The sequence below is a fragment of the Gasterosteus aculeatus genome, chromosome 12, assembly GCF_964276395.1.
Source record: "Gasterosteus aculeatus chromosome 12, fGasAcu3.hap1.1, whole genome shotgun sequence".
NCBI classification, from domain to species: domain Eukaryota; kingdom Metazoa; phylum Chordata; class Actinopteri; order Perciformes; family Gasterosteidae; genus Gasterosteus; species Gasterosteus aculeatus.
In genome coordinates, this window is record NC_135700.1 from 13,423,150 (window position 1) to 13,563,700 (window position 140,551).

General features: G+C 41.5%; 12 protein-coding genes and 1 long non-coding RNA gene across 22 annotated transcripts; 11 read left to right on the plus strand and 2 right to left on the minus strand.

Annotated features, from left to right (window-relative positions):
- Positions 1–506: 506 nt before the first annotated feature.
- On the plus strand, positions 507–35,500 carry LOC120832820 (heterogeneous nuclear ribonucleoprotein C). The gene is made up of 7 exons (XM_040199442.2): positions 507–744; positions 5,136–5,211; positions 26,843–26,893; positions 30,699–30,868; positions 31,461–31,574; positions 33,074–33,231; positions 34,296–35,500. Exons 1-7 carry the CDS (start codon positions 723–725, stop codon positions 34,332–34,334), a joined length of 630 nt encoding a protein of 209 aa, XP_040055376.1. The 5' UTR covers positions 507–722; the 3' UTR covers positions 34,335–35,500.
- Positions 35,501–36,336: 836 nt separating this feature from the next.
- Positions 36,337–38,171, plus strand: LOC120832831 (5-hydroxyisourate hydrolase). 2 transcript variants are annotated; one of them, XM_078084868.1, is made up of 5 exons: positions 36,337–36,372; positions 36,453–36,540; positions 37,238–37,377; positions 37,510–37,645; positions 37,758–38,171. In XM_078084868.1, the coding sequence occupies exons 2-5, from the start codon at positions 36,487–36,489 to the stop codon at positions 37,845–37,847; spliced, it is 420 nt and encodes a 139-aa protein (XP_077940994.1). In that variant the 5' UTR covers positions 36,337–36,372; positions 36,453–36,486; the 3' UTR covers positions 37,848–38,171. The 2 variants fall into 2 exon arrangements, with proteins under 2 accessions (XP_077940994.1, XP_040055397.1); XM_040199463.2 differs by having other exon boundaries at positions 36,356–36,540; positions 37,185–37,377.
- Positions 38,172–38,257: 86 nt separating this feature from the next.
- LOC120832842 (5-hydroxyisourate hydrolase) lies at positions 38,258–40,871 on the plus strand. Its single transcript, XM_040199475.2, has 4 exons — positions 38,258–38,516; positions 39,866–40,005; positions 40,139–40,274; positions 40,387–40,871. Exons 1-4 carry the CDS (start codon positions 38,451–38,453, stop codon positions 40,474–40,476), a joined length of 432 nt encoding a protein of 143 aa, XP_040055409.2. The 5' UTR covers positions 38,258–38,450; the 3' UTR covers positions 40,477–40,871.
- Positions 40,872–40,878: 7 nt separating this feature from the next.
- pdcd5 (programmed cell death 5) lies at positions 40,879–44,574 on the plus strand. Its single transcript, XM_040199488.2, has 6 exons — positions 40,879–41,195; positions 42,455–42,498; positions 42,767–42,828; positions 43,673–43,764; positions 43,858–43,929; positions 44,014–44,574. Exons 1-6 carry the CDS (start codon positions 41,130–41,132, stop codon positions 44,062–44,064), a joined length of 387 nt encoding a protein of 128 aa, XP_040055422.1. The 5' UTR covers positions 40,879–41,129; the 3' UTR covers positions 44,065–44,574.
- Positions 44,575–45,310: 736 nt separating this feature from the next.
- On the plus strand, positions 45,311–49,400 carry mvda (mevalonate (diphospho) decarboxylase a). The gene is made up of 10 exons (XM_040199430.2): positions 45,311–45,501; positions 45,664–45,734; positions 46,057–46,171; positions 46,273–46,419; positions 46,571–46,770; positions 46,890–46,964; positions 47,089–47,307; positions 47,795–47,910; positions 48,428–48,536; positions 48,917–49,400. The coding sequence occupies exons 1-10, from the start codon at positions 45,441–45,443 to the stop codon at positions 48,995–48,997; spliced, it is 1,194 nt and encodes a 397-aa protein (XP_040055364.2). The 5' UTR covers positions 45,311–45,440; the 3' UTR covers positions 48,998–49,400.
- Positions 49,401–49,756: 356 nt separating this feature from the next.
- cyba (cytochrome b-245, alpha polypeptide) lies at positions 49,757–52,316 on the plus strand. Its single transcript, XM_040165734.2, has 6 exons — positions 49,757–49,994; positions 50,342–50,411; positions 50,589–50,663; positions 50,777–50,860; positions 50,966–51,047; positions 51,443–52,316. The coding sequence occupies exons 1-6, from the start codon at positions 49,937–49,939 to the stop codon at positions 51,626–51,628; spliced, it is 555 nt and encodes a 184-aa protein (XP_040021668.1). The 5' UTR covers positions 49,757–49,936; the 3' UTR covers positions 51,629–52,316.
- Positions 52,317–52,924: 608 nt separating this feature from the next.
- Positions 52,925–63,020, plus strand: tcf25 (TCF25 ribosome quality control complex subunit). The gene is made up of 18 exons (XM_040199277.2): positions 52,925–53,347; positions 53,716–53,862; positions 53,971–54,036; positions 54,204–54,328; positions 55,284–55,349; positions 55,455–55,537; positions 55,901–56,031; positions 56,491–56,590; positions 56,867–56,960; positions 57,108–57,200; positions 58,389–58,494; positions 59,425–59,584; positions 59,697–59,784; positions 59,987–60,145; positions 60,235–60,322; positions 60,642–60,721; positions 60,873–60,948; positions 61,863–63,020. The coding sequence occupies exons 1-18, from the start codon at positions 53,147–53,149 to the stop codon at positions 62,028–62,030; spliced, it is 2,031 nt and encodes a 676-aa protein (XP_040055211.2). The 5' UTR covers positions 52,925–53,146; the 3' UTR covers positions 62,031–63,020.
- A 1,513-nt stretch (positions 63,021–64,533) lies between these two features.
- Positions 64,534–67,912, plus strand: mc1r (melanocortin 1 receptor). The gene is made up of 2 exons (XM_040199339.2): positions 64,534–64,666; positions 64,784–67,912. The coding sequence occupies exon 2, from the start codon at positions 64,915–64,917 to the stop codon at positions 65,884–65,886; it is 972 nt and encodes a 323-aa protein (XP_040055273.2). The 5' UTR covers positions 64,534–64,666; positions 64,784–64,914; the 3' UTR covers positions 65,887–67,912.
- Positions 67,913–70,888: 2,976 nt separating this feature from the next.
- def8 (differentially expressed in FDCP 8 homolog) lies at positions 70,889–79,401 on the plus strand. Of its 7 annotated transcripts, none has more exons than XM_040199289.2 (13): positions 70,889–71,145; positions 72,050–72,172; positions 74,349–74,399; positions 74,489–74,583; positions 74,716–74,865; positions 75,173–75,314; positions 75,598–75,762; positions 76,091–76,218; positions 76,434–76,547; positions 76,845–76,925; positions 77,126–77,266; positions 77,513–77,622; positions 77,947–79,401. In XM_040199289.2, the coding sequence occupies exons 2-13, from the start codon at positions 72,064–72,066 to the stop codon at positions 78,026–78,028; spliced, it is 1,368 nt and encodes a 455-aa protein (XP_040055223.1). In that variant the 5' UTR covers positions 70,889–71,145; positions 72,050–72,063; the 3' UTR covers positions 78,029–79,401. The 7 variants fall into 7 exon arrangements, with proteins under 7 accessions (XP_040055223.1, XP_040055242.1, XP_040055250.1 ...); XM_040199298.2 differs by having other exon boundaries at positions 70,970–71,124; XM_040199308.2 differs by lacking the exon at positions 74,349–74,399.
- A 1,088-nt stretch (positions 79,402–80,489) lies between these two features.
- dbndd1 (dysbindin domain containing 1) lies at positions 80,490–92,358 on the minus strand. The gene is made up of 4 exons (XM_040199353.2): positions 91,969–92,358; positions 89,232–89,378; positions 84,890–85,027; positions 80,490–81,863 (listed from the first exon to the last, which is right to left on the minus strand). The coding sequence occupies exons 1-4, from the start codon at positions 91,997–91,999 to the stop codon at positions 81,709–81,711; spliced, it is 471 nt and encodes a 156-aa protein (XP_040055287.1). The 5' UTR covers positions 92,000–92,358; the 3' UTR covers positions 80,490–81,708.
- Positions 92,359–94,223: 1,865 nt separating this feature from the next.
- Positions 94,224–100,638, plus strand: mthfsd (methenyltetrahydrofolate synthetase domain containing). Of its 2 annotated transcripts, none has more exons than XM_040203860.2 (8): positions 94,224–94,673; positions 95,025–95,128; positions 95,925–96,038; positions 96,389–96,502; positions 96,632–96,722; positions 96,888–97,000; positions 97,293–97,418; positions 98,629–100,638. In XM_040203860.2, the coding sequence occupies exons 1-8, from the start codon at positions 94,607–94,609 to the stop codon at positions 99,346–99,348; spliced, it is 1,449 nt and encodes a 482-aa protein (XP_040059794.1). In that variant the 5' UTR covers positions 94,224–94,606; the 3' UTR covers positions 99,349–100,638. The 2 variants fall into 2 exon arrangements, with proteins under 2 accessions (XP_040059794.1, XP_040059804.1); XM_040203870.2 differs by lacking the exon at positions 95,925–96,038 and adding an exon at positions 95,751–95,864 and having other exon boundaries at positions 94,501–94,673.
- A 1,635-nt stretch (positions 100,639–102,273) lies between these two features.
- On the minus strand, positions 102,274–106,048 carry foxf1 (forkhead box F1). Its single transcript, XM_040203892.2, has 2 exons — positions 104,495–106,048; positions 102,274–103,386 (listed from the first exon to the last, which is right to left on the minus strand). The coding sequence occupies exons 1-2, from the start codon at positions 105,471–105,473 to the stop codon at positions 103,223–103,225; spliced, it is 1,143 nt and encodes a 380-aa protein (XP_040059826.2). The 5' UTR covers positions 105,474–106,048; the 3' UTR covers positions 102,274–103,222.
- A 382-nt stretch (positions 106,049–106,430) lies between these two features.
- LOC120813477 (uncharacterized) lies at positions 106,431–116,865 on the plus strand. Of its 2 annotated transcripts, none has more exons than XR_013451484.1 (3): positions 106,431–109,511; positions 111,521–111,735; positions 114,177–116,865. It is a non-coding gene; the product is annotated as an uncharacterized LOC120813477 (long non-coding RNA). The 2 variants fall into 2 exon arrangements; XR_005710911.2 differs by having other exon boundaries at positions 106,434–106,673.
- Positions 116,866–140,551: the final 23,686 nt, after the last annotated feature.

Below are 140,551 nucleotides of genomic sequence, written 5' to 3' on the forward strand. Positions count from 1 at the left end.
TAAGTGCATTCAACCATAGGGATACAAACTCAGAAGAGCAAGAAACAAGAAAGTGCAATTTTGTCAAATAAGCCAATTTACAATGTGAGGGTCTCAGGACAGAGGATCTCGCATGTGTACAGACTGTAAAGCCTTCTGAGCCAAATTTGTAATTTGTGATTTTGGGCTATACAAAATAAAATGAATTGAATTCAATATATACATTATCTTCTTAGACCATGGCGACTGTGTTTATTCTCCAAATCCCCTTTTATGGGTATGCGTGTTATACTGTCATATTGTGAATACTGTGAATTGATAGTCCGTCAGTCGATATATTGTCATTGTGGGGCGCACATCTGTGTCTTCGGGTCCCTGCTCTTTGACACGTGGCCTGAGCCCCCCAGCAGAGCCCCTGTTGCTGAGGGGAAACCAGCTGCACACTCATCCAATCCTCCTGCCGGTCCTCCCACCAATGGAACAGCCCGGCGCCACCGATGCACCCCTGCCATCGGAGAACATTTGGTACATTCCATCGGTGGTGCTCGAGCTGGTTTATTCACCGAGTCAGTAGTAACACCGCAGTTAGCCAAACGGGAGATTGAGCGCGCGCACACACACATACATACACACACTCTCACACACACTCAGCAGTGAGGAAGAGAGTTGCAGAAAGAAAGAAGCAAAGACATCCTCAGCTCGCCCAAGAGTGTCAGTTTCCTCGTTGTTTGGAGATCCTTGATATGACCCTCTTTAGCCCGAGATGTGAGTATTTATCAGTGTGTGTGTGTGTGTGTGCGCGTGTGTGCGCGCGCGCGTTTATGCATGCATTGGTGGATGTTTGCATGCAGCACTGTGTGTCGGAAAGACAATGTTGCCACTGTGCTTCTCATTGTTTGTCTTGCCTTCATAGAATCCGCCTGCTAGCCGCTCTGAATCCTGGCTCATTTACACTTTCCCCCCCCGGAGCAGTTTGTCCTTACCCACACGTTGTGACCCAGTCAGCTGGTGCATTTGAGAAGGATCGGTGGAATGTTTCAGTTATGATGTAAACATAGTGATGCATGAAGAGGTGTTTCTGACAACATTAAAACGGTGTATTTACAGACATTCAAATCAACCTCTCGCAAGCCTCCCATTGGCAAGGTCAGCATTTGCTCCCCGGGCATGGAAGCTCGTGAAACAGAATTAACTTATGTCTGGTGATGTACTCAAGCATGCCCCCCCCCCCCCCCCACTCCTTCCCCCACAGCTGTTGAATTTGAATTATGCATCTTTTTTTCCTAAAATGATCGGAGCTGTAACATCTTCCATACCGGGGAAACAGTACTTTTCCCACAAAGCTGCATTTCTTTTAAGTCTCAAGTAAAGTGTGTACGCATATATAATAGAAGATGAAAGCCTACAGTGAAAGGGAAACTCATCCCAGGCTGCCTCCCCGTGGTTTGCATAATGTGGGATGTTTGGGAAGAGTCTGCAACTCAGATCATATACAGTCACTCTTCACTCTTTTTTTTGCTGTCAAAAGAGACACTTTTCTGGTTCACACCAACAACTCTGTTCTCAACATGCCATCTATTCATATCAACCTTTCATATTTATTTACTTATTCAGTTATTCATATGTGCAGTATGCTCCAAGTTCTATGCTGACAGTTGCGATTACTAACTTTGCATTTGCCGCTTTGCTCACAGTTTAGTTCTAGTATGTGACATGGAGAGGATGCAGCACGACCAAAAGAAGCCTCCACGCTGAGCTTTTACGTCCCTTATTTTACAAACTACCGTTTCTTCATATTTTGGCTGGCAGGATGGGCTGATTAATTAACTTTGAGGAAAAAGAGGACTTAAGTGCTATGAGCGCATTCAGGTGAAAACCAGCAGAAAGAAAATGTTCAATCAATCTGAAATTATAGCCGTTAGAATGTGTGTCAACATGCATACTATTTTCAAAAAAGAAAAGTTTAGGGCAAAATAAAACGGGAACTACATGTCATTTTTAAGAATGGAACAAATATTTATACATATATTTATGTTGCTTTATTGTAAATAGTGTTTTATATTGACAACTTTGTTCTGCGCCAAGATGATCAAAAGGTTAAACGTTTGAGTGTCTTTACCAGTTAGATTGAAAATCCCTTGGCTCATAGAGGGACATGTACAATACAAAAAAATTTAATAATTAATTAATAATTAAATGACGTTTTTTCTTGAATCTGCCAAAGCCCATTAAAGTAAAATAATTATGGATTCCCAGTTTAGATAATTGTTGCAAAAGCCTTTATTCAAAATGGCTTCATTTAGTCTTTTATGATAGAATGTGTGAACAGTACAAAACATTGTTTTTCTTCTTACACTGAAATACTACTGAAAATGTTCAGCAGTCAGCGGGTCGACCACTTGTCAGGTTGACCTTTTGTGCTCAAAAGTCAATTGGGTGATTAAGAGATCAACTAAAAAATACATAAACATTTAAGGGACGTGGTGCAACCCATTGCAGGACAATTTGTAGAATCAGGAAGAAAGAAAATGATAGAAGACAGAAGATTGAGTGTTTGATTGAAATTAATTATGGGATTATCCCATCCTCCACAAATCAGTGGTCTTCAAAGTGCACAGATTAATAGACGGCTCAGTACTAAATTACATCTTCCTATGCGCAATACTGTGTTAACAATTTTCTCAGAGTGTGTTTGTGAGTGTCAGGTTTCAAGGAAGTTTGTAGTGGGGGATTTATTACTGGCAAGACTGAAATTCTCGGTGAAGCAGCAGTAGTAGTGGAAGTGTGTGTGCGTTTGTGTGTGTGTGTGCGTGCGTACATTTCCACAGAAAAATGACTTTACTTGCCAAAAAAAGCTTGTGAACATAAAATGAAAAAAACAGTTCCTCCTATTCGTGTGTTTTAGCGGAGTCCTTGACTGTGGTGATGTTTTGATGATGCTCTTGAGTGTTAAGGTGGCATACATGAATCACCTAAAGCTAATAGGTAGTGATTAAAAATATAATTACTAGTTTACCCTGATAGGTGAGTTGTCTCATCAGTGGGTGCAGGGAGGTTGAAAGCACAGGTTCCGACAGAGCAGCTTTCCTGGAGCTCGTAGAGAATCCAAGGACACGTCAGCAGTGTGGATGCTGACAGACTGGGGTCTTCAAATGCCTCCTCTAGAGATGCAGAATAGTTTAGAATAAAACAAAAAAAAGCCTTTCCGCGCTGTGGTGTTTTTTGTTTCCAGGCTAGATGCAGATGCAGCTGCTTTTCAGCTCCTCGTTGGCTGACCATGGTTGACCTTGATGCCCCCTCTGGTGCCCTTTGCTTCCCATTATACCGTGTTTGTTTCAGTATAATCTACCTCTACTGGACTCGGTTGGGCTTCTTCCTCATCTGTGATGTGAATACTGACTGCCCATAGAATGTTAGACATGCCGCCCATGATGATGACACGAATACCATACAAACAATCTTGTCATGTGTAGTTTTCAATAATAGTATTTGATGCATCCCAATGTCTGTTTTGGCAAAATGTACCAATGCAATAACAAAATACATAAAAATACATCTCACTAATAACAAAAAGTGGCATGGATAATATATAATTTCTATTGTGTGCATGTTGCCAATATTCAAACTTAGAACATCCATAAAACAAAACAGAAAGTCAAGATCAAATCCACAAAAATGTGGAGGAGCTGTGAAGCGCACACACACACACGCGTGTGCAGAAGAAGCTAAATGTGACACGTAGGCCTTTGTTTACCAAATAACACGCTGATTACCTCCCAAGGTTTTACCCGTACTTTGACACAACTGTGCTCAGCAGCCTCCTCCAGTCTTCCTGTTATAATGGCTTCTCCATGCAGTCAATCATGCAGTCGTCATGTTGCTCAGCAAACACATTATAAAACTCTAAACTGTGTTTCCTTCTGCCACACAATTACGTCAGCCCAATTGATGCAGATCAGGAACTGTCCAGTATGTCTTTAAATATTCGTTATTTATTTTTTTGTCATGGTGAAAATATCAAACTCGCAGAACAAGAATGGCAGGAAGTGTGATGGAAATGTCAGTAATATTTGTACAACATAATTTCACTTGTGGGAAAATCATTTTCTAGTTTCATGTCAACTTTCTAAAATCTAAAACGTTCTGTTAATAACATAGTTCATATTATATTATATTTTTCACAGATCCTTTGAAATGCCAGAATCATTTTCATATTTTAAACATGTGTTTAATTTGGGTCTGCATCCCTAAAATCAACAATGCAGTCACAGCAGTATTGTGCATGCTCGCTCTGCTCAGTAAGAGTTAAGGTGTCCACAGTAAGGGCCTGTTCCTCACCAGCGGAGTTGGCTGCAGAGAAGCAGGTCACTGTTTGACTAAAATTTGTCAGGAAATGGTCTCTGCTGCGGGAGGTAAAGGCACATACACGTGTCAAAATTCACACATTCAAACCCATACTTTATTAATTGTAGCTTGCAGCCATTTGACAGTCCCACTGTGTGAGTGTATGTGCAGCTGGCCCAGTCACACTCCATTCACCCCCCCATCTGTCCGCGTCAGACCGGCCCAGTCTCCTCCTCTCATTACTCCTTCACTTGCTTCCCTCTTTTTTTACACTCACCTTTGGAAAGTCACTGGTGAGCCCCGACCAACCTGAGCAGTGAGCTGTTGGCATATCCTGTAATCAAGATGGCTCGTGGTTAAACGGCCCATTGGAACATGTCTGCAGAGCTGTTTGCAGGAGAGATGTAAGAAGACAGAGAGAGATGGGCTTCGGCTTTTGAGGCTGAAGTCTAAAGCTGCACCCGATGTCTGATGTACGCTTGCAGGCGGGAGACAAACATGGAGGTGGCTTAGAGTGGCAGAAGCAATCAACGGAGAGTGGTGGTGTATGGATGCATTTGAAAAACAACGCTGTTGGTCTTAGCCAGCCCTTTAGTCATTATCATGTCAAATGATGACAGCAAGTGGGGTTAATTTTGCTCCAATAAAGAGTAAACTAGGGTGTAGGATAAACATGACCAGACAACGTAGGGCGTTTTCTGGTTGGATAACCACTCGAACAGTCCTCCTTGTGCTTTGCCCCTGCTGTCTTGTGTTATTTTCATGCTCTTTGCTCAATCAGTACAAGGTTAATTGGTTTCACTTCCATGCAGACATGAGCATGAGTGGAGAGTTGAAGTCCAGCCGCTCCAGGGCAGCGAGTAAGAGGGCCAGCAACACCATTTATGGGTGAGTATTAAAAACCCAAAACGCACAGACACACACTCCTGTCCTCACACACTAAGATAATCATGCATTCTCTTATTTGCTGCAACCTTTTATCGGAAACTCAATGGCTGCACCCCAGTGTTGCAATCAATGCCGCATTATTTGTTGTTGGCTTCATACCAACTGTGCATGCAAGCTGCTATTGATTTTAGCCGGAGGGGCTGTCTCCATCCCTCAACGTTTTAATCTCTCTGTTGATGCAGTGCACACATATGACTCGAGCTGATTACTGTTTATTGCTGGTGGTTCAATACAGTGCCGTGGTGCTACACTAACATGAACTGGTTGTTTAGATAGCTGTCAAATAGAATGGAGGGCAGTGGGAGAGACGGCAGTGTGTCGAATTAAGGTAATAATAGTTTTGAATTCTCTTTTTACTTTTATTCTAAAAATTGCTTTCAATCTCATTGCTTTCATTACTCTTACCTCGAATTATCTTCTTGCACTGCTTCTCAGTACGCCTTTATTTCTTCTAATGAGAAGAACCCATAGAAATGACTTGAGAGTTCTCTTACCCCACTGACTGACAATGCATTTTCTCCTATATGTCCACAGGATGTCTACATAGTGTCATCCTTCATATGCTAATTGAAATGGAAAAAAAGGCCTGTAGAAAATGTCAAATATTCAGAAAAATAAAAAGGAGACAAAATGTAATGTATAAAGTTATTATTGGGTCCATATAAACATATTTACCTCCAAATGTTAAAGTTATGTTATATTGACAGGAGACATAATGAATAATATTAAAATAATTTGCTGGACATCCACCAAAGGACACCATAATGCAAAATAGGTTTGAATTACAAAGAAGAGGAAATTAATATTAATTAAGAGATTTAATAATATTGAGGCCAACTTGTTTGTCCCCAGCCAAATCAGCAAATCTCTTTATCATTCTGCATAACTGGGGCGTTTGTTTCCAGCTCTACTATAAACACTGATATTTTTTTAATATTGCCAGCTCCTTTTCCCGTCCCTGTGCTGGTTCCATCATAGCATATCACAGTATGTAGATTCATACATATTGCAGTGTGGGACATTATTTCCGGCGGCATGTCCTTTAAAACCGCTCATCTCTGCTTGCGCTCCCTCCTCCACTGCCTTAAACCCGCAAACGCTATTTGCCTTCCTACATGTAGTTATTCAACATCCTGCGGCCATGCATTAATGAGGTTAGTCACACACACACACACACACACACTATGACTAACCTCAGATGGAACACACCTGAGGTAGCAGCACTGATACAGCCTGAAATGACCGAGACTTAAAATTGTCTCAGGTTTACGGACACATCCAGCCGGCTAAACCAGAGAACCTGTCCAGCCTTTGCCCACATTAAAGAACAAAAAGTCCACAGCCACGTTTCCGGTGCCCCCATTTTGATCGCCACTGCACACGTGTGAGCTTCGTGACAGCTTTTGGGCCTCATGGAGGAAAAGTCCCATTGTGACCAGAGTCATTTTAGTTTATCCTCTCTACACCTACACATTGGTTGAGCTATTTCAATCAGGACAAAAGCAAACAGTCACTCCCATCTCTGGAGCTGTGACGTTAGCATGGCTAAAAACATTCATGTGAAACGTAAAACGGACTCTAATGTTTTTACTTTCAATTCCATTTGAAGTCATTACCTTAATGGTGTTTTGAATTCCCTTCTACGAACGCCACACCATAGACTTTGAGTTCTAGAAACTCTGAAATTAAATGATAACACAAGCCAATCTACATCGTTTTCCAGAAACTAAATTACAGCTGAGGTCACAATTTAAATTATTGCGACATAGCCACCAAAAGTATCTTAGTCCAGGCTCCAGTAACCCTGCTCTGTATGTCTGGCAGCAGTGTGCCCCGTCTCCTCCCCGGTGCCACTGTTCTCACAGAGCCGGCCAACAAACACGACTGCCTGTGGCCTAGATTACTTTGCGAACAAACTTTCCAGCCCGCGGAAGATGCAGAAGCAATGTAATCTGCTTCGGAACACCATCTGTGTTGCCAGAATTTCTTTCTCTTTATTGCTGTAAAGTAGCTCAAAGTCAACAGTTAAACTGAAGAAAAGCTTCTCACTTTACACGTCTTCATTAAGTTAAAGTCAGTCCTTGCCTCATGATAACTGGCACATTTTTTTTCCCACTATGCAAAGTGACAGAGTCTCCCATATCTTTCCCTCTGGGACATTTTCTCCCTGACAGCTTACAGTTTTGTCATCACTTATTGTCTTTGTCACAGTTCCTCTCTAGCCTGGCGAGTCCCAGCTGTGAAAGGAGGGATGGGGTAGAGAGAGCAGCAAGCATTTCACATCCAGATGTTGCTGCTGCAGCCGTGGCCTCTGTGCGCTCCAGTGCACCACTACAAAAGCTCACTGTATTGTGTGGCCCCTATAGGGAGGCTCAGGTGCCAGAAAGAAGAAGCCAGAGGTGGCATGTGCCGTGTGTGTATTTATATGATGACTTAGATAGCTTTATGGGTTAAACACCATGAAAGACTGCTGATGGTTTTTAATAAATGTCTGTGGTGATGAGTTCCTGTTGTACGTACATCTCCTTCAGGCAATTCCTCAGATACTTCTTTAAATGCGGCCTAAAGCAGTGGTCCCTAACAACCGGGCCACTTGGTTCAGGGCTGCAGACGAAGAAGAAAATCACAACTACATGCGCTTTTCCCTTTTTTAGTCGTGCGCAGCAATTACTAACCCCCCCGCCCGCCTCCCGGTCCGCAGCGACCGTACGCCTGTTTATAAGCCACACCGCCATGAGCGGTTGGGAAAATATTTTCTAACAGAAAACCGGTCCGTGAAGCGAAAAAGGTTGAGGACCCGTGGCCTGGAGGAGGAACTGATTACATTTTGTGGATGTCTTTTGTTTAAACCTTAGACATTGATCATTTGCATGTGGCTGTGAGGTCTGTGTGGAGATGTCAGGTCTGTGTTCAGATCATTACTGTGCTCCTTTTTTTGTCTGCTCCATTTCACATCTGATTGGAGAGCGTGCTGGCCTGAACACATATCGGCAGAGCGTACTGACCATCTGCGCTCTGGTATTTCTGTCTGCTTCCTCCACGTGCTTTGGTCTTTTAGTATTCTCTCATCTGTTTTAATTGCCATCAGGGCTGGTCATAGAGGACTTTAGGTCAGGATGGAAACAATGCCGCAATGCCTCAAACACACAGGGGCAGGAGCCGGTGGAGGCAGCAGGATATGAAGTCTGAAGTTGCCGTGAGCAGTGGGGTATGATGTCTATTCCGTTTGATACAGAGAGTGACAAAACTCAAAGGCTAATTTGATGGCAGATATTAAAAAGATGGACAATAAGGCGACAGGAAATGAGCCATAAGGGGGCTCCAGCAAATAACAATACAATTTTTGGTTAATTACAACTTTGCCAATCATTGTTATAGGGTATCATTGTTCCTCCATGTTTATTGCTATTGCTCATGGGGCAAGAGGAACAAACTAAATTTCATGAAAATTGGGCCTGCAGTCTTTCAAAAACCCAGCTGACAAACAAACCGGCAAACCTAACTAAAAACATAACCTCTGTGGAGGCAATAAAATGTTGTCAATAATCCTGAATCATTCTTTAAAACCTTTTCAGAAGCATTGTGGCAGTAATGACAATGGAACCGTAAAGCTGCATATTGCATATGCAACACTTATTTTGTCAGATTTCTTATGTGTGGCTCGCCTGGGGCTCAGCTGGCTGACATCTGTCAAACCACCAGAAGCAGTGAAAACGCAAAGGGCAAATGACGGCAATCAGCAGTTAGGAAAGCAATGTTGAAATTCACCCGTTTTTGATGCGCCAACATTTCTTTGCTGGACTGTGACATTATTCCCATTGTCACAACACAGCAGCTGGCTGCCAGCTGTTATGACACCCACCCACAGCTAAATCTGTATGCATGACTTCCTGATTATCTCTTTAAAACATGACTGTAATAGATTTTATTTTTAATAAAAGGGGTCGGGTGCATTATGTGCAGGGAAACATACTGGGAGATAAAAAGCCTCCTGCAGGCCACCCAATTGATTTCCTCACAGGACATAAGCAGATGCCCTGTTTGCTTACTTCACAAGAATTTATTGCAGCTATTATTTTTTTAAAGTTGATCAACCAATGAAGCGAATTAAGGCAAAACACGCACAGTTCTTTCCTTTGTGCTCTCGTTGTGAGAATATTTTATATTGAATAGAAGTCTATGAAAACAATTGGCCTGTTTCTCACTTGATGGGTTTGTGATGTGATGATGTGTTTTCATCTTACAACTTTAACCTTTTCATATTGTGTTTTCAGTTTAACTCCCCCGTCATGTTGCTTCAATCAGACAGCACTTTCAAATAGCAGTTAACGAACCAATAGGTGACGTAGCAGTGATATGGTTGGAAAAATACTTTATATGTAGTTTATTTAAGGATACTTAACCCTTTCACACCATCCACAGTGAGCAAGTGATTAGCAACAACTAGCAACAACGTGTTTCATTAATGCAATATTATGCTTCCGCTGTGGCAAAAATTCACTAAAAGAAAATTCACTAAAGCAACCATACGTTCTCCTTCCACTTCAGCATTTAAAATGTCACTGCCATTCTTTTTTATGTCCAGCTTTCCATCTTTTTTTGTCGCCTTTCTTTCTGCATGGTTGGATGCACAGACAATTTGGTGCCTGTAATCCATTCCTTGGTTGGGCGACGAGGGGGTACTGTAGGTAAAGGTCAGTGCAGTCAGAGGTGGATGTGCTGCTGAGGAAAAGGTCACTCCGTGCAGAGAAGGGAGGAGAGTGCATCTTCCTGTTTCAAGGCCACTGCCACATCATTTTTGAAGGAGCATAAAACAACTAATGATGGGAGGCCGTTGAAGCGAGGAGCAAGGGAGTGATATGGAGGCTGTAGACCTGATGCTCTGTGGAGGAATGCCAGGCGTTGATGGAAGAAATGATCGCGTAACTGAGGAAATTCAACAAAATGAATCTATGTTGGTGTGTTGGTTTAAATGCATGTATTTCTTTAGCTGTGTTACAAACCCGGATGAGTTATCGCACCTGTCCTGCAGGCTTATCAGTCTACAGGGGTCGGTCCCCCTGCTAATGAAGTCATTTCTACCACTGCTGCCTTTTCGACGGTTGGAGGACAGAAGGGAAGCTGGTCAGAGAGGTAGAGAAGGAAGCATGAATAAGGACTGATGGAAAAAACATGCAGGGTGTAATTCAGAGAAACAACAGAACAGTGCCAAACAGCTGAAGGAGAGTGGAAGAGATGGAAGAGAAACATTCAGAGAGAGAAATAAAAACAGTTAGCGAGAGTGAGGGGTGAAGAAAGCAAAGAAGGGGAAGCAAGTGAGCACTGCGCTGCGTGTCATTGGCCCCCTGGCGTGAACAATCCATCTCAAATTGATCTTCCAGCTCGGCCCAGCAGGGCATTCTGAATCAATCTCAAATTGATCTCAGTGCCAGAGGTCGGAAAAACTAGCAGTAGAGCTTATCAGAAATATGGTGGTGCTGGGAGGATCTGACAGGGAAACTTATCACACTGCACAACAGGAAATGGGCTCTGAGCCCCCAGGGCAGCATGAGGACGAGCCTTCTCCCTGTACACACACACAAACACACACACACACAATCACACTTACCAGCACACACCGATTCAATGTCTGTGCGTGACTTAACACAGCCATTCGCTGACACGTGCTCCCCAGGTTCAGCACAGTACGGAGAGTGTGTACTGTGCATAGACACATGAACCAACACACTCACACAAGCCATCTCTCTGTCGCAAGATCATAAACACCTGCAGGCTACATGATGAAAAAAAGCCCTTGTCAGAGCCCAATGTGTCAATATAATGTAAGTTAAGACAGGTGAGATTCAAGGCCTGTAGCCCACAAAAGGCTTATAAAGCTTTTAATGTGGCCTCAGCAAGACTGTGTGAAAGGCCAGAGGAAGGACAATCAATACCAGCGTGCATTTAGACTGTCAGTGAGCTTAGAACAACCTGTCCCACCAGGCCCTCTGAAAAATAAAGCCATAAAAACAATTGACTTTCACCACATAGTATCTCTGGAAATACTCTGGTAATCCAGTCCAGGAGCATTCAGGTGCCTGCCGCAGTGTCCTCAGCACATCGAATGGCTGCTTATGTTTGGTAACTTTTATTACTGTTTTCATTGTTCTGTTTTCAAAGGGGTTGTTGAATACTTTTTCATGCTGCTTGCATCACCAGATGGAAGCTGTCAGGAACTTTACAGAGCAAGAATATAACAAAAAAGAAAACTCAATATAATCCTATTGCCTGGACACAGTAAATTCCATAATACGTCAACCATGCAGACACTTGAGGTCAAAACATTTGGCTGATACTTTATTGATATGTCAAAAAGTATCTAAAAAAACTGAACATTTTGATTTATTCCTTTTATTTAACACAGAATCCTCTTTTGTACCTCTTTTGAGGGGACAGAAAATGACTTAATCCTTACGGCCTCCATTTGGCACGTCTCACAGTGTCTTGGTCACTAAATTTTGGCAAAATAAGTTGGATGAAAGAGCAATGGGGGCTCTTAGGAAATGCTTATGTTGCTTAATGGGCAGTGCTGTGCTCTGGTAAAGTAAGAGATGCGGGCAATGAGCGACTAAGGGAGTTCAGTGAAAACGTGTGAGATGGGGAGCAGTGTCTTTGTCAGCTGTTGGGAGCAGGAGAGCCTTTTCTTGTCCTGCACTGTAGAAGCGCTGTGTCAGCACAGAAGGGTAATGGGGGTTAGCAGAGTGAGTGAGTATATAACAAAGTATGAATTTGTGAGTACAAGTGGTTGCATCTCCCAAGAGGTACAACAGAACATCAGTGGCCCTCAGGCTACTAATATATATATGCATGCACACAATATTAAAAAAAAACCCGTTTCTTCCAGGATGTTTGGAACAAGAAACATCCGACAAGACAATACAAAGACGGATTTAAAGACATAATAACATCTTGTTGTGGCCATCTCTTTCTCCGCCACATTACCAGATGCACAAGCACACATTTGTTACTGTACTCTCTTTTACCTGTGATGTCCTTCAAACACCACCGTATTACATTATCTAGTTGTTTTAAACAAAATCCTGGACCTTCATTAGTTGATTGAATTCTAGCAGCTTAGCACTGTGATGCCATCTTAGGACACACTGGGACCGCAGCCATTGGTCACTCATGAGTACTGTGTGTGTATGTGTGTGTATATATATATATATATATATATATATATATATATATATTTGGATCAGACTGTGTATATATGTACAGTATATGTTAGAAAATGCAATGAAAATAACTATTATTGTCAGTAATGTGTGGATCTATTAGGTGTGCTGCGTTGTTTCTGTCGATTTCTGCTTCACTATAGGATCTCCTTAAACCTCTGCTAATGGCTCAATGTTACAAACATGTGCAATTTCTTACACATCCCTGTTTCTTCACTTTTGATTACTCTGCTTTTTCAATATCTATCTTGACAGATGTGAAGCAGATTCAGGGTGGTTGTTGACTTAATGTCAGCTGAGGTTTAAGCGTTTTCCAGTGAGAATTGCAGACTGCAGTCTGAGGTTGATTCTGTAAATGTCACTCATGTAGATCACCGTTAAAATGTCAGAAAGCGCTTCTGGGGCCCTTTCTGAATGGCAGCTTCTTATTTGTCCTACATCTCCCCTAAATATTCAGATCCCTCTCTTTTTGTCCAAAGAGATAACTGTATTTGTTTGCTTAGTGGCTGGATACCTAGAGACAGCTACTCAAACACACACACACGCAGAGCTTTGCTATTTAGCTTCCTTTACTTTCCTTTTGGTAGTGAGCGCACAAGTTAATTTGCGCTCTGTGTAATCGTACTGCTTTGCCCTTCAAGGCGTTGCGTTGAAGTGACTTTTAGCTTTTAATTCTCCGATAATTTCGTGACAGCAGCATAGTTCAGGACATGAAAACGATGCAGGGGCTTGACAGAGTTGAAAAGACTGAAAGGATTAACTACTTCCGGCAGCCTCGGGTAACCTTTTTAACTTTGCGCTCTAAGTCGGCGCCGATGAGGGGTAGTCGCCCTTGTTATAGGAGGTGTCTAGATATCTGTGTTCCTCGAGCTCTTTACACTTAATGAGTGCATGAGAGGGCGCTCTGTGAGTGGCCCCCGGATGTCACTTGTCACCTTACTGCTGTGTAATGCTGCTAATAAGCACTAAATAACCTGAAGTCGGAAATTCCAAATGACTGCTCCCACCGAGGCTCTGAGCTTTTGATGAACGACAGCGAGCAGAAAGCAGTTGGCCCTCCTGGAGAGAAGCCACGCATATCTGTTCATGCACTTTACACCAACAGGCAGATGACAAATAGCTTTCACTCCCTCTTGAACCGCAACAACAAAACAACTTTTCAAAGTTAGTAAAAAATGAGGAATACAGTACAATACTGGAACAGGAATCACCGCAGCATATAAACAGACACAGATTATACTCTTATCTTATTTTTAAACTTGCTTTGTATTCCTCTATTCAAGACTGGTTCATATGAAGTGTTTTCATGGTGACTACAGTATTTATTTATTCATCTCCCATCCTGCAGGAGTGCTCAATGAGTAATTAATATAAAAGTGCTTTAGGCCTTCACAATAAACACCTGTGAAACTGGCTGATTTGAAAGGTGGATTATGTTAATCTGTAGTTGAGACAGTCCAGGGTCGGTGCATTGAGTCCCTCCCCTGCATACAGTATCTGCAACATCGCTGTGTTATCGCGTTCCTGTTATGTTTCTTTCATGGGTTTCAGTGTGGCAGAGCTTCTGTTCAGTTACTGTGCGATCAAAGCCCGGCGGCAAATGATGAAATTATGGTTTAATGGTTACGGACTGTGAGACAGCATCTTTAACCCTGATAGAAAAACATTTAAAAACTGCTGTTTCTTATGACTCGGGGAGTTAATCATGAGACGCATCTCTGAATTCTTTGGCTAATCAAACAGTAACCAGACCATGCTTCACCCCGGCTCCTCCCTTCCACGGCTGATGGATGCAAGCTGGCTGCATCAGTAAGACACAGTGACAGCTGTCGGGGAATCTGACTCATTTCTCTCTCGGTCCCCTTCCTCCTTGTCATTTTAACAAAGGAGCCACTCCGCCCTTTCTCAGCCTCCCAGTCCTCTCCACTTCATCCGCTCTTGTTTGAGAGCTTTGGCAAGTTGGCTCTTCCTCCTCCTTCCGTCTGAGTGTCGGTTTACCCCTGATGAGTTCACCTCTGAAGGGACAAGAGGGATGCATTGTGACGTACAAATGGACCAAAGGAAAGAAAATATTGTTTTCCTTTGGGACACTCTTTATCGCGTCTCCTGTTCCCTGATGTAGGTCTTTTGTACAGGAACTGTCTATTAAGCTCCAGCTGTAGACCTGGCCCCCGTTCAATGGCTTATTGATGCAGCAGCACTCCACAGCTCCTCCCTGTCAATGCACTTCTCTTCTGCTCCTCTCTGATGTGGCTGCAATCAAACCCAAGGGGCTGTTTGCCATTCAGGGCTATTTAAACTAAAGTGAGGAAGGCATCCGAAACATAACTCCTATCTATGTACTTCAACTTCTCCGACTGAGTGGATTTCTCCGCAGCTGTAATATGACGTGGATGCAAGTCAGATATGGATTTATGACCTCCTGGGGTTATCATTACTCTTCTCCCTCTCAAAACGTACATTTCACAGTACCTACAGTACATCCAAATGATGCAGACCAGTGGGCTAAGCAATAATGAATGCCACAGGAGCAGATCACATGCTAATGTGCTATTGATTGGCTTCTGTCCCGCACACATCACTGATCACAGAGCTTCCGACTCCTGTGAGGAGCAAGAAGGTCTGACAATGCTTCTTGCAGTAAGGAGCTTTATCACACATCAGAGATGTCCCCGTTGTCCAATCAGAAGGAACGTGAGCAGGAAAACAGATGTTTGAAGGAATACACACTCGCGCCCCCCCTCAGTGTCATCGTAGATTGTCTATGGGGACAGAAGGAAAGACAACAAATGGATCATTCGAGATCACATGGGTTCCAGCTTTAAAAACACAATGCCACTGTGAACTAGGTCAGGTCACAGACTCCGTGTACATGAGATCAGCTGCTCTCATCACAAATTGTATTAAGGGAGGGAACTCTGGAAGTCTCTCCTGGTACTTTGAGTGGAAATTAAACTTGGAGGGAAAACGCTCAAAGGGTCAGTAAGGGTCTTTGTGCCGATTGAGTCATTTCGTGACCAGTTGGTTAATGGTTATTACTCAGCATTACATTGTGATCTGAGAATCATAACCAAAGATGCTGGTTGTTGTTGCTGCTATTTAAGCAAAAGAAAATTCATGTAAGTAATAAAGTAATAAGTAAGTAATAAAGATGGACAAACAAAAACATCAAGCAGAGAGTGAGGCATTACCGATCAGACGACAAATATATTCAATGCAGTAATAATACAAGAGATTAGGATTATTTCAAACAGTAGACACAAAATCTGTGAATGCACTTTGACAAAACCCCAAACTACTTCACTGGGTACTTCACCCAGTTGCATTACTTAATAGGTAATTAGTTTTATTTGACTCTTAACTCCACGGGTAGATAATGGAGAGAGGCCAACGTTGGAGTAATGTGCTCCTGCTTTTCCTTTGTTAGCAGATGAGCTGCAGTGTTTGAACCAGCTGAAGCTGCAAACATACAAAGAATTACTCTCTGAGCGTGAAGACACAAAAGCATCGGATTCATTCATCTGCACTTTAAAGAAGCTAATGTGTTTCATCCTGGAATCATTTCTTTACTGGAAAGAGCGTGAAGGAAGTTTGTTGATTTGTGGAAAATAGTCATAAGAGTTCCGACGAGAAATGAAAAGAAGCATTTTGTCTGCAAGGTCTGATCTTTATCACACCAGGATTTCAGCATTACACCATTAGTAAAACAGTAATATGATAAGCTGAGGGTTGCAAGTTGGAAAAATGCTGCAAATTTAAAGCGACAGACACAACATAAACTAAAAACCCAGCTTTTGTATTCACTTGGAGAATGTAACCAACTGTCACAGATCATCCCTCTAATCTGACTGCATTTGCTCATGTGGCTAATTATGTAACAGGTGAGATATGAAAACAATGGCTGAAATATGGGACACAATGAGGAGCACATCAACACTTTTTCAAATGGAGGCACACACATAACATTCATTATTTATTGTTTAATGTTTCCAAGAACATCTGTGTGCTTCCATTTTATACAATGACGCTTGTTTTTTGTTGGAGACGTGAATGTATCCATTCTGGTTTTTCAAATGTTGGAATTTGGCTTTATTCAGAATAAAAGCTACTTTTCGTACAGATACAAACCCTGTTGTGGATATTGGCGATAGAAAGGTAAAAACATGCTGCTTAGATCCACTTGTCTATTCTACACTTAACGGTTTATTTTAAGGGATGAAAGCTAAACTTGGATCTGTATCACACATCTTCACCTGCTGCAACGACCCGCTGTTGCTTCAGGAGTCTGGCACAATTGATTTAGCTCCTGAAAGCACACAGGAATGATCTGATATGATGCTTCTGTTAAATGCTGTCATTTTAAGAGCATTGTCAGTAATCTTCCAGTATTGAATCCTCTCATTTTTAACTTGGCATTCACATAATTCAGTAACTGGAACTAATTTCTTCAACTATGGCGAGTGTGCTTCAGAAAACGAACAAATCATATCAAATTGTTGTTCCATTTTCTTGAAATCATGTAAAAGAAAAAGGTTAATTCTCTTAAGGTTGAGTACTTAATGCGGCCCTTTTGCTGCTCGTCTCTTCTCTGCCTTTCCTGGCTGTCTCTCTCACTGTGACACAAGTATATACCAAATGAAACTGTATTCCTTGACAAACAGTTATAGATTAAAAAAACGATACTGAAGATGATGGTTGCTGCTTTCTTTTACTCAACTTCAAGTCTGTTTAACACTGTGACATAAACATGCTCAGTGTATATTTCTCTGAGATAAAGACATTATTATCAGTGGCACGTTTATGTCATTTTTATAGATTTATTTTTCATCTGTGAAGATGTTGCGTCTTTCAGACAAGAGCTGAAATTCTGCTGTTATTTGCACTTAAACTGGTACGTCTTGTATCAACTTATTTAGTCTGTTCGTTCTGAGAATCACACAAAAAACGGTTGACAGTGCTGTGAATTGATTGTCAAAGAAGTGCAGGAGGAACGACTACAGCGGTGAATATTTATCACCGAAGATATCAACACAATCAAGAAAACAAGAATCTCACAAAGAATGTGACTTTGATGCATTGTCAGCACGATTTAAATTGCATCTGTCAAGGCTCTGAGCCAATGGAACTAAATCCCTAATAATTCATCACACACACACGCGCACACACACGCACGCGCACACACACACGAGCACACGCGCAAACACTTCGGGGTTTCTCCCACAGTTGGAATGAAACTGATGAATTTCTGTTCACAGCGGGTTGTTGGGGAACATTTCTGGGCTTCTTTGTTCACACAAAAAGCAGCTCGTCTTTGGCTTGTGCACAAACACACACGCACACACACCACACACACGCACACACAGGCACGCTGAGGCTGAGATGATTTATAGCCGGCCATGCCTAATGGATTGCTTTGGCACTTGTGAAATTATGAAAAGAAACTAGAAAATGCATTTCCTGCTGAAAATGCGTTGGAATGCAAAAAGCTGAAAGCTGAAATGAACTTTTTAAAATAGCTGAAAATACAGAAAGTTGAAGGGAATTTGAATACATTTGCTGAAATTATAGATATTAGAAAAGCTGAAATGAATTTGAAATTGCTGAAAATACAGAAATGGGAGAAGCTGAAAGGAATTTCAATAGATTTGCTGAAAAAGCAGAAATGAAAACAGCTGAAATAAATTTGAAATATTGCAAAAAAATACAGAAATGAATAGTGAAAAATTGCTGTTGATAGAGGCATAAGAATAGCTGAAATTATTTTAAAGAACTGCTGAAAATACAGGAAGTGGGGAAGCTGAATTTCAATAGATTTTCTAAAAACAGAAGTTGCAGGAGCTTAAATTTGTTTAAAATTGTTTGTAGTAATATTAGTAGTAGTATTAGTTATAATTGTGGTATTAGTAGTACTAGCAGTAATAGTAGGTTTAGTATCAATAGCAGTAGAAACAGCTGTAATACTATTAGCCATAGTCGTATTTGTAATAACATTAGTAGTAGTTGTAGTATTAATAGCAGTAGAAATACTAGTAGTATGGTAGTAGAAGTATCAGTTGTAGTACTAGAAGTACGAGTAATATTCGTAGTGGGAGACAGAATGTTTGTTATTCAAACTAAGAAGTTTTTAATTAATAGGCCTCATCAAACATTACAGTAAAAATTCCCTCCATGTGGCTTTTATTTTGAAATTATTGGATTGGGTGGGTTGGGGGGGTGTAGATAGAGGGAGGGAGGGTGAGAGGGTGAGGAAGGGAGGGGTGGTGAGGAAGAGATAGAGGGAGAGAGAGAGGAGGAGAAATAGACAGACATACTGACTGACTGAGTGATTAACAGTGAGAAGAGGTCAGGGTGGAGGGGGGAGGGGGGGCGAGTGTCTTTATCATATTGGTCTGTTGACAGAAAGCATAGCTGCGTCATGTGACTCCACTAATCACGTCATTGGAGCAGCTGTGAGTCACACACAGAGATACTGCAGCGTGTTTACGAGTAACCACGGCAACGGCGCACCTATTGGATTGGGTGGGGTGGGGGGGTGTAGATAGAGGGAGGGAGGGTGAGAGGGTGAGGAAGGGAATGGTGGTGAGGAAGAGAGGGAGAGGGGAGGAGAATTAGACTGACTGACTGACTGAGAGTGATTAACAGTAAGTAGAGGTCAGGGTGGAGGGGGGAGGGGGGGCGAGTGTCTTTATCATATTGGTCTGTTGACAGAAAGCATAGCTGCGTCATGTGACTCCACTAATCACGTCATTGGAGCAGCTGAGTCACAGACAGATCCTGCAGCGTGTGAGTGCTCGTAACCACGACAACGGCGCACCTGTGATCATTAACGAGCGGCTGCAAAAGACAGAGACATGGCAGCAAGTTACACAGAATCCACACCTCACACAAATGAGAACCAGCGCAAAACTATAACAGCTATCTAAAAAATACGGCGTTTGTATGAGACCCAAGACTCTACCGAACGCGTGGATGTGTTTTTATGTCTGTCCGGTAATAAATACGGCTCCTATGGCCGTTTACAAAACGTGTACCTTGTGGATTTTTGTGAGAAATATGTCGGCAGATTTGTATTGGAGCCTATGGGGCTTTTGCCAGAGGTTGTGTCACTCAAACACACCTTGCGCCAAAACTAAAAAACTCTGGGATTCCATGAACACATTAATCCAATCAGCACAACCATACCCTCATTAATCTGAAGAAATGAAGCCTCTAGAGTGTATACTTTGGCTGCAAGGACAGAAGTTCCATACTTTTTTTACCAGATTTCTGCGCTGCTTCAGCCTCTAGCCCGCGAGCTCTCCACTCTAGCAGACGCAATACACACTCATGTAAAAGTCAGAAACGGAGCGAAAAACTAGTGAAACATAATCAGTGATTATGAAAAAAGTACAATAGATATCAAGAAGCAGTTTTTTTCATAAAATAGTTGAGACTTGTGTCAACATTTGAAAGTTGAAATGGTGTCTGTAGCTGAAAGATTTGCAAAGCTGAAAAATCTGAAAGTTGAAGAAGTTTAGGAGGATTTGAAAGCAAACTCCATTTGAAAACCATGTTAAAATATTAATGATTATTGATTTATATAAATTCAAGCATAAGAGGTAGAAAGCTGAAAAGTCATAGCCCTCAAGCCAGAAAGGAGCTGAACATTTTAATATTTGAAGGATTTTAATAGCTGAAAATGTGAAGGAGTTGAAAGGGGGCGCGGAAGAAATAGAATAATAAGTCGGAAATAAAGACTAGAAAATGCATTTCCTGCTGAAAATGCGTTGGAATGCAAAAAGCTGAAAGCTGAAATGAACTTTTTAAAATAGCTGAAAATACAGAAAGTTGAAGGGAATTTGAATACATTTGCTGAAATTATAGATATTAGAAAAGCTGAAATGAATTTGAAATTGCTGAAAATACAGAAATGGGAGAAGCTGAAAGGAATTTCAATAGATTTGCTGAAAAAGCAGAAATGAAAACAGCTGAAATAAATTTGAAATATTGCAAAAAAATACAGAAATGAATATTGAAAAATTGCTGTTGATAGAGGCATAATAGCTGAAATTATTTTAAAGAACTGCTGAAAATACAGGAAGTGGGGAAGCTGAATTTCAATAGATTTTCTAAAAACAGAAGTTGCAGGAGCTTAAATTTGTTTAAAATTGTTTGTAGTAATATTAGTAGTAGTATTAGTTATAATTGTGGTATTAGTAGTACTAGCAGTAATAGTAGGTTTAGTATCAATAGCAGTAGAAACAGCTGTAATACTATTAGCCATAGTCGTATTTGTAATAACATTAGTAGTAGTTGTAGTATTAATAGCAGTAGAAATACTAGTAGTATGGTAGTAGAAGTATCAGTTGTAGTACTAGAAGTACGAGTAATATTCGTAGTGGGAGACAGAATGTTTGTTATTCAAACTAAGAAGTTTTTAATTAATAGGCCTCATCACAAACATTACAGTAAAAATTCCCTCCATGTGGCTTTTATTTTGAAATTATTGGATTGGGTGGGTTGGGGGGGTGTAGATAGAGGGAGGGAGGGTGAGAGGGTGAGGAAGGGAGGGGTGGTGAGGAAGAGATAGAGGGAGAGAGAGAGGAGGAGAAATAGACAGACATACTGACTGACTGAGTGATTAACAGTAAGAAGAGGTCAGGGTGGAGGGGGGAGGGGGGGCGAGTGTCTTTATCATATTGGTCTGTTGACAGAAAGCATAGCTGCGTCATGTGACTCCACTAATCAGGTCATTGGAGCAGCTGTGAGTCACACACAGAGATACTGCAGCGTGTTTACGAGTAACCACGGCAACGGCGCACCTATTGCATTGGGTGGGGTGGGGGGGTGTAGATAGAGGGAGGGAGGGAGGGTGAGAGGGTGAGGAAGGGAATGGTGGTGAGGAAGAGAGGGAGAGGGGAGGAGAATTAGACTGACTGAGAGTGATTAACAGTAAGTAGAGGTCAGGGGGGAGGGGGGGCTAGTGTCTTTATCATATTGGTCTGTTGACAGAAAGCATAGCTGCGTCATGTGACTCCACTAATCACGTCATTGGAGCAGCTGTGAGTCACACACAGAGATACTGCAGCGTGTTTACGAGTAACCACGGCAACGGCGCACCTATTGGATTGGGTGGGGTGGGGGGGTGTAGATAGAGGGAGGGAGGGTGAGAGGGTGAGGAAGGGAATGGTGGTGAGGAAGAGAGGGAGAGGGGAGGAGAATTAGACAGACTGACTGACTGAGAGTGATTAACAGTAAGTAGAGGTCAGGGTGGAGGGGGGAGGGGGGCTAGTGTCTTTATCATATTGGTCTGTTGACAGAAAGCATAGCTGCGTCATGTGACTCCACTAATCAGGTCACAAGGAGCAGCTGTGAGCCACAGACAGATCCTGCAGCGTGTGAGTGCTCGTAACCACGACAACGACGCACCTGTGCGGCTGCAAAAGTGCAGACACAGGACAGCGAGTTACACAGAATCCACACCTCAAACAAATGAGAACCAGCGCAAAACTATAACAGCTATCTAAAAAATACGGCGTTTGTATGAGACCCAAGACTCTACCGAACGCGTGGATGTGTTTTTATGTCTGTCCGGTAATAAATACGGCTCCTATGGCCGTTGACAAAACGTGTACCTTGTGGATTTTTGTGAGAAATATGTCGGCAGATTTGTATTGGAGCCTATGGGGCTTTTGGCAGAGGTTGTGTCACTCAAACACTCCTTGCGCCAAAACTAAAGAACTCTGGGATTCCATGAACACATTAATCCAATCAGCACAACCATACCCTCATTAATCTGAAGAAATGAAGCCTCTAGAGTGTATACTTTGGCTGCAAGGACAGAAGTTCCATATTTTTTTTACCAGATTCCTGCGATGCCCCACACTCTAGCCTGCGAGGCCCCGCCTCTAGCAGACGCAATACACACTCATGTAAAAGTCAGAAACGGAGCGAAGAACTAGTGAAACATAATCAGTGATTATGAAAAAAGTACAATAGATATCAAGAAGCAGTTTTTTTCATAAAATAGTTAAGACTTGTGTGAACATTTGAAAGTTGAAATGGTGTCTGTAGCTGAAAGATTTGCGAAGCTGAAAAATCTGAAAGTTGAAGAAGTTTAGGAGGATTTGAAAGCAAACTCCATTTGAAAACCATGTTAAAATATTAATGATTATTGATTTATATAAATTCAAGCATAAGAGGTAGAAAGCTGAAAAGTCATAGCCCTCAAGCCAGAAAGGAGCTGAACATTTTAATATTTGAACGGTTTTAATAGCTGAAAGTGTGAAGGAGTTGAAAGGTGCCGCGGAAGAAATAGAAGATGAAGAATAAAGATTCGAAGAACAATACTTGGAATGCATCGTTAATGCATTCCAACAATAAAGATTCGAAGAACAATACTTGGAATGCATCGTTAATGCATTCCAACAATTATTTTAAAGAACTGCTGAAAATACAGGAAGTGGGGAAGCTGAATTTCAATAGATTTTCTAAAAACAGAAGTTGCAGGAGCTTAAATTTGTTTAAAATTGTTTGTAGTAATATTAGTAGTAGTATTAGTTATAATTGTGGTATTAGTAGTACTAGCAGTATAAGCAGCAATAGTAGGTTTAGTATCAATAGCAGTAGAAACAGCTGTAATACTATTAGCCATAGTAGTATTTGTAATAACATTAGTAGTAGTTGTAGTATTAATAGCAGTAGAAATACTAGTAGTACGGTAGTAGAAGTATCAGTTGTAGTACTAGAAGTACGAGTAATATTCGTAGTGGGAGACAGAATGTTTGTTATTCAAACTAAGAAGTTTTTAATTAATAGGCCTCATCACAAACATTACAGTAAAAATTCCCTCCATGGGGCTTTTATTTTGTAATTATTGGATTGGGTGGGGTGGGGGGGTGTAGATAGAGGGAGGGAGGGTGAGAGGGTGAGGAAGAGATAGAGGGAGAGAGAGAGGAGGAGAAATAGACAGACTGACTGACTGACTGAGTGATTAACAGTGAGAATAGGTCAGGGTGGAGGGGGGAGGGGGGGCGAGTGTCTTTATCATATTGGTCTGTTGACAGAAAGCATAGCTGCGTCATGTGACTCCACTAATCAGGTCATAGGAGCGAGCAGCTGTGAGCCACAGACAGATCCTGCAGCATGTGAGTGCTCGTAACCACGACAACGCCGCACCTGTGCGGCTGCAAAAGTGCAGACACAGGACAGCGAGTTACACAGAATCCACACCTCAAACAAATGAGAACCAGCGCAAAACTATAACAGCTATCTAAAAAATACGGCGTTTGTATGAGACCCAAGACTCTACCGAACGCGTGGATGTGCTTTTTATGTCTGTCCGGTAATAAATACGGCTCCTATGGCCGTTGACAGAACGTGTACCTTGTGGAATTTTGTGAGAAATATGTCGGCAGATTTGTATTGGAGCCTATGGGGCTTTTGGCAGAGGTTGTGTCACTCAAACACTCCTTGCGCCAAAACTAAAAAACTCTGGGATTCCATGAACACATTAATCCAATCAGCACAACCATACCCTCATTAATCTGAAGAAATGAAGCCTCTAGAGTGTATACTTTGGCTGCAAGGACAGAAGTTCCATACTTTTTTAACCAGATTTCTGCGCTGCCCCACACTCTAGCCTCGAGCTCTCCACTCAAGCAGACGCAATACACACTCATGTAAAAGTCAGAAACGGAGCGAAGAACTAGTGAAACATAATCAGTGATTATGAAAAAAGTACAATAGATATCAAGAAGCAGTTTTTTTCATAAAATAGTTGAGACTTGTGTGAACATTTGAGAGTTGAAATGGTGTCTGTAGCTGAAAGATTGGCGAAGCTGAAAAATCTGAAAGTTGAAGAAGTTGAAGAGGATTTGAAAAGCAAACTCCATTTGAAAACCATGTTAAAATATTAACGATTATTGATTTATATAAATTCAAGCTTAAGAGGTAGAAAGCTGAAAAGTCATAGCAGGGAAGCCAGAAAGAAGCTGAACATTTTAATATTTGAAGGATTTTAATAGCTGAAAGTGTGAAGGAGTTGAAAGGTGGCACGGAAGAAATAGAAGAATAATAAGTTGAATAAAGATTCGAAGAACAATACTTGGAATGCATCTCAATGCATTCCAACAATTAGAAGAACAATACTTGGAATGCTTAAAGCATTCCAACTAATTAATTAGCCTTTAGTGACCCTGCTGTCCATCTGCCTCTCTCTACCCCCCCCCCCCCCCCCCCCTCACCCGCAGCCCCCCCTCAGTGACCCAGTCATCTGGCTGCGCACTTTGGATGTAATTACAGTCAAAAGGGGGGGTGCTAAGCCTCCACACATTTAGCTTCGTTAAACAACACCGGTTTACCAAATGAATGAAGGATATGTATTCTTCAACATTCAGTGGTTAAAAACAAGAAACATGATATATGTGATTGCTATTGTTTACATTTGTATATTGAATTCTTTATTATTGAATCATGATTTATAGAACATTATTCACTCTACTGTTTGTTCCTGAATTTATTTTACTTTACCTGCTAGACTCACTACCAGAAGAGATATTGTAACTATTCTTATATATCTATAGATATGTAGATATTGTATTTCTGATTTGATCTTATCTAAAGTCTTCTTAACCCTTTTTGATATTAAAAATATGTTATACAAATATGTCGTCAATAACAGAAATACAAACTTCAAAAACATGAAAGCTGAAAAACAAAAACAAAGAATGAATAATTGATAATCCCGGTCTGCTTCAGAGCCGCATACACAACGTTCAATGACGAAGGTAAATCAGTGAACGGCCATGCAAGAAAAAAAAAAGCTCCGCAGCCTCTTTCCTCCTCGGTGAGGATTTTGGAGAAGAGCAGTTATTTTCTATCTCTCTGTTGGCTAAATTCAGTTGGAGAACAGAATGCTCATTTCAGCAGAAGACCGTGGAGTTCTGGTTTTCTTGTCCTTCTGCTGCCGTGTGTCCTTCAGTGGAACAGGATGAAGGCTTACCGTAAAATGACCAGTCACCAAAAAAAATGTATTTGTGTCACAAAATTCACAAAATGAGCTGACGCAATACGTATTCATCCAAAGGGCAGTCTGTGAATAAAATGCAGTTTTGTCAAGTGTGCAGCTCAGACACTAGCACTGAATTATTTTGTGGTTTCCTGCCTCCTGGCTCCTGGAAGCAGCTGCTATGAGGCGAAATAAAGCCCATGAAAGCAACGCTGGGGGAGACGTGATTATGGTCCAGTCCAAAATAAGTCTTCACTTCACATCCGGAGGTGATGTTCGTTTGTAAGTGTGTGTAATTCTGAACACGGAGAAGTATTCGGTTTAGCCCCCTGCTGTTTATCCTGGCATAGAAAAAATACATTTCTTCCTTGAGACGAGCAGCTTGATGACAACCAGGGGAATCACTGCCTCCCTGAGTGACAGATATGCAGATGGCAAGGGCTTTGGGGGTTATTTTCCCAAAATACTTACAACAAAAATCCCATGTTTTCACCAAATATTGTCTGGTAGTCGCTTGGATGTGGAAATGTGCGAGTCACTGTAGAATGTGTGTAATTTGTTCTGCTTTTGCATCACTTTTCCTGACCTGTAAGGTGCTGCCTGTGTTTAAGTCCTTATGATGTAGTGATTAAATTATTTTAAATACAATAAGAGCATATAGAAATGTGTGGCCGGTAGGTGCTGTTTTTTGTGCTTGACCTATCTTGCAGGTCAAGCTTTTGAATGGAAGTGCAAGACTAATTAAACGAGAAATGGAAGTAGTGTGGTCAGTTCAAACTAAGAGAAAGTATGAAATGATAGAAGGGCAGAGACTGATTGAGGGGGCGAGTCAGTAAGAGAGACAAAGAGAGAGCGAGGGAGGTGGAGAAACATGGCGGCATTATTAAGGGAGGGATGCTGAGGAATGTAATCCCGCTCTACCTTAGTGTCACTTCTGTCCTGCACCTCCTCTGGTCTGTTATACCGGTACGGTCCAGCTTCCAGCACATTTCAGTTCCCTGGTGTTACATCACTCACCAGCCTTCCTGCTGGCCTCCCCTCACCAAGTGTGCACATGAGATGAGATGTTCAGTGGGTGGTACAGTTTGCACACAGGATTCTATGGATTTTCCCTCTTGGAGGCTGCAGCAAAAACAAATCCAATGTCTTCTTCAAGCTGGCTGGAGATCTGAGCATTGCATTCTTTCCAGATGAAGGGATAGTGGCGTATTAATGGGCTGAGGCTATAAATTGATACGCCAAGCGAGTTTGCTGCCTTTTTAAGTGGAATGTTTGATGGCCCCAGTAAAGACGCATGGTGAATCTTTGACAACTGCTTTACTAACCACCCCCCCCCCCCCCGTCTCCTCCTCCACCACTTCTGCAGATCCGAGTTCGACCTGGACTGTGACAGCTACCACGAGGACTACAATGACAGGTAATGTCAGAAAGCCACGCATGGCAGCTCACACACATGATTGCTTGTCTGCGCGTCACAGGAGGCTAAAGGAAGAGGCTAACGTGGATCCCTAAACCTCCAATAGTCTCCGCTCCCTGTCGCTGTCTGCCAGACGTCCGTCATCCTGGCTTTGCTTACGATGTCGCCGGCTACTACTTAACAGCCGGAACCTGTTGGACAGACAAGTGCACACTTTCTTTAAAGACACCCACCTTGTGGATTTGGGATGCGTAATCCCATTCGAGCATCGTCTAGCTGAATCTAAAATGACTGTTTAGCAAACATGGTTATATAATTTCCTTAAGCTACATCCATGTAAAGTTACAGATGTTGCCTTGAATTTTAGAAGTAATCCGTTTTGAGTTTATAGAAGGATATTATCAATGATGCATACTACTAGATGCAGTGGCAAGCTGTGGATTTCAAACCTACGACTTAAATAGTGTGAAATCATTCGATACATATTTGTGTGTCAAAATATGTATCCAAATGAAATTGATATTCTGATGATGTTCAGGCGAGCAGAGAAGGCCTTGCTGGCCCTGACGGCCCGTCAATGACTAGTATTTACAATAACGGGAAAACGTCTAAATTGAATATGGATTTCTTCATAATAACACACACAAACAGTTATTGACGATAACAGGAAAATGTTCATGTTCAATATGGATTTCTTCGTAATAACACACACAAACAGTTACTGTTACCGACTCACCATACATTCGTATTTTGAGGGTCATCAATTTTCCAAAAAAACAGACACAACTAACATGAATCATCGTCAACTGAATTTGATCACACAGTTGTTATATATTTCTTTGCTTAATATACATATACATTGCGGTACAATTATCATTGTGAATTATTTGGCCACAATGATTGTGTAGGGAAAATCTTACACTATGTAAGCTACTGGGGCTGTTGTAGTATATTGACAAAGAGGTAGTATTTTCTATCAATACAAATGATATCATGATTTCTTTCACTGACCATATTTGAACAAAAACATGTATAGCTGACAAAAGCTTGTTTTTTAAAGTGAATTTGTGGGATTTAAATTAAATTGAAAGTCATTGCTAAACACAAACAGGTCACTTAAGATTAAGTTAAAGTAAATTCACAGTTTCTACCAGCTGCCTGAACAGATTGACAACAACAACCATCCATGAAGGTTGAATAATGCCCTTCAATAAAAAAAAGAACTGAGCAGGTTCTTTGGGATGTGTAATGGACTGAGTTAGCTTGGTGTGTGCGTTTACCCTTTTTTTATGGTACTGCAGAACACACTCCTGTGCAGTTAAGTGCAGTGGTTAGGTCAGGTAGTTAGTTCAACTGAGCTCCACTCAGAGTGACTCTTTTATTGATCCTCCACATGAAATTGTGCAGGGACCTTCCTGCACGCCGCAGGCCACCGTCATAAACACTCCACTGGGCACATCTGAATACAAGCAGGCAGACACATAAAACACACAAGCACAGAATACACAACTCATTCCAGCGCCTTTATGCACGTGCACGTGTGGATGCTCTGTTGCTCAGTATTAACTGTCATCTTTTCATTGTTTCAGTTTGCATTTATTTTGCCTTGCTCTGCATTTTTTCCACTATGCTCAGGGGGAACACTCGCCACTGATTTTCAATTTGTTTTTAACACACTGCATGATTATTCCCCATGCTATTGACTAGAACTATTGACAACTGCGTGTGCATATTTATGTGTGCATGCACATGTGCATGCCTCTGGGTTTGAGTGGATTGTGTGTGTGTGTGTGTGTGTGTGTTTGTTTTGTGGAACATCAATATGTGGTGGGAAAAAATTACTTCTTTTTTTTTTTCGTCCTCTTGTGCCAACATGATAGAAAAGTGTCTTTCAACACACAGATAACAGCTCCAGCTGACAAAGCTGCTTTTCGTGTGGGGTCTAATCCATAGAGACAAACACTCTCTCTCTCAAACACTCACACACTTTTCTGTAATCCTCACTCGTCCACAGTCTCTCATTGTCTGAGCTTCCATTCTCTGAGATGACACTTCAAAGCCGGTATAACAACACATTGTCTATCTGCCCCTGCAAACTGCTGTGAAGGACTTTAAACCCCCGAGTCTTTGGTCTCTGTTTCTCTCAACACGGACAATGCTCAAATCCTCTAATCTCACACACTGATGGTGGCCTAATACACTTCATCCTTATATGACATTGTGATGCGTGTGCGTTTCTTTGCACACTTTGGACACACAAAAATTAGGTATAGACTCTGGAGAATATAGCAGGTGAAAGACAAAAATTGAGGCTCACTATCTGACTATCAGCCCCACCAGTAATCTACTTTACGGTCCGACTCCAATTCCCCCGAGCTGACAGCTTGCCTTCCTGTTGTGTGCTGGAGTCAAACAGCAGGGAAGCTGTTCACACTCGTGGCTTTGCAGAAACCATTGAGACTATTTAGATCAGACTGTCCTTGATCTAGATACGTCCACATTGAGACAGGGTTTATCAGAATGATCAATGTTTTGGTACCTTCGGGTCTAAAAAGCACTCAAGATTTTTAATGAGAAAAAGAGATTTAATCTGTAATCTGGGAATGTTTCCCTGCATTAGTTATACTGTAGCTTCGGGCGGTCGCGGGCCGTCGGGAGACGTTAGACGCTGTTCATGTCTGTTCAATCCATTTTTGTTGCATTCACCACCATCGGACCCAAAGCAACCGCTTTCACTGCTGTTTGCTAAAGTAGCTGGAAAGCTCATCATCTCATAGTGGTCAAGTGTCAATTTTAGCAATTAATTAGGTTTTTTTTTTTTTATTGGTTTACACATCCATTAAAATTCTACCACTGATCTAAACCCAAGCCACATTGATTGATTATTATAACTAGTTCGTTGGAACCAGCTGAGAATTTTTGAAAATATTATAAAAATGTCAGTGAAATTTATAAATAATTGATTTGATTGATTGATATTTGCCGTCCGAGTAGTTCCGGGTCATCATTTGACCGGATATATGTCAGTCAAAAATTCTATGGTGTTGTTTTTATTTAGTTTGGTCATCACAGTAAAAACCCTGGATATCCTTTTGAATAACAGTTCTTTGAGCCAAACCTCTCATCCTTACAATTAATAACATAATCAGATTCAGATTTGGTCTGGGCTCATCTTTTCTCTTTGCTGAGCGGTTTGTTAGTTTTGAGTCTGTTGTGTTCTCACCTGGTCGTTGTGTGTGTTAAGATCACATCACTTCCACAATATTCACATTCCAACTTCTATTCCCACTGAAACATACACATGCACAACTCACAGTGTCCTTTCTGTAAGCACTATAGAGTTTGACTGATACCCCCCATGTCACCAGCACTACGCCTGGCAGCAAGCTATGGATTGGTCCTGACAGAACCAATTACACTCAGTGACAGTTAGAGACATGGATCCTTCCACGGGGAGGAGGCAACATCAGCTCGAGAGAGACAGAAACAGGAATAGTAAAATACTAATATTGAAAATACATGTCCCTTTTTATTTATGAGGTGTTTGATCAGATTATTTTCATAAGTGTCACAGCTTTTCCTTTAATATCTCAGTTTTCAGGGAACATAAACATGTTTTGCACATTTCACTTTCTTTTTAATTTAAGTCAAGCCAACGTTGTCATATGTCTGGGAAAAGTGTGCGCTCTCGTGCTTGTGAGCAGGTTCTCTTTCTTCTCACGGCACACCTTCACAAAAATTCGACAAAACAGCTGCAAGCACACAACGACATGTGGTTTTAAAATTCTTTCTGCTGAACTTTTAGGGCGTATGACTACCAACGTGTGCCGGCCTCGCTGTCGCCTCTGCCCGTCGGACCCGGTCTGGCCAAGCGATCCCGTTCCTCCTCCTACTCCTCTGGGAACAAACGCAGTCGAGACAGAACCCACTCCAAAAGCTCCAGAGCCCACTCCACAAATTCATCCACAGCCAAGTGTGAGTAATATGAATGGAGTAAACAAAAAAGGTTGCATTAGATGATGCAGGTTCTCTCTGTTAGTGTAAAAACCCTGGCAAGGGGAAATGCTGCTTTACTTTTTTTTTTTTAAACTAATGGTGAATGCAAATCTCAGCCCATCATGTTTTGTCTCTTAGTCACAAACACAATATGCTTTGTGTATTTTACTGAAGCCACTCAACAATCTCTAGATATTGAAGTTCAAACACGTTTTCAACCTCTTTTTTTTGCGATGCCTTTTTGTGTGTTTTTGTGTTCAGAAACAAAAGAAAATTCAGAGCATGCTGGTTTAAAGTGAAACGCCAGCATGCACTATATTCTTTCATATTCACTCTAGTAATTACTTAGCAGTAATAGTTGCACGTTTTGAGGAATACGCTTTTTTTCGTTGTGGCAGAGAGTTAGATGAGATGGTTAATACCTCTCTGGTATCCATCTTCTCATCTAACTCTCTGCAAGAAAGCAAATATGTGCACTTCTCAATATTTCTATCTAATCCCTAAATGGATTTTCAGGTTGTATCATAATTTCCTAATGTCCCTTACATTCTCACCGTCTTCATCCCTGCAGTGGGCATGGAGGAGTTGCAGGTGATTAAAAAGGAGCTGACTCTGATAAAGACACAGATCGATGGGCTGCTCGACAATCTTGACAAAATGGACACAGAGAGGAATGACAGCAAAGGTGAGACTCATTCACAAAGACAGTGGAAGCAGGGAGGGGCGAGATCAGCTGATGGTTAATCTATTCACACATCAAAAACATTTTAGGTGGAATCTGGCAATATGCCTCTTTTCTGCTTGATTAGCTCCATCAGTCACAACCCCAATCAGAATTATCCAGGATCGGTGTGGCAGAGGAAACTGGGGGATGGGATCCAACTGCACCAACAGACCTACTCCTATTCTAGCCGACTAACTCGTTATTTGCCTCCACTGATCATTTTTGAAAAGTCGAAGCGAGGCCGCTGTCAAATAGATTGCGGATGTCTGGATTTATGGATGTGAGCAAATTATGGAACATGCTAAACAAACAGTGTGTTTGACGACACTTTCTAAAACAGACATGTGGAAGACACAGATCAGCGTGCAACGAGGGAAGTGCTGCTGCTGCCCTCATGTGGACTTTTGAACAAAATGTTTTTCTCCACCTGCCAACAGCAGCTGAGATTTAGGAAAGGAACAAGACAACACAGTATTATTTCATAGAGACATATACGGTTCTTTGTTTTATAAAGTTCACTTTCACTGATAATCAACTTCGAGATCCAATGTTGAGAAAAGAAAGTGTAAGCCATGTTGCTGCAACAGAATCAATAAAAATGACCTTCAACTTTAGAAAATTCCTGAACTGGTAGATTTCTTTTACGTATTTTAAGGGAAACTCACTACTACAGACCGAGTGACTTGATAAGAAACTTTTGCAGTGCATGAAAATATTTGTCAACAACTTGAGGAAACCCACTGACTGACTTTAACATGGTCCCATTAAGGGATTCCATCCCTGCCTTGAATTCACTGTCTGTCACATGGCTAAATAATGACAATAATAACCCTGTACTGCTGTGATGTTGCTGCTTTTTCCTCTTCCTCTTCTCCTTTTACAAATTATTATTATTGTCTCTTTTGGAAGGTTATTCTTTTGTTTCAATTTATTTTATTTTATTTAATAATTTAATATTTCTATCTTATTATATTGTATATAATGTGTATCTTTTTGTTCTATTTTCTTCCCTGTACATGCTGCTGTGATACCAAAATTTCCCTCTTGAGGGATCAATAAAGTATCTATCTATGAAATTTACAAATAGTACATTAAAAACGAAAATAAGTCTTGTCACTCACTGCAATTGTGAGTGCACATATATTCAGCACAGCATGTTTGTTCTAACTTCTTTGACTGGATGGATAGCTCTATTCTTCATATTCATCTATCTCTGGCTCTACTTGCCTGCCTGTCACTATGTCGCTCTGTTGCCTCTCACTTCCCCCTCACCATCCCCTCATCTGTCCTTCATCCTGTCACTCCCACTCTTGTTTTCTGCATCAAGTACAAAGTCAGTGGGAGACGGGTTTTTTGTCTTTTAAGCACAGAAAAAAATGCATTTTCTTCTCCGAAAGGAAACGGGACCTCAGCTCCACGCCTAAACCGCGTGCGTGCCTCTGTGTGTTTCTGCGCTGCAGGATCTCCCCTGAGAGAGGAGAGTCCAGCCGGCTCACTGTACGCTCTGTCTGCCAGCAGCCCCGAGCACTCCCTCTCCTCCCTCTCCCCCCCCAGCTCCCGCCATCGAATCCGCAGAGAGAAACCGGACCTGAGGGGGCCTGATGATGAACACCACACGGTAAATGCACCTGAAGACTGTGTGTTCTGGAATGACGGGGGGTGGGGGGGGGTTCTCTTCAGCTATTGTTGTCCTAAATATAATGCTGCCAACATTGTATGTCTGCTAGGGCCCCATGTTGTGGAATATTTCAATAAAAGCTTGGTAGAAGAGAATGATTTGTCTGATAAAACAGAGTCTTGATGAATGATCAAAGTTGCAAAAAGTCCATTTATTGCTTGCAAGCAGGAGGTCAAATACACAGGCACGTATCACGGTGCTCTGTGGAAATGGCGTCTCCGAGCACTAAAGACGCTGAGTTTTTATACACATGTGAAGAACATTCTCCGTGCCAGTTACGAGAAGCTGCAAAGCAGGTTGAGATAAGAACCCAGGTGAAGCTGAGGGTAGCACACACACACACAAGATCCTCCTCAGTGGCCGGTGAAAATCATAATTAATTGACATGAAAGTAAAACTTGGATCCTGAACTTTCGTACCGAATAAGATATGAACCAAGGCCATGAACAGAAGTCCTTTGTTTTGAAGCTTCAATGAGATCGAGTCGACTGCACTCCCTTCTCAGGACACAACTGCAAACTAACTTTTTGTATCATGCTGCTCTTTGCACATCGGGGTCAAATACAGGACACTTGAGACACGGCTTTAGCACAAAACAATGTTATAACATATTTTTACCATTACACCCATTATGTGGATGATAAAAAAAATAATTTAGAACAATAAGACACAGGAGATTCCATTACTTGTGTTCTAACAAAAGGCTGTTTATACTGACACCTGTCAGATTCACAGATTTCATTATTGTCCGTAAGATTAGCGTCAAATGAAAATGTGCTCCTGGAATTTGGCAACACACAAAATACCCAATTTACAAAAAGCACACCCAACAATACGCAACATGTGTGCACCTCAAAGTATTACAGTGACCAAGTGGCGTTAATATAACGATGGCTGAGTGGCTCGTTAATCCACTGGTGTGTCGTCATTTCATTTCGCTTCACTTCAGTTATTGTGAGCTTGCAGTTCAGGAAACGTCTCTTTGTTTTGTCCGTCTGTTACAGATGAGCAACTACAGCTCTGACCCAGAGGAGGGAATATGAGGAAGAACCATGGGAAGACATAGAAGACATGTATTAAGTGCCAAACATGGAGGAGGAGAAGAACAGCCGACACTCAAATTGAACACGCTACATGTATGTTATTGTGTCACAACAGCCTGGTTTCTGTGAGAATACATTCAAGTCTAATTAAAACACTGACACAGTTGACTTATATGCATTAAGTACAAAGATATCCCATTAGTAATGATTTGTAAGGTTGACCTGAGAGAGGACAACTGGATGAACGGTAATTAATTCATCTTTTAATTCCCTAAGGAGGCATTCCTATTTAATTGTAAAAGACGGGCTACACAAATGCGTGTTTTCCAAATAAATCCAAACACTACAGAATGAAGACAAAAAACGAGACACATTTAAAACCTTGTGTTAGTAGTTTAAAAATTGATTCTGTCAGGCAGCAAATGCCAGCATCAGACTGTAAATATGGTAATAATTTAGATTAATAATGTATGTGTCATGTTGCTAGAGGTGCTGCAACATTCTGCTGCTTCACCTGTTTCTCCCAAGAAAGACATTCTTCTATCTTGAATAAGATATCTTAGAAACAACATAGAACCAAGAATATAAATAAAGCTAGGGAACTTAAACACGACGTCATTGACTTACTAAAATATTTCAATTTTCAAAATAATGGTATAATTGCAAAAGCTACTGGAGTTTTACGTGTAATGTAAAAGCAAAACAAAAGAAAGCACTACACTCTCCAACTTGATCTCTTTTTGTTGACGCATAGCTCATCCTTTCCCTTTATTGTATACTTCTAAGATGTGAAAATTAGCTAGACAAAGTTATCAACGGTTATCTTTGAGAGATTGAAGATCATTCAGGTGAAAGGTTGTTTTCTGCTTGTATCAGTATGCTGTAAAATGTGTTGATGAAATGGTACTTCGGTCTTCCATCATGTATTTGGCACTTTTAAGACACACATAATATTGTGTATTATTGTAAACTTTACTGTAATTGTTGAACTGTCTGATTTGAATCTTGCTTTAGGACTTCTCATGTGTTTTTTTTTAAGAAAACAATTATGTTATTCCTATGGTGTTACATTTCTTTTGTTTGCATTCTCCCGATTAGCCAAGTGGAAATACTCAGTCACAGTAGTAAAGGTATTTTCATATTGAGTATAAATACAGTACATGGAAGTGTGTGTGTGTTTTTTAAGAGACCATATGGTCATAGATCCTAAAATGTTCTCACAAATAAATCCAAGTGCATAAATCATATTATGATAGACTGTATGAAACAGGAAGGTTGATTATTGTAATCATAGTCTTGCTTGCAGGAACACAGAGAGGTAGATCACATGATCGTAGGACTCTCTGAATCCAGAACATCGATCTTTCTCTTTGCACGCATGATTCGAGCGAAGGTCAATCGTACCGTCAGGCAGAAATTGAAACACTCCATATTGTGTGTGTGGTTCTGAGGACGGCTGCATTTCCAAGAGTTTTCATGGCAATAGCTTAGTAAATGGACCTTCTGATTAGAATGTTTATAACAGTTCATGACACAGACTTTTTTGACAGTTGTGTCTAAGAAAGACTGAAATATATGGTTGCATTTTCGCATAAAGTAATCCCTAAATGTTTGATCATTTTCTGATATGCTCTATATACTAAAAGCATGTAGTCGTCTTTAGATTAAGAACGTGTACATGAGAATCAAATCCAAATGCAGCTGTATTTATAAATTAAATAATTCAGTAGCCTGATATAACTGTCACCATCTTTTGATGTGTTTGAAGAGCCGTGCCTGTTGGCCACAATTAGCTTTAACAGATCCCACAATCTTTAAATTAAACACTCTGGTTTGAACGCATTAAATTGAGAGAGAGGTAAAGGGAGGTATTATGTGCTCGTCTACGTCTGCCTTGGCCTCTGATTATTCCACTTTCGTCATCCATTTCCACGAAGTTCAAAGTGCAGAAACCAAAGTGGCAAAAGGAGCTCTTGCACAACCATTCTTCTGTTGACAGAAAGATAAGCATTTGAGAACTACATGTCTTTCTGAATAGGTCAGTATGCACAATTGCAAGAGGAAAACGTGACAAACATCTGATGCCGTTTAATAAACCATGAAATTACATATTTTCAGTTAAAACCTCTGATCCGGTATAGTCACAGTACACATGAGTGTAAACAGGCTGCAGCAGCTCAAGGGCCATATATTGCCTCAAAATAAGGTAAGCACAAATCTTTTAAAAATGTATTATACAAAAAAAGATTTCATTCATTGGAATAGAAAATGATATTAAACATGTTGTATGGAAGGTTTATTACATTATATAGCTAGTTGACTTAAAGTAAAAAGTAAGATAAGTTACAACAGGAGCAGTCAATAGTACAGTCATGGAAATATATTTGACACAAAAAGCTATTGACTTAATTATTTTTCAAATTTGGAATCAACTGATTATATCCAGGATTTCATTCAGCTGTTATTAGTTTGATGAACTATCTGTAGTTGAGGTAACTACATGTCCTTTTAATACAATTATTCTAAGTACATTACCCTTTATACATAATAACTTACAAGATACTTGTACAATTTGCTACTTTTATTTGCAGTGTTTTAAATTGTAAATTCATGGCAGACTTACTATAAACCTGCATTAGAAAAAATAAATCAGTTTTATTATTTATTATTTTCCAATGCGTTCCCGAATAAATCTCACACCAAATTTCAACTTTTAATGTTTGACAACTTTAAAAGAGCTGTGCTGTATAGAATGTAAGATGAAAAGTTAACAACAGACCATTCCAAATCCTGTTACTTTCTTCCAGTTTTCAAAAGGAATTGTGACATTTATTATGTTGTGATCAACAGTGACTTCTTTAGATTTAAGCAGGTCAATTGAAAATCTCGAACTGGTTGTGCAGATCACAGCGATGGCCGGCTCTGCGAGTCCCCTGACCACCCATGTGCTGAACACTGCAACGGGGGTCCCTGGTGCAAACATGACCCTCAGTCTCCATCGACAAGACCCTTTGACTAGTGCATGGAGTTTGATAACCACTGGGTAAAGAGCTGAGAAAAAACGTCAATAACCAAATAGCAAATTTTCTTCACAAGAAGAAAATTAAAAATATTAGCATTCAGTGTATATTTACACTCATATGACTTCATACAGAATCATATTTTGTCTCACCAGAATTACTAATGCTGATGGACGTTGCCCGGGACTCATAACAACACAAATGTTTACATCTGGGGTGTATAGATTGCATTTTGACACTGCTCAGTACTGGCAGAGTATGGAAGAGACCTGCTTCTACCCGTATGTTGAGGTGAGAAGGTCATAGAGGGTTCTGTGACAACATGACCTTCATCTGCCATCCTTAGGTGTAATGCCGTTAACAATCATAGATTTCATTTTTGATATTTTGTTTTGTTTTGCAGATCGTCTTCACTATAAATGACCCAGGGAAAAAGCACCATGTCCCTTTGCTCCTGAGCCGTTTCTCTTACAGTACATACAGAGGGAGCTAGAAGTCAAGTGTGATGTCCCATCGCAGACCGAGGCAACTCCACCAAGAACATCCATCTCTCCACCAGCGGAACTGTCCTATTGACAAATTGATTATGAAAAATTCTTAATACGCTAACTCTGATTTAATTAACATAACATATTGTATTATGTATATTTCTTTTGGTGCTTTAAAATGATTCATAAAATAAATGCATCTGTTTTTTTCAAAACTCGGCACTCACTCACTTTTGTGTTAAATAATATATATATGTTAAAACTGACAAAATATACCATTTTGTGGAACTAATACCATTAAATAAAATATATTTTCATGTTCTCAGCAAGAAGACCCTACTTTGTGTGTTACTTTGTGTGTTACTTTGTGTGTTACTGTGACGCCTAATAATTCAACAATGTGTCCAGTAGGAGTCCTCACATCCTCTCTTAGCTGATCCTCACTCTGCGCTCGATTGCTTCAGCCTGAGAGTTGGCTCGTTGTTTCCGACTTCGATTACACTCCCCTCAACGAGGAAGGCCCTTGTCTCAGTCGGGAGTTTAGATTGCATTTATCCCGTTATTTCGTCCCTTTCCAATCTATTAGGTCAATATCGCTGTTGTTAACCATGGCAGACGACGAATTAGAGGCAATTAGGCGGCAGAGAATGGCGGAACTACAGGCAAAGCACGGGGTAAGAACAAAACGGGAAAGGAAGCGTGTCTGCGGTCGCCTTGTAAGGAGAGACTGAGTTCAGTTTGCTCCCCGCTAACACAGTGTGCCAAACCAGTTAGTAGAAGTCAACCAGTTTACCTGTCGCTCAGGTGGTTCATAAAGCCCACTTCTGGAAGCAAAGCACGATGTAGATGGTGTGTAATTAGTCCAGTAGTAAGTAACATGAATCACAGCTATAACCATCACCATCAATGCTAGCCGTTCACACCCCTCTGACAATGACAGCGATAACATCGAACAAGGAGACGTCAAATATCTAAAATTAACTTATTCACCGACGAGATCGACGTGAAGTTGGGCTTTTTTTTATAGATCTGTTAAGTTATGGTATTTCAAATGTTGCCTTGCCATCACACAAGTGCTTTTTATTAGCCACATGATAAACCGAAACATTAGTTAATAGTAGAAGGTAAATAACTTCTAATGTGACCGTCATAAAAAACGTTACATATGTATACTATACCTAAATAATGATATAGTGGCATCCTATGCAGCTAACATGTGAAAACACACTTCTCAGCAGAAACCACTCGATGAAATCAGTAGGATATTGTTTTATCACGAATACGTTGGTATTGTAGATTGTACCAGATATGTCAAAAACATTGCTGCACTGGTGAGGTCATTTAGAAAGACTGTTATTTTTCTCATTTCAAATCTTTAACCTGGGACACACAGGAGCAGTCAGTGCGTCCAAACATGTGGCTGGTCTGGAAAATCGAGCCAACGGCTGCATTCAAAGTATCTTTGTCCCACAAATAATTATTAAGATGATTTGTTGCTGAGTCAAGCTATGGCTATGAAATGAGCATTCCATGTGGGATTTGTATTAATGAAAAAATAATTTACTATAACAAGAAAGAAGTAGAAAGGTCCCGGACTATTTCCTGCAGTTTATATATTTACAAATTTTATCAAGATGGAGACATGTCTGACTAAATAAATATTTGAAAATAGAAACCAAACTCTTGTACAATTTGCTACTTTTATTTGCAGTGTTTTAAATAGTAAATTCATGGCAGACTTACTATAAACCTGCATTAGAAAAAATAAATCAGTTTTATTATTTATTATTTTCCAATGCGCTCCCGAATAAATCTCACACCAAATTTCAACTTTTAATGTTTGACAACTTTAAAAGAGCTGTGCTGTATAGAATGTAAGATGAAAAGTTAACAACAGACCATTCCAAATCCTGTTACTTTCTTCCAGTTTTCAAAAGGAATTGTGACATTTATTATGTTGTGATCAACAGTGACTTCTTTAGATTTAAGCAGGTCAATTGAAAATCTCGAACTGGTTGTGCAGATCACAGCGATGGCCGGCTCTGCGAGTCCCCTGACCACCCATGTGCTGAACACTGCAACGGGGGTCCCTGGTGCAAACATGACCCTCAGTCTCCATCGACAAGACCCTTTGACTAGTGCATGGAGTTTGATAACCACTGGGTAAAGAGCTGAGAAAAAAACGTCAATAACCAAATAGCAAATTTTCTTCACAAGAAGAAAATTAAAAATATTAGCAGTCAGTGTATATTTACACTCATATGACTTCATACAGAATCATATTTTGTCTCACCAGAATTACTAATGCTGATGGACGTTGCCCGGGACTCATAACAACACAAATGTTTACATCTGGGGTGTATAGATTGCATTTTGACACTGCTCAGTACTGGCAGAGTATGGAAGAGACCTGCTTCTACCCGTATGTTGAGGTGAGAAGGTCATAGAGGGTTCTGTGACAACATGACCTTCATCTGCCATCCTTAGGTGTAATGCCGTTAACAATCATAGATTTCATTTTTGATATTTTGTTTTGTTTTGCAGATCGTCTTCACTATAAATGACCCAGGGAAAAAGCACCATGTCCCTTTGCTCCTGAGCCGTTTCTCTTACAGTACATACAGAGGGAGCTAGAAGTCAAGTGTGATGTCCCATCGCAGACCGAGGCAACTCCACCAAGAACATCCATCTCTCCACCAGCTGAACTGTCCTATTGACAAATCGATTACACTAATCGATTAATAGACTGTGCTTATTTGGATACCATTATACAACATGCCTATTAAAAATTCTTAATACGCTAACTCTGATTTAATTAACATAACATATTGTATTATGTATATTTCTTTGGTGCTTTAAAATGATTCATAAAATAAATGCATCTGTTTTTTTCAAAACTCGGCACTCACTCACTTTTGTGTTAAATAATATATATATATATATATGTTAAAACTGACAAAATATACCATTTTGTGGAACTAATACCATTAAATAAAATATATTTTCATGTTCTCAGCAAGAAGACCCTACTTTGTGTGTTACTTTGTGTGTTACTGTGACGCCTAATAATTCCACAATGTGTCCAGTAGGAGTCCTCACATCCTCTCTTAGCTGATCCTCACTCTGCGCTCGATTGCTTCAGCCTGAGAGTTGGCTCGTTGTTTCCGACTTCGATTACACTCCCCTCAACGAGGAAGGCCCTTGTCTCAGTCGGGAGTTTAGATTGCATTTTATCCCGTTATTTCGTCCCTTTCCAATCTATTAGGTCAATATCGCTGTTGTTAACCATGGCAGACGACGAATTAGAGGCAATTAGGCGGCAGAGAATGGCGGAACTACAGGCAAAGCACGGGGTAAGAACAAAACGGGAAAGGAAGCGTGTCTGCGGTCGCCTTGTAAGGAGAGACTGAGTTCAGTTTGCTCCCCGCTAACCCAGTGTGCCAAACCAGTTAGTAGAAGTCAACCAGTTTACCTGTCGCTCAGGTGGTTCATAAAGCCCACTTCTGGAAGCAAAGCACGATGTAGATGGTGTGTAATTAGTCCAGTAGTAAGTAACATGAATCACAGCTATAACCATCACCATCAATGCTAGCCGTTCACACCCCTCTGACAATGACAGCGATAACATCGAACAAGGAGACGTCAAATATCTAAAATGAACTTATTCACCGACGAGATCGACGTGAAGTTGGGCTTTTTTTTATAGATCTGTTAAGTTATGGTATTTCAAATGTTGCCTTGCCATCACACAAGTGCTTTTTATTAGCCACATGATAAACCGAAACATTAGTTAATAGTAGAAGGTAAATAACTTCTAATGTGACCGTCATAAAAAACGTTGTATATGTATACTATACCTAAATAATGATATAGTGGCATCCTATGCAGCTAACATGTGAAAACACACTTCTCAGCAGAAACCACTCGATGAAATCAGTAGGATATTGTTTTATCACGAATACGTTGGTATTGTAGATTGTACCAGATATGTCAAAAACATTGCTGCACTGGTCAGGTCATTTAGAAAGACTGTTATTTTTCTCATTTCAAATCTTTAACCTGGGACACACAGGAGCAGTCAGTGCGTCCAAACATGTGGCTGGTCTGGAAAATCGAGCCAACGGCTGCATTCAAAGTATCTTTGTCCCACAAATAATTATTAAGAAGATTTGTTGCTGAGTGAAGCTATGGCTATGAAATGAGCATTCCATGTGGGATTTGTATTAATGAAAAAATAATTTACTATAACAGAAGAAAGAAGTAGAAAGGTCCCGGACTATTTCCTGCAGTTTATATATTTACAAATTTTATCAAGATGGAGACATGTCTGACTAAATAAATATTTGAAAATAGAAACCAAACTCTTCAAATAATAAAAAAAATCAACCATTTAGAAACTTTTTAATGAAGCAGATAAGATGGGAGGTATCTTAGATACCAAAATACATTGTTTAATAAAATGGAACAGTTGTTGGACATCAATGAAGCTGAAAATGAATGTGAATAAAAACGGTAGACCATAGAAATATATTCCCTAATTCTACATCTGCCAGTTAGCTGGATGCAGAGATACAACCCATATGTGACAGTGCTCTCTAACCTTTTCTTTAAGGATTCTTCTAATAATCAGCAGCAAGGGGAGGAGGCCAAACAAAGGTAAGAGGTGTTCACTTAAACACATGTGCACTTAAAGACCAAATGCACTCAATTAACTACACACTATTGTGAGATGATAGCAATTACTGAGTCTCAATACATGAAAGTAAAGTTAATAGTTAACATGATAACTGTGTAACTGAGCTGATGATGTGATGGCCTGACAGTTTAAAAGAAGCATTTTTCTGTTTTCATTTCACTGTTCTCAGTCCCTTGACTCAGACGATGGTACGTAGTGCTGATGTGGTAATGTTTCTTCTTTTCACAGAGAAAAAGACATGAGGAACTCTATTTTGGCCCAAGTTCTCGACCAGTCTGCCAGGGCCAGACGTAAGTGTACTAAGAGATTTATTTGGCCTATTGAGGGGAATCCATTTGAAAATGAATCAAGCCCTTGAAGAACCAAAGGCTATTATTAATACCAGCTGACAGCTTGGCCTCCGGTACTGCTGCTCATAAGTCACTCAAAAACTGCTAATTCAAGCAACTTCACACTCAACACGTTGCTTCCTTGGGTCCTGATCATTTCACCCTCAGTTATATAGTTGCACCCTCTAGCAACGCTTGAGACAACACTTTGTTTTGGCACGAAAGGTCACTCAAGTATTGTCGGAGAGCAAAGTGTCGCTACAGGCCTTTGGCAGTGTAAAAGTTAAGAGGGGACATGTTTTGATTGACTACACAGTGTATGGATGACGCACTAGTAATAATGTTCCGTGGAATAAAGCTCAAGAGTGATACACTTACCAAGTATCAAGTTAATTGAATGAATGTTTTCTGAGAAAATAGAACAAGCACACGTAGACTCCTTCCATTTCAGTGAGATGTATTTATTTGGCATCAAAATTGAAAATGAAATAATATTACAAATAATGAGGGGGAAAAAAAACAGTATAAAACCTTTTCTAAGAAGCACGATGACACTGTAACCAAGTCACCACCAGCATGCCAGTTCTTACATGTTGCAGAAAATAGAGAGTGCGTCCAATTCACTCGATTTTAAATGTCCAACATGATTCACCCAAGAAATGTGAGGCACCTTTTGAGTAGGAAAAAAAAAAAGAAAAGGTCTGATGGTGCTTTGAAACTGTATTGTGTGATGAAAAGGTTGTGATGAGCATCAATAAATGCCACTCAAGTGTGAAATTCAGGTGGTGAAATGTTCCTTTTTCAGTGAGCAACCTTGCTATGGTGAAGCCGGAGAAGGCCAGTGCAGTTGAAAACTATCTCATTCAAATGGCTCGTTTTGGATCTTTGGGAGGAAAGGTTAGGACGTTTACCTTTTGATGCTTGACTACAGATGTGTTGATATTATTCCTCGTGCCAAAAATGTGACCAGCAGATTTCTTCTTTGTACAGATTTCGGAGTCAGGCTTGATCGAGATTCTAGAAAAAGTGAGTCAGCAAACAGAGAAGAAGACGACAGTCAAAGTAAGTTCCAATGAAATGTCACTTGGGTTTGAGTCATTGTCGGTCACTCGTCCGTCTCACATCCTTGTGCTCTGTGCTTGTCAGTTCGACAGGCGTAGGGTGATGGACTCGGATGATGATGAAGATGATTACTAACTTTTAATGGGAACCGCCAAGATATCTGGAGAGGATTTGCTTCACTGAGACTCTGACAACATCCATGACCTGTTTACTGAATCCTGGTGTGCCACACAGACGTCGGCGTGTCTCTGGAAACTACATCACCAGGAGGGAAGAACAAAGTGGAGTTGACCTTGTGGCGTAAGAGTTGGGGGTTATAACACTCGCCGTCAAATAGGATGTTCTTTTGTGATCTCTTTTCAATTAACTTAGCTACAAATTTGCTCTGCTTGTGTCGCACCCCCGACAGTTACACCGGTTGGCTCCTCTAGTTCCTCTCTATAGTCACCTTTTCCCTTTACTTTTATTGTGTTTGATTTTGGTTTTTCAATCACAAGAAGACAGATAAAATACAAACCGTTTTATCCAGATTGTTCAAAGCCTTTTTCAGTTTTTTTAGGGCCAGCATCAGTTTAAGTTCTGTTGTTGCACTTTGATATTTTCATTTTGCTGACATGTTTAAAGGTTTACATTAAAAAAGAAAAAGTCTTACATTTGAATTTTTGTTTTTCTATTGAATCCCTTCTATCATCTTTTTATAAATGCCTATTTCTTCTCAACAAGCATTTACAGGTGGCTAAACGTTCCCAACTAGAAAAGCTTATTTGGAAGTAACAAAAACACACAAAATTCATTGTTTTGCAAAATGGAAGAAGAGTATTTGCCGATCCTAAAATAATAAGAGTTACCTTGTCACCGTTAGTGGAACAACTCTTTCCACTCTTTAAGTATAAAAAAGCTCATGACAAAAGTAATTTTCTTGCTCATATTCTTATAGTCTTTTTTATATTAATATATTGAAATCAAATGCGTGCACAATTTGATTTTTTAACATGTAGTGGAGTTAAATTGTGTAATGTCTTCGAAATACTAGTTTCAATAGAAGTACTACAAGTACAATTACATACACATTGCACTAATAGTACCTCGTTTAATTTTTTTAAATATGTTCTCATCTTACCACTGCTTTTTATACACAAGTTCAATATCTTAAGATGGTTACATTTGTTTTGTATTTATAATCATTTACTTTCTGGACCGCTGAATGGATTTGTCCTCATTGTGAGACACTGCTGTGGGACGGTCTCTCCCCATCATTGCACGACCGTGGTCAGATAATCTCTCATTGGCTCGTCCGAATGTTCGATTAAACTGGCTCGACGCTGATTGGTCGCAGCGTTAGCCACGTGTTCAAGACCAGCCAACCGGAGGCCACCAAGCGGAAAGGCTACAGTAATGCTATAACACTAGCTTAACAGTAACTGCTAAACACCGGAGCAGTCTAGTAAAGCACGGTTAGAGGTATACACCGAGAATTGTAGCATTAGAAACGAGTTATACATTGGGAAAGTATGGAGAAGCCAAACACAGTTACATGCACCGCGCCTGTGAATATAGCGGTCATTAAATACTGTAAGTATCTCCTCGGTTAAGTATCCTTCTGTAATAACTTCTTCCTAAATACGATACATGCTTTTCCGGTGTGCTAACTTGTGCAGACTAGAAACACAAGGGTTTGGATTTAGTGTCACGCATTTCAATATTGTTTCACCTTGTTTAAAACTCACTTTCCAGGGGGCAAGCGAAATGAAGAATTAATTCTACCCATTAACTCATCATTGAGCGTCACACTGCACCAAGACCAGGTATTGTACCTTTACCTGCGTAGCAACAAGTCAGATGGAGATGCAAACCTGCTCACCTCACAAACACCCCGATAGAAAATATTAATTCATTCATTCTGCTTCGCATAACATGTTTATCACCGGGTAGTTTCAGTCAAGGTGATTACTCATGAAATAATAAAAGACATTTGTTCTATTTAATGCATTGTGACTGGAAAGACATTTTACTAAAATGCACCCAGAGGTGCTACATTGATGGTGTCGCGGATTAGTTGCAAACATTGAAACTTGCATACTCTAATCTGGCTTTAGTGATACAACAGCTACAATTTCATCTGTTCAGCTGAAAACTACCACAACAGTGGCAACCAGCAGGTCATTTCAGGAGGATCGAATATGGCTAAATGGCAAAGAGGAGGACATAACCCATCCTCGACTACAGTCGTGTCTGAGAGAAAGTGAGTCCTTTCTTTTAGTTCCTCTTAAAAAAGAAAAAGCACAGCCTGAGCTACAGAAACAGCAGGCCACCATGTTATTGTGTCCTGTGTTCTGTATTTAGTTCGACGACTTGCAAGGAAGAGAAGTAAGGACGGGGACCGTGCTTCGGATTCGATGAGATTGTCTCACAAAGTCCACATCTGCTCGGTTAACGACTTCCCCACCGCCGCCGGCCTCGCCTCCTCCGCTGCAGGATTTGCTTGTCTAGGTGTGTGTGTGTGTTTGCTACAGGTTTTCATCTTAGGGTAAGAACCATGTATCCTGTGTGTGGCCATTCTTCAATAAACCGTGTCGATCTGACATTTGACACATTTCCCTTCAACGCCGTGTTCTCCCCTGCTCCCTCTGTGTTGTTGTAGTTTACACTCTTGCCCAGGTGTTTGGCGTGGAGGGCGAGTTGTCTGAGATTGCTCGGCAAGGCTCCGGGAGCGCATGCCGAAGTATGTATGGAGGGTTTGTCCAGTGGATCATGGGAGAGGAGGACAATGGCAAGGACAGTCTGGCCCAGCAGGTGGCACCAGAGACTCATTGGCCTGAGCTCAGAGTCCTGGTATTAGTGGTAGGTCAATTTGAGTGTTTTCTTAGAGAGACTGACAGAATGATGTGACGTTTAATCCTGGCCCTTTTGTGGAAGTCAGATGTTTTTTTTATTTTTTATTAATGAACGTTTTTTCTTAGGCCAGCGCGGAGAGGAAGCCAGTGGGCAGCACCTCTGGGATGCAGACCAGTGTACAAACAAGCCGTCTCTTAAAGGTACTCCCATTAACTCACAGTTATTCAGTGTTTTAACACGTCAAGCTGCTTAGTTTATAATGCTTTAAAAGCAAACTTCCTTTTGACTCACAAGACAGCCCATGTTCATCTTTTCCTTGTGCAGCACCGAGCCGAGTCTGTGGTCCCCGGCCGGATGGAAGAGATGATTGAAGCCGTGCAAAGAAAGGACTTTGCTGCATTTGCTGATCTAACGATGAAGGACAGCAACCAGTTCCACGCAACCTGCCTTGACACATACCCACCCATCTTTTACCTCAACAGTGTGTCGCAACAAGTTATCAATTTGGTGCATCGGTATAACAGACACTACAAGGAGACACGGGTAAGGAAGTTTCTGAGAAAGAGCAGAAAAATATTCATGTAGTCCTCTTCCTGGTTGGGTTTCACAGCTGTGTACTCAAAAGAAATACTTAATTATTACATGAAAATAAAGAAAGTCAAATATTAACTTTTATGAGTTAATTAATTGAGTCTGCATAATAGAATACATAAATAAATGGAAAAATGGAGCTGCGTAATCTGTGTAAATATCAATAATCTAAAATATCAGTTAGCAGTACATGATTTGTAGTTAATGGGGCGAACACACACAAATGACAAATCTACTCAGATATTCAGATCATTTGTCTGTGGCAGTCTCTCTCTTGTACTAAATACATTATTTGGAACTGTAGCCTCATCCCTTTCACATCGCTTTGCCTCGGGCTCATGCTGCTGTATTTCTGAGATGGTGTAATGAAGATGTGAAACTTGTGGGGTGGTTTTCACACTCTTTGAATGACGGTTACAGTCTCCTTGTTCCCCTCTAGTTGGCCTACACGTTTGACGCGGGACCCAACGCTGTGATCTACACGCTACAGCAGCATGTTCCTGAGTTTGTTCAGACAGTTCAACATTTCTTCCCCCCAGAGACCAATGGAGGAGAGTGAGTTGAAAGTTACTATTACCGAAAAGACGACTCAATTTATCTGAAAACATAATTTATATACATAAACTACCGTATTTTCTGCACTCCAAGGCGCACTTAAAAGCCTTTAATTTTCTCAAAAAACGACAGTACGCCTTGTAATCCGGAGTGCCTTATGTATGGATCAATTGGTTAATTGGTTAAACCATATTGGTTGTACACGGCGCTCAGCCGAACACGCCAAAGCACCTCGCAGCATCGATCGGACCCTGAAAGCACCGTCTCCACCCCCCCCCCATCCACCCGCCCCGACGTCAAACGTTTGACTGCAGTATCTTATGCGCCTTACAATACGGGGTGCGCCCTATATATGAAAAATGTTCTAAAATAGGTCATTCATTGAAGGTGCGCCTTATAATGCGGTGCGCTGTATACTGCGGAAAGTACGGTAGTCAAAGGTTGCTTCAAATAAGCTGTTTATTGCTGTCTATTAAGGTGTGTTTGTTTCTGCATCTTGATTCTTTGTTCTCTGCAGGTTCGTAAAGGGTCTTCCCATTGAGCAAGTGGCTCTTTCTGAGGAGCTGAGACAGGCTATTGGCCTAGAGCCCCTGCCAAAGGGAATAAGCTACGTTATTAGCACTAAGGTACACACACACACACACACACACACACATATATCTATCACTCTGTAGCTCACTTGTTTTTTCAGTTTACTTTGTGAACATCACCGAAAACATAAAACTCAATCTCATCGGTTTTGGTGCGTCTATCTTAAGACTCCACAAAGATGTGATGTATAAGTTGTCAGATTGTGACACACATCGAATTTCTGTCCACATTTCCTTTTTAACACGCAGTTACGTATATGTTGTGTTGCGCTACTTCAGTCGCAAAATGACATGTTGTAAGATGTAGAGTAGTTCCTCGGCTTCACTGTGAGGAAATGGATGGATGGGTGGATGGACACAGACAAACCTACTAAAGATGTATTTGTTTCTCTAATCTTTTTTTTGGGGGGTTCAAGGTTGGACCGGGCCCTTGTGTTCTGGAGGATCCCACTCAGCATCTCCTCGGATCTGATGGGTGGCCTAAGAAAACTTTGTGATCCACTGAATAAAAATGAGGACAAGAAAGCAGATAACAAATTTGCATTTGTTTACGATTTTACAAATCACAGACACCACAGCTTCATTACCTTTGTAGATGCTAATATGTCTTTCTTGATTATCAAGCTTTACTGGTGTCCCCGTCCTTATCTCTAAATTGGTCATTTCTCGGTATCTTTGCTCACGGGTACGACACACTGCACCATGAATGCAGCTCCGTACTGCAGCTGGTCTTGAGCTCTCTAGTCTACCTGAGCGCATGCTTGTGCCTACAATCCATTTCATTCTTCTTTTTATTTAATTTTCCTCTTCGGCAAAAAAACGAATGTCAGGCTTGCAGTACGTACTTACCGTTTGACAATTGTATACTGTAACACTAAATAAAATATATTGTTGTCAATACAGCCTTGTCTTGTGTGGTCTTTTCTAAATTACAATATCAAGCTTTTTTTTAGATTGTTTTGTCAGATGCAAAGTAGGGAAACTAAAATAAACATATGCTTGATTTTAAAAGCTGAAATGTTCAGAACGAAATATCCCAGCAAGCACTAAAAATGTGCTCTGAAAATCCCTTGAATGAATTATCAACAGGAGACCCTTCCTGAATCTGGCCACAATGCAGCTTCTTTTTATATTTGTGTTTACCGACTTCTCACCTATTTGACAACGAGCTAATTGTGAGTTTCTTCAGCTTACCTGTTGGGTAAGTTGGACCGGTTAAGAAGTCCCTCCTTGCCACCGTTCATCTACAAACATTCGGGAAATGACGACTGAAAGGGGGGTGTGGCTCACGGATGCCCCGCCTCTCGGTCTGCGCACAAGCACACGCGCACGCGCGCGCACCCACGCCTCACTTCTTCCTTGTAGAAAAGAGCAAATCTGTGAGTCGCTCTCTGGTGAGTTTCAACGCTTCGCACGGCGGCTGACAAGTGAACGCGATGGGGAAAATCGAGTGGGCCATGTGGGCCAATGAGCAGGCGCTGGCCTCGGGACTCAGTGAGTATGAAAACATGTTCATGAGATGGAAAGAAAACAAACTTTATTGAGTGGGTTTCAAGTTTGATTCATTTACACGAGCAATTAATATCAAATAAAATATTTCGACTGGAAATTCGGATTATTCTCTTATCTTCCTTGACCAATGGTGTGCCACAGTTAATTGTTTTTAGATATGTATGTCAACGCATTATGACTGCATCAATTGACTAAATTCAAGTCTGGGATTTAATAACAAAGCTTTTCAGAGCCAAAGTGATGCCCAATTTAACGCAGGTTGTCTGTTTGAGTGGAAAAGGTGTGTTTGTGAACAGTTTTAGTATTAACTTCCTGCTTCCTTCTTTTAGTTCTCCTCACTGGAGGCATTGTGGGGGTGGCTGGGCAGTTCAGGGGCTGGCAGTTTGCTGCTTATGCCATGTATCCTTCATAAACCGTGATGATTTAGTTTAATCCAAAGAACTGAAGCCTCATTTGTATTTCTTCTGGCATTCATACCATATTCTTATATTGTGCTGTCTCCTTTTACATCTTTGCCAGTATAAATGAATGTGACTAGTGAACCGTGTAAAATGAGGGTCCTTGACAGATCATTAGTGCTGCTGGAGTATTTGTGTGTCTTCTGGAGTATCCAAGAAGCAAGAGGGCCAAAGGCACAAGTGTGGAGAGAACGTAAGTGATGTCTTTTTTTTTCTCCCCAAAATCATTCGTTTTTTATATGCATGTCAATTTCTGTCATGATTGCATGTGAGGCTTATTTTGCTCATTTCTGTGTTTTCCCTCAGTGGTCAGTACTGCTTCACGGTGTGTGTGAAATCCTTTGGGCCACTGACGAGGAACTACTATGTCAGAGCATTTTTACATGCTGCGTGAGTTCATATGTCACTTTCCTTTGCTGGACTGCATTCCTCTCGTTCAGTGTCCCACCAGTAATAGACACTTTAGTCCTCAAAATTCCATTCCGTCCTTCTTAGAATCTGTGTGCCTGGCGGTTTTATGCTCGCGACTGTCCTCGGATGTGTCTGCCTCGGAATCGCCAGCATTATCTACCTTGCAGTAAGTTCATCTTTCATCACTTCAATTTCTAATTATAGCAGGTAATACTTGATTAAGTTGTTTGCTGAGGCAGGAAGTGGCCAGTTGACTGAAAGAAGGAAATGACAACAAGGAAGAGATCGTTTCAATGTTGGTTCCTCAGTTGAGACACGGCCCTCTAGTTATGAAATCTGACCCAGCAGGGGTGTGCCGGTATTCTCCAACATTGCGATGTGGTTACCAAAGTCATAAAGTTTACCACGCTGCACAGCTCATCTCAATATCATTGTGCATATAACCATCAGTCTACTGGATAAGGGCCCTTGCTATGTTTCCTTCCTTTCATAATTGGTAGGATTTGAACAATCGGTTGATTTCACTGCCTTGTTTTTTCACTGTCATCCTCTTGCTTATAGGCAGCTATCCGAGGTGAACACTGGGAGCCCATTGTTCCGAGGAAGGACACGGTCCGACCGCCACCTGCCGACATCAAGAATCCTCCCCAAAATCCACCACCAAGACCTCCTCCTGAGACGCGCAGGAAACGGGTAGAGGACCTTGAGGGAGCGGCCTATGACAACCCCATTCCTGTGAAAGACTAACTAATCAGTTCAATGCATGATCTTCTTAAACCTTTCCCTTGTCTCTCTGAGAGTTTTGTACAATTAATCAAAACCAGTCCCAGTGGGACGTCACAACATTGTCTTATTCCGGACAAACGATTGGTTTTCTGAAGTCAAGTGAAGGAAATGAGTGGACTTCATGTCGGCCCAGACAAAGTACTGTACTGTGAGAGTGAAGTAAAAATGGTTCTTTATCACAATAATTGAGAATTCAAAGGAAGATGGTTGGATTGACATGAACTTTTGAGGCAAAAACGTAAAGCACAGAAGACCATGTAAATGCTATAGAGGTTAGCAAGTCAACAGACTGCAGGTGATGTAGGTATCGCACTGCTGTTATAAAAGTGCAAACCAATGCCTGTTTCTTTGCCGACCACCAGAAATATATGAAGTTGAGTTGCATCCATTGTATTGTTTTGCATTGCACGGATCTTACAATATCTTAGTATGTACTTACACTCTTATCTTAACCGCCGTGTATTTATGTATTTCTTGAGGTCAACTGATCATAACAACAACATCCATGTTTACTAGGATTAAGTTAACATATTGGGCTGGGGCTGTATCGGGCTGATTGCATACATTGATACATTGGGCCTTTATCATTATTTTATTGCCTGTATTTTGATTTTTTGTAAATAAAAGCCTTCTGTGCATTGAATCATGATCTGTCCTGGTTTTGCATGTTCTTAAATATTGTCTTACTAAACAGGTGTCCAATGGTTATTTTAAGAAATTACATTTGCAACTTCCTCTTTTTCGCAAACAGTTTCACAGTTCAGTTACAAATGCATTAGAAATTCCATTTCTCACCTCAAGTGTTTGTTGAGTGTCTGCTTCTCACACTGCCATTGTTTGTTGTCTTATGATGTAATCTAATTAATCTAGACTGTTGTTCTGCATGTTTTTTCATTCATTTCTGTTGTCATGTAGATTTTGTTTTTGTTGGTCACAGATAATCTATTAAGTAGATGTCGTCTGTGTGTGTATACTAGAGAGGCACAATAATACTTACCCCATATAACCCCACATCATTTGTGGGTCGGTCACTCAGCATAATTTAGTATATGATGCAGCATGAGGTGGCAGTTTTAACCTAAAACCCGTTATGGTCTTGTTCACTCTTCACTCAAGACATTACAGTATTACCATGTGTTGTTTGAAGCATAAACCTAAACCATGATATTGTCTTGATTGAAATCAGTGTTTTTAATTATTTCACTTTTTGTTTAATGCTGCCACCTCCTGTTGCATGAGAGAACAACGCACAGACAGTGAATTTGTGTGCGGCATTAAAAGCTCATTTTCCGGTGCAGTTTCCCAGCCATCCTGTAGGGGGCAGTGACGCACGTTTACAGGCGGGAAGAAGAAGAGAAAAGGCACAACCAATCGAATTGCCACTCATTACACAGCCTGGCAGCTAACTAACGGTAGTTACGTTACCACCTAAATCGGTAAAATTTCAATTACGTGTACGTGTCGTATGCGCAGTGGACAATGTCTTCCCGGGCTCTGCGGAGGCTCAAAGGGAAACAGCGGGGTCAGGAGGCCTTGGACCTCGGGGATCTAACTTTGGGTGACAGCTCGGAGGAGCAGCTGGACTCGGCTAATGTTTCTCCTCCGCCTGATGGCAAAGACCGCGGCCGAAAGGCTAAGAAAAATAAAGCTCAGAAAAACTTCAGCAACATCTATGAATTGGTAAGGAGAACGTGTAACTCGCCGAACTGGCAGCAGTTTACTTATAACGTGACCATGTATAAGTAACGTGTTTTCTCCCGGCGTTCATAAACATCGCTAACTCAAGCTAGCCGTGTGACGATTAAAGACAATTATCTATTCATTATGATCAACATTTGGACAGAACAGTCAATATTGAACACCAATAAAGTCAAGTTGTGTTTGCGTTCAGTAAGCTCATTTAATACTCCCAGAAGCAGTTTAAATACCTTAAATCTGAACACTACACTTAAGTGTCGCGGTTGTCGTTGAATTGTTGTAACCTGTCATGTTTTCAGGAAAAGGTTTTTTCTACTTACTGAACCCTCTTGTATTTTTTTTTTAACTAGATAGGTGATGCAGACAATGACGCAGAGAAGAGCTCACCTGATGAAGAAGCAGAAAAGCCAGCTGGAAATAAAACAAATGGCGCGGGAAAAAACAATAACAGGGAAACTAAGGAGCCAACTAAAAACAAAGAGGAAACGTCTACAAAGGTAGATATGCGAGAAGAAAGATGTCTTTCTCTGAACCAGATTTTTGACCTTCTTTAAAACTGACCGTCTTGGCATATATTAAAATGTAATCTTTTTTGTTTTTAATAGTCTGGAGACAGAGTTAAAAAGAAAAAGAAAAGGAAAAAGACCAAACTGACATCAGAAGATGCACAGGTAATTTTATTTGGAAGGTATTCTATATCTGCTCTGGTCTGAGATGAAGTATTATAATTAACAATGAATAGCAATCCTCGCTTTATTTATAGAAAATTGTGTCTTTTGTAGGCTTCATTACACTATTCAAACATGGTCTCATCCCCTCTTTTTATATTGAACTCCAGGAGGCCGTACCAGAAGATAATATAGATTTATTGCTGCAAAATCTGGAACAGTCTAATGGTCTGAGTTTGCAAAATGAGGATTGCAGCGGCTCCGAGAGAAGAACTGTGTTACATGTGGAGCACAGGTGAGAAGGCCGACATCTGGTGTAGACGGATCCAGACAAGATTGCACTTTTCCGTTCATTTTCTTTCACAGCCCTGACTTAACATTGCTTGTAACAGGAGTGTTAATCCCTACATTTTAAAGACCCGTTTCCACAGTATTATTTTAGTCCATTAGTTACTGTCTCAAATCATTTAAGCTACACAATTATACTTGAATATTTTTCTTAAGTAGCACAAGAATAGCCCCTGAGCAGTGCACAGCAGACATTGCTTAACTTGGCAATGGCCAATTCAGTTATCACACTTACTATTATGTACATTTTTGTGATTTCTCATTGCCACCATTTGGTGGCGCCTGACTCAGGCCATAAAAACAAACTATTTACAGACTGTCTGTATTAGGGGATACAATGCATATAATCAACAGAGCATTGTAAAAGGTTAAAACTAATATGGCCACATAGCCAGTGAAGTCACGCCAAACCTTTTCAAATAGCTGTTAATAGCCAAATTACCTGTGTTAATAGAAATATGTCATGTGGGCTGCTGATTTCAGTGATGCAACTGTGCTGAAAACAGAGCAAGCAGGTACTCTAACATTTGTCAAATGTGAAAACTGCACAGCTCTTATAATATTACATTCAATAAAGGAAAGTGTTTTTATCAAATATCTTTCATGTTACATATATTTAAAATGTAAAAGTTTAAAACTTAAAATGTACCTTTTTAAATGAGCAAAACCATCTATACACTGACAGTCAAGAACTGTGGGGCTTGGATTGGAAACCATTTGTTCAGTTTGGTTACCAGTCAACTTAGTAATGTTGCTTTCATCGGATTTATGACTCAATGTTTTTACATTCATACACAATATCTAAATCAAACACCTTCTATGTTTGTCGTGGAATGTGTTTCCTCAGCTCGCTAATGTCTCCATTTAACCCGTCAACATTTAAATGTTTGTCTACTCATTAGGAACCTCAACCCAGATACGGAGCTGAAGAGATATTTTGGGGCTCGAGCTATTCAGGGGGAACAAAGGTAAAATATAAATAAAATATTTGAGACGGTTTTGAGTGAAATGGCCCTCAATGTGTGTATGAATGCAGTATGTTCCTGTGGTCATTTTTATTGTTTTTTGGTCAGACCACGACAGAGAAACCGACAGTTTCACCGAAGCACCTGGATGACAATTCCAAAGGAAAGCTGGCCTCGTTTCAGCCGTCCAGGTAGGCTTATCCTTATAGTCATCTGAAATGCATCTTGTTGTGTAACTGTGTAAATGTAACATTTCCAGAGTTTGTTCCGGAAATGTGGAGCAGAAAAACAATATATTCCTCTTTACTCTATTTTTATCATGATATATGTTGTAAATTAAATCAATACACTACATTGGCTGACTGGTCCTCATATCGGTTCACCTAAACACACATATATGTGCCTTTTTCTTTTTTGAATGCTATATCCTTTGCAAGAACTCATCACTAATGTAATTTCTTATTCATTTCCCTCAGAGTTAATAGGTATTCCATATTGGCTCCCTGCTGTCCTTCTCTATGTGTTGTTGTTAACTCTGTTCAATATCTTCAAAGGAATCTCAATGACACTATTGCAGTCAAAGGAAGGCACACAGTACTTCACCTTTGAACATGGTCGGCAGTACCAACAAGTACAGTTCAAGTTCCTGGATGCTGTCGAGTCTATGGATCCCAACAACATTGTGGTAGAACAAGTTCATTTCTGCTCTTGTGTTTGGTGTAATTGAATTACTGTTGACTGGGTTAGATAAAATAATCTGTGTGACTGGTGGAAATAATGTTCCTGAAGCAGTGCATAGATAATGCTATTCATTCAATCCGTTCCACTCTTGAATTGACCTGAAACAATCTTGTTGTGGTCTCCTAAATGACCACCGTGGTTGGAGAATTGAAAGGTCCATTCACTGAGCTCCGAAGTGCGCTGTCCGCATGTCTAATGAGATGAAGTTACTACGCTTGAACTTCTATTATTTAACAGTCAGGAACCAGTCTGATGGCAGATTGCTTAAGTGTTTATGTGAAGATACTGACATTCTTTTGCTGCAGAAATAGTTTAAGCATTCTTGCAAAATTCTGACCCACGTCTTCTTCCTCCGTTGAATGATTTTCTCTCTTGTGTCTTTGTCTTTTCTTTTTCTCACCAGGCATTGCTTCAGCTTAACCCCTACCACATTGATTCCTTGCTGCAGCTGTCTGATGTCTGTCGCATACAGGAGGATCAGGAGATGGCCAGGGACCTCATCGGTGAGAATAATGCCCTATTTTGTAAATCAATTCTAAACAGAAAATGTGTTTTTAATTCCAGCGTTGACCCAGATAACAAAGTGCTGGTGATACAGAACACACAAAACAACCCCATAACTTAACCTGCCCAGCACCTGCGGTGTTTAGGACTGCTGTCTGTACATTGTGCCACACACAGTGTGCAGATGCTTCAGTGAAATTGCTATCGTTAGGATTATTGCAACTATTGTTGTGGATAAAAGTGAATGTTGGATTTTTCTTCATTTGTTTTTCCAGAGAGGGCAATGTACAGCTTCGAGTGCGCCTTTCACCCCCTGTTCAGTCTTACCTCAGGTACCAGCAGACTCGATTATCTGCGTACAGAGAACAGGTGGGTAACTTCCTTTTCCCCTTTGTTTACTTTTGCTCGACACATTGCTTTGTCTGAGGCATTTGTTGGACTTTAGAATCTTGTTTCTTGCTGAAATTGTATTTGAATGACCGAGCACTTGAATAATTGAATAATCTCGGTCTGCAGGGCGTTTTATCTGGCTCTCTATAAGCACATGATGTTCCTGGAAAAGAGAGGCTGCCCTCGGACTGCTTTGGAGTACTGTAAACTTATTCTGAGGTACAGAGAAGAACGTTTTTCTAAGTAATGTCATACAGAAAAGTCCACATGCTTTTGCAGCACCTTTTTCCTACAAAAACAAGAATCCGAAGGCTAAACATTCAAGCGCCGGCTTTCTGAGATCAGAGTGAGACGAGGAGAAAAGGTGATCTTGTGGTCTTCGCAATAAAACATCTTTGATGTGACACGTCGAGTCTCGGCCAATCGGCGTTCAGATGTCTACAGCGCCTTCTTTTCCCCGCCAACTTTTCATCCTTTCACTCCAAATTGAAGTTACCGCCAACACTCAATTATTACTATTATTGTTACCGCACGTGTTTCGGCGCACTCCATGATCCTAATGAGATCAGTTTAGACTTTTGGTCAAAACCTCATCGAGGCTCGAGTGTTCGTCACACAGCGTGAATGTGGTGTGGCATTGTATGCCGCAATGTGAACTTCTACGAAGTGAACTTCTTACACTAAAGAGGGTCATTCCCTGCCATCGGTCTCCTCCAGCTTGAAGTTTACGACCTAACCATATCATGGTCAATGCTTATCTCTGATTTCTATCAGACTCTGGCTTCCTTAATGTGAGCTATGATCTGGTCCTTTTTTATAAAGCGGCAGTGGAGGAATAAAAGCTGACGGCTGCTCCTGTTTCATCGGGAGTTTGTAAATCACTTCAGCCTCAGATGCCAAGAAGAATCTGCTTGAGGAACTGTCTCACGCAGATCTGATTTAAAAACGGTCAATATTATGTTTCAGAGAGAAACTTTGCTCATAACTTTTATAGTTAAAAAAACAAAAACAAATATAAATATCATCATGCATGCTCAGATGATCATCAAATGGATTGTGGTGGATTTTGAAAGAAACCAGAAAAAATATTTCACAATCATTTTCTGCAAATTGTGGACAGCAGAGTGCAGGCAAAGCTTTAAAACTTACTCTGAAAGCAAATAGCAAAGCAGTGGGATTTTTTTACATCTGGTTTCTGATGTTTGAGGATTTATTTCTCACTAAAGTGGTAACGTTTTAGATTAAGCCAAATGTTGCAGCTAGAACCAACATTGCCTTTTAAGGGCCGTGTTTAGCTCACCCTGGAGTGTGGGATGAGACCTTCAGTTGGTCTTGGATCCAGATGTTTGTGTGTATTTGTGCCCTGTTAATTCTCTAATGACCTACTTTTGCTCTTGTCTGACTTAGTTTGGACCCAGATGCTGACCCACTTTGCATGCTCCTGCTCATTGATTTTCTCACACTGCGCTCCAGAGAATACCAATATCTCCTCCAGTTACATCAGGACTTGGAGGTAAAGTGTGTGTGTGTCTGTTCTACCGCTACCTCTCCAAAAAACTGCTCAAGTTTTGACGTTGTAAAGTCCTTATATTAGTTTCCTGTCAGTTTCCACATTAACTTCCAACAACATTCGACAAGGCGCCAGCCATGGCCTGAGGTTTAAGTCTTCAGTTGTCTCTGCATACATCTGCCTGCATATCTGTTTGCCCATCTGTCCATATATCCGTCCGTACATGAGGCGATATTTAAGGAATGCCTGGTGGGAAAACTCTGTTTCACACCCAGACTCAAGGATGAACTGATTCTGTTGGTCAAAGGTCAACGTCCCGGTGACCTCACAAAACAGCAACTCAAATATTAGTTTTGTGGAATTAAATACACCTTAATCTAGACTAAACTAAACTATCAAGCCTAAAAGACCAATCCAATATTACATTATTACACTACCAAATAATTTTATAAACTCGTATTATGCTACATAACGATATGTGTTACTCGACCCAATGTGTGCCTGATCGATAGTTACTTTTCCCGCAGTTCATTTTTATTGTCTCATTCCTTTTCTTTCTCCGATTTATTTGGACTGCACCCCTCGCCAATACGTCTACTTATCTGTTGTATTGGTCTTGGTTGAATATGATTTGAATTAGTTGGTTAGTCATTTTCTATGCATGCATCATGCTACATGACCTGTTTCCAAGAAACGCATCTCTGCCTTACACAAGATTTACACCGATGCTTTATTCTTTGTGGAGAAAGTTGCCACCAGATCTGTCACTTGAATCAACTGGCCGTAAGTCGTTAGAGGTTTTCTTTGTTCGTGGGTCCTAACTTTCTACTTGTCAGTCATCTGAGAATCCCCTTTTGTAGTGCACTAACCTTTTGTATAAAGTTCCATACGTTTCATCTACTGACACAGAACTTCTGTTTTTTTGCATTGTAGGTGCACAGAAACCTGGGCCTGCTGCCAAACTTTGCATTCTCCACCGCACTCTGTCATTTCCACCTTAGTCAACAAGAAGACGTGGATCCTGAAGAAAGACAGAAAGAAAGAGAAAAAGCTGACGAGATGCTGCAGAAAGCTCTGATCATGTTCCCCGGAGGTTAGACTGCCGATCGATAAATATTTAAACAGAATTCCCCCTCAGTCACTTCTTCCTGTTGTTAATTGCTATGACTATGACCCACATGTTGCTATAAATGTGTTTTCTGCAGTGTTGATTCCTCTACTGGATCTGTGCACTGTGCAGCCGGATGCCGCAGTCAGCTCACATGCCTTCTTTGGCCCAAAGAGCCAGATTGGGTAATGTATCCTTCCTTTGTTTTGTTTATCGTGCTATTTATCCCCTTTTTATGAATGAAGCATTGTAATTTATTATACTGCAGCTTTTTATCATGAACCTTTTCATGGCTTATGTCCTATCGTTCTCCTCACTTTCTTTTCTTTTTGCTTTTCCTGTACCCTAAGGTTAAACACAAACTCACCCCACTCTGTCTGTCTTCAGGCAGCCGCCGGCCCTGGCTGAACTGACGGCTCTGTATGTGGGGAGGACTCACAGCATGTGGAGGGAGGCAGCGGTAATGCTTTGGTTGGAGCAGTCTGTGAAAGAGGTGCTGTGTCGGGTTGATGCTAAAGACCCTCTGGTAGATGACTGCCAAAACAAGTAAGACCTCCTTTTGCTGCTGTGTTGAAATATTTGTCTGCAGTCTTGCTCTCTACGTTAGCGTAACTCCCGTCCCTCTGGTTTACCAGAAAGCAGAGGTACAAGTGTGCCCCGAGGAACATCCATCGCCACGTCCTCCTCTCTGAGATCAAAGAGGCCACCTCAAGTCTGCCTCTCGTAAGTAACGATCAGCAACCACACTCCTCCAGGAAAATCCATAGGATCAACCATCTTATGCACACTAATGAGGCCTTCCAAATATCCTGTCAAGCCGGATTAGTTTGTTTGATTATTAATCACACTACTGGAAACATGTGGCCAATCTAGGATTGTTTTTTGGTGGGGGTTGCAAGTAAAAACTCAGAAAGGTAGAAGGAAAAGGTGCAATATATTTCATTCTGAAAGATTTCACACTTAAAATAATTCTGATCGCCTCTCTGAACTCATGCCGTTGTGTTTTGTGTTTTTTTTTGTACATGTGTTTTGACAAACGAAGGAGGTGACCAGTCAGCCTGTGCTGGGATTCGACCCTCTGCCCCCACTGGACTCGGTGACGTCGTACACCCGACCAGAGAGGTAAGGGAGGACCCGCACAGCTGTGTACTCCACATCCCATTGCACAGTCAAAAAGGAAGCAAATGTTGTGCTGGAGAAACCAGCAGGCAATAGATCAGCGATTTTGTTTTATGTAAAAATCACATTTTCCCATGTGTGTTTGTGTATATAGGCAGCACGTTGGTGCAACCAATGAAAGTACATTGTCGCTGTTTTTCCGGTCTTTGCTGCCAAACTTCAACCTTCAGGTGAGTTCTGTGGATTAGGCCAAATGGAGGTGGTAGCAAATTTTTCGGGCAAATTGTTTTAACGGCGTTTTCCACCACTAGTACTGCTATAGAGCAATGTTTTTATGATCCAATTCCCTCTTAGTTAGTTCTGTGGCACGCACATGAGGATTGTGATGTGATGCTATGCTCAACTCACACATTTTATTTGACAAAAAATCTGCTTTGAAAATATTCTATTGTATTCTACATTTTTGTGTAGGTTTTTGTTAGACCTTCCGGGTGAGGCGATTGTTTTAGTCCAGCAACATTGACTGAAGAGAACTTGTTTGTGTACAAGTAAATTCACCAGGTACATTTGATGACAGGACCGAGAGCTGCAAGTAGACTGAACCCATTTCCACTGGACTTATTTAATTTATCCCTAAGATTTTAAGAGATTCTGATGAATTTAACTTGCAACCAGAATGATTAGTAAGATTCCTGTGATAACACAACAATCTTTAAGTCCCATAATATTTCAAAGCTACTACGTTTGCATGGGAGCTTTGACAACACAAAAGATGGAGTCATCACTAGTCCAGTGCGCTTCAAAATCTAGCTGGCGCCACATAAAGATGAAGTGCAGCATCAGGTACATCCACACAACTAGCATCTTGTGGGTCAGCTACACATGCTCAAAGTTACCAGATGGGCTTCCATCAGGACAGTTTCATCCATCCTGATTATGTTATCCACTTACAGACAGGAACAGATTTGATACAGATCAAAGAAACAAAGTTAAAATACGGAAAGATATTCTGCACATTGTTCTTTATTAATGCTGACAGTTAAATAGAAGAAGGAAGAAAAAAAATTGAAGGATAAAGGCCGACATACAAACATCTGACGCGTCAGTACTTTCTATTTTGACCAACATGTCTTTCCTCGTTAAGGGCGGGCTGAGGCAGGAGGACGACATGGAAGTTGCTCGAGCTGGACAGGAGTTGAACCAGGAAGTGAATCGTCTAATGGTGGCAATGAGGGACATGCTGGCCAACATCAGGTTTCAAGAGCCCCCGAGAGAGGACAACCCCTACAGAGATGAGGATGAGTGGGACTGAGGCAGGTGGAGACAGAGGAGGAAGAAATGGGGACATTAAGAAATATGGAACTATTTTATGGTGTTTGAGGGTTTATAATAATTGAGAAGAGATGAACAACTGTATTTTATTATTTTTAAAACTGTCACAGTTCAACATAAGAATGAAAGAAACAGACCCCCGAACATGGGGAACTTTTCAGTAGCGTCAGGAAAAAAAAAAAATCTGAACTCGTCATGAATCAAGTTGACCGTTTTATTTCTTCATAGCCACACTCACAGTTCTTCCTCTCATTTTGGACTTTCAGGCAATTTTTCATGTTTATGAACAGTGGACGGGTTTATAAAGTAAGATCCACATTTCTTTGAGTGACAGTTCTGTATCAAACATTTAGCAATTGAGCATGGCAGCACTATAATGATTTTGTTTTACTGCCACAGAATCAAATCGAGCGTTTCCCTCTCCTCAGACTGCTTTCCTACCAAATAGCTGAAATGTTTCAAAATATGACGAGGCACTCCAAAAGAAAGTATGTGAATTGCAGCATGAATGTATATGGTTACTAAAAAGTGCCTCAAATGATTCCATTATTTTAGAAAAGTCAAGTTATTTGTGGAAATAATTACTTGAGATTTAAGTGCTGAGTTCCACTTTAGGCTTTACGATTTATTAAAAACTCATTATCCATGAACATCGAAATCAAAACTATTCCAGTATTGGAATTCTGTTCTTCTGTCTTATCTAATGAAGAAATTGTTGATTAACTGGTTACATAGTCCGTTCATTAGACGACATCAGTCTGAGAACTTAATGACATTTTCTTCTCTACTTGTCTGCGTTTCTGATTCTTGTGTAAATCTTATTGTTGCTGCAGGATGTCAGCTGTTCCGCTCCTATTCGCCCTCACTTCTCCTCTGTTTGGAAATCAGTTCCACATTTCTGAGTTGGATAATTTTTGATTATTTGTGGCTTACCCCAACCAATAAAACAGTACAGACAATTGACCCCAAAGTTGTTATGTTGTCAAAGTGATGTTAAGTGCGTATGACCCGTGTTTCATAAATGTTTCCTAAATTCTATAGTTTATAACCGTACTTCTGGCAAGATGTCAACAGTATATCAACTATGTCATTCCAACTTCCTTTATGTGTCACAATTTTCCCACATCTTCTATCTCGTGTTGCGTTTCTTTTCATCCTGACGTCTCAGCCGGACCGCCTGCAGCGCCATCACGTGGTTTTCATCTGGCAAAAGGAAGCATCCCGTCTCATGAGGATCCACCTTTGTTCTCCTGTCAAACTTAGACAAATGTTGCGTATGAGTTGATTTAATCGATTTAGGGGTTTTCTCTATTACAACACCAATTCATTTAATATAGAAAACATTAAGTTGGAGTCAACCTAAAGGTGTCTTCGTCTACTGTTCACGCATTAACTCGAGCCACATGATAACAGTGTGACTGCTTGATTGTCAAATGCTGTAATTGTTGCTGTAATAATACTACTAATAATAATAATAATAATTCACCTGGAGCAATCTCCGAGGACTTTGCATGTGATAGTATAGAAAGGCTTTCATATCTTGTTGATGGTGAGCTGTGTGTGGTTAAAAAAAAAAAATCAAGAAACGACTTTCCTACCACGAATGTCTCATAAAACGATTTAAAATATCAAAAAAAATTCGCAGTGGTTAAACAATTAGATGTCAAACCAGGGCAAATGATTATATTAATCATCAAAACACATGCGGATCATTTCCTTGTTTAATCTATTTAAAAATTTGGGCTGAAATTTTTTGTAAAAGAGCCTGTCACGAGTTCCTAGAGTCCACTGTGACATCATTGCATGGTTTGTTTGTCCAAAATAAACAGCGAAAGATCTTCCACTCGGGGATATAGTGATGTAATGTTGAAACTCTTAATGGTTATTAAACTATCAGCAAACCAATACAGAGTTGTAAATCAGCTGTCTGCCAGGATACTAATCGAGATCTACACCGGTGTTTTATGGAGAAAACAACAGTTTTTTCTGCGTCTTGTCGCCGTCCTTTGAAAAGCCGCGTGCTGCCTTTCATGATGTCCACAGTTCTGGTTACACAACATACTTTAAAAGGTGAACCGTGTGTGTGTGTGGGGTGGGGGGGTGGGGGGGTGTTGACGCACCGACTAATCCATCACCGCCAGCATTACTGTCAAAAATCAAATAACTTCCGTAAATTAAATAATTAAATAACCTTCGTTTTCAAACGACCATTTAAAAAAAAAAAAAGAAGAGATATCGATGAGAAACCAAGCAGAACATCGCTTGTCCCCACCCTGCTTTCTTCTCCATGTACCCCCCCCCCCAAAGCTGCGCGCGTGTCAGACATTACAGAGACGCCGGCTGACGTTTGCTTAAGAGGAGGAGTCGCCTCAGGTCTCTCAGGATCCTGCATCCCCCTCAGAAGCGCCCAACAGTCTCCGATTCCCGGCGCAGCGGCCCGAGTCAACAGCGGCAGAGGGGCGAGTGGCGAGGGGAGGCGCGTGGTTTGACGCAGAGGGGAAATTGATGGACCTGCTTGCTGGGAGAGTTGCATCCATCCAAGAACCAGAAGACTCGTGAGGAGACGCACTTTCCACACGGACGAGCGCTCAAACTGCCAGGAATGAATTTGACGGAGTATTTAATTATTGTTATTATAGCCAAAATAGAAAGTGACAACTCGTTGCGGGTATTTGACGGTCAACGACAAGGTTGAACAAATAACTAAACAACTCGCTTGATTTTTCTTTCCAGCTGGCTGTGGTTTACCGGTTCATGTTGGAAACAGCCACAAAAACAACTTGAAAACTTGCTGACTGACATAAATCCAGTAGGACAGCCTGTAAAAAAAAAAAAAAAGTTAAGTCATCATTCAGAGGTCGGACATGGAATTGACCAACAGGTCCCGTCTTGGCCCCTCCATCTACCACATGGAGCTCAGCCCGCAAGATTACTTTATGGAGGACAACGAAACGAACTCCACCGCTGGAGAGCGGAACGGCTGCGTGCAGATCCGCATCCCGCAGGAGCTCTTCCTGGCGCTGGGGCTCATCAGCCTGATGGAGAACATCCTGGTGGTCCTTGCCATCCTCAAGAACCGCAACCTGCACTCTCCCATGTACTACTTCATCTGCTGCCTGGCTGTGTCTGACATGCTGGTGAGTGTGAGCAACGTGGTGGAGACCATCTTCATGCTCCTCAACGACCACGGCCTGATGGACGTGCACCCCGGCATGCTGCGCCACCTGGACAACGTCATCGACGTGATGATCTGCAGCTCCGTGGTGTCCTCGCTCTCCTTCCTTTGCACCATCGCTGCGGATCGCTACATCACCATCTTTTACGCGCTGCGCTACCACAACATCATGACCACGCAGCGCGCAGTCATTATAATCGGTCTGGTGTGGTTGGCCAGTATCACCTCCAGCATCCTCTTCATCGTGTACCACACCGACATCGCTGTCATCGTGTGCCTCGTCACGTTCTTCTGCGCCACCCTGGTGTTCAACGCCGTGCTGTACCTCCACATGTTCTTCCTGGCCCACGTGCACTCCAGGCGCATTATAGCTTTCAATAAAAACCGGCGCCAATCCACGAGCATGAAGGGAGCCATGACCCTCACCATCCTGCTCGGGGTCTTCATTGTATGCTGGGGCCCGTTCTTCCTCCATCTCATCCTCATCCTCACCTGCCCCACCAGCCCCTTCTGCAATTGTTTCTTCCGAAACTTCAATCTCTTCCTCATCCTCATCATCTGCAATTCGCTAATCGACCCGCTCATCTACGCGTACCGGAGCCACGAGCTGCGTAGAACCCTGCGGGAGCTCATCCTGTGCTCGTGGTGCTTCGGGATGTGACAGCGTGTGGGAGAACCAGTGCATCAGGAATGTCTCCAAAAGGCCTTCTAAGACATAAACCGTGACTGATGAGAGCGTGAACCTGAGCGGATTGGACTGTATAACTTGTGTGCATCACGTCGTGGATTTTAAGGTTAAGTGTATTTACACACAATCCGTCTATGGTAAAGATTTACGGTTCCACACAATTCACTGGACACTGAAATTCTTGGTCTTTTAAAAAGTGCACAAGCTGGCAAGCCTTTTATTCTTGTTATTCAAGTCTTTCCCTCACCAAATGTACTTGAATTCGCTGGTATAAACTGCCCTCATTTCTTCAGAAATGTGTTATTTGCTTCAACTAATTTTTCATGCTGCTGGCACTAGTTTAGAAAGGAAACTGAAAACCTTCTCTGTTGACATGTTAGCGTCGTTGCCGCGGTGTGTGCAGTTTGTTGGGCACAGAGATTAATTTAGAGACATTTCCATCTATGGAGCCTGCTCGTATTTATAGCAGATCAATTTCTGAGGGTGCTTATAACAAAACTTGACGCTTTACGAAACAAGATTTGGCGTGTAATGCTTGCATTATATTATGGTGTTAAGCAATTTATAGCAAATGTTAGTGTTTGATGATACCAATGCCTCCCCTTGCATAATTGTAAGCCTTTCATTTCCCAACTATTTCAAAATCCATCCCTATTCCATCCTGGCAACTTCGTCCTAAAAAGATATGCATTTACTCCAATATTCTAATTGCTGGATGTAATATAATCTGATTCATTTTGTGATGCATTGGCTATGATCATTCCTCAAGCACGGCAAGAGAAATGGGCAGATATTAAAGAGAAAAGTGTCCTTTCAATGACATGACATCAAACTCTCGTTGCAGTCTAATTATCGGCGTTGTGGGTATAACTCTGCATACCAAAAATAAATGTCTGGATAACTGAAGGAGGAAATATGGTTGGAATCACATGGCCTGCCTGGCTTGATACTCGAGGCCCGGGGCACAAGAAGGTTTATGAGAGAAGCCAAATCAAAGTAATACTTTGAATGGTTCTCTGAGATCTGCTTACAACGCGGACTTCTGAAAGATTTAGGCCTGACCTCAGCTTTTCGGGACAAACAAGTGGCACTTTGAGCCTGCTTATTCAATTAATAATTCTATATCTAAAACCCACAAATGCTAAAATGCAACATATCAAACAACCATGAGTCCGCCTGGACTTGGTACACGCTACCAAGAGATTTAGATCGAACTGCCCTGAAATGTGCTGTGAGATCCAACCTATTGCTCTTGCATGTAAGAATCTCCACTTATTCTTTATCTACTTTTTATTTCTTGATTATTCTATGACATCACATTATTTATTGATCCCAAGGATTCGTTGTAAATAGGACTTGACTTTTAGACCCAAAGTGATCTTGATAAATCCTGAAATTTAGCCTTATGTCTGTATTTGAGCCAAAACGTGTATTGTTGCTCCCCATTAAATTGTTGGGGTACAAGGGGAGTTGTTCTCATATTATGGAAAAAGACTTGCAGATCCCATGATCAAGCTGTCATAGATAAGATAAGAAATAATTCAACTTTACTGGTTAAACGACAGCAACCAAGGGTGAAATGCATATGTGTGAAATGGATATGTGTTATATATATTGTTTGTTACGTACACAGTCCCCACTGTTCGCTACGAAAGTTGCCGTCATTTTCTTCAAGTCAATTAACTATTTTTTTGAGTATTATTGATTTTACTTTTAGTTCAACGCTATACATTATAAATGAGTTTGTAGGGTTTTCTTCTTTGCCTGGGAATTGGTAATGAACAGCGTGGTCTTCTGGTATCTGCTTTATCATTCTCTAATATTCTATAATTGTCTTCTATAATTCTCCGGTTTTAACAACACAAAAAAAAAAGCAACTCATAACTTGAAATTAACTTTGTTGTACAGGTATTTTACAGAAGGAGTATGTGTGTTGTATGTAATCCTTGGTGTTGTTTACACTCTCTCTCTTTGTCTCAAATAAAGAGGCCAAAAAGAATATATGTGGTAAATCAATTAATGAAGGAAACAGTTTGGGTGTTATTAAATTTCATTATAGTGTTATAATCTATTTTCCTTGATGTGTTTTGTCTACTGGCACATGGCAACATTCACGCCAAATATCTTCTTCTCATAGGTCCTATACATACTAACAGAGATCACTACCACCATGTGGAGTTACTTCCACTCCTTGAACTTTAACATGTTTACATGTCACTGACACTTACATTTCTTAATAAAGAACAAATATCCAATACAACTTGTGCTAATAGCAGACAGAAGGGCCATTGATATATAACACAACAGAGACATTTTTTAAATACTCCATTTTGAAACTCATGATCATGTTCAATTCCTGTGCAATAAATAACATCATGAGAGAGAAGGGGATTCCCAACTGAAATAAATATAAATCCTCCCCCTGTCCTCAAAGAAGAGTCTTAATTGTTTGGAATCATTCTATAAATAAAGGTTTAACAGAAAACATGAAGCAAAATTTGAATCAAAGTTACAGAAAAATCCATATGTCATTCAATCTACCAGACTGAGGGTAGTCTGCTAATTAAAGATTGTGATGCCGTTTTAGAGTTTTGTAAGGCCTTTTGGCTTACCTTTGTAATGCATAATTATTTGTAATCCCTTATTGGTTTGAATAATTTTCATTTGCCCATTAATATTCTTTCAGCAGCTCCTTTCACTGCATATGGTTATGTTTTATTCTTTAAAGATTGTAAGGCTCATAAATCAATACATTTCCTGGGTTGTAATTGTCCAATTCGTCACAGTAACATACGGAGGCCTAATCACACAACGGCAGGAAGGATATAGCATCTCGAATTTAAGAATTTGCATTCCAAATGCAATGAACCTGCTCTCTGTATAGCTTGATCTGCTCCATCAAACGTGTTGATGATCAAATGTTAAGCTGTTGCTAAAAGTAGGAACTTTGCGGATCACAGGCGGCCAACTTTTTCCACCAGTCCCTGAAATGAAACATGTTTACTGCGACTGTTGAATTTGGAACTTTACAAATTCCAGGAGCGCTTTTCCCGGCCCATGTGCGATCGCATCACGACACATGGGTTGTTCCACAGTTATTATTTAGAGCTTGTGTAAACAGTAAATAGGGACATGGGCTGTTTGCGAAAACAAATCACTCAGATTGTAACATCCTGGTTAAGCTGTGGCTGAGCGTGAGAGCGCGTGTCACCGCCTGCGGTCATTTGCCTCTCTGCTGCAGGGCAGTTAGCGGTGACCTTAACCATCATGGACAATGACTAACTTGTTTTGGTATCTTCTGGTGCTCTGCTCTCGATTGACCCTGATGCTTCAGCTGTAAAACACACCTGGTTAAAACGCCCGCTTAACCCAGAGGATGCCAACAGTAGTAACAGAGGTAACGGAACAGAAGAAACAGAGCTTGGTAAGTTGTGCATTAGTTCAGCTGGATGGCTGACTCGGGGGTGGAGCTCATGGTTTGAAAATGAATGCCATAATTAAGACGCATCATTGACGCATTCCCACGAGAATGAGTTCCTTATGCAGCTTATTGAATTAGTTATTGCTGAGAGTTGCTAATTCCCTCTTCCTCTGTCACATGCAGGCTCGTTAGAAAATACTGTACCACCTCATCTGAGTATCTCCACATGGAGCGACTTTAGCAGAGGTGTGACATATTTTCCCCAAAGGCCAATCGGACCACACTGCATATGGGGCTGGATGTAAAAAGATGATACTTTTTTTTTCAGTCAGAGGGTTAAAATGATCTTGTGTGTTCTCTTTCTACATATGAGCATGGAGACGTGGTGAACTAGAGACCCAAAATCCAAGTATGAACCTGGAAATTTGCAATATATCCCCTTGAAATGCTTTAATGTAACCAAAACAGCCAGAAATGTGTCCCTCTGCATCAGACGCAACAGATTGTACTGCGATTGCTGTACTGCGATTGCTCCATTAACAAGGGAGAGATGCGACATTGTCTGAGTGCCTGTGCCAATTTGGTTTTTGGTCAGTTAACAGTTGGCACTGAACTCGAGCGTTTTGATAATTGAACTGGAACAGCTGTGACATACCACTCGGCATGTGATTGGTTATGATTTATTATGTACAGCCGGATATTTCCTTTTAAGCCATCGGGCAAACATCACCGGGGCCAGTGGACTTATTCTGTGGCTTTAGTGTTTGTTCGTGGATTTTACCATATTATGTTAGTACTTGTTCCTTTGTATAGCTGAACAAAACACTGCAAAGATGAATCTCCACCTTGAGCTGCGATGATTTAAGTTACGAACAGAAGTGCGTCTGCTGCTGATGCAGGTGTTTTCACATGAAGCCTAATATGGATAAAAAATCTATTCATTTGATATTAACAAATTAGTTTAATTGAAGTTGTTTAGTTATTTATACTTATTCCGTTTAAATGTTGCAGAATAAATACAAAAATATAATTTAGAAAGCCCATGAGGAAATGTAAAGTCCCTGCAAACATGCCAAACACTAAATTATATATACAGTATAGGATCTTTAATAGATCAAATATAAATGTTGTATGTCTTATTTTTCAGTAATAGAATAATTGCATCTTGACAAGCGTAATGGAATAATGACAATAAAGGCATAAATGATAACAAAATGCTGACGCCAGTCTCAGAAGGGATGTAAGTAAATGTAGAAAAGAAGAAACTCGCCCTGAAAAAGACACTGTCCAAATAATTTTGAGATATAAAACTGCAAATAAACCAAACATGTGCTGATAGAGTGTAGGAAAGTCATTTTGTAAAGAGAAAGACTGAAGAAGCAGCGTAGATATATGACTGGAGTGGAGCATCAAACATGAGGGACAAACAAGCTTATAGGTTAAAAGAGCGTTATTTAAATTTTAGGATGGAACATGTTTAAGCTATGGATTATTTAAAAAAAAAATATTGTAATACTATAATTGTATTTAAATGACAAACGTCATTATGATGTCACACACTCCGGTCCAATAATTGTCGGAAGTAACCTTAAATATTGGTTTGCTGTCCCACGATTAATTATTTTGAAAATTCTAACCGGAAATGGACTTTCTTCTTCTTCTTTTACAATTGATGACATGGCGCTTTACGTCTTGTGCTGCCGCTGGTAGCAAAACAACTGTGGTTGAACTGCTCATCCGTACCGCACCCCTCGACCATACGGACATTTGACAGCTACCGAGTGATAGCGGTAAATATGCTCGATCACGTGGTAAGCTTCTGACCGGCCCGAGCCAGCATTAGCAGCCAAGAAGAGCGCTGTTTTAGGCTGCCAAAGCTAGCGAGCTAACGTTAGCTGCCTGCTGATACTTGTGCGTTAATGTTGACGTGCCCTTCTTTTTTTACATCGGTAACATGCGTGTGATTATTCATATTAAATACCCCGCATCTTTACCATTAATACTCTGAACAAGAAGGTTTTGGGGAGTGTGACAACAACAGACCGGGGTTCAGTCGGTGAGGTGATGAGGATCTTTCTCAGGCTTTGACCCAGTGAAAGTTAAACCAGACTGATGATACAAATATCTTAGTTAAATGTTTACGTTGTGAATGAAACGTTATTGGATAATTATTATTGTCACGTCTGACAGTAGTGCAGTTTACCATCCTAAAGACATTCGAATAATCTGAATTGCGGTTTTAATTTGAATATGCTGCATCCTTTTGGGAAGTTAAAGGTTGAAGGCGAGGTAGTTTCTTTTTTGTCATTTAACTTAACTTTTCTACATCTGATCTATTTCTAAAGCTCTTCATTCCTTCAGGCCTCCATTCCTTGTTTATTGCAAGTAAACAATGTTTTAGTCCTGATATTTTAGTTTGTTAAATAATTATTACCACTTTCCAAACATCTTGAAAAAGCAGCATACTACAAGTTAAAGAAAGAACTGCCAGAATCTGTTGGAAAGTTTGATGAAGACATCGACGACGTTTTAAGAGACTAAATTACAACCCGCTTGAGAGACGTGTTTTCATCAGTGGCCCGTTTGGGATCTGAGTAGATTAACAATGTACACAAACGTATAACAAACGCTCGCCGCTGTCACTAAAAGACCTTTCCTGTGCTTTGGTAGTAACGAACCTCTCCGTGTGGCCGTAATGCATCTTTTCTTCTTCAGATGTAGACGATGAAATGGAGTATGACGAGAGACTTGCAAATTTCCGCCAAACCCGCCTCAACCCCTTTGATCGTGGGGAGGAAGAAGATGGTCTACATGGAGGCAAGACACCACCACTGCGCGGTAACGTACTTTACAGGCAAATTTTAAAATGTAATGCTATCGTCAATTTAATGCTATTGCACCAAGACGTTTAAACATTACGTTTTATGGATGTTAGTCCTGCTCAGTGCTACTCTAATGGAAAAATAGAAACCGTGAAGACATGAATTAAATGAATCAAAGTTTATTCGGCTGACAGTGTCGAGTTAAACAAAACCGTACGGGTTTATTTCTTGGGTCTAGTGGTCACAAAGAGCTCTTAAAGAAAAACCTGGTGAAGACCAACATCAGTCCGGCTGCAACCAGACCGTATATGTCCAACACTGCGTTCACTGCGGGAGGACGAAAGCACAGCACAACGGCGGTTTAGTCCTTTTCAAAATCCCAGAAAAAAAAATTCCGAGGAAGAGACATGACTCCCATCAGAATATAGAAACTGCTTTAATTAGTTTCAGTGTTCTGCTTTGCTCTGAAAAAGGTGTCTTGTTTGGCAGCTTTTGAAAAGAGGCCAGTTAATCTGGGACCTTTTTGAGCAATTGTCCTGAAAAAATATCAAATGTTCCACATCTTTAGCCTCTGGTGAGGATGTGGTGCTGCAGTGGGAGGTGTTTTCTTGTACCGTGGTTTCTGCTTCTCTAAATGTCACTTACTAACAGGGTCAAATGCTATTGTGTGCTTGGATCGCAGTGTGGAGGCAGCGACTCCCAAGAGAAACTAGGCACGTGCCAAATTGTTTCTCAGATGTTTACAGATGTTAAACTGTTACATCTGGTTCAGAATGGATCCCGACACTTAAAGAAATAGCCCACTGGACAGTTGTGAGTGATTCTCAGCTCATGGAAAAGGACGTTGTAAACACCATAGCTGAGACAGAGGAAACGAAAACCAAGCGTAAGCAGTGCTTTAGTACCACTTCCTGTATTCTGAGAATTAAAAGCATTAAAAGTCTGACACGCTGCGCTTCATTGTCCTTCGCCTGTCTGTCGTGGAGAAGCCAAATTCACCAAAATGTTTTGTTCGGAGGTGTATGCAGGTAACGGCAATTTGTTTGCACTTTTTCGAAACGATGGAGTGTTTGTTAGAATACGTAATCAAATTGGTTTCCTTTGTATCATTGGGAGTATTTCAAATCAAAATCAAAATTGAGTATATACACTGTTGATATCTTGTAGGTACATGGTGATCAGCGTGTGTTTTTATTGTTAACTTTGCATAGATTTGATCTGACATGCAAAGTTGGCTTTGGATTTTGCTGTCATACGTAGATAAACACAATGTACTTAGTAAAATTACATTTCAAATTAAGTACAAAATGGAGAGGGATTGAAATTTGGCCATGTGTTGCTAGTTTAAAGCTTTGAACTTTTCCTCAGGCTGGCTGTAGGTGATACACAGGAGCTGCACCTCTATTCACCTCAATAGAGTGTGAAAGTAAAACTGGTTATATCCAAATGCATTTCACATTCCTACTAACAACATCCTTAAAAATACACGCACCTAATTCAGTGTCAGCTGTTTTGTGTTTTATTTCTATAAACTCATGTCTAGATGAAGCCTCTAATTTAGTATTTATTTTACAATCACTAATAAACTCCTGTTTTCATAATGCAGAATTGAGCAAGTTAGGATCCAGATGTCTTTCTCAGGAATTAATTGAGAAGCAAACAAAAACATATACTATTATTATTATTATTATTTGTTCTGACAGAAACTTGTCTGCAGAGTTATGCTACTGTCATCACTTAACAGTGTTATGGAAGTATAAACTCTGACAAATATTTGTGAATAATTGCACGTCAGAACAAAAAGAAATCCTTTCAGATGCTTTATGAGTATCGGGCCCGTTGTTGGTCATGAGACTAATATAAGACCAAGAAAGAAGTCCTTTCACATTTGCCAGCACTAGGAGTGACCAACGCACACAGGCAGCCATGCTACTGACAGCAGAAGAATGTTCGCTCTGTGATTTAATTGATGTGAAAGACTCGCATCTCAGAGACCGATCACAAACAATTTTGATCCAAAAGTTATTCGCACTTCAAAGTTCATCTGGTTTATCTGCAGTTGTAATGACACAGAGGGAGTCGGTCGTGTCACCTCGCTCGGTTACACATTAACCCGAGCGATGAGATGATTACCAGGGATTTTCCTTCACTTGAACATTCATCCCTTTCGTCTTTTGTCTGGTGTTCTTAAGTGGTGAGCCCGGGGGCAGGAAGCGCCACGAGAAGCCACAGTCATTTTAGAGGTTAGCATGTATGACCGAGTGCACTTACAACACCAAAGTGTGTCTGTTCAGAAAGAAAAGTGCTTTATGCCGCGTTTCCTTTTCTTTAGAATCAAAGCCTGAGCTGTTCTCAGGGACCAGAACCCACAGCTCGGACCGGACCATGGACCTTGGTCTAGCTGAGGACCACTTCTCAAGGCCTATGGTAAATAAAGGATGGCTGTCCGCCTCCGATCCAAATGACTTTGATATCGTTAGACGATGAGTACTTTTATTCAGGAAAAAAAAACATTATAATGATTATTGATTAACTTTTGCTCTCATTCGCCTATTTCAGGGTTCAATTGTGGCTTCCGACATTGAACAGCTGAAAATGGCCATAGAGGAGTGTAAAAAGCTGATTTTGGAGCTGCCGGAACACTCGGAGAGGCAAAAGGACACTGTGGTGAAACTTATCCATCTTCGTCTCAAATTACAGGAACTTAAGGTTGGAACTAAAGAATGAACATGATAATGTAGCTTGTCGGAGTAATCAGAAAAACACAGACATTAGTATATTACCAATTTCTCTGACTTGGTTGGGATTAAACTTGTGTTAGCAGAGGATAATGAATTATCTAAAACCTTATCTTGTTTCTTAGCACCCACATGAGTTTTTGTATTGGGCCATTTTGAATGATATGAAGGGAAGTGCTGTACGTCATATACAGTCCATAAAATCGGCAATATTTATTCAATACTTCATTTTTGAAGCATTGCCAACTTGATGCAAGTTTTGTTTTCTCCCTCAAAAGGACCCCGAGGAGGATGAACCTAATCTGAGAATCTTACTGGAGCATCGTTTTTCCAAGGAAAAGAGCAAGAGCGTGAAACAGACCTGTGACAAGTGTAGCACCATCATCTGGGGCCTGATCCAGACTTGGTATACCTGCACAGGTGAGACACACTATGCAATGCATCATTCTCAGCACTCTGGAGGTATTTTGCTCCCAACATTATACAACATGTTTTAAGAGTGCAAAAGTCAGACTTTGATACATTTCTCCCCTCTTGTTAAATATAGTTTTCGTTTCATTTTATATTGCTAGATTTCCATTTTTATATTTTTGTAATGGAGGACTCAGGCAGATCTCTTTTTAATTGGTTAACCACCCATCATAACCAATCCATTGTGTATAGTGGTAATTCCATTGCGTGCCATGTGACTCTCTTGTTCCAGGTTGCTATTATCGTTGCCATAGTAAGTGTATGAACTTGATCACCAAGCCCTGTGTCAGGTCGAAGGTCAGCCACCAGTCAGAGTACCAGCTCAGCATCTGTCCTGAGATTGGACTCGACCGACAAGATTACAGATGTGCAGAATGTCGCACTCCTATTTCACTACGTAAGTACAAATCGAGAGTGTTGATTTACGTTTGGCAGGTTGAAATATTGAAACAGAGAAACTAAAAGTAATACGTCTGATGATTGAACTTCTGTTTGCTTGATAGGCATCTGCACACAGTTGTAATTAAAAGTGACTTCATAGCCATTCACTGCCTGCTGAATAGAAATGATTGTGACAGAAATGCACAAGTGGACAACGAGAACAATCATTTTCAACGTAATTTAATACCGCATATTTAATCCGAAATGCGTATGTAATACATACAGGTGCGTCTTGCTTAACGTGTCATATTTTGACTGTGTTCTGTGGCGTATTTCTCTTGCAGGGGGCGTGCCCACTGAAGCCAGACAGTGTGACTACACAGGCCAATATTACTGCAGCACATGCCACTGGAACGACACCGCCATGGTCCCAGCGCGCGTCATCCACAACTGGGAGTTTGAATCACGCAAGGTAACACTCAACAACAGAATGCACTACATGCTGTATGTAAGAAATCCCTTCTTCTGTTTATTGAATCACGCTGACATTTATTACCACAGCATCTAACAGGTTGTACTACAGCATTTGAAAACCGTCTCACTGTGTCTTCTGTTGCTAATGAGGAGTCCTCCTGAATTGATGAAAGGAAATCCGTGGTCCTCGTTCTGAGAGTTTCTCTGTTGCAGGTTTGCCGCTCGTCGATGCGCTACCTGGCCCTGATGATCTCACGGCCTGTGCTGAAGCTCAAAGAAATCAACCCGCTGCTATTCAACTTTGTGGAGGAACTGGTCGAGATCAGGGTGAGCAGCTCTTATGGTGTGGAGTGTGTAAAGTAAAGATCTCAGTGTACATAAAAACCAAATCCACAGCTCTTATTATCTTCAACAGCATGATTGTCAGTTTTAGCCCAGAACCACTTCTTAAAAGTTAACAACGACAGCCGCAGTGTAATTGTTGTTCATTAACAACCCGATGTTTTGTGTCAGATGCTATTATGTTGAAACCAGCACAGGCAATGAGATTGGAAATCCTCTGCATCTCTGTGCATTCAGTGATACTGACAGCAATGTGTGCACGTGGGTTTTTTTTCTTCACAGAAACTCCGACAGGATATTCTGTTGATGAAACCCTATTTTATTACCTGCAAGGAGGCAATGGAGGCTCGGCTACTACTACAAGTGAGCATATTTTTTTGGTTTGCATGGCGGAGTCATTTTTAATGGCACGATTTGTGCCCAAGAAGTAAACGTTTACAACAGTACCACCAGGTGGTAAAGGGTGAGAGTTTGAGGTTTTTAGGAAAAGGTTCCTGGTGTAAAAAACATTTTTAATAAAGGCCTCCGTCGGACCAACACCTTTCTGTGTTTGTGTTCCGCAGCTTCAAGATCGACAGCACTTTGTGGAGAACGACGACATGTACTCCCTGCAGGATTTGATTGACATCTCCAGCGGCAGACTCAGCTGTTCCCTCACAGAGATCCACACAACGTTTGCAAAGCACATCAAACTAGACTGTGAGGTGAGCTCTTTCATGCCGCACTAACAACAACACTAAGGACTTCTCTTTACCAGTAAGCTGGTTTCCTCTGCAGGTATCACACCTATCATCATAGTCTTGTGGTATCTGCTGTTTGGCATGTATTGACATGTACTACTTAAGCATATAACATCATCACATTGATGGTATTGTTTGCTTAAGTACTGAGCCAGTATCTTTCCTGACACCCTGCCCTTCTCTCCCATTGCGTGTGTTTGTGCGTTGTAGCGTTGTCAGGCCAAAGGATTTGTGTGTGAGCTGTGTAAGGAAGGAGACATACTGTTTCCGTTTGACAGTCACACCTCGGTCTGCCACGACTGCTCTGCTGTCTTCCACAGGTTAGTCCCCACCCGCTCTTCACACTGAGACAATACGGCAAACAGAGTCATTGTTTCTTGGACGGCTTTTAGGTGGAGCTACTATTAATCCCAAAGACAAGCAGTCATTTAGTATAATCCAGTCTAAGATCACCAGTTGACACACCTTAACCTGCAAACAAAGACATCTAAAGGCAGGTTTGTCCCTCTCAACATAGTCCCAATTCATGTACCGCACTGTCCCTTTTTTCTTAAATGAAAAACATCACATTACTGAACAGACAACATTTAATACAAACTATTTTGTTACAAAAATGTTGCCGTTTGTTGCTGTGTCTCTTTTAGAGATTGTTACTATGACAACTCCACAACTTGTCCGCGCTGTGCCAGGATGACGGATCGCAAGCAGGATGAAGAACCAGCTTGAAAGATTGAGAGGACCGACTGCAGCTTCTGGGAAGTAGAACTTTGCCTCACGTTGTGCTCTCGTTGAACGAGAAAGTCTTACAGGAGACTCCCTTTTAGTCGATGTCCTTGGTTGGTTTTGTGCATATGTTTTATACTGTAGTGTCTGTAACTTAATGTGCGTCACATAATGAGGAAGGGAGCTGAGAAACCCATCCGAACATTAACATATTTATATGTAGATATTTCTTTTTATCCAACTTTTTAATTCCTACTGAAATTGGGTGTATTGAACACTGTGTATTTGTGTTTGTGCGAGTGATTCGCATTAGTGTGTGCGTGCGCGCCTGCTTGTATAAATGTACAAAATAAATGCCCTATAGAGAGAAGCCATCTCCTCACATGGTGATCATGCGTGTAGGAGTTGTTGTACATAAACTAAAGCAAACCTCGACTGCATTAACCTACACTGCCAATTTTACCTGACTTTAAGGTAGCCATATGCAATGTTTGGTTTTACATCTTAATGACCACGTTCCAAAGACGACATTGTTTTCAGCTACCAGTTGTATGTTTTTATTTTGAAAAACTAAACAATGAGAAATCCATATAATTTGTTATACTTTTGATGTTTACTCACGTTCCGTCATCAGTGATCTTCATCTCACAAGTACTGCTCCTAAAGCAGAGCGCGGTCGCCCTCGGCTTATGTAACATGGCTATTTTCATGTCTCTTATTCTGTTTTGACATTTCATAAGGTCTTAAGTCTCTACTTTGAGTTTGTTGTCAATTCGTCAACCTTGATAACGGATAAAAGTTATCTTGCTTGCAATTCTTTTGCCAAAAGTTGTCTATACAATCATTAAAACCATTATTTGAAATATAAATACATAGTATTGTTAACAGATATACAATTAAAGCATGCATCACCAGTACATATATTAATGATTGTTTTACTGGGAGAAAATAAGATAAATGTGCTTTCCCTGAATTCCAAACTGTGAACTCATTTGAGGTTGATTGAATTGTGTTTAATCTGCTTCAGCTTAGTGTCGTTTGTTGCAAATAGGTGTCAATAACCATGAACATGCCTAAAATAGTCAGTTAATATACAGCTGTTCTACAAAAACGTCTTACTACTCTTAACATTATGTCAATGGTTTCAGTCTTAATGTACCAATAGCACATGTTGTCCAGAAATAACATCTTAAGTGGCAATATGTAACATGTAAATATTGATCTGAAGTATTTATTTTAAAATAATGTGTTTTGGCTGCGTTATCTATCAGCATGATGCAATGTATTTTCAAACTAAGTTACATTCATCGTGTCGGTTAAAAGCTCTTCCCTGTTGTAAAATGTGGAGTACGGCATGAATAAAGTCATTAAATATGTTAAGACTACAGTGTCTGTTCGTGGAGCTAGTGGGGATCACTGGCATCTAAATAATAGCTGATGGTGCTCATCGTCTGCGAATGTTGATAACCGTTAAACACAGACGCTCTGGTATGCCATGATGTTAATAAAATGTTGCAGCAGAGAATACAATAAAAAAATCATGGGAAATATAATCTAGTATGCAAATGATGACATTCAATTATGTCAAATAGTTTGCTTAAAAATGTACGACCTTGTTATGATTGTATTATATTACATTTTCATGGCATTATATTTTATGTCATAAAAGAATATGGCTTGTTTTGAATAATTTATTATAGACTATATATTAATACTTCTTCTATAGTCATCATAAAGCTAGTTGTTGTAATTGTTTAATGTGTTGTTGGTGGCAGAACGTCTTTTAGAAAAGCAGATTGTAGGTAAAGGCGACATGGCGGAGCTGCTCGCAGCTCGTCCTTTCAGGAGAAGTCATCGTACGAGGGGTTTGTTGACGGGTTGGTGGAGTTTGAGGAGGAAACTTGAACTGGAACAGGAATAAAGGGGAAGAAAAAACAACACAAAATCGAGACAACAAAACCACCCTTTACATGTAGGTGGATGTGCAGCCTGAAGGCAAATATTCCACCGTATACTGCAGAATGTAGCTCAGCCACATCTGGTGCAAACCGTCAGGAATCTAAAAACAACATATCTTGTTTATTTCACAGGCAGCTGCAAAGGGAGGGATGATGCTGTGTTGCACAAGTGTTAAAGGTGCCTGCATAATACAATTGTTCAAGTTGTAGATTGTTTACTACGGGGGGGAATTCCAAAAAATGACTGTGTATTTGTTAGTTACACGCTGTGCTCGTACCATTTTACGTCAATTTCATTCTTTGACCCATGACCCATAAATCATTAAGACTAAAAGACTTCTCCTTTATTCTGTGAGTAAATACTTAAAATGTGTTTTCCCTGAGTGGAGGAACGTGATGTCTAAGTTTTGATACTTTTGACTTTTTAAATATTTCTTGTGTTGTCTCATTATACAGTACAGAATGGAGCACCATTCCCAAAATATAAATTACAAGATGAAATACAATTTTTCAAGAATTTTATTGATTCTTTTATTATCCTAGTGTCACATTTGATCCATCGTGTCACAGCATTCAGAATTATTGGCAACCCTGGTAAAGACAAGCTAAAGGTCAGATAAATAAAATAAAATAAAAGGAATCAGCTCCAAGCTTTTCTTAGAAAAAAGGGAAATATTGCATCAAGAGTTGAATAAATCTTTTCAAAGATGATTACAAAATAGTTGGCACTTTGTTGGGTTTTTCTCATTCACGTAAAGCTCACTGAAGTCAACCCGACTATCATTCGACCCTTCCCTTCATTTCCATCTGCTTCAAGTGTCACCGATCAAGTGAACGCGTCTACCAACTTTGATTGACAGACTTTGTCCACTTTAACAGCAGCAACTCCGGCAACGATCGCGTTAGGAAGGGATGAAAAAAAATCAGAGAACATGTTTGAGCGTGGTACGGTATATTGCTTATAGCCACTTGGCTTACAGCCAGTTTGCTGTTTGTGTCATCTGCACCGAATGCCAATAATTCTGCGAGGGAGCAGGCACTGTAAATACGATTCTGTGATTTCCGTTTAGGCAATTACAATAACAACACACCTTCTCCAAGATGGGGAAGGTGTGCTGAGTATAAAGAGCACTGGCCCCACTGGCATCCACTTCCACTGATGACGTTACCGTTATGGCCGAGAACAGAAAAGCAACCTGTCATATTTTCAAACCAACGCATTAAGCAACAGCCTCAGCGGGATCTTTTACTTTGACAGTTGCCGTGATTTATGTTTCAAATCATATCCGGGTAATTCAATGTGAGTCCCAGTTTCCGAACTCCACCAGCTACGTCCCACCCTGAGAGGCTGTGCGGATGCATGTGATGTTACTCCGCTGACGTCATACCCTGTCATTCACAACCAAGCTATAGTGCATTAAGAACTCCTTCCATGAAAATCACAATAATTGTGTTGGTTTGCATGTGAGAGAGAAAGACAGCAAGAGATAGAGAGGAAGAGCGAGTGTGTATTGTACATCTCAACACCCTTTGGTTAAAATACAGACCTAGCTGTCCTAGAGTCCGACCTGAACTCTCAGCACCGTGGTGATGTGGGTGCACAGTGGCAGATGGGGGGGAGGAGGGGGGACCTCTTGGTCCACTTTGTGTTGGTCCCTCTCTGGCTGTGTGCGTCTGGCTCTGGATCTTATCTCTCTCTGCAGCCAGCCTGTTTCGCATCAGATGTCACAGCTGCTTCGGCCTCTCCAGCCTCGTCAAGGGCTCGGCGGTGTCCGAGTCACTGTGGTGCTTTCGCTCTCGCGGCGGCTCGACCTTGCTGCACCGTGTCCAAGAAGGGGAGCGCATGCACCCAGCTCTGGGCAGCAGAGGATGGTGGGAACCTGGGAACACAACGTTGACTTGTCACTAAAAGGAATGCAGTCTTGGCAGGTGCAAGGATGGAGACGGACACATAGCGCTAAACCTGCTGAAATGTTTACATGCACCAGAAGCCCTGATAGATACAGCTGTTCCCTTCCAGCCATTAACAGCCTTTAGCCTTTTGCAAGCGTGCACTCACACATACCAGCATTCAGGGTTACTGGGAGTAGACCAATATATAAGTAATTACCCCCAAATAACATATTTATTTTTGTCTTTGTTATCCAGCCTGTCAGGGGGACAAACAGTCAGGAGGCATAAAGACTGACAGAGCTAAAGAATCGCTCTGCCTTCCACCGCCTGTACCAGTCTAACGCAGGATCTCTTGAGTGAAGGTCATGCTAAGCACGTCGTTTATACGTCTCCCCAGCCACATCCATATGCTCGCACGCATTCAAGACTGAGAAAGGAAAATACGAGCGAGAAAGGGTCCACGAGAGGTATTGATCTCAAAAGATTGATGGCGTCGTGGGGGGGTTAATGGAAGAGAGGGGACGACAACCTCCTCAGCAGCGTGAAGGATGCTGCTGCAGCAGGCACCACCAACAGAGATGTTCATGTTAGTTGTGCATATGATCTTAATGGACTGATTCAGATTTATGTGGACCTGTTTTTACCCTGATACCTAATTAAAGGAATGATGTAAATTAATTATTTCAATAATTAAAAAATCTAAATAGTTGATCTCATGGTCAAAGAAATGTTTTCCTAACTGAGGGGTAAAGTAATTAGATTCTTCCCAACAACATACAAAGATTTTTCCTTAATTCTCTCCCGCTCTCGTGCAGCATACTGCACACAAGTACCCTGATCTGCTGTGGGGTGCTGCGCTGCATTCCTCTTGTGGCTAGCTGATACCATGTTGCTGCATAACTTCATGTTTTCGAGACACACGCAATAGAAATAAAAAACAACGTTGTGTAGATATATGCAGGTGCAAAGTGGTATTAAACCGATATAAGATTTATTTTCCTCTCCTTGTGTCAAGTTAGTTTTATACTTGAAACATTGTCGTTGCCCCACAGTATCGGCCAGCCATCTCAATAGCCATCTTATTTAGATAGAATTGTACCATTTCTCTGCTAAAGTGGTATCTGGGGCAGAATTAAAGATAGAGGAGCCGAGAGACCGTGTGAAGGAGAGGAGGAACAAATACAGCAAACAGGTAGAAGAGAGATTTTTGAGAGCAGCCCTGAGCAAAATGATAAATCTCACATCAAAAGGTAAAAACACTTTTTGGGTGGAAGAAATGTTTGCGCATTCTCACATGGAGGATCTATTTGTATTCCCAGTTCATGCAGTACAAGAAGCATAAAAACACAAGAGTGAAGGACGCACCCTGCTCATTGTAAGGTGGCCGTTGCTTTCATAAATAAGAAAATCAGATCATATATATATATATATATATATATATATATATATATATATATATATATATGCTGTGTGAATTAAATCACATAACAATGGTATACAGGAGTACGTCTCCTCACAGCAGGACTTCATCTTGATTAGCAGGGGAGCAGATGTGAGACCTCGGACTTAAAGCCTTTTGGCGGTTGCATCTCTTCCACTCGGCTCTAAAGGAGCGGCTGCGACCAATTAACGGGAGCCTGAGGGATCTTGCTAAGGCGGTGTTGGAAAGCACAGGTGTGAATGGTTGACAAGCTAAAACTGTTATTCTAGTCAGCTGTGGGAACATGAGTTAAAAAAAAATGAAATTAGTACGTCACATGTAATTTACCGACTTGTTGTTTTAAGGCTCATGTTTGCACGTAAAGGGGCAAATTCAAGTAATTGCCGATGTAGCTGCAGAAGAAACATTGCACAGATGGACGACTGGTACCACAGCTCACTCATAGCAAGCTGTGCATTTTGCATCATTAGTAATAAACAGAATATAGAAAGAAATGATAAAACACTCTTGTTGCAAAAGAAGCAGGAGGATAAGAAATGCAAGAAAAAATAGAAGTAGAGTAGAAGAGTAGAAGAAGAGTGATAGAAGTAAAGAGAATATAATGACAAACTACATTTATAATATTATATTATAAGAATAATTTCTCCACGTGAATGTGAAGTATATGTTACATCCAGCATCTTGTTTGAGCAGCAGTCCACCATCAGGTTCTCTTTGGGTCACTTTGAACAGAATAATGAACAGCTATTTGGAGCTCTTTCATATTCTCAACCAAAGCACGAGGATGAGTTGCACCCTAGTAACGTAATTGAAAGCCTGACATTTTTTTTTGAGACAAATGTGTGGTTTGAAACTTTCCACACAGGCCATGCACAGACTATAGAATATCTTAAAAACGTTGTTGAAACTGTATCGGATCTCTAAATTTCCTGCTGGTTTGAAGTCCCGTGCGCATACAGAGAGGCAGAGAGGAGGAGAGAGTTCACTGTCCGCATGTGTGATGAGGCTCACAGGTCATGAATAAAACATGTCAAAGAGTTTGTGCATCCTCGTGCGAATTAGGAGAAAGACGTGCAGGCCTCCACCTCAGCCTGCTGTCTGTTAGTGCATGAAGATTAAAATTGTTTCTCATAAGAACCAAACAACGTGAGGAAATTTAAAAATGAAAGTTCAACCTTTTAAGGGCATTCATACCAGACACTGTGAATGATGTTTTTGATGCCTCCCTTAAGGGAGTCGCGTGCTATATTGAATCATTAAGGCTCAGCAACGCTTTTTAAGTCACTGCCAGGTCATGATGTTGTGAAACTCTTCCCTGGGTCACTGAGTAACACCACACTCTAAAGTAGTGTTTTATGTATGCATCTTCACTCCTACAGTCACTGAGTCGAGATAGAGGACTGCAGGGAATAAAACCAGAGGGCAAACGCGTGCAAAGAAAATATTACAGGATGTTGTTTTAATTTAATTTTTGTTTGCATTCGTATGAATTTAAATGTGTGAATACTGTAGGCAAGAAGAGGCTCTCGTTCCCTTCATTTTTTAATAATACATTGGTTGTCATTCCCTTACCCGCTGGGGACTCATTGTGGATGTCCTCATCAGAGTCGGCAAAAACCTCAGCCAGTTCCTGGTCGGACATGTCAGTCAGCTCGGTCAGGTCCAGCAGGTCAAAGTGCACCTCCAGCGAGGACACACTACTCAGTGGCTCTACGAGGCCGGGAGAGAAAACAGCATACTTTAAGTCTGGAGCAAGGCTGAGAAGTTAAAATCATCCACAAATTGTGAAACAGTGAAGAAGAACAGCAGCTCCTTAAAAAGAAGTAGAGGAGAGACTGCATACATCGCTCCCCAGCCCATCATGTACTACTCTTAAATCTTAAATGAACTCATAATGAGAACAATTGTTGGCTCTTTCAGTGCTACTGTAAAATAGATTTTGACAACAAATATATTTATTCAGTTTTTCCTGAAAAGTTCAGTGTTCTCTACTTTGGAAAAGGATGCTAACACGCAGATTACTTGAATCTTCCCCAGACGTCGGCACTGCAGTCAGTGCCTCTGTTTCAGACACCTGTGACTTTCATGCGGGCCGTCACGGAACAACTGAAACAAGAGCTAAAGTCAGAGGAGATGAAAATAGCCATTTATTTAACACATTGTGCTCTCCATCCCTCCCCGGGGTGTGATGCACCTGTTTATTTCACCACAAGATTCCCGTCCACACTGCCGCACACAACAGGGTCAAATGCACATGAGGCGCGCCAGGCTCTGCATTCCCATCAGCTTAACATCTCAATGTGACATTTGTAAAAGGAAATAAATTCAAAGACACTGTAACGCGTAGAGCCGAGCGTCGGTCTGTCACAGCATCGCTCAAGCTGGGAACCGATTCTGTGCGATACATCTGAACAAATCTACCACTAGAGTGAGAAAGATGTTTGGAGACTTCACTGAAGCAGGTGTGGGTGCTTGTATTTTTCTAAAGAATCATTGGATGCCGGTCGCCCGAGCAACGTCAAGTCTGGAACATTTCACTGTTGGTTTGTGAGCTTGACATGGTGGTGAAATGGGGGGTTACGTGACGGGTCGAAAGGTGTTATTACCGCATGTCGCTTGCCTGCTGCTGTTTTCGAGACTGTTTAAGACAATGCGTCACGTTGAAGAGGCAAAACACGCTGCTACTGCTGCTGACATCTCGCTCACCGTCGTCCTTCAGCAACTATTGATTTAAAGTAGATTATCAGTAGCTTTTCATTGTGCCGTGTTTCAGATATATTAAAACGATTCAAACAGAAAGAAGGAGGCAGTGACAAGATGCAAGATGCAAATAAGAGAGCAATGAAAATTCAGAGACTTTGGAGTATGAAGTCTAAAGGTGCCCTTGTCTTTGCCCCCAAACCATCTGCTTGCCCCAGAAGTCTTTACCCGTATTCATTACCCAGACAGGGTCACATGCTGGTCACGACCCACCTAGATATAATATGCACAACCATGGCACCTTACGGGAAGCATTAAAGGCGTTGCAGAAAATATTGTAGATTGTAATGTCCACAAGAAGAGTGTAATAGGCACAGAAAATACTAGAAGACTAACCAATGAGACACAGCGAAGACGGGAATAGAACTAAAACTGACTGGCTCAATCAACTTGTTCCTCCATATTTAACAAGTTAGAATTATTTTAACAAAAATATATTAATTTATATTCTGACAACGAACCCATAACATACCCTACGCTCTGATCTGGATATCTAGACACACATACAAAGCAAACCGGTTAGAGACCCTCTTGAGGAGGACCAGCAGCACAAAGTGGGGGAGCCAATGGCCTCAAGCCCTTTTCCAACTTTGTGCGCGAAAAGAAATCTAGAGAAAAGAAAAGAAATCTACAAATTTACCGCCTCCCAGTCAGACTCAGAAGAGAAACACGGCCTTTTGGCAGGAGCCATCTGAGATGTCATTGCAGGTGTAATCAATGCCATGATTGTGGCCCTGTTCCATTTAGTCTAACAAGACCTACTAATTGTAAATGCTGGCTCACTGGTATGACTGCGATATACTTATTGGAAGGGGACCATGATCAAGCTGCTATACCACTGTCACTGTCGGTAAGAATACAATTATGTTAAATGTGATCTTCAGTACTATTGCCCAGTTCTATTTAATTCATGGAAGGTTTTACCTAATGTCTTGTTTTTAAAAGGCGCTGCATGAAGGGTTAAGCTAACGAGTTTCCCTCCCCACACCATTAGCCGCTGCACCGCTAATCACTACATGGCAGCAGTGGCAGTCAGAATTAAGAAAATGTGTCTCCTGTCTCATAGTGATTGGTTACACTTTGTGCAGGAACCACATTCTCTTTAATTTAATGATTTTTTTATATTCAGATTTTCCATTTATTGCTTGGGAATATTTTCTTTTCTGAAGGAGAGAAGAAACTGAAGGCAGTGAAACAGGGAGTTTAATAATTGCGGAGGAGGGGATGAAGAGAAACTGGGGAGCTGCAGGATGATGGTAGAAGAGATGAAGCTATGTAGGAAGGTTGAAAAACAAGAAGGCAATGAAAGCAAGAGGACTTAAATGAAAGAAGGCATGATGTAAAACAAAACATCCCCTGGATCATTTAAATGCTATTATTTCCAACAGACTACAAGCTTATTCCCATTCTTTTGTGTTTGTTTTTTAACCATCTCTTCCCCATATTTCTTTTTGCTCTCCCACACCCTTTCTCCTTTGAATAATTGATCAGTGCCTTTGCTCTCCCAGGCAGACGCACTGAAACAACTGCCTCCATCTCAGAGGCCAATCAGGCGAGCCTTAAGATGCCAGTGAGGACGCCTGACAATGAAGATGCCGCGCTGAGGCTTCAGAAGGACACTGTGCCTGGGGCAGATGGAGGATGTAAAGGACCACTGCCTTGTCCTACAGTTGGAATAACATATTCTTATTTATTTTAAGTTTGCCCATAATCTTACATTCACGACTTTGAAGTCTATGTAGGTGGGATGAACGTGCCTTTGAATTGACTGAAAAGTAAAATCAACACAAAAAGATTTACCTTAATTTTTGTTCTCTCTTTCTTTTCTGCCCATGTAGTAAGCTACAGATTTATTCAACGGAAGGAACAAATAATGGAAGGGTAGAGGGAGGCGTTGACATTTGGTAGAAGGGAGCAGAGAGGATATGACTTGCATGCTGGATGTATGCGACGCCCTTCCTTTTCTACCGGCTCATCAGCGCTCTGAGGTGATTGGACTGAGCTGAGATAGTACATTATACAGCATTTCTTTCTTAATCCTCACTTTTCTTGTGCTAATTATTTTATGTTGCATTGTTTGCAAATCAGCAACGGATAAGTAAGTCATTTTTGCCTTTGAGGACGCACACATGGCTAAATCCATCAGAACCATGAAAAATGTTACTTCAATAGAAACAAGTCAGCTGGAAATATTTGATGAAAGGCTCACTGGGCTACGGCTGCTCGACATGTTGTAGCTGAAACTGTAAAATAAACCATACAAAGGTCTTTGACACCCACATGTCTCAATTCTTCCTTTTGACTCTTGGTTTCTGCTATTACAGATCAATACAAATGAGTAAACACTTTTTCTTACGGCACCACTGCACAGCAGTCACCATATATTCTTTATCTGTCCACCCATTACCAATAAAAGAAGGGAAATTGTTTCGGCACGCATGTTTTTTTTTTAATGCATTACTGCATCTATGGTTCCTGCATTTGTTGATCTTCAATGCTTTAGTTCCAACACACTAACAACTTGCTCCTCTCTGAGAGAAAACAGCAGTACAAGGCAGGGTTTGAGGCAAGACAATGACCTGAGTCAATAATCAGCATAAACCGTAAATAGCATGGACCTTTTTACGTGATTCCCGATCTCTCACTATATATCTCACGGGCAATGAATGGACAGTAACAAGCGGGTGATCATTGGGATTAAATGTTTATTTAGGACGGGATCTTTTCCTTCAGATTATAATCTGACCGGCCAAGTGATACAACCAGCTAGTAGGTCACGTCAAAACATCCTGACCCAGACATTAGCGTCTGGATGAGCTGTTTCTCCAAAAAAAAAGTGTTTGGTAAGTGAAGCCAATAAACGTTGTCTCACCCGTGAATCTGTCTGTTGGCCCTCGGCTCAGAGGCGCACAGGGAGGCTTCTGTAGGGTATTGATGCACAATGAGTCCTTTCAAGCAACGCTAAGCTGCAGTGGTCTTTGAGAATGTGGCACCAGAAAGTCTAAAATACTTTAGTGGTTTGAAAGACCAGAGAAGATCAACCCAGACTCTACCGGGACTTTATCTCGATCAGGTATCTTGCTCGAAGTATGATGATGAATATTCATCGCTTTTGACTCTTAACACTGCCTTCCCTTCACCCCCCCGTACTCACGTCTCTTCTCGGTGATGTGCAGCAGGCTGGCAGTGTGCCCCGACAGGACGCCCTCCTCCTCCTCCCCAGCCTGCCAGTGAAAAGACTCCTTGGATAGGTCACCTGAGCCGGACGGCTTCAACAGCTTCTGGGTGTCTTTGTTGGGTTCTATCACATACATGTACACAGAAACGGATGGTAAGAAGGAGCAATGAGACTAAAAAGGTGTAAATATTCGGAATAGTTAATAGATTTTTAACCCAATGTTATATTAGAAAACTGTGCTTTTATGGATGTGGGCTTCGTTGAAAGCGAAAAGTTTGTTAACTTGACTGTTGTCAAATGTCTGATTCAACAGTTATATTATTGTCATGTTAGATAATGCGTTCAAGTTTTTTCAACTTCAAGAAAGGAGAAAGGTCCTCACAGGCTATGAACAAGTCTGAAAATAGAGGGTATTTAAAATAGCATCCCTTCAAATTCAGGAGTGTGCACAATATCTGTTGGCCTATTTAACACAGCTAAAGTACAGTAGGGGATGTGATTAGGTTGAGTGAGGTAAAGACAGGAGTACGGAAGTGCTGCATATGTAGTTTATGGATTACAGAGAACTGAGATGCCACGTAAACTATCTGCATTTCTAAATTAGGGAAGGCTGAAGTGACCCGATTCAGACCTTTTGGATTAAATCCTGGAATGTATTTATCAACAACACACACTGGTGCTACAGTTTTAAAGGTTAGATTTAAAAGAAAATGATCATTACTTAAAACAGATCTCTCTGTATGAAGGATTGTTTGGCACAAATGCATGTATTTTCTTAGTGCCATAATACTTTATGATAATATGTGGAGCTGATAGAGAGACGTGTGGAAGACGAGCAGACTCTGGATGGGAATCACCAGATGGCGGCTGAATCTTGTTTTTCTCGCAGTTTGCTCCTGGACAGTTGGACAGTTGCTCTTCTCATTTCAGATTAAAAGTGTTTTATAGCCAAAGCCAGAACAAGATGGATTTGACTGAGAAGAACAATGTTCATTGGTGGCTATTGATTGATTTCCACAGCGAGGAGCCACAGAAACAGAAGTTACCTCTGCTGGTATAATGAAATGTTTGTTCAATATTTAGACTGGCAGCTCAGGTTTTGATTTCTAGACACTTCTTCAGCAAACACAAATCCCCAGGCAACAGTTCCTGACCTTTTACCAATTGCTTTTAGGCAGTTTATCGTCCATCAAAACGGAATTGTCATCACAAGAATAGCCCCCTGTTGGTGTTGCAGTGCATTCATAAAAAAACATTTCCCGTGTTTTAATGAGCTATTTTTTTGTTCTACAAGTAAATGTAAAATACACATGACGTTTTGTCACATTTTGTCTTCATTTATGCCCAAATGTTTAATGGAAGTCTCTTGAAGATGGTTCTGGCGCTCAGTCAGGATGGTCTACACTGGTAAAATCTAAAATATGGCCTTTTCCAACTGTTGCTTCCCCTGCCTGAGCTGTCAGCTGTGAAACATCTGATCTTCCACCAACAGATGGAGTTAAACGAAAGAGAGAAACATTTGCCAAAATTGAATCAAACTCACAGTCTCGGTTTCATAAATCATTCGCTGACTCTATTGCAGACAGGAATAATTAACATCCTCAACACCCTTTTTCAGCAGGGAATTTTGCATGGGAAACAATATAGTTGAGTATTTCCATTAAACTGTCTCTGAAAGCAGATGTCCAGATTACTGAGCAGTGAATACGTTAAGAAGAGGATAACTCCAGGAACATTTTTTTCTGAACAGTTTATGGTTGTTGGGGCATTTTTCAGCAATAATAACTGCAATCCTCCAGAATAAAGCTAGAAATACTACTTTGTTCTGGACAGCCCTGTTGCTCACAAGAAGTCACACTTCCTTCACCTGACTTGTTCTATTAATGATGTTCACTCTAATCCAATCATCACAATAAACAAATAATAACCCAATCTTAATGGGCGGGTAATTCTGGCCATGTGCATGAACATGTAGTGCTCATATGCTGTCTGTCAAAAATGATAAGTGACAAAGCAGGAAAAACATGATATCCCATTATTGAAATACTAACAAATAATCTACCCTTTGCCTACATTATGAGAGGCGTATTCTTTTATTCATCCTTGCTAATGTTCTGATGTGTGTTAGATGCCTTCCAGCAATGAGCCGATACACTGTGTATAGACACCGTTATATCATCCGCCCTTTGTGAACGTTTGATTGTTTAGATGTTACAGTGGATTAGCACTGAGGCATTGTGCAGTTCTACCACACAGCACTGGTGTCTCTGGATGCACGAAACACAAAGACCATATGAGTCCACTATTGTACTGGAAATTGTATTTCATCAGTCCAGCTTTTGGATGGTTGGCTTCAGTGTGCGGATAGAAAAAGACCTGTGAGGGAGTGGATTACACGTGGAGCTTAGCTGCAGAGATGAACCCTCCACAAATGGATCCTGAGAGAGGAAAATCATCAGAAACGGTCCCCCTGTACTGCTATGTTTAAGCCAAACGCATGTCAGTGAATGCATCATGCCTAGACATTTAGAATGGGAATGTAATATCATTATTTCTAAAGTATCCATATAAGCACAAACATATTGAACAAGCGGTTAGGAGAGATTCTTACTTGCAGCAGTGTATCCATAGAACAATTCATTCAAAGGACAGACACCATGCTAATGTGACACTGTGAACGCAGAGAACAGAAAGAATAAAAAATGTCTCTTACCTGGGCTCCCTGCCCCTCCCTGAGCCTCCATGCAGCTCAGCCGAGTGTCTAGCTGTTCACCACACCAGCATCGGAGAGTGGAGGAGACAAACGGGGAGGGAGGAAAGGAGAGGCAAGGAGGAGAGTGTGTGCATGTGAGAGAGAGAGCAGGGTGGGGTGGGTGGGTGGGTTGACACAGCGAGACCACCGCTCTCTAAAGACTCCTCCTTTTTTTTTTGTCCTTCGTTGTTCTAGATTTCCCAAACAGGTGATGGCAGTTTCTGCTCTCTCTCAGTCCACCTGCACCGCTCTGAGTGCTGCACTGCCTCACAGACCGAGTCCACCACAGAGGGGCAGGTGTGGCATCAGCAGCATCCCTGCACATGTGCCTTGTTTTAGTAGATGCAGCATTGTGAGGCTTGGTGTGTACAGAACCCAGAGAGAGAGAGAGAGAGAGAGAGAGAGAGAGAGAGAGAGAGAGAGAGAGAGAGAGAGAGAGAGAGAGAGAGACAAAGAGAGAGAGAAAAGGAGAGACAAGGAGAGAGAGACAGGGGAGGGCTGTGTTGGCAGCCCGCCCAGACTGAGGGGGAGAGAGAGAGAGAGAGAGAGAGAGAGAGAGAGAGAGAGAGAGAGAGAGAGAGAGAGAGAGTGGGGGGTCAGGGAGGACTATGGACCACTGGAGTGAGGAAATTGTGTGCGTGTGTGTGTGTGTGTGTGTGTGTGTGTGTGTGTGTGTGTGTGTGTGTGTGTGTGTGTGTGTGTGTGCGCGCAAGTTTAACATTCCCAGCTCAGGCTTTATCGCCTAGATGACCGTGAGGTTTACTAAAAAGGTAAGATAAGATTTGCGGCATCAAACACAGTTTAATGACATAAAAAATGGCAAACTGTGTTATGGGTTTGCGGTAGGTTGCCGATCAGCATGAAATTGAGTTGTTTTTGTCAGCTGAGGGTGAATCTGTTAGTAGACAGCGACCTCTAGTGGCACAATCCGGCCCCCCTTGGGTGGTCATGTGATCCCAGAAACCCACCAGAAACAGGACCGCACCCTATTTCTACTCATGAAGAACCAGAAGAAGCAGTGACATTAGATAAAGAGTACCTCATATTTAGTAAGAAAACACCAGATTAGATTTAGCAGCTCTAAAAAGTGAATCCCTTGACTTTTCATCTGTTGTTACCAGTCTTATTGGTAAATGGACTTGTACTTTTTTAGTTTTCTGACCACTGAAAACACCACAACACTACAAGTCATGAACTAATGATATTCCCATCAGCCTCAGATATGCTTTTTGTTTATTGCTATGTTAGCATGCTAACATGCAGTGAACAGTGTGACAGTGGCCTACATCCTACCTTCTTCACGACAGCATGTTGGCTCTCTTGTTGCCATGGCTAAACATTTTGAGTCTTGTTGCTATAAGGGTTCTCTCAAGAAATATTACATTGGCGTATCATATATTACATGTTCTTACACTGCAGGCTGCAATCTAAGCAATATATGTCACATTAGGTTATCCTGCAGGACACACATTTTCATTTAGTGATATCCGAAACCTAAAGCAGAGTCCCTCCTACACTGGCCTTTGTGTTTGATGATTTAATTGTCTGTCTAGAACCAATTGTCTTCAAGCCTTCTCATTTCAGAGAGATTTTAACTGGAAAGCTAAGTTACCACGTTATTTTCGAGTTGTATTTTTTTGTTATGTACTTACAATATGACATTTATTTATTGTACTTTTTAATACTGCAAATAAAAGTAATTAGTTAAATTCACTTTAAATGTTTATTAAATCGTATAATGCAGTTATGTATTAAAGTGCTAATAATACAAAGACCCTTATAAGTTCCCAAGTATAATTTTTTTTCCTCTCATGTCTGATTGTGTAGAAAAGTGCCCACCAAATGTCAAACAATTCTTCACAAGGATGTCAGACAATCTGTAACTACTTCACAACCTACAAACATAACCATCGATTACAAAATCAAGACCAAACACCACAAAGGGCTCACATATGCTCATGTTTCATGAGGTAAAGCCCACTGTGAAGAGATGGGATTCTTTCACGGGAGTAGATGATACACACACCACAATGCTGATACCAACGACACCTGCCTAAAAATACAGGAGAAAATGGAAGTTAAAGTTGACATTACAGTGCTTCTCTGGAGTTCAATAACTAGGCTGAACAGCACGTGCTATTAGCTAACCGTGTTAACTACCGCAAGCTAACCGAGTAAACGCCTGTTTTCCCCAGCGGGCCCCGGGGCGCTGCGCTGCAGGGAGCGAGCTGCTGGTCGGAAAGGTGAGCTGCGGTCACGAGCCACAACGGCGAACCAGACGCCGGATCCTGCGCACATGTGCACAAAGCGAGCAGACGCTCCGATAACACCACACGCACAGCGATTATCTACCGAGCAAAATACATGTTTGCAACTTTATTAAAGTTCCCATTGGTTTGTGTTGATCCCCTAAGCGGTGTCGTACCACCGTGCGGGAAGGCTCGTCAGGCATAAACGCTTTCGGCTTCGCCTTTGGTTAAAATTGACCATCCCGAGCTTCCGTAGCAGCGAAAACATTGTCAAGCAGCTGTTCCGTGCGTATTATGTTACAGAGCTCACGTGTGCGACTTTACTGCGTATAGTGCTGTAGCGGAAAATAATGTCTACCGTCATTAACACAATGGAGCCTGTCATAAAAGTGGAGCCCGTCATAATAGTAAATCCTGGTAGGTGAAATGATCTAGATGTGTGTTTTGACGTTGGAAATGAATGTCGATGCATGCTAATGTTTAGCATGTTTAAATGTTTGGCTAGTGCTGCTTCGTCTAGCTTCACTTGTACATTGTTGAAAAACCGGTTCCGTGGTTGAATATATAACGGTACACTTGCATTACCAGTAACACAATGCAGCATATTATTGAAGTATAACCGAAAAAAATGATGTATTGATGATTTTGTTATAGCGCTGTGAATGAATGTCGACGCATGCTAATATGTAGCAGTTGTCGCCGTGTGGCTAATTTTGGCGAAACTTCACTGTGAGCCTGTGATTAAAGCTCGTGCGGTTTTCTCTACAGGAGCGACGAAATGGGACATTCGTCAGAAAGTTTGGGACTACATCGAAGATAATAATCTGGCCAATTTCCCCAGGCCTGTTCACAACAGAATCCCAAATTTCAAGGTAATTGAGCAATGTTTGCAGTGCACGACAAACCCAGTATTGCCTTTTTATCTAGCGGTGAACCAAATTAATACACTGCTAACTAACGAATCAAATATGCAGTATTACAGTCGACATTGTTGCGATGGCTTTCATCTGCTTATCTATTCAATAATGCATTTCATTCGTACAGGGTGGTGTGCTCACTGTGACTTGTTAACTGTCTGTTTTGCATGGGGGGCCACGCTACTCAGGACATTATGTAGTAAGTAATAAAACGGAAATTAAACACACAGTTTACTACAAACCACACTTCTGGTCGTAACATCTTATGTACACCCACGGATCCATATCATTAATACAACAAAAATGATTTATTTTAAATTAAAGCAATGTTTTCCTAAATCAGTGGGTTAATAAATGCACAGGTCACAACCTGTCTTCCATATGTTAATAATATATAATAATAAATAGGAATGTGAACTATTTGCTCATAACTGGTTAAAAAGAAAGTAACTGGGTCAAATAATTGCTAAAATAATGACACCATGAGGTTTTCACAGCAGCCTTTAACCACTTTTGAATGAATAATGTCTTGTTTGTATTTGCATCTATGTTTTTTTACTGTGTACGTACTGGCCAGGGTGCAAGTCAAGCATGCAACAGGCTTGTAGACCTGCAGGAGTTCAAGTCCAGCCAGACAATCAAAGTAAACCCAGACAGACCTCAGCAGCAGGCACGCTTTGTCGCTCTGGAAGTAAGTCAATGCTGAAAAACAAAGAACAGTTGTCAGTCCTTGTGCTCTCCTCTCAACCAGGGGGCTTTCACAGCCTGTACCAAGGTGTCTGAGCTGCAGGTGTTCACCCAGGCTACTGAGGTGAAGGTGGATCCCGATAAACCCCTGGAGGGTGCCCGGCTTGCCGTGCTACAGGTAGCACTTTACTGTGGAAACGCACACAAAGAACCTTTGTGTCCAAAGATGTATTACAAAAAATGTCTCCCTCTCTTTCTAATTATGTCATTTTCAATTTGAGGAATGGTTTATTTTAGAAATTGTGATAGAAGTACAGAAGATTTATCCTATTTGACTCCTTTTAACGTGTTAAATAAGACTTGCGTGTTACATACCGGTATTTAGTTAGGAAGCGACAATTCATGGACATCAGTGCTTTACATTCCCGGTTTTGGAATATTTGTAATTTTTGCCATCTCACTGAATTTATTCACCTTGTTACTGTAAATTTATCTAATGCATTTTTTTTTGGGAAAAATCTTTCACAGGCGCAGAAAACTTTATTGGTCCCGACTCCTCGTCTTCGTACTGGCCTTTTCAATAAAATCACACCTCCCCAGGGGGCCACCAAAGAACAGCTACGCATATGCTCTTCCTCACAGGTTTCAACAAGTTGATTTTACAACCTGTTAACATTTCCTCACATAATTTCCTCATGATTTATGAATCCGTAAGTGCTAACACATTGCAAATATATCTTCTCTTACTGTTGTCTGAACTTCTTCCATCAGGGTGTGAGAGACTTCAGTGTGCCTTTTGACCTGGATGAGAAGGTGAAGGTCGACCTGGTAGTGGTCGGCTCTGTGGCGGTGTCAGAGAAAGGTGACCAACGACCCACCGCTTCACAATAACAAATGCACAATAAATAAGAAAAGCCGTAGTGGCGGAGTCGCCCCTGGAGGAGATGTGTATACTACTGACCTGCCTTCTCTTTCTTTGTATCACTGTTTTAAAACTACCCTTAAAAGAGGTTCTCCTGTTCTGCAGGCTTGCGGATTGGAAAAGGAGAGGGCTTCGCTGACCTGGAGTATGCCATGATGGCCTCCATGGGAGCTGTGAATGAGTCCACTGTGGTGGTGACTATTGTCCATGACTGCCAGGTCAGTTTACTACTGTTCTGAGTACATACTGTCATGGCTTTTTTCTTTATCAAGTAAAGGTGATTTATTAAGTGATACTATCTGGTGGATATAGAAAGTATCTTTTTTGACAAATCTTTTGGGAGTTCTAGTGTGTAATGGCAAATGCGTCACATAAATTCCAACTTCAAAAGTTGTCACAAGCAACAGAAATATTATATACACCAAGCAATGTTCTCCTCTATTAATTCTCTATTGTTGATGAAACGCATAATTACTGACACGTAGTCCCTGTGGGATTGTGTGCTTCCAGGTGGTGGATATTCCAGATGAGATAATGGAAAGCCATGACCTGACTGTGGACTACATCCTCACACCCACCAGAGTTATCAAAACCGATTGCCAGGTGCCCAAACCACAAGGAATCTTCTGGAATAAGGTACATTTAAATAACTGTCTTTGCTCTGTCTATTGCTCCTTCTAGTTCGCAGTACAAGCCTTCAGAGTGGCAGGTCAAACGTCCAGTTTAAGTTGGGTTATTTTAAGTATTTCATCAACCAAAATGTAATAAAACATTACATCCATTTAAGCATTGTAGTTTAAGCGCCAACAAGAGACGTAGTAAAAAAACATGATCCAAAGCTGGCTTGATTTAAAAACAACCATCAGTGAGTCTGTCCTTATGTAATGTTTTAATCCTAAACTGTAACAGACATAAGTTGTATAAATGGAGGAAGAAAGGGTTTAAAGACACGGGTATCAGACTTAGGAGACAACCATTTAACACACGTACGCTGTGATTTAAACCACTGTTTCACTAGTTCAAGCGATTTCATCTCTACAGAATTAGAACTTTTCACTGCAACATTGCCCTCTAATGGACATGTAGCGGCACCACATCTCATCCGAAGAATCACTTTTTTTTTATTGCATGAATGCATTTAATTTATCTGCTCTATTAAGTTTCACATTGCTCTTTTTCTTTATTTGCAGTTCAATTTTTTGATCTAGAATATTACCTGTTAGGTTTTATATACGTTGCATATGCATTATGTAGTAAGAAGCCTAGCAACCTATATCTCCTGTATATTTGAATGGGAGTCAAGACCAACACACCGTGGAGTTTTTCCACTTGATGATTTATCTTTAATTAGACACAATGGTGGCATTATTCTCAACGTGTTGATATTTTATGTGTGTCCCCTGTGCTCCTTAAGACATGCATGTAAGTAAACAGGACCCAGTGACCTCATTGGCAGGAAGGCCATGTTTGATCATCAAAGGCGCCCCTGCCCAGCGAGATGGTGTCCGCTGGGGCAGGGGAACGGCGGGTCAAACAGGCCAGTCTAAAAACAATAGTCCAGTATATCCTTTACATGACAGGTCTGTATCAAAGGCTGCCAAGACACTTTACAAGCCCAACAAATCTAGACGGTAGCCTTTTATTTTTAACTGCTTGGGAAATGACATGGCCTTCTGCTATATAGATTATTGCAATGGCGTGCACTGTGAACAGTATGGAATAATTCCATTACATATTTCAGCTTTTGCATTATTAATCAAATGTCATCTGTAGGTATGGCACGTGTGTGTGTGTTTGACACTACTCCTTTCAGCCTTACTGAAACTTTGAAGTTGTGTTTCTTCAGCTGAACAGTGAAAAGCTGGAGAAGATCCCCATCCTGAAGAAGTTGCTTGCTCTGGAGGAACAGGCTGGGAAGGATGTTACACTGGGGGTGGCGCCCACTGCTGCAGAATCTGGTATGCAGACCGGTCAACCAAAAAGGCAGACCAGACGGAGGCCAAGGCAGAACATACAGCAGGATGATAAGGGTGAATCCAAGCAGGAGAACATAGAGTCAGAAAAGAGAGTCAGACAACGCCCAGCTAGAGTGAGGAAGGACAGCAGAGGAGATGGTGGGGGAGGTTATGAGAGGGGAAAGGGAAAAAGAGGAGAGAACCTGAAGGAAAAGAACCCAGAGGAGGGAGGAGGTGAAGTCCCGTCTCAACGTAAGCTCCCTCTGAGTGTGACCACGGTTTACCTGGGGGGAATCCCTGCCGGGCTGCGTGTGAGCGAGCTGAAAGCTGCCCTGAGGGAGAGGGAGGCCGCCCCGCTGAGGCTCACCTGGCAGGGAGCTCAACACAGGGCCTTCCTGGACTACAGCGACCCCCAGGCTGCAGAGCAGGCCCTGGAGGCCCTGCAGGATCTCAGTCTGAATGGTCACAGTCTGCAGGCTGAGCTGGCCAAGAGCCAGCGGGGAGGGAAGAGGTCCGGACAGTCCAATCGGAGACCGAGACCGTCAACGCCTCCCAAATCCAACCCGGCGACAGCAGATGAGAGTGACACCAATGAAAATGCTGAGCAGTAATGGCAATAAGCAATACTGAGCCCAGAAGTATTAATTGCGGAGCTGCGTGAAAATGCCTTAAGAAGAAATGTTTTTTTTTTTGTTTTTTTAATTTTTTTTTTATATTTCGGGATTTATTACAACGGTTATTTGAACTGTAAGATATCTAAATTGACGGCTAAGACTAATGGGCTTGAAAAATTTGAGTAGAATATGTGATGGTTGAATCAAAAAGCATTTCACCAAAAAGGTATTTTTTTTTTTAAGAATATACCATTTCCCAATACTTAACCACATACCTATGTGCCTTGTTTACTCTCACGCCACCGTCAGTGTGCCCCGAGAACCTTTGGTTTTTGATGGTACTTTTTTAAAATAGTTGACATGTAGTAGACATGCACAAGTTATTTCCTTTAAACTGTACGTACACAGTCTATTCGTTAAAATAGATGTGTAGAGTAGATTGTTAAAATACATTTAATTTCCACAACCAGTTATCAAAGGTGCCTCCGTCAGGAGCGTCTTGTTTTTGAACCGATCTACTTGTTGATCTAAAAGCCATTTACAAAAGTCGTGGGTCAAGGATTAAATGCTTAGTTTTTGTTGCACAATAACGCAACCATGTTGTCATTTAAACCATTTATAGCATCCCGATGGTTCATGAGGCTGGACGCTAGACAATGAATTTAAAAAGAAAAACCTGGTTTAACATCTAGCTCTCCATTAAAGCCAAAGCGGAGTTGATTTATTTTAAAAATACTTTTTTCAACATTCCCACAAATTTAAACTTATTGTTATGCGGTTCGGATTAGAACACCACAAGCGGCGTATAAATGGCCGTCACTTTCAGGACAAATCCACGACTCTGTTGAAAATGTGCGTAATTATCCTTTAAAACGACCTAGGGTTTAGGTCCAAACATCTACTTGATTGTTTGTATATTTGAACTAAGATCTGGATATAGATGCAGACAATGAAGCGCTAAACCTATTTTATTTGAAAACTACATGTGGGGGTCCGTGTAGCCTCGTTGGAGCCATGCTTTTTGATTTCGACTTGCCGTTTCTACCGGCTTATGTTTTGTTCAGGATATTTTGGGAATGGAAATTGTAAATTTGAAGCAGTGTTAATTGTATCTTTGGTTGACAGAAATGACACATTCATGGCTTCCTGTGTGGTTTTGCCAGTTTGCGTATGAAGCCAGGCTCATGTAACAGTTGAGAGATGCTACGATGCCGGCTGAACTGTTCTAGTGTTAATGCATCCGTTTGTAACCTGTTATAACATTTTCCATTGAAGCATTTGACTGTACTGGCTAAGTGTCTTATTTTTCTTTTAACAAAACTTGTCTTACTTTGATGTCGACAAATACTTAAGTGGCGTTACGCCGTTTTGCAGCATTTAAGAAATAGCCTCTGCTTTTTAGAGGCTGGAAGAACCCTGAGCTCCTACATCGTTGTATTGCAGGTGTCAGAGTTCCCCCTCAAACTCCATGATACAGGTTGTACTGAGGAGGCAGTAAGCTAAACTTTTACTCCATTGTGCTTACACAAACCCAAATAATACAAGTTGATTTGACATCACGAATGTAGAGCGAACTTTGGATAATGCGTCTACTTGGTGTTTTTGTGAGTAATACATATGTTAGGGTGGGAATTAACTTAATTATTTTGATTCACAGCGCTGTTGCAGAGCACTAGTTTAACTTAATATGAAATCCTAAAAGAATAAAGCGCATGCAATCAGTCCTCCAGCCGCGCTCTGGCGCCCTGTTTTTGAACGTGGTGTTTCTGTGTCTTAACACCAGGTAGCTGCTCACACTGGTGTCCGTCTGCGTTAGAGCAGCGTACGGTTTTCCCTGAGGTCAAGAGCGCCCAGCATGTCTGTCCCACCGGAGCAGGCCTCGGGCTTTTTATGGAGCTGTCATCCAGGCCCGGTGAGGGAACAGCTGTGGAGCTCCATCTCACTCGCTCTGCCCCGCCCGAGCGCTGAACCCCGGCAAATGGCATCAGTTTGTCAAAGAGCTGTTCATCCCCCCGCCCCCCCCATACGTGCTCCATGGCGCTGCTCACGTCGGGGTTCAGGCTGTGGTCATGTAGGATTTCGACGTAACTCAAGTATTGACACTCAAAATGGTTACGAACTGAAGCTCCGATGTATGTCGACCGCGTTAAATACAAAGTAAAATGAATAGGAAGACGTCTCACGTTGCAATTCGGTTGCTCGACTGACTGAGCCATGTGGTTGCTCGCTAAAAATACTTCCATGCCGCCATTTTTTTTTATACTTTTGAAGCACCTGTTATTTTCAACTGCACAAACTTCCCTGAAGATAAAATGATTTAATATTCTTAGAAGAGAAACACTTTCTCATTTGTCCATTTGAATAGACGATACCTTGCAGCCAGTAAAATTACATAAACTTGATGTAATATTCGAAGTTGTAAAAGCTAGAGCTTCCACTTGTAGCATTCATTCATATTTTGTGTAACACCCAATTGCAATTTTTATTTTCTTATGTAGATTTTCAAATGTTAGTGCAGCATAATCATCCTTTGAGCAAAATGTTTTACAGGAAAACAACTGACCATGTAGCTGCTGCAGAGCTCGTTCCTTGGTGTCACTATAATTCCAGCTTGCGTAGAAGGCTTAAAGAACTTAACTGTGTAACTTTTTTTATTTCAAACCCATTTTTAAGTTATTGTTTTATGCAAATTCTGATTCGGTCATTGGATATTGATTTTCATTAACAGGCTTGTCTCAGGTTAGATGAAAGCACACTGCTGAATGGTGAACGTTTGTAGTATTCTGCAGTACTGTTAAACTTGCGCTCATGCTTTAATTTTTAGGCTTCACAGATTAGATGAGAACCACTTAAACGCAGATTCTTTTTTTGATCCGTCGAGGCTTAAAAATGCTCACGTATAAAAAATGTGATGCTTCAGGGTACAAAGCTTCACTTTTTTTAATGTTTTGGTTTGATTGAGTAAAAGTGATGACCAGTTTGAGATTTTTTTTTTTTTTTGTGGATTTAGGCTTAAATAGCCCAACAGATATATTTTATTTCTTACAAAGGATTTGTAATATAGCCCTCATTGGACCCTTGCTAATTTCCCTAACAGTATACACAGTGCTGAAAATAAGTATACATATCTCTAACACAAACAACATAACAGTGCTTACAATATATCCTCAACTTTCATTTTAAAACAACAAGCGTTTTGACAAATATTGCCAATAAAGAATATACCTCCTTGGCTGTTTCGCCTGAAATTAAAATACGTAGGCCTACAGAATAAATAAAAAAGATGCGCTTAGGTTATTCAAAAAGTGCTCTCATCGTTTCGACACAATATATACGGACAAGTTTTATGTGATGTCCATAATTGCCCCTTAAAATTCAACGTTGAAAGTCCAAGAAAAGAAAAAAGAGCCTCCGTCTAATTTGTCAGAGAAAAGAAGTAAAAAAACGTCAGACAGAGAAAATGGACGTGTGCATTTGTACAATGGCCTACTTTAACAAGAAGAATACACATTAACGAAGGTGTGAAGTGGTAGTCATCCGCTCTGCAGGACTAAGTACCAAACAGCAGCAGGGTTTCATACACTGAGTCTTTACCCCGCCGGTCGATGTTGATGGCATGAAAAGTCTTTTTTTTGTTGTTTTGAATATTATTATATATTATTATTACGTTGTTTGCTTGGTGAGTGGCCGGTCTCCGCGGTGTGAAACGCAAAAGTAGTCCGGTCTACGTGAAGCGGGGCCGTGCCTTCATGTCCCTCAGTGGTTATTTACTCGTCTGTTGTCGTTTCTCTCGTTTCACCCCGCTGCGTGGCTCAAGTCTCCCGACACAGGGTGCCCGGGGAGGGGGGGGGGGGGGGGGGGGGGGGTATCCTCACATGACGCAGGGCTTGATGTCCTGGTAGGAGACCTGTTGGTGGTGGTAGTACGCGCTGCTGCTCGGGGAGTGCATCGTTGAAGACGTCATCGCGTTGAACGAGAAGACGAACTCCTTTCGGTCACACATGCTCGGAGACTGGGAATGGTACCGAGGGATACCTATGGAAATGTAAAATACGAGTTAAAATCAATGACAACTCTTTATATGCATGCATATATATATATATACCTTGGTCGAATCAGACTTTGGCAACTTTGACAACTTCCAAGAATGTTGTTTGTAGGTTAAATATCAGAGAAATTATAGAAGATGGTTATACAAGATTGATATTTTAGGATTTAATTGGTCAATTATCCAGGGTTTTCTAAGAAGACTAAATATATACATAATGATAATACTAATAATAATAACAATTTACAGATTCGTGGCAGAAATAGCAATGTAAAATTAAAGGGGGAATCTAATACTCGTGTTTCCCAAGCCACATGTATATTTTTAAATATAAATAATAAATTCCAATATCCAATACTTCCTCGAATACGAATGCGAAATACAATTTGTTGTATATCGCATTATATATATATATATATATATATATATATATATATAGGTTATATATATATAAAACAAATACAAATTGTATTTCGCATATAAGACATTTATAAAGTATAGTTACCCTGACTCTACATGGCCAGTCCACATTCCCCACAGATTTAGAAGTCCATTAAGCAAGCGAGATTAAGATTGTCCAAAGGGGGGGGCAGGTCTCAGGGCTAATTGTCAGTGACCGTTTCGCACGCCAATCCCGGAGGAGTCGGGATCAGGGCAGCCGGCGCCTGACCGCGCTTGGTTTTCTTGCCCGGAGATTGGCACGCATCTCCACCGGTCCTCCATTCGGTCTTATTTTTTTAATCACTTCCAGGAATTATTTAATTATTGGCCTGACAAAATACGTGGTTTCCTTTAGTTGTATCAATTCCCATAACAAGCTTGAGTTGAATTCTTCTTCCGTTTTTATACAACATAAGATAAAACCGCGTTCCGTGACGTAAACGCCGTGTTTATAAATTTAGGGAAATTAAGGATTTTAGGCCCGCATCAGAAGAATATGTGATACTGGCTCAAAGCACATTAAAACCTCGCATCAAATGGTTTGGCATTTATTGATTTTTCTACCTCATATATGACATCTTTCTAACTAATCGTTGCAGTTTTACGCAGCACGTTACAGTTTTTAGAAGCAGATGAATTGATCACGCGGCCTACCTTGTAAATCTGTAGAACTGTGCCCGTTCTGGTGCAGGTAGGACTGGTCTAGTGAATGTGTGGGCAGGCTCGGCTGCAGCGAGTTGGCCCCCGGATTACAAGGAGACAGCGGCTGCTGCTTTATGTAGGAGGCCCCGTTGTTCAGCGAGCCCGAGGGGGCCGGAGCCCACGCCGAGGCTGAGCTCGAGTACACCGGGTGAGGCTCCATGACTCCCCCGCTCGTCAGCAGAGGGGAGGCCGAATTGTCGTGGTGGGGATAATCACTCCCGTTGGATCCCGTACAACTCCCCATGTAGGAATGTCCCCCGTTGGTCGACAAGTGCGACATGGTGTGCCCGGACAGACCCATCCCTTCCATGTTACCCGCCAAGTGTCCATTCATCATCCCGAGCCCGCTGTCCAGGGACAAGCCGTTGGGCGGACACGACAGGCCCCCGCCGCTCCCCTGGAAGTTGTAGGACTCGGGGATGTGGTTGAAACCAAGGCCGTTCATCATGCTGTACATGGGCTTCAGCGCCTGACATTTGCGCCTAAAACCCCGGGGTCTCCTTCTGAAGGAGCCCTCCTCGAACATAAACTCACTGGCCGGGTCGATAGTCCAGTAGTGTCCCTTCCCTGGCCGGCCGAGGCCTTTGGGCAGCTTAATGAAGCACTCGTTCAACGACAAGTTGTGACGCACAGAGTTCTTCCATCCCTGGTAGGAGCCCCTGAAGAACGGGAAGCGGCTCTGCAGGAACTGGTATATTTCACTAAGCGTCAGGCGCTTGGTTGGAGAGCTCTGGATAGCCATGACTATCAGAGCGATGTAGGAATAGGGGGGTTTCTCTGGCCTGCGGATCCCGGCGTTTGTCTTCTTGGTCTTGGTCGTAGAAGAGGCGGTTTCCATCGCGGCCGTGTGTCCGTGCGGCTTCTCCGGGGCAGACATCGGGCTGCTCTGTCCGGGAGTCTGCGCTGAGGGCTGCTGGACCTCTGCCGTCATTAGTTCAATTTTGTCTTCGAAATGGCAAAGGCAAATAGTCGCTTTCCACCGATGTCCGTCTAGAAACACTAGAAGGTTTGGACACTTTTAAAGAGCCAAGGAAAAAAAAAGGTAACCGAATCGACTTAACGAACGAGCCAGACTTTCTTCTTTAAACTCTTCTTCCTTGTGAGTTGAGTCCCGCGGTGGTGTGAAGCCGTGCCGCCTCGTGCGCAGCGTCTGAAACGGGACAAGGAGAAGGAGAAGCAGAACAGGAGCCGCTTTCCACTTCAGTTGGTGTGTCGTCGTGCGTCCGAGGAGCTCACTTTTTACTTATCTGTTGCCATCAGCGCATTGGAAGCTGGATGTCTTGGCCATCCTAATGTAGAGACACGCCCAGTTCCCTCCTACTCCAGCGGTGGGCTGCACATCTGTGTACTTTTCAGGGAAATGTTTTTTTCCTAACTTTACAATGAAATAAGGAAATATAATGTAGCTATATATGCCAGTAAGCTATATGCACTTGAATGCGACACATCCAAATAGTTAATTATATTATATTAACACATTCTGGTAGCAACACAGGACATTTGAATGCAGATTCTGATTTCTCGTTGTTTTTTTTTAAATGTAAGATATTTGATTTAAATAGTCATTTTATACAATCACAATGCAGAGTATTGATGTAAACTGACTATAGGTGGATAAACCAACCGTGAAACCGGTATCTCTGAAATGAAGGTGCCAAGCTAGAAGCACCAGCGCGGCAAAGAGCTCGTGCTCCTTTGGTATTAAATTCATGAAAGATTTTTTGAAAAATTTTTAGTGAATGAAAAGTATTTACCAGCGGACAGGCCCCTCTAATTCAAAGCCACCCTCTTTATTTTTGTAAAAGATAGACAGGAACATGGGCAGGATGTTTATATAGCAAAATGTAAACATTTTCCCTGACCTTCTTTAAATATAAAATCAAGCAAAAGCCCCGTTAGATCACCTAATACTCATTCTGATGCGATATGTCCGTCTGTGCGGGACGGCCTTCGGTGATGTTGGACGTTTTTGCACATGAATATTGTTTGTATAATGCAGTCATAATATTTACGCAGGGACCCAGGAGGAGTGAGGTGGAAGCTCTGCCGAGCTGTGAGCGCAGAAACTCGGACGGGGGCTTGAGATCAACTGCTGCAGGCACGCGAACCATCGAACGATCCAGGAATGAAGGTATTGGGTTAACAATTCCGAGTTAGAAAATTAGCAGCAGGCCATCTTAATTCAGGGCCACGATAGATGTTTAGTGGGTTTTATGTGACATGTTATCCTACAGAATAATAAGGAAAACGATATGCCTTGGGGATTTTGCCTCAACTGAATTGCAGTTCAATCAGAATCAGATTCGCAACTGTTTGTTTATTTGTTGTGTTCCCGAAAGTGCAGACGCTTGATTTTAGCTCGTTTTACTGCCTTCTGCGCAGCCGTGAGCGATAGAAACGGAGGGACGACCAGTGCATAACCTAAAACTGTTGACAGTAGAATGCTTATTGTTCCCTGGAGAGCTCGATGGCGGCAGCCTGCAACCCCGCGCTTCTCCGTGGGTTCAGTCAGTGGAGCTTGGTGCGCTTCCCGGAGTTACTGTTGCTGTTTGCATCGATGCATTATGAGCACCGCTGGTTGTGACACAATGGAAACGTGCACTGGATGAAATGTGTTTGCGCTGCGCGTTAAAATCCGACTGTGTTTGGAGCGTGGGATGTGCGTAAAGGTCACTAGGAGCTCTGCTAATAATATGTCTCTTAAAATGTCGATTGGCAGCATGTTTATATACGTTAGATCAAATTTCAAGAAATACATTTAAATAATTTTTGATGTATGACTGACATATCAAATATTATATTTATGTTCACCGGATATCGCCGGTCCCTCTTGTTTCAGCCAAGAAAACAATTGATTGTAAAACTCTCATGTTCACCCCAGAGGGGACAGGCGTTCCACTGTTAGTTTTTGCTGTGGCGGAGAAGGTTTAAACGCATGGAGAAATGAATGTAAGTATTGTTTTAACCGATGCCTGCTCGGCCATTCGCTTGGAGTGAGGGCCACACATTTATCAGGGTACGGACCACCCAGCGCGCACCAGGGGCAGGCGCGCTCCCGTCCTCTCTCTCTGCCCACTGCATTTAATTACCGCTGATGACTTCATTCCATTAAGGCATTTTTTTCTCCCTCGCACGCTCATTCCCCCCGCGGCATGTTGTTCTGTCTTTGTTGTCCACAGGCCTACATGTATGCCTAACCTGCATGTTCATCCAAAGGCTGTATCCGTGGCTGTTTACCACTAGTGTGGAATTGCGTTGCGCCACTGCCCCATAGTTCTTTCACCAATAAAAGTATGCACAATGTGTAGTTTTTTTTTATCACCTAAGATACTTTTGGAGTTGATTTGTGGCAATACAGTTATCTACCCCATTTTGCAATTATCATGAAGATACAGCAATGTATATCATGTTTTATGCAGCATTCCAGAATATATGTTTTTCACAAAGTCTTGGTGTATTTTTCACGGGAATGGTTGCTGTTACAGCGTCAGTGGGCGATTATGTTCATCATCATGACGCAGGAGTCCCGAGGTCAGCGCTCCCCTGTTGCTCCATCGCAGACGAAGTCGTGCGCTTTTCCATGACGTCCCGTCATGAAATATTTGACAGCGCTGCATCCTCAGGAATGCTTGGCCACTTAGGTGGAGGTACACCGCAGAGTGCACAGGCCCGACAGGCTTTCCAAACCGTCTTACCGTTATTTAGTGCACTGAAACTAATTTTGGACCCCTCAACATGTTTTCTGCAGAAATGTAAACGGTTCTTAGTGATTCGTCGTCTGTGCACTTGTGTACAATGGCACACATCAATATGGCAAATATATGTACATATAATTTAGGCCTTTTTTGCAGGTACACCTGAACATTGTTACTAACCACAATTCGCTTTATCTTGCATTAATAATTGATCATTCTCAGTCACGTAGTTCTCCCAGACACGACATGTGAGCAAGTCAGGCCGTCAAAACGTCAACATGTTTGCTTATTCATAGCAAATAGTAAAACATTGGGGGGGGGGGGGGGGGGGGGGTTATCCATTGACCAGCTGCAGCGGTCAGTAGTTTAATTTCTTTTGGCTTCAAAGAAACATATTCAGCTGTTCGGGAGACCAGGGACGGTCAAGAGTGGTGCAGATAATCTGAAGTGTCGAACTTGTAAATAAAAGTTTCTTTCCAAACCATCTTAGGAACTTTCCTCGCCAGGCCGCAGAGGGTCACCAAGAGGCCGCAGGGACTTTGTTTGGACCACAGCACGACTCAGCGATCGATCAACTGGCCCTAAATTCCTCCAACTTGAACTTAAATCGGGTGTTGATAAGATTTTTACTGCTTAATTCAACCAGAGCACACAATTTTCCAATTTATTGTTTAACCTCTTCGCATGCAATCGGTGTTAAAACAAGTGACTCGAACTGATCAAGTTTCACGACAAAAAAGTGAACACATTTTTAAAAATATAATTTCAAATAAATGAAATATGGAAAAGACGTCATCCCGTGAAAGTAAACATTAGCAGCAGATTTGACAAAGTTACAAAATGTTCGTTTAATCAGAGGGCCGGCCGATGGTTTGATAGCAGAATTGGATTCTCTGATAATAACATTTTATTTTATTTCATTTTATTCATATCATGTTATGCCAAACCAAAAATAACAATCAATACGGCACACATTTGCAAATTGTGCAAAAATACTCAACACAAAAATGGTGTAGTTTATAATATAAACACTTTTACATGACTATAGAATTAAAAACTGTAATGTTGACATTTGTTCTTCTATAATGTCCTTCATGATGAAACCATTCGTCGCATCACCTTATTTGGAATGCACATTCACAGTAAAGACCTTTTCTGTGCTTTTACCAGAAAATTTAAAGATGCATCCTAATTGGTTTTGCGCCTCTTCCTCCGCAGTGTCGCCTGTAGCCGCTCCGCATTGTCACTCTAATGGGAAACAGTGTAATGCCGAGGTGCGTACCCCCCCTGTGCACTTTCCCTGCACTGTAGGTGGCCGTGTATATTTTCGTTCGAGTGGTGTTTATGTGAACGAGAAAGGACGGGATTGCTAGCAGACCGCTGATTGCGCGCATTGCGTCTCGTGGATCCGAGGTGTATTTGATGGGCAACACCCTCTCCGGTAATCAGCTGCACGCGATTACTTTTCAATTCTGTCGGCAAGATGCATGTTCATTGGGCTGTTGAGTGCGCGTGCGTGAAGGTGCAAAGAAAAGCCGTCACGTGGTACAGAATATACAGACAAGGTGGATTTCAAAGTGCAATTCGCAAAGTGTTTCTTTTCACAACAATTTTACAGCAATGCCACTTGGAGCTCATTCAAATAAATGCTTTTCAAATGTTTTAGACCTGCAGTTTAGTGTCCTTGTGCACCACACTGCTACTTGGGTCCAACGGATTCAACTGTTACCGACCCACGCGTCACGTGGAAAGCGTCGCGGTTATTTCTCCGCAGTCTCAAAAATGATCAAGAGGATGAGACACTTCATATTTTAACATTTGTCACAGCGTCACACGTTACACAAAGATGTACGCCCACCTGTCTGCCTCAGCTACACACACCTGCAGCATCAGCAACATCAATGGCAAGCTATAATTGATTATTGAGAGTTGTCGATTATGTTTCGATATCACGGATATTTCGATGGAATTGTTTCGACAATTAATTGAAGTATTAGTTATTAAATTAATAAGAGGTGCAGAGCTCAAATGTACTTCCGTTGCGAGATAATACAAGTGATAAATGAATGCATTAAGCATTAGGTCACATGTCTTTTGATGTTTTTATTTTTTATTATGGAGCAATTGACACAAAGTATGCTATTTTTATGTAGTTTTAAAAGCTTGACATGCGTCATGGGTATACGCGTTAATTGACATCGTTTTACCGCAATAGTCTCTAGTGTCAAATTAAAGATAGCCCACTCACATAATCAGATTTTCATTTTCTTATTTCACTAGTTTGTTGCATGTCAAATGAATAGAATTCTTTCTTGTTTATTTTGTGATCATAGGCCGCGCCACATAATTTGACATGGAGGAGAGCAGTGGGGAGGGTTTGGCAGGTCAAGGGGTTTTCCAAACTGTCCAAATGTGGTAAACATAGCCATTCTGAATATATCTTTTTAAAGCATACCCGTATTTCAGCAAGCTTTACATGCTATTTGCTGTGTGAAATATGACAAATCAAACACACAAAGCATTAAAAAAAAAAAAAAAATGAGTTGGACTAAAAGGTGAAAACATGAAGAAAAATGTGCTGCTTAGTTCAGGTTGTTATGGACCGTTCACCCTCAATTTACTCAGCAAGAGTAAAAGATTTCAGAACAGTAAAAGTTTCACAATGGATTGGCTGCGTGTTTCTTTCAGGATATTGGTGGGATTGATAAAATGTTGAAGAATTGTCAGCGATCAATTGATAAAATCCAACCATCTCCATCATTGTCACTCTTGTTTGGTCAACAAAATGAATTATATTGACACCAAACCGTTGTAACTGATTGTTACATTTGTTTTTGTTGTCTTCGTTCCACCGTTAGGTTCGTATTTTCAAATATGTTTAGGGAGGAATGTGCATAAGCAAGTGGAGGTTTTAATATTATAGAAAATATTTAATATAAATCTAATATGTAACAAGGACACTTTTGGATTGTTGAACATAGACAATATTTTAAGGTATAACTCCATAATTTTCATTATTTACTCCATTATTTTTAGAATTCACTGATTACACTTTAATTAAGTAAAATTCTGTTTAAAAAATGGAATTCACATTTTAGCTATACTTTGAACGGATCTTTAGTCAAATGACCTTTTTTCCTGTTTGCCTTCTGTGTAGCTATTGCTCTACGAAAACTGATATGATCTCTAGTGTTTTATTTTTGGCTAAAGGCCTTTGAAAAATACATTAAAATGTTGCATTAAACCACTTCACCATGCACCCTTTCTTGTGTGGCCTTTCTAGGAAGATTCATTCCCACACAGTGAGTGGGAGTCTGTGTGGTGCCCCGCCCTGCAGCCCTGCAGCCCTGCACACCCGCTCACCCCCCACGGCCAGTCCAACATGGTCTGTCTGATGCAGAGAGAGACATCAATAATAAGAGCTGAAGCAGAAACCACAGCGCAGAACACTAACGGGAGAGGGAGGGCGGACGTTGGATACAACGGGCTCTGCTGCAGGTTAGCTACTTTGATACAGCCTCAATGGCAGTTTGATGGGTGCACATGGGACGGCATGGGTTTATACTTACGTGTTTACATGCACGTTGACATAATATCCATGGTGTTTACGCACAGCCCACTTATGCTTTTTTTTCTTTACTCTGAAGGGGGATTTTCTTGTGGCAAGCTGCTTCGGAAAAAGCAATTAAGAATTCCCAAACAGTACACCACAATGGTAGATATCATTTGTGCAATGTGTGTTCTATGTCCCTAGCAGTTTTAGTCTGGAATGGCTTGGCTATTTTTAATCCGTGCACAACCAAACCCACCTACAGACAAACCGCAAATTGAATGAAGGGGAGGGGGATGCGTGGGCACGGTAATTGCCTATTGTGGAGCTGAAACGTCTCTGTTCTGTCATAAACAGCTCTGGTAGTTCACAACTTGATACCCCGTCCTCCAGTCGGTTTGAAATTAGGGCACATCCTCATCGCATGTGGGAACCCGTAGCCAGGCAGTGGTCGGAATCAGTCAGGAATGCTCTGGGATGGTAACTGGATTCGGTCGTAATGCCCGGCTCTCCACAGTGGAACACTGGGGTGGGAAAAAGGCCGAGAGCATTTCCTGAGTGGAGGGGGGGTCCAAGTGAAGCGTCACATGCACGGGCATCATGTGACGGTGATGCTGCCAGGTTTCAGCCCATGATCCCAAGCGAGGAGAGGAGTGCAGCTGTGGGGGAGCTGTGGTGGTGCTGTGGGCAGTGCCAGGGAACGGGGAGATCACCCTACACTGCTCAGTTTTCTGCATTATTATTTTCCGTCTTTCATTTAAACTGTGATTATGTTTAAGTTGAGCGCCTCTCAGAATATTATAAATAACACCAATGTAAAACTGAAAACTGAATGAGTCAGTTATTAACACGAAATGTTATATTATATCCCAACAATAACAACAAATGTTAACAGAGTCTAAATAAAATCTTTGTGAAGGATGATGCTCGAAGGGAAAATAGATGACATAACAGGATATTTAAATACGTCTTAGGTACAATACACACGTTTGTCTTTAAAAACTATGTTTTTACAATTGAGGAAGCCAAGATGAAAGTAAAGCTGGTCAGAAGTATCAGAGGACTCTCTCAGCCAATTTGCATGGGCCTTGGATTGTTTAGTTCTTTAAGTTATTCAGGATTTCCCTCGTTGAATGCTTGATGGTCCAATATGACGCTGTCTTTGTGTTTCAATCTGTGAGTTATGATTCTGGGTGGAAAGGATGTTTTCTTTTGCCAAATTGCACTCTTTGGGTGAAAGGAAAAAAAGTAATATTACTGAAAAAAATCGACATGCTTTTGTTCTTTAAAGCACATAACCTGTTCATCATAAACAACAATTCTAAAGAAACTTCAACTGAGCAATTCCATATTTTGGAAAAGAGAACTGTTTTTATTTTTTTATTAACCCAAGTCAGTGAGGGTGTATATAGTTGTTTACATCCTCCCACTATGGGGAGGACTATGGGACTATACTACAACCCCCACCACCTCTGGGAGGAGGAAACACCGGCTTTATATTGCTTTGCCTGTACTTGGTGTCTCCTTTTGCTTGTGTTTTTGTCATTTCAAAGACCAAGGGGACCTCTGACACTTTTGTCCCCCGGGCCCGGTTGTCCCGTTTGGGTAATCAATGCACCTGTCTGTCCGTGTGTACACACGAATGTCTCTGACTGCCTCATGTGTACATGCCGATGAAAACATGCCTTTTAATGTCCGTCTGTGGCCGCATGTGTTCATGCATCAGAGCATATGAGAATATTGCTGACTAGATATTTGTGTGTGTGTGTGTGTGTGTCTGGCAGCCAGACGTTGCTCCCTTTGGCTTATGTAAATGTTTTGATGATCTTTGGAGGAATTTTACCCTATAGTTGTCAAAGGGATTTTTATTTCCACCTGCTACCGGCCTCTTTCCGCCGGTCTGCTCTATAACAATGGTAGTGGGAAAGCTGTGGAGTGCAAAGTGATTGATGTTGGACTGTATTTGGCCCCTTCTTCAGATTGGGGCCTGAAAGGAAGTGGCCAACCCTCCCTTCCACCCCGACTGCCACGCAACAGCGCAGGGGCTCAAGAGGGCAAAGCGCTGCATTAGGATTTTCTTTTACGTTCCCTTTTTAACAAAGTTGAAAACCTGCCCAAAGGCAAGCGGCAGCTTGTCCACAAGGATTCGTGACTTGTAAATCAATTTGCAGCGAGAAAAAGTAAATTCATGTCCCACAATTTTTCATCCAAGGCCGTCAAGTCTTTTTCTTTTGTTTTCTCGGGAGTAAAAAGAGATACAGGCTCATCGCGGCTGCATTCTTTCCGTTTTGCTGAAGCTCAGCCTGGCAGAGGCGGTAATCTATCACCCAAATTGTCGGCCCTTCTCTCTCCCTATTTCTAACTGTGTTTCTTTTTCTCCTTCCTCCAGGCTGAAGTGGGCAGGCGTGCGGCTTTGGCCGCAGGAAGCTGAGAATTCTTTGGAGAATGGAAGATGTCTTATGGGGAGACATACTGGCCTCCACCCACTCACCATCCAGAAATGACACCTGACCCCTTCATGTGTTTATATCAGATCATGGAAGTGAGAAATTGTGATGAGTCACTCTGGCTGAGTGTTTACACTCCGGAGTCACGCAAGGAAGGAAATCAGCCACGGTCTGCTAGCAGTGGGGAGGTGAGAGAGAATAGCTGCAGTCCCCCTCGGCTGCAGTGATTTACCTCTCAGAGCAGAATTTATTTCACGTCATCTCTGCTGCGAAGATCTCAGACCAACACAAAACAGCAACTTTCTCAGCGCGGTGGAGCGTTGAGGTGAAGGTGGAGAGTGGAAAGTGGAGATATTCACTGACGAAAGGTGGGTTTCAGTTTGCATAAACTATAAAAGTAATATTCGTTGGAAAAGAAAATTAAGTCTTTGGACCCAGCTACTTTCTAATAAAATGTGTCGCTCCTCACAAAATATATCTTTTCACAATCAAAGACTTGAAATGGTGAAGTCACTTGCATGATGACAACAGATTTTCCTGTGTATTTTGTCTTGAAATGTTTTCCGCATTGTTTTTTTCCTCAGCCATGACGGAATTTAATTATACATAAAATTCAATTTTTTCCCCAAATAGCAATTGCATTCTTACTTAGATTCTCTTTATTATCCTCGACATACACTAATACTAATTATCAAATAAATGTCCTGAATGAAATTTAAAATAATTCCTTGCAAAAGAACAACATGTAAAATACGTCATCAATCAACTGAAGGTCCCGAAACACCGTAGAAACACCTACCGTAGAAATGATTATGCAGTACTTCATTTTTACTTAACATTTAAAAGATGTCATATCTGACGCTGTATTTCACAAGGACATTAATCCAAATTCTATGATGATCCTTTTTAGTATGTCAGGATGTAAAAAGTCAAGAGAGTCTAGTGAGATCTGTGTTGAAATAAACAATTTCATTAAAAACACCCAACTGCATTTAAGTTTGTAGAAATTCTTTGTTAAAAGAAAATTTTCAACATCTTCATGTCACATCATACAACAACAGCTGATGTGGGTCACTATTCACTTCATGTTCTCAAGAATACAGGATCACAATGTACATGTTCTCCTTGTGCTGTGAGTGATCTTATCCCTGCTGTATCAACCACACTGGATACGTATTGCTTCATGCTGCAGAGGACTTTGTGTTCAACGTACACTGTAAAGCGTGTTTACTGAGGCGCCAACCAGGGTTTCAAACATTGTGTCATTGTCGTCCTCCCGCACACCCGCACACACAACGCCACAACGAGAGAGTCAGCAGGTCTTATGTTGTCCGATCTCTTCTGAATTGTTAGTCCTGTCAGAGGCTTTGATTGATAGCTATGTTCATCAACGTATTATTAAGTAATCAGACCCACCGCAGCGGGGCCTGAAGCTCCTTAATTCAAGCTCAAAGCACACGGCTTCATGCTAATTAAAGGTTTGGCAAAATGGGTGATTTTTGAGAATAAAGAATTCACGGTGTGTATTCTAGAAAATGTAGTACGGCCTTTCACGGTCAGAAAGATTACGGTCAAAATCTAAATCTTTCAATAGCCTGTTTTACGTTGCGGTGGAAGCTGAAAACGAACATCACGGTACAGTAAATCACATCTGTGTGTAGCATGAGAGGTTGAATCGGTCCATGTTCTGTGTATCGGCAGAGGTTTCTTTCTCGCTTCGTTAATAGAGCCCGCGGCGGCCTGCGCTTGTGTATTCCTGAGGTAAACACAGTCATGGCAAAGTGGACGTGCCGCTGAGTGTGTCCTGACTGGAGACAGAGAGCACTGTGGCACTGCAGCGACTGAGACACCGGCAGCTCTCCAGAGCCGGGGCTAATGTGATGAATGGCCGTTTGGTAATGGGCCATGTATTAGGGGCAAAGTAGCTCTTTTAAAAGCCTGAGCTGGAGCCGTTCATATGGGCAATTTGATTCAGGAATCAATCAGGTAGCAGATGTTTCATGTTGCATCAGTCAACTCTGTCTCGCTCTCTCTTTCAACCAGATGAAAGAGGAACTGCTTGAATGACGGCGCGTAGCCGTTAAATGAAAGTGTAAATTCACGCAGTCTAAAACGTCGCTGGGCTTTAAAAAAGTTGATCCTGAATCGAGGTGACAGACGCAGTCACATGCTGAGCGGCAGGAACTCGCATTGGACTGTGTGTCATTGAAGGAACCGCCTCAGTGTCAATCAGTGAGGACACTGTAATGTAAATGTAACAATACTGTGCTTGAGGAACTGCAGTGCTATTTTCTATCTGTTGTGGAAATGATTGGACTCAAGTTGGACCTCTTGTAACATGAATACCTGTTTTTGGGAACAGGGTATTTAGATTTATCCTCAAATTAAAATAAAAGATGTGCGCCAATTTTCAAATATTAGATTTCCAAAAAGGCTTGGATTTGTGTATGTAATAAACAAGGTGCTTTGTGTTATATTGCCTATTACTTTCCTACCGTATCCTCGTTTTTTATACCAACCCTAACGTTTGTTTCTGTTGTTGTGTTAATACGGTCTGCTGCTACATTGTTATGGACCTAAGTTGGAATTGGTTTTACATTTTTATTTCAGTAATAAAGAGTTTGAATTGGTAGTGATACTTATTCTTTCTTGTCTCTCGTCTCTCTCTGGTATACTATAAGTTTGCTTTTCTTTTCAACTTACAGAAAAAGATGCTAAAGTTCAGGTCAACCTCACGTCTCGCTTCTTGCCAAATTCAAGTCAAGAACCACTTAAGGCCCTTTAGATGAATTCCCTGCTTTTCTGTGTTGGTGTTGAGACTCCTATTATAAACACCGCCAGGATACATTCTGCAATATTTACGCTGTTGGTGGTCCTGTTGTTTTCTCCAACAACCTAAAACGTTTATTGATCACTGTTCACGAAGTCTATGTATCTAAATAAGTGGCCGCAACGTCTCTAAGACGATGATAAATAATGACCCGTGTCTGATCTACCGTGGCTATTTGCTGGAGCCCAGTTATCTCGGTTTGACCTGGGCCTGACTACGGCTGGATTTATGTGGGTACATATTGGATTATCAGTCTTTCTTAGGGGGTCATGTGAACCGAGGAGCTCGAGCATGCTTGAAAAAAAAATATCCGTTTGAGTTTCCTCCATTCTGAAAAAAGCAGAGCTGATCAGGGTGTTTACACTTCTGTATTTTATGGCAGGATTTGGACATTTCGTTGGTTTTGTACCACAGAGACGGAAAAAAAATGAAACTGAATCAAGGCAAAGCAGCAGCCATCACAAACATTGTGTCTTCTCAATAAGTGGATACGCTTCATTGAAGAATGTTTTAGTCAGGGGGAAATAGTTACCAAGCCATTAACCCAGGAGTCCCTGAAGCATTTATCTCCGGTTGGGATGGATTTCACCTCACGCTTACTATCACTTCTGCCCTCAATATTTAACAGTTAGGGACGGACACTCAAGTGGAGAACTTTCAGTGTATCGCCACGGCCATAATGTGTGTGTGAATAACCGAAGGCAGTGCAATGCCATTTCTCTGTGTCCGAACCGCCTTATCACAGGTGTTGGTATGGACAGACAGATGGACAGAGAGACAGACAGCCACATGGTTCCACTTTGACGTTTGCTAATTTCAGGGAATACATCCTAAATGACACCTATAGGATACACAGAGTGGAATTCCCTCTGATGCAGATTGGTAGTGGTTTGAGGATGAAAGACGGTAAAATAAATAAAGCTGTGGTGAGCAGGCAGAGCTCTTCTGTCTGCACAGTGCGACCATAATGGGATACATACTGACAGGAGGAAAGAAGTGGAGGCCTGCTCCTGTTTTCACCAGGGTTGCCACGGAAACGCCGATGAGCTTTTGCTGCTGGTCCTGAATTTCTGTGTTGAGAAAAATACCTTTTTTATTTTTCACTTTAAAGGGTAACAGAAATATATCTAACAAGTGGAATACTAGTGATTAGCAGCTCTGTTCCTTGTCACCCACCCTGCTTGCTTGCCGGCCGCTGATGATACTGTTTTAATCCTAAAACACATTAAATCAAACTCAGCAGTATCAAATGGCTTTTTAACCTCCTCCAATCAATCTTTTCATCAGCTGCCGCGTCTGCGGTCGGCCCGGAGTACGAATATTAATGGTAAGACAATACTGGCTTGTCTCATCCTGGCTGAGAACTTTCATGATACTCCTACAAGTTACACTGACCTCCTATTCCCTGCTGTGCCAGCACAAATTCAACTTCTAAGTTTGCAACATTGGAAGTTTCATTGGAAGCTTTTTAAATTGTTGTTGCAGAAGCTGGCTCGTGGTCCCCCTAGACTTAAAAATAATAATAATAATGTGCCTCTCGTCACTTGGTCGTTTGAGCTCAATTTCCAGGAAGATGTATATGCATACGATGTGTGCAGGTTTGAATACTGCAGCGCAGCTTTTACATTTGTCTGCTGGAGGGAAAAGTACTCTCTTTGAATCAGTTTAAGATGTGTTAAAGACAGCAGGACTTATTTTAAAACCGATCATAGTCCAATATGTAACAAGTTTGATGTGAAATCAACACTCCAGGGTATTTACCTGGGAGGAGGGAGTAGTTGTAATTCTTACCAGTTAATTGGACTTTTTTGTGGAGACAGAACATAATGTGATAATGCTATTCCAGGTAGAGTATTTCAATGCATTTTACCATCTCTAGAGGGGATCTTAACAATGAAAAGTTTAAAGTTGTCCTACAATTGCCCTATTTATTATTCATGAATTAATGCCTGTTAGTATGCGCACAGATGGACTTAATATAAGGCTATTATCAAGGTTTTGTCACTGGTGCCACTGAGGTGATTTATTCAGGTTCTGGTTGACTCCCGTCTGATGCACTTCAACAAATCACTGCCTGAGGTCTGTCCCCATCACATCTCCCTCTGACCGGACAACACAGATATCAGCCGAGGGCCGTTTTCAAAGCTCAAACTGACCACAAGTCAAACCATCGAGCTGCATTTGAGAAACGCAGTCAATTTGACAACTTGTGCAGAACTCGCATGTAAGGCGTTCTATTTACACATTGACTTTAAGGAGCGAAAATAAAAAAAGTACAAACAATACCTGTTTGCCTCGTGGAGCCGTGAGTTTTTGTAATGATTAACGGGGTTTTTGACCACCAGCAGTGCCGTGTGACCCTGGGGCTCAGGGTGATAAGACCTTCATAACTCTACTTTATCCCCCTGCTCATTATCAACCTCAATCCCAGATCTGCCCGGAGCCCTCGGCCTGCCCCGGGGCAGGCTGCTCCCCGCCGCCCCCAGCCCTCTGCTGCCTGAAGATTACTGGGGAGACACGCAGGCTCAGCCCGTCTAAACCCCAAACACTTGACAGCCTCATGCTGTTAACGGCAGGATTAAACATTTTGTAGTACTCACCTGCAAAATAACAGTTGTTTTGGTATGAGTTGCAAAGGGCTTATCTGAGGATAATACAAAAATACACATTTATATCTATAATCTCATTGGCATGTTACTTTTATCCTAATTTATTTAAATTTAAAATCAGAGGATCATACAGATACATTTTGTGGATTTTCTTTGTATTCTGTCAATGTGCTAAAGCCTGACTATTTTTTATCATATTATGTTATGTTATATTATATTTCGCTTATCCAAAAGTCCTTAAATCAATTTTGTAATAATTGATTTCTTAATTGTGAAAGGTTGAATCATTTCCTGAGCCACGCGTCTGGGCGGACGCTGGACCCACAGGGCCGCTGAGGCGTCGGCTTGTCAGCACGCTGTTGCTCAATCCAAGTCTGGATTTTAGGAGTGAAGCTTATAGAAATAAGTAGCCGGGGCCAAGGAGAGGTGTTATAGTTACACATGAATAAGAGAGCTTTTTAACCTCACGCTGTTTTTCCTGGCCCTCCGTATCTGCTCCAAGGCCACGCATTTTTCATCACGTTCTCAAAACAGTGAACTGTTGTCATTTGTTTAACTTTCATCTTGCTCTAAGAGGTTTTTTATGAAGTGAACAGCCGTCCCATCAGAGGTGCAACATTGATGTCTTTAACATTAACCAAAGACTTTTTTTGCAATACAGTCGTGTTTGCGTGTTCTTTTGAATAGAAGTTGCATCCTAAATGAAATGGAGGTTTGGGAAGAGTTTCACTTTGTTTTTTAACCTGACCTATACCCAAAACGTATGACATGTCTGATGTCATGTGTCTGTTTGGGTCTGCCTGAGCATTTCCCTCAGCTGCAACACGGCTTGTTTACGCATCCGTGTTTATTGACATGCGAAGGAGTGTTCATGTCAGCATGAATTTGTCTGTTGGTTTGGGTCTGTGTTTGAAAAGTGCTGTGAAAGTTATGATGATGGTCATGACAGTGCCTTGCATACTCTGAGCCTGATAACCAAACCAAAATGTATTAATCTCCTAACAGCCATACCATAATAATGTAACCATGATGTTACATTCGATGTTGTAAAAAACAAATCAAAATCGTAAAAAGGACTTTTTCAAGAAATATTTTATTTTCAATTTTCATACAACATTTTTGTATATCTAGACTGAAGCTATTTCAGTTGACATTGAGTTCTAAAGGCCACAATTATTAGTTTATTTGTAAAAAAAAAGGTTGTTGTGTGATGTTTAAGGTGGACGTAAAAGTCAAAGTGAAAACATTTGACTTGACAATCATCAAGAAAATACTGGTGTGGTTGTAGCTTTTAACATTAATTAATATATTGAGTAGAGTTTTAACAACATTAAGAGGAACAAAGAAACAATTTCTGTAAAGTAGCATTAAAATGAGCATTTTATAAGGCAATATAGGTGGTGTCAGAGCCACGACACAATAACATTAACATAAACTTGGATTTAGGTTAAATGTGAAAGTACAATTAACTGACTCACTGTGGCTGATAACACAGTTGCTCGGTCTCATGCTGCATTTATATTACAACTCAAGGAGACTTGGTCAGTCTGACAGAGATACATTTGTGTAATTCAAGCAGGCTTCTTAATAGAGCTCGACAAGGGGGACGTATAGAGCAGAGTAATACCCTGGGCAACATTTCTGCTTTTTGGCCTAAAACAATCACACAGTCCCTGGTGGCGTACGCATGCGAGTCGGACCCCACACAGCGCTGAGCAGCTTCCGGTCCAATCCCCTTCACACTCTTCAATCTTCCCTTGCTCCACATACTCTAGAAACCCCAAACTCTGCACCCGGACCCCCCCCCCCCTCCATAATTTCCCCCCTCCTGTTCTCCTCTTATTTTTCGCCCTCTTGCCGTGTTGCAGGCAACCGTTAAAGGATATTGGGAAATAGCTGTAAAATGATTCCGTTTGCTGACCTTTTCCACATGCATGCGTTTTGTGTGCCAGTGAGTGCATGTGTGAGAGTGAGGAGGGACGCACAAAGAAGGGGGAGGAGGCGTTTACATTTTTTGTTTTAATTTACCAATTGGCTCTTAACCAGGGGGTCAAAGGTTGGCTTAGCACAACAGCTTTGACAAGATAAGCACCTGTTTCTCTGCTGGAGGAGTCGGGAGTTATCCTATTACCCTCGATATGTAAACCTCTCAAAGGACCTGGACACATGCGTAAATACTGACGTAAATATAGGAAAACACCAGCGCTGCTCTCTCCGGGAAAACACTAACACTGTCAACACCTTCCACCCCCGTAACTTCAGAGACGTTCACAACTAGTATTACCTGACTTCAAACTCCTCATCAAGTTTTCTGTTTTGAGCTGCGTTTGATGCTTTGTTTACCTCGTCAGTGAAGTGAATCCGTAATTGAATGCTTCAAGATGCTCATTACACTTCACAAGTGAGGAGAAGACGCTTTATATAAAAGGTGCTGGCACGACGACCTTTGTGGGGACGCAGTGCTTTCGGATTGACATTGATGTATTTTTAGTCAGCGAGAAAGGCACAGAGAAACCACCTTTCTCTGCCACACTTTAGCTCCCGTAATCTGGTCCGCCCCTTGTTTATAGTCCCTTGGGCCTGTGTGATCTTCTTGTTTTTCTGCTGGTGAATGAAGAGGAGCTCATCGTTAACTGGAGAGAGTCACAGAGGCTTAACAACAGTTATATTACATTAACATTTCAATCCACGCGAATGCAACGTAGCTTCATTGAATTAACGTCATGTTCTATTTGATTTTATTGTATTCTGTTTTCTACCTGTGGTATTTCTTCCCGGGCCTCGTTAGTTTTCTTTGCCTCAGCCTGACGTTACCTGCATGCACTTGAATCTTTTCCTCATTTGTTTTTTCTTTATTAATTAAATCATTGACTTGCTCTTCTTACTGCGTTTGAGTCTTTTCCCTGCCTAACACGCTAATCAGACAGGGCCAGCTGCTGCCTGCCGAGCAGTAGGCATGCCATTGGCTCGGAGCAATACGGCCATTCAGAAGGTCAGAGTGAATGATTCTTTTAAAACAGCGGCACACATACTGGAGCTAACGAAGCCAAGAGTGTCTGATTCCTCATTAGACCAGAGCTGCCTTGTGATGGTACGTGTGTTATATTCTAACACTTATGAGGTGAGGTCGGCCAAAAACCCCAAAGCCCAGAGACAGAGCGAGGTAGTCTGTTGAGAGTGAAGACAGGCAGTCATTAAAGTGTCAGGAAGATGTCAGAGCTCTCCCTCTCTTTTTCTCACCCCGTGGTTTTTTCACTTCCCCCAGTCAGATTGCTGTTTTGATAGAAACCAATCATTAGCTGCAACAAGTTTCCTGAGATGAAATCAGAGCTCGCAGTAGTCGTTATCTGAGTTGTAAACATCTTCCTCCACTGCTCTGTCAGTACTCCCATATGTTGAATAAAGGAGTTTCCTCCTTCTTGTTTGGATTCCTTGGATGTTATGTCCTTTGCTTGAATCGTTTTCACTGTGCTGTTTGCGCCAGAAAGTGTTACTAAGCCCGTGGTCCATGTGCGTGGTGCCCGGCTGGCAAGCGTGAGGCGTCCCCGTTAATCCGTACATGAGTGAGGGGTCTGGTTGCACCGTACTCACCATTGCGTGTGTTTGCATGCGTGTTAATTAGGTACGGCGATGTGAGTCGCAGGCTCGCATGATCAAACGCAGCAGGGACAGCAGTCACCAAGTCCGTGTTGGCAGTCTCAGTGTGTACATGTGTGTTTCAGCACTGTTGCTGGCTGGAATGCTGGCTTGCTGGATGCCGTGGGCTCCCACTAAGCCCGGGCTTTCTGCTGTATTAATCACCCTCCGCAAGGTCTGATTTCTTGGCCTTGTGCGCTGAATCTGAGGCCTTGACACCCGACTCGGCTCCCGGCGCGGCCCATGAACATGGAGTCCGCACGGCTTCCCACAGCGTGTAGTTTCAAAACATTTGTGAATGCCTGAGCAGGAAACTGTAGAGAGTCGATATGTGCGCAGTTGACGGGGAGAGCGGAGCGCAGCAGATGAGAGGGGGGGGTGGGGGGCTCGCTACACGGATCTGTGTGCAAACAGCCAAAACTGACCTGATAAAGGGGTCGGTCCAGTTGAATGGGGGTCAATGGCGGAGTGGCGTAGTAGAGCTCCGGGGTGGGTAAGAGAGGGAGTCAGGGGCACGGGGGTCCTAGAGGTCACAGCGTCACACAGGGCACACCCTAGACTTACATTGTTCTGAGGCGGCCTCATGAAAGACGATGTGTCACGATGAAAACGCTTTCTCACAATTGTCTTGAAGAATGTGTGTACTCGGGCATTAATGCTCGTGATAAGCGCGTTGCCCTTCATGGCACTGGGCAGATACATATACTGTTGAGATGTTTAATTCTGAAAGAAAAACAAGTACAGAACTATTTATAGATAAAGCTATTTGCAACAAATTTGACCTAATGTTAGTATACTATCTTTGTTTATGCTTTTTGTGTGTTTTATTGAGTGTTCTAATTTGTGTTCTTGGGCCGAGCTATTTGTAGAGTTACAGTACAGACGGATGCACCGTGGAGCTGGTTTTACTGGTCAGTTGTTTTTTCACGATATATATATATATATATATATATACAAGATATGTGAATCCTGACTGTGTTGGTTTGATTTTAGATTATTTAAACCGTCCTGTTAAAAACAATTAAATAGCAACAGCCATGCATCAAGAAATTGCAACATGTGGAGAGATATTTTTGTTTGTGTGCACAGTGCAAGATGGCAAGTGGAAATACTGTGACACCTGATGTAATTCTCTAATTATCCGGCTTCCTGCTCTTCTCCAGATGCTCTTTGCATGTGTGCGTGTGCCCGCGTGTGTTTGTGTGTTATTGATGTTAGCTCTGGGTTGGCAGTGCCGCTTTAGATACCCAAAGCTCCCCAGTCTTAAATCCGGAATATTTTTTTTTGTTGCTGGAGCTCTCTTGTTCCCCGGGGAAAAATGTCAATGTTACGCAGCGCTGCAGTGACTGGGCGGCCTCTCCACCGCTATGGGATACAGATGGTCTGTATCCCGCCCAGGCTGTGTGTGTGTTTCCCAATTAAAGCATTAATCCAAATCAACCCGAGTGATCACACACACAACGTCCAGTGAGGCCCCTCTCGCTCCATCCTCCCACCCTCAGTTTCTTTCTTCTTAAATGTCCATTTTCTTTTCTCACCCTGCGGCCCCTTTAATTGTCTCCATCACCTCTTCAGTTCATCAGTGTAATCCACCTCTGCCTCTCTCCCCCTCTCCCTCCTGTGATTACTCACCCTGCATTCCTGGAGCATGCATCAAAGCAGCCAATACTAAATGTGGAAAAAGTGAATGTGGAAAAGAGGAAGACAATAGCGCAAGGAGGCTCCGCTCTGCCAACCATTTCATTTCCCGACTGTTTTGTCATTTTGAATGTGTTTATTTTCCTCTCACTACAGAGTTCAGGGTATGCTGTGTATGACACAAAAATACGAGGCATCATTTAACACAGTGACAGATGTCAAGCTTCCCAATGAAAGCCTTTAATTCAGAGGTACAACACAACTTTTAAGAGCATTACAAACTGTCTTGGTAATGTCTGGGTGCAAATGCATGTGCACACCAAGCGTCCGGCTGTCCATCCACCTAACCACACACCCACACATACAAACACACACCCACACGCACACATGCACACGCACGCACACACACACACACATGTTCATGTCCCCAAACATCCTGTTGCAGCTTACACTAACTCATCATGTGTACAAACAAATGTAGTGAGGGGGTAGGACGTGCTTCGGTGTTTAACAGCCACCTGCGCAGGTCCAATAGTTCACAGTTTAGTGGCCGTACGAATATGTTGGAGACCAAACACTTGGACATTCATGACAGCGCTAATTTATGTGAGAATTTACTTCACCAATTCGACTTGTGCAATATTGGCAATAATGCCTAATCATGTATTTATATATTTTGCTATTTAGTGTGTGAGTATTTTTTTACCTTTTCTTCTGGTACTCTAGCTATGTGGAAGGAGGGCAGAGCAAAATAAGAATTTCAGTGTAACTCTGTTACTGTAAACTGAATACATGACAATAAATATGTTGAATTTAAAACCATTTTGCTTTAACGCAAGGCACACACACACACACACACACACACGCGCACACACACACACACACACACACACACACACACACACACACACACACACACACACACACACACACACACACACACACACACACACACACACACACACACACACACACACACACACACATATTCAGACATACTAGAGTACTACATACTCACTTACTGTAAAACATGTTACTGAATGTATTCACAGAGCCAAGCAGGTTTTAACAATGGATAGATTTGGAGTAAACAGTCTAAATATGACCTCAGGGAGGGAGAGGATGCGCTGGGGATGAGCTCCATCTGGAGAAACTGATGCTATATTTATACACATATATGCTGTATGTATATCTAGTTGTGTGTTTGAGCATGCTCATGTACAATGGCAGCACAGAAGACTTCGATGTCCTAGTGAATGCATATGCATTGGAGGACGTATGCATGTGTGTGTTCCCCTGTCCTCCCAAACCAAACACAGTTAACAGTAGCCTGCTGTCATAACACTCTGCCATTCGACAATGGAGGCCGCTGTTCATTCTAAACAGGCACAGAGGAGAAAGGAGAAAGAGAGGAATAGAAATCCTGGAGAAACCGGGCGAGACGAGGGGGCAGACGGCTCAGCTTGGTGAGAGACACAAAAGAAAGAGTGATTTGGAAGAGGTAGAGATGAGGTGTGAGTGACAAACTGCCGGTGTGTTAAAACTAGGGTGGATATTCTATTATGGGCATGATGTACAGGCGATTTAACACATGGTAGTGTTTGAGAAACATGCAAACACTAAAGCATCAACGTGTGCATCTGGATGCACGTGTTTAGCTGTTTGTGTGTTTGTTTGTGAGTGATGTATCCATGTCAGTGTTTTCTGCTTGTGTCTATCTGTGTGTGTATTCGCCTGGCACATCATCGAGTAATCATCAGCGCAGGAGAAGCAGGAAAAATACATACAATTTTATTAATAGGAAGGTTTATTTTGTTATATTCATCAAAGTTCAGCTGAGTTGTGTTTGTTTATGTTGAACAAAGGCTCACCTTGAGTCAATTTGGAGATTTTAGGAATGCTAGTCAGTCCTTCCTTTATCAGAGGGGAATTTACAGGAACACAATTCATACTTTCAAATGACTTATTCACTGCGTGACAAACAATAATGGATATTTGTTAAATCACCGCAATAATAATAATTATCTTAGTATAAATAATGAAAGGATCATTTTATTAAACTAGTAACTCCAATAATGATATTGCTCATAAGGATTTAAGCACATTAAAATAATTTGTTGAATATATATATATATATATATATATATATATATATATATATATAAAGCCTTAACCATAACCCAGTATAAAAAAAATACAACTTGTGAAAAAACTACTTTCTCACCCCCCAAAGTTTTAAATAAACGCAGCAGTGGAGTTTATATGTGTCCTCTGTCTTCTTGATGAGGGGGATTCAAACTGATCATGAACAATATGAGTGTGCAGTCTCTCCTACAGTGATTAGCATCCTAAAAAATGATCTGAATACTATCTTTACAAATGAAAAGGTTTTAATGTTTAACGTTTTAACCGGAGCGATTGATCACTAAACTCCAATACCAAGCTGTCACAGTCCATGCATCGAAAAACGGATTAAACGTATACCTTTAAACTTCTTCTGTTTAATGATATAAAGATGCATTTGCGTGTGAACACAGAACACAACAATACTCCACAGAAAAGTTAATCAGACTCTGATGGTGATGAATTTCAGAATTTCCTTTGAGGTCGACTGACAAAAACACACAGCCCAAACAGTGAAAATGGTAGAACACCCACAGACTTGAACACACACGCCTTCAGTTGGGGGTCCAGTGTAAACAACAATGACATGATTTTATTTTCTTCCCCTCCAGTGCGCAGTGGAACAGCCTTCACGCATGCACTTTCTTTCCATTTTCCCTCTTTTCCAGAAGTATAAAATAAAATAATAAAATAAAATACTTGTTATCCATATTTTCTCTGTGAAACAATAAATATGTGGTTTCACACTCATCATAAGAGATAACATATTAATTCTCATGTCTGCAACTTTTTTGGAGACATATAAAAGCTTTATAGCCTGTACTCCGATGGCTTGACCTCACCACATATTGTGCACAGATGCAGAAGAAAGCTCGATTGGATTTCTTTTTCGGTCTTGATTTGTTCTATTTTTTTTAAGGTTGTTTAACAGCCTTGATTCATTTCAGATTGGACTAAAAGGAATGTTACCCAAAATGACCACTACTAAGCTCTGCCCCAGCACAGGCTTCAATTCTGTGTATTCCCGTAAACTACAAATTAAATCTGTCAAAATTAGAGATCTGTAAAAAAAGGGGGAATTTTAAAGTGGGATTTCAGCTTCCACTATTGTCACTATTAAAAACTGAGGACACAACTTTTTATATTTGTTTTTTAAGTTGCAAAACAAACCAATGGTAACTAATAATATCTATTTAAAACCTTTCTACGTACCCCTCAGACTTTGAGGAGGTTTTATCCTATTGTCGCTCAACCTCTGTGGTGCTCCGCTGGATTACAGGGCTGAGAGTGCCACCTAATAACAGGGTGCAGCTCGAGTTCTGACCCATTTTGTGAACAGATATCTGATACCTTCACTCATCCTATCATTGTCATCTAAGATGCATGGCTCTAATTAGCTGTAAATGTAGGTGATTTTTCTCCTCTCCTCCAAATCAAGCGCTCTCTCATTTGAATTGAGTTAAAGAGCCAAAACACACCGTCAAAGGGAAATACATATGAAAAGAAATCAACTCAGGTGATCAGAGTGTGGTGGTGCTTGGTAAACAGGATTATGGATCCTTGGAGTATGATTTTCTGTTTTTTTTTATCTTTCTCTGGTCAAGCTGAACTTGGCTGCAGAAGCGGTGGACATTTTTTTCTGTCAGGCTGCAGGAGTCAGTACAGCAGAGCCAGCTGCCAAGGCTCACAGCCCGGCCTCTAATTAAAACAGTGGAAAATGAGATAACTCCACAGATCCATCATGGCCGCCGTTGGCTGTCAGAGTGCTTGGGGGCTGCCACCCACTGTATGTTTACACCAGGGCCACTCGGCCTCTCTGCTCTCAGGGTGTTTTTAGAGTCCCGGCCTGATTTCTCTAATGGGCCGAGAGGTTTTTTTTTTTTTGTCTCCATCCACCCTTGCTTTACTACAAACTCCTCTCTCCTCCCACCCCTCTTTCAAGTGTTCCTGATGGGGTTGACACAGGCTCGGAGTGGCAGGACACCCCCCCCCCTCCCCCACTCCATCCCCTCCCCCTATATTTCCCACCCACTCTGCCTCGTTATCCCTTCATTTATTAGGCCTTAATGGAAGCTGGGAGTGCTGTGATGTCATGCATTGGTGCATGGAGAGGACAGCTTTTCTTTATTTTTTTCTTCACTCATCCTTTAGATGTGGCTCAGCCGTTTCATTTATATCCATCAATTTTACATTTTGCCTGCTTTCAGCATTCTTCCTGCTAATTTCATCTTTCCCATTTGTCTTAAACTCCTTTAATCTTAAGTAAATTGGTCTGGAAGACTTTGCACAGACGATATGAAGGCGGTTCTCTTGCAGGGTTGCACACAGGGTGTGAGGGCACGCAGCTCTATGGCACCCCGTGGTCAGCCATTCATTCATAGGCGATTCATAGGAGACTTGGAACACGGCTGACTATTTTGTGCTATAAAGCCTATTTTCACTGCTGCCATTTAACAGAGAATAAAATTGCCACACTGATTAGTCAGGCTAAAACCTGTCTTCATTCTTGCTGAAAAATAGCCGAGTGTTAGCAGATCTCCTTCAAGCCTCTCATGCCAGCCTCGCTAATGATCCTAAGGCCTCTTCCACAGCTTTTGCCAACACACTGCGAAGGAATCCAACTACCAGCTCTGTTTCACCTCCACAGGCAGAGTGCAGCGGCTTCTTGCACAGGGAGGAATGTGGAGGTATAGAGTTGAAGGACTCGTCACAACTGGATACATGTTAGCACCCTGTTAGCCACTTTGAAATGTCAATTGTTTAAAATAAAAGTTAGCGTTTCTAATGCAGTCTTGACAGCAGAAATGTCGCTGTTAGTGAGATGTAATGATTCAACAGTTTTTCTTATGACAGGAATCTGCACACAGCTGTTGATAGTTGTAAAATATCCTTGATGACTGATAATGGATAACTTATTTTTATCCACAGATTTTTGATCATGGTAAAAGGCAAGCATTATTTTACAAATATTTTTTACCCTTTAATGACCGAAAGAAAGACAAATGCATGCCGGTAAGGTACGAAAAATGTGTGCGCGTGGTGTCCAACAGGCCGGCCAGCTGCAAAGCTCATTCAACACATCCCTTCATGTTTTAGGCTAAATAACATTACACATTGTTCAAGGCTCTGTGAATGCAACCAAGCTGATGACAAGCACCGCAAAAGTGATACTTTGTCCTGAAACTAGATCTGTATTTTTGTGCTCATTTCAAAGGCGTGTGCACCAGCAGTATGTGCCTCATTTAGAAATCAAGCAGGGATCATTACGACGCCACACTCTCTCTCCCTCTCTTTCTCTCTCTCTCTCTCAGTGGTAGCTAACACGTTTTCAGATGTCAACAGATGTCAAATTACTCCACAATTAGCCCAATGGGCCTCCTTGCACGACTGCATCGTGTGCTTTTACTAAAAGAGGGCTTTGGTAGATTGGGCTTTTGATTTTTATAAGATGACAAGTCATCCATCACGCTGAACACTCACTCCCCACTCCCCTGCTCGCTTCTCTCACACTACAAGTCACTCTGTCTCTCTCTCTCTCTGCACCAGCGGCTTCCTCCTCGCTGCCTCTCTCTCCCCCTGACCTCACTCTGTGCTGCCTTGCTCTTTTTCTGCCAACGGACTCTTTGGGCCCTCGCTGCTGTCACTCTCAGTCAGGATGAAAAAAGGTCGGCGTGAGAGTCGGTCGAGAGAAAGAACAGGAGAGTAAACAAGGGAGAGAGATCAAGAGCGTTTTACACGCAGAGTAAATATTTGCAAAATGTAGCTTGAACACGTGGAACACACATGAAGGAAAAGAGAGTTAACATTGCTGCAGTCGGGTTTCTCCACACATGCACATAAACACAAACCTAAATCTTTCTCCATTGATAGCATTTTGTCTGGTGGGGTGATGCGTGATTGGAGAGACCCCCCCATTAACCGAAGGGTTTCAAGTGCACACCTGGTGTCAGTAATAATCTGCAGTGTCCTTGAACACAGTATTGGATCCTTCCAGCTCCAGCTGCCCATGTGCTTCTTGTTTTATGTGCATATCAGTCCAGCTCCAGTGATTCTTATTTTAATAGACACAATGTCATCTTTGCAGCGCTCATGTGAATAACACAGGGTGGTGTGACTTGCAGACACGTTGAAGAGGTTTGACTCAACTCGCTGTCATCGCCTCCATGTCCAACTCTTGTGAGCTGACTGAATGCTGAGCTTGAGTAGCACACAGCTGGTTTCGGTCTCAACGCCTCCCCTTTACTGATAAACAAACAAACACCCAGTGATGCCATTGAGCGTCTTGGTTGTGATGGATGGACAGGTGAGGAGACCCTTGTCACCGAGAGTGTGATAGCTTATATTGAGCAGGGTGCTGACAGAGTGATAAGTCTCTATCTGCGGATGATCGATAACATGACTGAAATGCAACATTAGACCTGAACTCCCACGTCACTGGCACTGACAAAGAGTAAGTTGAAAAGGTAAAGAGGTGAACTGTTTGTGTGTACGCCAGGATGGACGCTTTCATTAAATGGCATTCACTGAAAGGAAGGAAAATACAAAGAGACACAACTGTGTTTGGGATACACAGAAATGAAAAAAGAGTTTTAAGAGGTAATAAAGTGGATTTGAATCTTTATCACCTTGGAAAAAAATCAAGCAACTAACTGATCAAAAAAAGCACAATTACCAGCAGGAAAGGGGGTCATTTGTGTATGTTTCGGAAGGACATTTAAGTGATGGATAATTGAGATGTGGTTCCTTGGATGTCTTACTGCTACATGGCTTCATGTGGCTGCAGCAGAACATCAGGCCGCCGTAAAGGGAGGCAAACATCCTGCAGACACTGAGACCCAGACGCGACAATAGATGGTAGCTGTCCGTGCTTCTTCTTTTCCATTTACCTCAGTGACATTCTCTCATTCATCACTTGTCGAGACTTGACCAGTTATCACAGCTTCAGAGTAGAGAAAATGAATTTTCATGTTCCTCAATTATGTTGTTATCAAGGATTTACAATCAAAACTTCAATGGAGATGGTGGACCCATTATTGATGATACACAGCTCTAGTGGAAGATCAATTGTGAAAATGATTATATTATTTTATATACTGGCACTGTCAAATAGAGAGATGTATGAGAATGTAACCTCCAAACCATGACCTAAACCTTGTCAACAAATTGTGAAATATATTTAAAAATAAACATTATAACAAGTATTCCATTTTTATTTTGTCTGTTACAATTTAATATTGCTGGTTGATGCATGTTTTACATTTCACGAAAAAACACTCCAATCTATGTTATGAACTAAGTGAATAAGAATCAGAAACACCGCCAACGATACAGATATTTATTTGACATTGAAACAACTGATTTGATATTACCTGAATGTTTGTCAGCCATCGCTGGACTGAGTGGGTGAAAAAAAGACTCATCACTCAAAACTTGTTACCAAGAATACAAGACAATAAAGTGTTTGCTATCAAACATCATGTGACAAAGCAGCAGAACTGTGAAATTCACCCCCAAAAAGGAGTACAATGAAACGCAATCCTTCCTGACCAGCAGCTTAAATGAAAATCAATTTACTATCTGGACCATGCACATAAAACAAACAAACAATTTTACATAATTACCAGTGGATTTAACTTACTGCACCTTTGAGACACTGCATCCCATCCTGTCGTTTATTATCTCTTTAAAAGGGGGTTAAAAGGCCATCAGCAGCTTGTGCATCCTCCCAGTTCAGCCCACTGTAACCTCCAGGCCGCTCGGCCGAGGCTTCAAATGCCCTTTACAGCACAGCGTAATTGAGTGGGGAGCAGATAAGGAAACTAGCCGAGCCGATCTGCTGGTATGAGCGGGGAGGGGAACGGGGGGGTCCCCAGAGCATCAGGGTCATTTGGCTCCTCGCCCTGGATTGGCAGAGGAATGTCAGAAGCAAAAGACTTACTTAACTAAAGCAAGCTCATTCTAGTAAAGTGCAATGAATAAAATGGTCCGATTAATACTGCTGTCGTATTAGATGAACCCAAAGCCTGGAAACAGAGGGAAACGTCTCTCCTGGCTCTGTTCAAAGATGACAATAGGTGTTTACAGCTTGTTCCTCTTTTGTGGTGTAAACACACAAGAATTGACAAGTCAGCTGGTGAGCTTTACAGGTTCTGGTTTACCGTTGCTGGTTTTCCTTGTTTCCTGCTAAACTAACCAGCAGCTTGCAGCAGCACCATATTTGCTGTATATGCGATAGGTATCGATCTACTCTTTTTTAAGTATTTCCATGAAGTAATAAATACACAATAACAAGCGTCTCTCTCCCTCTTTGACTCTTGTTTCTCTTCCTTCATTTGTGGTTTCTGTGCTGCTTTCTATCAGCTGATTGCTACATGGCGCTGATTTCTGATGTTGCTTCATTTCCACCTGCTCTCTCTATCGGCTGTCATCACTTCCAAAAGACCATCGGCTGCCAATGATTCCCTGCATCCCCGCGGCGGTTTGGTTTTTGTGTACTATTCTTGGAAGCTACATCAGCAGTGTTCAAGGCTGGGACGTCACTTCAGAGGCAGCTGTTTTGATTCTTATGTCCTCCTTGCAACACAGGCTCAGGAACTGGCAGATTGCTAAGTAATAGATCAGTGCAAAGGGACAAGTAATGTTCGTCTTGGTTAAAAGTAAATTATATGACCATATTCTCTCTCTGATATTTGTGCATACGGGCGTTTTTAGTTATTTTTATTAGCCTACTTTAATATTTTAAAATATGTCCACGCCGATCATCATTATTTTTGCAATTCAAGTGGTGAAAAAAGTGGAACAAAATATCAACTGGATCCAAGACATAACTGTCATGTCAATAATAAGTTGGCAAAAATACATAATGTATGAGTCTGAGGTGTGTTCGGGATTATGTTTTGCTGCAGTCTCATAAGATTAGGATAAGGAGGTGGGGGGGGGAGGCTTTTTGGGGGAGGGGGAGTGGGTTAATGAACCCTGGGGTTCTGTGCTGGCCCAGTAATGGCCCAGTTTTATCATCCTACGACTTCCTGTAGCTTCCTCTCCTGGGAAGGACTGCTGGAGCTCTGCTGGAAGCCCTCTGATAAAAAGCCTAATGTTCACATGCTGCTGGGAACAAGAGAGAGAGGGACAAAGTGTGCCAGGGAGGGAGAGTAAGAGAGAGAGAGGCGGGTGGAGGAGGGAGGGGGGGGGGGTAAAAGCAGAGATGGGTAGAAAGGGAAAAAGACAAACGTATGTAGTGTCACGTATCCTCTCCTAGCTGGAAGTCAGAGCAAAAGACACCACATTGTCACAGTGAGCAGTCGAAGGGAGGGAAGATTGTTATTTTGGACTTTTTGGCCCCAGATGACAGTACGTCCAGTCAGAGGATAGGCATGCTCGACGCCAGGCATAAAAAACCATGGGAGCTTGATGCAGGAAGAAGAGCAATGATGATCACACAGCCTCAGATGATCCCAGGGTACCACGCTGGCTTCCTGTGGTGGGAAACAAAGCACTAGACAAAGCCACGCAGAAATGTGTGAGATGTGAAGCAGAAGAGGCAGAAGAGGGTAATGATGAATGTGTCATTTAGGATGAAAAAAAAACTGAAAACCTCCTTGAAATTCATGTAAAAAATGGGAAGAGATGCTAAAGATAAACTGATAAGAACTCTGCGGGACAAACAGCTTTGTGTGTAAATATTCTTTCACTGTCAGAGGTTGAAAGAATCACAAGTATGTCTGAGCCTGATAGCAAATCTTCAGTTCAGCAGTTTCTGGAGGTTTTTATGACATTTATTTCTAACATGCCTTATAGGGTATCTGTTTTTATTTAATCCACCACGATCCTCTACAGCTGTAGTGTAAGTGTGATGAAGTGTAAGTTAATGAATTATTAGCTTGTTTCTGCTCACCCACATAACTCCAGAGCAGATCACATGCTGCTGTTAGACAAGATCATCAAACCTACAAGCATATCTGCCAGAGGACAAAATGATGATTTCAGCTGATCATTGCATACACTTATTTGGCCTAAAGAGCCTCTGGATGTGGTCAAAATACATGCTACTGGTTCTTATTAACTCAACATGCCTGCTCATGTGTTTCTAGCTTTTTAATTAGATATTTCCTGGGACTCTTCACACTGGCGTGAACCATAGAGCTCCAGCCTTGATTTGTTTTTTCCAAACTTTAATGAATATCTGTGTAGCATTTAAATGAGACCTACATGCAACTCTTTGCCAAATAGACATCATTTTTGTTAGATAGTTGAGCATTTGCAACATGAACTGATTAATGTCACTTGGCAATTCACCAGAGCTAAACATCTAGTAGTGCTCTCATTGTTATACACAGACGTGAAATACACAGACAGACTATACTTGTTGGAGATGAGGCACTGACCTCTGTACAGTGACACTGCGTAGATGCAGTAAACATCACTGTGACACGCAGACTTATGTCTTATCTCTGCTGTTCTGTCAATGCTGTCGCCGCAAGGCTTGGAATTTGTCAGACCTGATTTGTTGAAAAAAGAAAAAGGAGTTTATGGAGTATTTGTGTTAGATTGTGTTTCTTTCATTCTTTTCAATGCATTTTCACTTCATTCATTGATAGTTTCCTTTACTTCGGCTACTGATAAGCTGAAACAGGTTAGCGGGATCGTCATTCTATATTTGAACCTCATGCATATTGTGCCTGAGAATTAATTTGAGCAACATTTTGACAAGAGCAAGTCTCAAAGCCCATCAAATCTTATACCACAGCTGTAGCTGATGGATGCTCACAAGACAAACTTTACTTAAATGCGAGCTTCTTTTTTATTTTGTAGAGAAGATGCCAAATAATCTGAGAATATAGAAAGAAAACCAAAGAGTTACTTACAGAAGCTGGTGAGAGTTTGGCGGGTTATCTAGTTCCCTGTAACATGTTTCATCTTGTCAAATGATATTTTATTAAGGGAGAGATAAAAGGGGCTGTTGATGATGGAAGAATGGTCTCCCCACAGTGCAGTCTGGGTGGGGCCGACGCACAACGTTAAATGAATTCCATTAGAGCCCAAATTACCTTTAATAATAAAACAACAGGCAATTACTGGGGCGCCATTAGCATGGCGTTGAGGTGTTTGTTCGTGCGAGTGGCGCGGGCCGAACATATGGTTCGGCTCACGGGAAGCCCGCCGTTATAAAGCTAACATTGTCATGACTGATGTATGGTGGCAGGGTTGTGGGCTCTGAAAGATCCATTTGTCTTCTCAATTAAAGCTGAGAGGGGAAAGAGAGGAACGGGATATGGGGGCAGGGAGGTTAGGGGGCTACCCCCTGTGCGGTCCACACTCAGGAACATGTGTTGGGACCAAAGCTGCGTGTATTTGTGTGTTTGTAAGAGGGAACGAGAGAGAGAGAGAGAGAGAGAGAGAGAGAGAGAGAGAGAGAGTGAACAAGTGTGTGTCGGACAGTTGGATGCAGGCCAGTTGAAGCCTGGGAGTTGTTTTGGCAGCTCCTTTTCACCTAAATGCCCCTAACCTCCCTCTTTACTGCCTTCTCCCATATCTTTTCCTTGCCGTATTCCCCACCCCACTCATTTTGCCATGCAGCCAGGAATCTTTTCCCTGAGGCTGAGGCCACTTTAATGTGGGAAGCCTAGCAAAGGCAATCAGAGACTCAGAGACACAGACTCTTCTACGCCTCACACACACACACACACACACACACACACACAGACAGACACACACACACACTGAGTAGCCTCTTATCTGACATGCCGACATGCCATGTATGTTCTCTATTTCCCTCCATGATCTAACACTGTCTCACCATCACGCACTACAACACAGATAAGAGCAGATGAGGGAGAAGTGGGAAGAGGGGAGCTATTATTTTGAGGCTTAATACTCCACAAATCTTTTTTTTTATCCATTGGGGTACAGTTTTCAACCTCTAGTTAAATAATTATACTATCTACAAAGACGTTCTTTGATGCTTGTCGGCTCATCCGGTTCATACATGATGTTTTCATCTTATTTTATCTGACAAATTAACTTAAGTACTGCACCACTTAAGATGCACTATGTTCTCCTTTTCAGGGTGTATTCATTTCATTTGTTGATGAATCAATCGATGTGGCATTCTTTTTGTGCTGGGAGACTCCATTTATCTTCCCTCCCCAGTGGACAATGTCACCTCTAAATGTCCACTCGTATTGTGCCGCTCTGCGTACAGACGGCAGCGTGTGGCAGAAATACTGTCGATTTTTATTTCAGTGAGACACATATGAAATTAATAATAAATTCTAAGACAAGCCATCAGAGAGCTTTATATGACAAGGTTGATTGCAGCCACAAGGGACCGTACAGGCATAAGAAAACACTCACCCAAACCGAATCTTTCTCTGTCTGTCATTCAGGGCCTGAGGTGGTCTCCACTAAACAACCACTGAGACTAAACAACTTTTTGCAATGTCTCATTTGTTAGGTGAAGTAGCCTTTCATTAGCATCGGCGCTCACAAAATCATAAAAGTCCCTGCATTTCTTCGGTCTCGGTCACTTTATTCATATAAGGTTGTAAGTTCTGTCAAAAAAAAATCACAAGATCAGGTGTTCTCTTTTAATATCAAGACTATAGACAAGACAGAACTCTGCCACTCAAGTGTGCTTGTGTTTATGTTTGTGTGCCTGGGTTTATGTTTGTGTGTGCGTAACAGAGAGAGAGAGAGAGAGAGAGAGAGAGACAGACAGACCAATGGTGGGTACTGCTTAGTAAAAATACCGTCGAAAAATATCCTGCCTTTAAAATACTTGTTAAAGCACTAAAGTGTTACCTTAAACATGAAAGATTTATAGCATTTCTTTCTCAAATGTAGCTCAGAAGAAGCATGAAATATAAATAAAGTACCCAGTGAAAGTACAACTCTATCAAAACTGGACTCGAGTTATGCAGAAAACACATGCAACTCCATTAAAAAAAGCTACATATTGATCATTTTTCAAAAGCAGGTCTTCATTGGTAAATGTATTCCAAAGAGAGTTTAATGCAACCGACCGTGCTAACGCTACTGAGAAATCATAACAAAGACAGACTCCTAATTGGCCCTTCTCGTTATCCTGCCTCAGTGGTCCACTGTTGGTGGTATGCAGTGAAATTGAATAGCACTTCTGAGGGGTGCAGGGGAAGTGCACTACATGCTCACTGTGTGATGCTTTTTAATTCAAGGTCTCTTCCAATTCCCCCTTGCTGCTCGCGCTGGAACATCTGGAGCAGGCGTTTGCCCTCCGTCTGTGTGTCTGACAACCGCTGGTACCTTCGAGAGTGTAGACTTTAATACTTCTTATTGCTTGTCTGTGGGGCCAAACTCCTGCTTTGCTTTACTTCCACTCGTGTGGTTGCCAAAGACCAGGCTCTCTGCAGTGTTGTGGATCTAGGCTGACAACAAATAGGTGTAAACACATGCTGAAGAACAACAGTATGAGTACACGGGACACTGTAGCATCAGGGTTGACGCCGGCCGCATGTCTCGCTGTATTTATTGTGAAGATGTATATTAACTTAAGCCAGCGGTTAACTTGAGCTTGGAGCTGTGAGGATCAGAGGGATTGCAAAGCAAACGGAGGCGACTCAAATAGTGTGGTGCGTTCTAATGAAATCAGCAGCCCCGGGGCCTCGGGAAGGAGATCCACGCACGGGGTTTGGCTGCGTCCTCACCCAAGCCGCCTTTTCAATTTAGCGTTCCAGCGCTGGTTTTAAGGAGAAGAGGCCCTGTGTCTCATCTCGATGGAAGGCTGGAAGACCATCTCGTTATCTGCAGCACTTTAGTTTTTTGGGAAAGACTAAGAACAGAGAGGGAAGGGACGTACAATCCTAGGCTTCTGTAGTTGTGCCCTAAACACAGTTCGTATGAAACAACGCCAAGTTGGACTTTGAACCTCGTATGGATTGTCTGGTGAGAAGCAGAACAGAACGACAGAAAGAAGGATTGTCTCTCTCGCTTTCCTGTCCCACCACAGTTGCGACGCTTTTTTAACAGCCAGCTGTGTCAAAAAGCAGCATGTCGCTTTCCCTCACAGTATTTTAATAAATGCATGTTTACATTAATAATCTTATGCAAATTCCTGAAATGGAGCGTAAACCCATAATGCTTTTTAAGCCAATCTCAGAATGTGGGATTAATATTTGTAAATAAAAACTAATTTAGAAGCTGCAAAACGTTTGTCTTAATCATTTTTCGTCAACTGCTTCACCAGAACCAGGTCCTTCATTTAAGTGATTGATTGATGTATCACGATTTGAGTGGCTTGAATGAGGAGTCGGACCCTGTTAGGGCGGTGAATTGGCGATGTAAGAGACACCCACGCAGCACCGCAGACAGGGGAACCCTTAGGAAGTTGTGGGTTAATTAGATTTGTCCTACAACGCAGCGCAGCCCTTTCCACTTCAAATATTTATGGATCACACGTCAGGAGAACAGACATTTGAGACGTCTCTGAGAGCTGGCTAACATGAATTCTCCTCGTAGTGCGCCGGTCCCCCAACCACTTACAAACACACACATACACACACACCATAGAGGCACACACACCGGCACAAACACACACACACAGCACAAATACGAGACTAGAATTAATGTACTTGAACACTCATCCACATAAACATGAATCCACTTTCTACCCGGGATGAGTGAACAGGAATGACGGTTGTTTTAAAACATCATTCAAAAGTCACTTTACTCGTGAAAGCTTTTGCTTGTGAAGACATTTTTTGATTTGGAAACGCTGAAATTGTCTCTATTTACCGTGATATTCAAATGACGTTCAACACATATTTAAGCCTTGGATTTACTCTTAATTTCATTTTGACTTCATGTTAACACACTGTCATTTCTGATCATGAAATGTAGTGTAGCGTTTGTGTTGTGCGTGTTTCTTGTGTCACTTCTAAAAGGAAACTGGATGAATAAAAACTATACAGGTCAAATTGTACAGTTCTACTATGAGCAACAGCAGTTTATACAAAAACACAAGGGAAAATTATGACATTGCTTTGCATGCATGCATTTGTGTGACACTCAGTGTGTGTGCGTGTACGTGTGGAGAAGTTGATTTGTGAATGACAGCGTGTTGTGATAAAAACTCCCCGTCGGCCGCTCCGCTCCGTGACGGGTCACAGAAGATCCACGATTCTCTGTGACCCCATCCGACACATCAGGGACACTCTCTGGTTACTGTTTCCCCAGACTTCTGCCTTAAACCCAGCCAATACACACACATAACATATATATATATATATATATAACACACACACATCCTTAAATAGCCCTACCAGGCAATGCTGGATGGTTACAACAAGGAAAGACACAGACCAAGAGAAACACGAAGCAGCAACTCAGAAAGCGAGTTAAATGTAAAAAAGAGACGATAGAAAGAGAAACAAGGAGAAAGTTGGGATTAGGAAGAAAAGAAAATCGAGGGGGGGAGACAGAGCTGTCTTGAAGGCAACCAGACGCC

What these genes read in the sequence shown, in the direction of transcription:
- LOC120832820 (XM_040199442.2), top strand. Translation starts at nt 723, where the DNA reads ATGACCCTCTTTAGCCCGAGAT. An exon ending in GACCCTCTTTAGCCCGAGAT is followed by an intron (nt 745 to 5,135) that starts GTGAGTATTTAT and finishes ACTTCCATGCAG; the next exon opens with ACATGAGCATGAGTGGAGAG. An exon ending in AAATTCATCCACAGCCAAGT is followed by an intron (nt 30,869 to 31,460) that starts GTGAGTAATATG and finishes TCATCCCTGCAG; the next exon opens with TGGGCATGGAGGAGTTGCAG.
- LOC120832831 (XM_078084868.1), top strand. Translation starts at nt 36,487, where the DNA reads ATGAGTGTAAACAGGCTGCAGCAGCTCAAGGGCCATATATTGCCTCAA. An exon ending in TGGAGTTTGATAACCACTGG is followed by an intron (nt 37,378 to 37,509) that starts GTAAAGAGCTGA and finishes TTGTCTCACCAG; the next exon opens with AATTACTAATGCTGATGGAC. An exon ending in GCTTCTACCCGTATGTTGAG is followed by an intron (nt 37,646 to 37,757) that starts GTGAGAAGGTCA and finishes TTTGTTTTGCAG; the next exon opens with ATCGTCTTCACTATAAATGA.
- LOC120832842 (XM_040199475.2), top strand. Translation starts at nt 38,451, where the DNA reads ATGGCAGACGACGAATTAGAGGCAATTAGGCGGCAGAGAATGGCGGAA. An exon ending in AACTACAGGCAAAGCACGGG is followed by an intron (nt 38,517 to 39,865) that starts GTAAGAACAAAA and finishes CTGGTTGTGCAG; the next exon opens with ATCACAGCGATGGCCGGCTC. An exon ending in TGGAGTTTGATAACCACTGG is followed by an intron (nt 40,006 to 40,138) that starts GTAAAGAGCTGA and finishes TTGTCTCACCAG; the next exon opens with AATTACTAATGCTGATGGAC.
- pdcd5 (XM_040199488.2), top strand. Translation starts at nt 41,130, where the DNA reads ATGGCAGACGACGAATTAGAGGCAATTAGGCGGCAGAGAATGGCGGAA. An exon ending in AACTACAGGCAAAGCACGGG is followed by an intron (nt 41,196 to 42,454) that starts GTAAGAACAAAA and finishes CTTTTCTTTAAG; the next exon opens with GATTCTTCTAATAATCAGCA. An exon ending in TTGGATCTTTGGGAGGAAAG is followed by an intron (nt 43,765 to 43,857) that starts GTTAGGACGTTT and finishes TTCTTTGTACAG; the next exon opens with ATTTCGGAGTCAGGCTTGAT.
- mvda (XM_040199430.2), top strand. Translation starts at nt 45,441, where the DNA reads ATGGAGAAGCCAAACACAGTTACATGCACCGCGCCTGTGAATATAGCG. An exon ending in GACACTACAAGGAGACACGG is followed by an intron (nt 47,308 to 47,794) that starts GTAAGGAAGTTT and finishes GTTCCCCTCTAG; the next exon opens with TTGGCCTACACGTTTGACGC. An exon ending in CCAGAGACCAATGGAGGAGA is followed by an intron (nt 47,911 to 48,427) that starts GTGAGTTGAAAG and finishes TGTTCTCTGCAG; the next exon opens with GTTCGTAAAGGGTCTTCCCA.
- cyba (XM_040165734.2), top strand. Translation starts at nt 49,937, where the DNA reads ATGGGGAAAATCGAGTGGGCCATGTGGGCCAATGAGCAGGCGCTGGCC. An exon ending in AGAGCATTTTTACATGCTGC is followed by an intron (nt 50,861 to 50,965) that starts GTGAGTTCATAT and finishes CGTCCTTCTTAG; the next exon opens with AATCTGTGTGCCTGGCGGTT. An exon ending in CCAGCATTATCTACCTTGCA is followed by an intron (nt 51,048 to 51,442) that starts GTAAGTTCATCT and finishes TCTTGCTTATAG; the next exon opens with GCAGCTATCCGAGGTGAACA.
- tcf25 (XM_040199277.2), top strand. Translation starts at nt 53,147, where the DNA reads ATGTCTTCCCGGGCTCTGCGGAGGCTCAAAGGGAAACAGCGGGGTCAG. An exon ending in GTAGATGACTGCCAAAACAA is followed by an intron (nt 60,146 to 60,234) that starts GTAAGACCTCCT and finishes CTGGTTTACCAG; the next exon opens with AAAGCAGAGGTACAAGTGTG. An exon ending in TCGTACACCCGACCAGAGAG is followed by an intron (nt 60,722 to 60,872) that starts GTAAGGGAGGAC and finishes TTGTGTATATAG; the next exon opens with GCAGCACGTTGGTGCAACCA.
- mc1r (XM_040199339.2), top strand. Translation starts at nt 64,915, where the DNA reads ATGGAATTGACCAACAGGTCCCGTCTTGGCCCCTCCATCTACCACATG.
- def8 (XM_040199289.2), top strand. Translation starts at nt 72,064, where the DNA reads ATGGAGTATGACGAGAGACTTGCAAATTTCCGCCAAACCCGCCTCAAC. An exon ending in AAGCCACAGTCATTTTAGAG is followed by an intron (nt 74,400 to 74,488) that starts GTTAGCATGTAT and finishes CCTTTTCTTTAG; the next exon opens with AATCAAAGCCTGAGCTGTTC. An exon ending in AGGCTCGGCTACTACTACAA is followed by an intron (nt 76,926 to 77,125) that starts GTGAGCATATTT and finishes TGTGTTCCGCAG; the next exon opens with CTTCAAGATCGACAGCACTT.
- dbndd1 (XM_040199353.2), bottom strand. Translation starts at nt 91,999, where the DNA reads ATGGAGGCTCAGGGAGGGGCAGGGAGCCCAG. An exon ending in GGGAGGGGCAGGGAGCCCAG is followed by an intron (nt 89,379 to 91,968) that starts GTAAGAGACATT and finishes TGTATGTGATAG; the next exon opens with AACCCAACAAAGACACCCAG. An exon ending in GCACATCACCGAGAAGAGAC is followed by an intron (nt 85,028 to 89,231) that starts GTGAGTACGGGG and finishes CCGGCCTCGTAG; the next exon opens with AGCCACTGAGTAGTGTGTCC.
- mthfsd (XM_040203860.2), top strand. Translation starts at nt 94,607, where the DNA reads ATGTCTACCGTCATTAACACAATGGAGCCTGTCATAAAAGTGGAGCCC. An exon ending in CGTCATAATAGTAAATCCTG is followed by an intron (nt 94,674 to 95,024) that starts GTAGGTGAAATG and finishes TTTTCTCTACAG; the next exon opens with GAGCGACGAAATGGGACATT. An exon ending in CTATTGTCCATGACTGCCAG is followed by an intron (nt 97,001 to 97,292) that starts GTCAGTTTACTA and finishes GTGTGCTTCCAG; the next exon opens with GTGGTGGATATTCCAGATGA.
- foxf1 (XM_040203892.2), bottom strand. Translation starts at nt 105,473, where the DNA reads ATGACGGCAGAGGTCCAGCAGCCCTCAGCGCAGACTCCCGGACAGAGC. An exon ending in CAGTTCTACAGATTTACAAG is followed by an intron (nt 103,387 to 104,494) that starts GTAGGCCGCGTG and finishes ACATTTCCATAG; the next exon opens with GTATCCCTCGGTACCATTCC.